Source organism: Stegostoma tigrinum, chromosome 38 (assembly GCF_030684315.1).
Source record: "Stegostoma tigrinum isolate sSteTig4 chromosome 38, sSteTig4.hap1, whole genome shotgun sequence".
In the NCBI taxonomy this organism is placed as follows: domain Eukaryota; kingdom Metazoa; phylum Chordata; class Chondrichthyes; order Orectolobiformes; family Stegostomatidae; genus Stegostoma; species Stegostoma tigrinum.
In genome coordinates, this window is record NC_081391.1 from 11,961,871 (window position 1) to 12,106,049 (window position 144,179).

The 144,179-nt window shown below is 43.4% G+C and overlaps 2 protein-coding genes across 6 annotated transcripts in view; both read left to right on the top strand.

Moving 5' to 3' along the window:
- Positions 1–8,178: 8,178 nt before the first annotated feature.
- pla2g6 (phospholipase A2, group VI (cytosolic, calcium-independent)) lies at positions 8,179–82,697 on the top strand. 5 transcript variants are annotated; one of them, XM_048521384.2, is made up of 18 exons: positions 8,179–8,209; positions 12,642–12,722; positions 19,070–19,283; positions 28,346–28,561; positions 32,737–32,920; positions 49,910–50,097; positions 53,925–54,021; positions 57,326–57,508; positions 58,961–59,069; positions 61,740–61,877; positions 63,744–63,834; positions 63,958–64,121; positions 66,629–66,779; positions 69,411–69,547; positions 75,399–75,553; positions 76,701–76,868; positions 78,719–78,792; positions 80,789–82,697. In XM_048521384.2, exons 3-18 carry the CDS (start codon positions 19,081–19,083, stop codon positions 80,931–80,933), a joined length of 2,403 nt encoding a protein of 800 aa, XP_048377341.1. In that variant the 5' UTR covers positions 8,179–8,209; positions 12,642–12,722; positions 19,070–19,080; the 3' UTR covers positions 80,934–82,697. The 5 variants fall into 5 exon arrangements, with proteins under 5 accessions (XP_048377341.1, XP_059496477.1, XP_048377342.1 ...); XM_048521385.2 differs by having other exon boundaries at positions 8,206–8,293; XM_059640494.1 differs by lacking the exon at positions 12,642–12,722 and having other exon boundaries at positions 8,188–8,209.
- Positions 82,698–95,457: 12,760 nt separating this feature from the next.
- LOC125447195 (brain-specific angiogenesis inhibitor 1-associated protein 2-like protein 2) overlaps positions 95,458–144,179 on the top strand; it is a 72,526-nt gene continuing 23,804 nt past the window's right edge. Inside the window, exons 1-10 of the mRNA XM_048521408.2 lie at positions 95,458–95,614; positions 100,267–100,342; positions 110,332–110,418; positions 118,004–118,065; positions 121,087–121,158; positions 122,140–122,256; positions 124,331–124,477; positions 128,195–128,299; positions 133,937–134,063; positions 138,776–138,983. Of these exons, the coding sequence (XP_048377365.1) occupies positions 95,564–95,614; positions 100,267–100,342; positions 110,332–110,418; positions 118,004–118,065; positions 121,087–121,158; positions 122,140–122,256; positions 124,331–124,477; positions 128,195–128,299; positions 133,937–134,063; positions 138,776–138,983 (1,052 nt within the window). The 5' untranslated portion in view covers positions 95,458–95,563. The remainder of the gene's footprint in view (positions 95,615–100,266; positions 100,343–110,331; positions 110,419–118,003; positions 118,066–121,086; positions 121,159–122,139; positions 122,257–124,330; positions 124,478–128,194; positions 128,300–133,936; positions 134,064–138,775; positions 138,984–144,179) is intronic.

The following is a 144,179-nucleotide window of genomic DNA, read 5'->3' on the forward strand; positions in this document are numbered from 1 at the left end:
CCAATGCCACTTCTAAAACTCCTTCCCCAGAAATCCCTGTCTCCATCCAATCTGAGAATCCTCTTTCCATGTCCCTGTCAGTGCTGTCTACGCATTCAGCAGTTCAGGACACACAATCTGGAATGCTTTTTCTGAATCCTTCCAGCTCTCTGGCTTCTTCTCAACCTTTTAAGACCTTCCTTCTCATTTTTTGGCTCCCCAGTTGCCATTGTCAACTGGGCATTCACTTTTGGTCAGCTCTCTGTGAAGTTGTTTGTCCTGAGGAGGCAACTACATGAAAGCATTCAAATAAAAGCAAAATACTGTGGATGCTGGAAATCTGAAATAGAAACAGAAAGTGCTGTAGAAACTCAAAAGGTCTGGCAGCATCCACGGATAGAGAAACAGAGTTAAAGTTTCGAATCTGATACAAATCTTCTTCAGACCGTCATGAGTGTTCTGGTGTGCCAAGTTTCTGCTTCAATTTTTGTTTTCAGTATAAAAGTGTTGTTAGATGCTTTAAATAATATCAAAGACATTAGGTTTAAGTACAGAGGATCCTCTTAAAGATGGCTTGCTTCTAGTGTCTTCTGCACTCCAGAAAGGAACTACCCAACTGCCTTTTTTTCAAAAATGTACTTGATTTATTAAATCTGCAAAGCCTACGTTGTCATTGACTAGAAACCTAACTGGACTCCCCACTTGTACACAGTGGCTACAAGAGCAGGTCAGAGGCTAGAAATACTTCAGCAAGTAGCTCACCTTCTCACTCCCCAAAGCCTGTCCACCATCTACAAGGCACAAGTCAGGAGTGTGACAGAACATACCCACTTTCCTGGATGGGTGCAACTCCAACAACATTCAGGAAGCTTGACACCATCAGCAGCCCGCTTGATTGGCACTGCATCTACAAGCTTTCACTCCCTCCAACACCGACGCTCAACAGCAGCAGTGTGTACTATCTACAAGATACACTGCAGAATTCACCAAACAGATCACCAGACAGCGCCTTCTGAACCCACAATCACTTTCATCTCAAAGGACAAGGGAAGCAGATACATGGGAACACCACCACCTTCAAGTTCCCCTCCAAGCCATTCACCATCCTGACTTGGAAATCTATCGCCGTTCCTTCACTGTCGCTAGGTCAAAATCCTGGAATTCCCTCCCTAAGGGCATGGAGTCAACTCACAGCTGGTGGATGGCAGCAGTTCAAGAAGTCAGCTCACCACCACCTTCTCACAGGCAGCTAGGGACAGGGCAATAAATGCTGGGCACAGCCAGTGATGCCCATGACCCATGGATGAGTAAAAAAACACAAGGTGTAAGGTCAGTTTGGTCACCTTCCTGCAGCCACAGTCCCATCCATTCAGCTTGCAAGGACATTGAAACTGTTGGATAATTGCAGGGGCCAAGGCTCCTCAATTCTAACCCCCTGAGCCTTCATACCTGCCTCACCCGCAGTCATACCTTCCTGATCAAAACAAATTTTGAATGGCTCAATCTGAGTGGTGTGACTACCCTCTGGATCAAAGCGTCCTGGTAACTTTTCCCCTTTTCCGAAATGTCTGATGTGTGTTAGTTGAGTCTCTGAGCCATTTATAAATCTCCATCATATATTAAACTGGGTAAAATCCACCACTGCTAAGACCTTTCTGATGCACATGCTGTCCTTATCTTTTTATTAAGCATTCCTTCCTCTTTGTTTTGACCCAGCAATTCACTACAAACTTCTAGTTTGATCTTTGCTTCATTTGTTCTTTGGAGTACTGTTGCACAGCAGTGATGGGAATTTTATCAGATTGGCCTGCCAAAAGTAATAGACTTGTTTACTGTACTAGTGGGTGAAAGAATAAGCGTACTAAATAAATGCAGATTGGAATGCTGTGGTATTGAGTAATAACATAATGTTGATTGATCTATGGAAAGACACGTAAATGTTACATTTTCTCATTGCTAGGTGTTGTTGTCTAGGTCACAAGAAATGTTAGAGATGAAATGAGCAAGTGTATTTTCAGTTGCATGGAAGTACGTGATTATGTTACTGGAGGAGTAATACAGAGGCAGGAGTTAAAACAACAGCTAAGGAAATTAAATGCAGCTAATTCATTAAATGCATCTGAAATTGAAAAATAAACTATTAATAAAATTTGCCACAAAGATGAAAATTCATTTGGCAATAACCCTTGGAGAAGGAAATCAGTTACCTTTAGGTGTTCGACATTTGACTCTGGACTCACAGGAATGTGTTTGAAACAGATGAAAGGTTTCTGAAGACATTGTATTGGATTTGAAATATTAACTTCGAGTCTCACTTTCTGAGGCTTTCCTGCACTTTCTGTTTCCACCTCAGATTTCTGATATCCTCCGTGTTTTGCTTTTACCTTGGTTGACTCTGAGCTGCCTTTTGAAGTGGTGTTGCAAGCCAATGAAGTTGTAGAGTTAGGGAGTTAGAGTAAAATAAGTTTAATGCAATTTGTAATTCTCAGACAGTGGTGCATTATTGACATGATAAATTTACAGTAATTCACTGAATGATGGAATCATTGTGACAAAGATGGAGTCCCTTCGGTCCATCATGCCTGCAGCCAGCTCTCTGAATGTGCGTCTCACCTGCCTTCTCTCCTTAACCCTGCATATTCTTGCTTTTCAGATAACAATATAATTCCCTTTCAAAAGCTTTAATTGAACCTGCCTCAACCACATTCTCAGGCAGTGCATTTGAGAGCTCAATCACTCACTAAATGAAAATGTATTTTTCTTATCTTTTTGTTCCTTTTGTCAATTGTTTTAAATCTGTGCCCTCTTGTTCCCAAACCTTCCATGAGTGGAAACAATTTTTCCCTATCAACACTGTCCAGACCTTTCATAATTTTGAATGCTTCTGTCAAATTTCTGCTTAGCCTTCTCTTCTCCAAGAAAAACAATCTCAACCTCTCCAGCTGATCATTGTAATTAAGGTTCCTCATTCCTGGAACCAATCTTGTAAATATTTGGTACATTCTTTTTGATGCCTTCAAATCCTTCTTAAAATGTGGCGCGTAGAACTGAACACAATACTCCAACTATGGCTGAAATACTTTCTTATACAATTTCAAAATAGGTTCTTTGCCCATGTAGTCAATCCCCTATTAATAAAGTCTAAGATACTGTATGTTTTATTAGCTGCACTCTGAACTAGTCCCGCCACCTCCATTTCCTTATGCACAAATTCATCTGATGCTGCACTCTTTTAGAATTGCACTGTTAATTTTGTACTGTCTCTCCATGTTCACTTTACCAAAATGGATCTCTTCACATTTCTCCATATTGAGCTTAATCAGCCACCTGTCTGTCCATTCCATTAATTTGTCTGTATCCTTCTGAAGTTCCATTCTAATGCCCTCACAGTTCATATTGCATCCAATTTTCATATAAAGTTGTAGAATTATAGAGCATGGAAACAGAGCTTTTGGTCCAACTCATCCATGCTGACCAAATATCCCAAATTAATTTAGTTCCATTTGGCTCATATCCCTCTAAACCCTTCCTTTTCATATACCCATCCTGGCGCCTTTTAAATGCTGTAATTGTACCAGCCTTCAACACTTCTTCTGACAGCTCATTCCACACATGCACCACCTTCTACATGAAAAGGTTGCACTTAGGCCCCTTTTAAATCATCCCTCTCTCACCTTAAACTTTTGTCGTCTTGCTTTGGACTCCCCCACCCTGGGCAAAAGACTTTGGCTATTCACTCTATCTATGCCTCTCATGGTTTTATAAACCTTTATAAGGTCACCCCTCAGCCTCCGAAACTAATAGCCCCAGCCTATTCAGCCCCTCCCTACAACTCAAACACTCCTTGTGAATCTTTTCTGAACCATTTCAAGTTTCACAACACCCAGCATATAATACACAAACTTTCAAATTGTGCCATAGACATTAAGGTTTAGGACATTAATATATATCAGGACAACCAAGAGAATCAATGATCTTTGTTGAACTTCTTCCATCTCAATATCCATTAACCACAATTCTCTCTTGCCTGATTCTAAGCTAATTTCAAATCCATGTTACTATAGTCTCTTTTATTGCCTGAGCTATAACTTTGCTGACATGTCTGTTTGTGGCATCGTATTAAATTTCTATTGGATGGCCATAGTATACCATATCAACAATATCTCCTTTTTGTTATCTCTTCAAAAAGGATCAGCAAGTAAGTTAAATGCAATTTCCCTGGCTTAATTAACCTGCATTTGTACATAAGACTTATGTATTTTTCCTAAAATGATTACTTCTAGAGGTTTCTCCACATCCAAAATTAACAAACTAGCTTGTAGTTAGCAGGATAACAAAGTGTGGGGCTGGATGAACACAGCAGGCCAAGCAGCATCTTAGGAGCACAAAAGCTGGCGTTTTGGGCCTAGACCCTTCCTCAGAAAAGGGGGATGGGGAGAGGCTTCTGAAATAAATAGGGAGAGAGGGTGCGGCAGATCGCAGATGGATTGAGGAGAAGATAGGTGGAGAGGAGGCACGCAAGTTAAAGGGGCGGGGATGGAGCCAGTAGAGGTGAGTGTGGGTGGGGAGGTAGGGAGGGGATAGGTCAGTCTGGGGAGGGCAGACAGGTCAAGGGACCGGGATGAGGTTGGTAGGTGGGAAATGGAGGTGCGGCTTGAGTTGAGATGAGGGGATAGGTGAGAAGAAGAACAGGTTAGGGAGGCGGGGAACGAGCTGGGCTGGTTTTGGGATGCAGTGGTGGGAGGGGAGATTTTGAAGCTGGTGAAGTCCATGTTGATACCATTGGGCTGCAGGGTTCCCAAGCGGAATATGAGTTGTTGTTTCTGCAACCTATGGGTGGCATTGTTGTGGCACTGCAGGAGGCCCAGGATGGACATTTATTCTTACACCCTTTTTCAAGCATGTGCAAAACATTTGCAGCTTTTCAGGCCTCTGGAATCAACCATGAGGCTAAGAAAAATTGAAAAATGATGACCTTTCCTCAACTTACACTCTCACTTCTTTAAACACCTTTGGGTGTATCTCTTCTGGCCATGGTGCCTTATCACCTTAAATACAGAGTTACACCCTGATTCTAAGCAATGTTTCCCATTTTATTATGGCTCCCTAAATTGTTAAAGTCCTTGGTAGGGAAGGATGAACTGGCTTATTTACCCATCCGAAAAGAGTTGCAAAGCACACAACAAGATCACTTTTCCCTGGTGAACAATTTTTCCGGGTCCGGACCCGATTGAACTTATGTTGTAAAATTTACTCAGGCTTTTTTGAGTTAGCAATGAGTGAATTTATTAAATAATAAACATGAGAAGTATTAGTAATGCAGCACACATACAAGCAGATCAGAAATAAGATTTTATTTATTTATTGTCACTTAAAACCCTGTTACAAAAATACGGTGAAAAGTGTTGCATCTTGCTGCCACTCTCTGGTGCCATCTTATAAAAGCAGAAAAATGAAACAAAGCAGAATATAAAGGCAGAAAAATGAAAAAATAAAATTACAGAGGTTCATCCAAAAATATAAAATATTAAAACAAAATAGATCTTACTTATGTGTATGTGTGTGATATATAGATCAGTCTCTGAATTGTTTATGAGGAGGGGGTAGTTGACCCCCTTGAAGCCAATGAGGGTGAGCTGTCTGGTAGCTTTGATGCTGGTAATGGTGCAGTCAATTTCAAGGTTGTTAGTGTTGTAGGTTGGTTGAGACTCTATTGTTCTGTTTCGTTTTGCCTTTGACTGAAATCCAGCATTCAGGGTAAAAGACAGTTCTGCTTGGGTCCTGTTTCCTCTTGCCTGGCTTACTAGCTAGCTGGCTACTCACACATAAAAGTGAGAGAATCTCTTTGCCTGCAACGCCAGGGTGACTGAAGATAATTGTTCAGCTGCAATCATAGACCATGTTAACTCTTAAACCCAGGCTCGTATGCACAGGTACCTTAGCCCGCTGGCTTGCCTGACAGATTTCTGTTCCACTAGCATGCTCCAGTAGAGTTGGAACTGGTTTTGTAGTTCTGTCCTTGAGTCTTCTTTAAAGGAAAACACACCAAATGTGTCTGTAGTTTTGGACACAACCTGCTGCTGATTGCTGTTGAGCAGTGTATTGTTGACCTCTCGTTACCTTTATAGTCACAAGAGATCACAGTCCTGTCTGTATTGATTTGCCTCTTTCTCTGAAGGGTTAGGGTTTGAAGTTCCCTTCACATCTTCAGGTATGACATTCCATGGATCACTCTCTCCAGACAGCCACTTAATTTAAATCAGCAGCAATTTCTGTTTGTACCACCTTCTTTAAAAAAAAACATATCAAGGAATTACACGGTAAACTTGTTCACAGTACTTGAGGGTTCTGACCTACAATCATGTTGACAAACAGCCTAAACAATACCTCAGAGAGTGTAGGAACTGCCGATGCTGGAGTCTGAGATAACAAGGTGTGGAGCTGGAAGAACACAGAAGGCCAAGCAGCATCAGAGGAGCAGGAAAGCTGATGTTTCGGTTCTGAACCCTTCTTCAGAAATCGATCCAATACCTCGACTTTCTCAATTTTAAATCATTCTCTTGTCTGAATTACTTCCTCTTTCACCATTGTGTGGGTAGCATCTTCTTCCTTGTTAAAGACAGCTGCAATGTCTTCACTTAATACCTTAAGTAGGCCATCTCTCTCAATGTGTAAATCCCTTTTTAATCCATAATCAGACCTACTCCTCCTTTAGCCAGCCCGTACTTACCAGCGGTTACTACTTTGGCCAAGGCTGTGGCCCAGCTCGGGCTCCCTCTCATGCATTAAGGTTGTTTCTAGTTGGTCCTAAAACATACCTTGAAGCACTGGTAACGTCATTCAAGTGGCTGAGGACTGGAGTGGAACGGAGCGGGCTGGATGGGTATGTGCGAGCAGGACGGCCAGTATGCACAGAGCGGAGCAGTCTGGACACCCAAGCCAAGTGGGATGGCCAGAGGGCGCAGGGCAGTCAGCTGGCTGGAGGCCCGAGCAGAGCAGGACGTCCAGCCGGATGGAGGGGTAAGGACAGAGGACTGGAGGCTTGAGTGGAGAGGGATGACTTGCGTGTCCGGAACACTGCAGGATGGTTGTTGGATGGTAATCGCTGTGGGTGGTCAACAGCTTGTGAGCCCAGTCAGACCATGTGTGAATACTTCCTGCATTGATCTACTGCGGGCCTTTTAGAGAAAGACTGTAATGTTTATCTTTTTAGTTTTATTTGTTATTTTCTTAACTTATACTACAAATAACTGTAAGGTAATGCAACTTTTTATTATTTTGTATCTAAGTTGGCACCATGTGACATGACATTGTAAACTTTTCACTGTATCCTATGCTTCCGCACTTGAGTACTCATGACAATAAATCTAACTCTAATTCCCTTTAGAGATAACAAGATGTAGAGCTGGATGAACACAGCAGGCCGAACAGCATCAGGGGAGCAGGAAAGCTGACGTTTCGGGTCTAGACCCTTTTTTGCTTTTTTGATCCTTTACCTCTCTTCTGTGAAGGAAGACTGGATAGGCCAAGATTCCTTTTCACTGGCGCTAACAAGGTTGAGGGGGAATGCTCATTGAGGTGTACAAAATTATGAGAGCCCAACTATTAATAAATTATGGTCAATAACTGGTGTTTATTTAATGAGCCAGTGCAGGGACAGTGGATGAAGGACCACCTTCTGCACCATTATAGTTCTGTAATATCTTTATTAACCTTACGTGTTGCTGAAGAAGTTCCTCTTTGGCTGCATTGTGAAGATTCTACTTGCCCTTCTCACTTTGTAGCCTGCCAGTGTTAAAGACGGCAATGGCTGCATGCCCTCTTGGGTCCTACCAGTGCCTTGAAATAAAATGGCGCCGGGCGGATTTGCCGTGAGTGAAAGCGGCGGACAATCCGTCGCGGAGGGAAAAGGTTCCACCCCAAGCCCTCCATGTGATTACACCCTGCGCCTTTCGGAGCTTACGCTTGTTTATTGGATAAGGTGACTGTCAATCATAACTCCGTGGCTGCTTTCGCTGGTTTATTGGAGAAAGTGTCCGTCAATCAGATCAGGTGGGTGGGCACCACTCGTAGATTGGGGAGTGCAGCTATCTATCATAACGGGTGGGTAGCAACCGTCTGCTAAATGGACGGCCTCTCTGTCAATCAGAACAAGTGGGTCGGGTCCGCCCGCCGATTGGAGGTTGCGGCTGTCAATCAGGACGGGGTGAAGGGGGATCGACGATTGAAGGTAAACGTTTCAGGAATGTTCTGAGGGAGGGATTCGGGAGCCTGGGATAGGCCTAACTATATTTAATTAAAATATAACAGCTTGGTAAGTGAGGGAGAACATCATGAATGGGAACCTTGTTGTTATTTGAACCCCTGGTAAATGTATTAGGCGTCAGAATGTCTTTCAATTATAGCCAATTTGTACCTTAAATATGAATAAGGGACTGTTTGCAAAATCCAGTCAGGATGAGCAGTGATTCAGTTTTTGAAAAATTGCTTTTTGTCTGGTTGCTCAAAGGACAATCAATGGTGTTCATCTAATGAGCTGAGACAGGCTTAATGGCCATCTTTGGCACTGATGTAATATTTTTGGGGGTAATTAATTAAGGTTCAGCAGCACTGCTGTGGGTCTGGAGTAGCACGTTGGCCAGATTGGGTAAGGTTGGTAGATTTCCTTTCCTGACGAACGTCAGACAAATAATATTGCAATCAACAGTTAAATTAAAAATTAAAAACTGAAAAAAAAACTGTGGATGCTGAAAATCAGAAACAAAAACAGAAGTTGCTGGAAAAGCGCAGAGGTCTGGCAGCATGCGTGGAGAGAAATCCGAGTTAATGTTTCGGGTCTGGTGACCCTTCCTCAGAACAGAATACAATTTCTGAAGAAGGGTCTAGGCTCAAAATGTCAGCTTTCCTGCTCCTCTGCTGCTGCTTGGCCTGCTGTGTTCATCCAGCTCTACACCTTGTTATTCTCAGAATACAGTTAGGCTAGGTTTTAATTTCAGATTTCTGTATAAATTGAATTCAAATGTCACCATCTGCCAAGGTTGGAATTCAAAGACATGCACCAGAACATTGGTCTGGTTCTCTGGATTGCTAATCCAGTAACGTTACCACTACACCATTCCCCTCCCTTCATAAAGTAAGGCAATGATGTGGAGGTGCCGGTGTCGGACTGAGCTGGACAAAGTCAGAAGTCACACGACACCAGGTTACAGTCCAACAGTATTTATTTGACATCATAAGCTTTTGGAATACTGCTCCTTCCGGGTGAAACGTTCCAAAAGCTTGTGATATCAAATAAAACTGTTGGATTATAACCTGGTGTCATGTGACTTCTGACAAACTAAGGAAAGGATTAGAAGTTTATGGACAGAAACTCAGCATGTCAGGAGGTAAACAAGAATTAAAAATGTTTTGAGTCCAGTTGAACTCTTTCCTCTGGTGAAATATTTTGAGGACTTAGATGTTTTGTTAAGATACACCTCTGGAGAAGTTAGGGACTTGAACCCAGGCTTCTCCTAACTCAGAAGTAAGAACACTACCACTGCACCACTAGAACTGTCCCACCATGGTTTTGTGCTTTGTACTGTTGAAAGGAAGGAAAGTCAGGTAGAATGGAAAGGAAGGTCTAACAGGAGTTAGGGAGTGCCTGAGATTCAAAGTCAAAGATACCGTGGACAAAAACGTCAAGAGGTTGTGATTAACGCTTGGAATAAATAAACAAAATATTGGCCTATTCTAAGTGTTAAGCCTGAATAAAAAAGAGCTTGGCTTAAAAAGGAAAAGAAAATCTACAAAATGGTGATACAGATCAATGCTTGGCAAAATAAAAACCTGCTGGACATAGTGTGAAGTTGTTGAACTCAATCTCGAGTATAGAAGGCTGTCAAGAAGCTAATCAGAAGATAAGCCTTTAGCTTAATTGCATTGGGAAATGCTGCAGTAGATTATGGACAGAAATGTGAGCCTGAGAGCAAAGTGGTGAATTAAAGTGGCAAGCGTGGAGGGTGGGGTCCATTTTTGTGGGGCTAAGTGGAGGTGTATAGCAGAGCGGTCACCCAGTTTGTATAAGACATAGTCTGTGTAATTTTAGAACGGCTTGCAGGTTACATTGGGCTGGGAAATTTCCTCCTCTGTTTTTGTTTCCAGTATCACTCCAGAGACTTGAGTGCAAAAATTTCGGTTGGCACTTACTCTCTGCCTCCGCTTGTATAGTACTCCGGGAGTGCTGCAGTGTTGGAGCTGCAATTAAATCCGAAGATGTGCGTGTCATCTTGGGTAGGTGTAAAAGATTGTGTGGCCACTATTTAGGAGAAGAGTTACCTCCGTAGCCTTGCCAATGTTTATTTTACGATCTAGGTATTACCTAGTCATCATCATATTGCCATTTGTAGGAACTTGCATTATGCAGATTTAATGCTGTGTTTCATAATCCGTGCAGTGACTACTTACATCACTGAGTGGCATGGTGGGTCAGTGGTTAGCACTGCAGCCTCACAGCTCCAGGGACCTGGGTTCGATTCCAGCCTTGGGTGACTGTCTGTGTGGAGTTTGCACGTTCTCCCTGTGTCTGTCTGGCTTTCCTCCAGGTGCTCCGGTTTCCTCCCAGAGTCCAAAGATGTGCAGGCTAGGTGGATTGGCCATGCTAAATTGCCTGTAGTCTTCAAGGGTGTGTGGATTATAGGTGAATGGGTCTGTGTGGGATGCTTCAAGGGGCGGTGTAGACTTGTTGGGCCAAATGGCCTGTTTCCACACTGTAGGGAATCTTAATTTAAAATCACTATGCAGTGACTACATTGCTTCTTTGACTTTGAAACATTTTTGGGATATTCTGAAAGTGTGCAAGTTAATGTTGAAGTTTTTTTTAATATTCGTTCACAGGATGTAGTTGTTAATGACTAGGCAGGCATTTAATGCCAACCCCTGGTTGCCATTGAGAAGGTGTTGGTGAAGGAACTGTAGTATAGATAAGTCAGGATTCTGTGTGACCTGGTTGTGGTGGCATGGTGGTTTGGGGTGAAGGGGATGGAATTTGCAGCTGGTGGTGTTTCCATGCATCTAGACCTTCTGGGTGGTAGAGATTACAGGTTTGGAAAACATTGCCAAAGGAGCCTTGATTGTTGCTGCACATCTTGCATTTGGTACACACTGCTGCTGCTGAGCATTGGTGGAGAAGGAAACAAGTGCTGATCTTGGTGCCAGGGCTGTTAGTTCTGGTTGCGTCTAGCTTGTGTTCTTGGAGTTGCATGCATCTGGTGGACCAGCCTCCACCACTTGCGCTGGCAGCCCACTTTCACACATGACTCACTGTGAGTGGAAAAGTTGCCCTATCAGCCCCTTTTATAGCTTTTACCTCTCACCTTAAGCCTGTGCCGTCTTGTTTTGGACTCCCCTACCCGAGGAAAGACTATTGGCTATTCACTCTATCCATCGCCCTCATGATTTTATAAAGTTCACGACTCAACCTCCGAATGTCCAGGAAAAATAGCTGCAGCTTCTTCTGCCTTTCCCTGTAGCTGAAACCTTCCAACACCGGCAACACCCTTGTGAATCCCTTCCGAACATTGCAAAGGGAGGCAGTGACCTGGTGGTGTTCTTGTTGGACTGTTAATTCAGAGACCCAGATAATCTTATGGGGACCTACATTCAAGTCTCAGCATGGCACATTGTGGAATTTGAATTCAATTAAAAAACAATCTGGAATTAAGAGTCTTACGATGACCATTACTTCTTTGTTAGTTGTTGGAAGAACCTATCTTGTTCACTTATGTCTTTTAGGGACAGAAACTGTCATCTTTACCATCTTTAGCATGTGATTCTTTCAGGGATGAGTAATAAATGCTGCCCTAGCCAGCAATGCCCTCATTCCGCGAATGAACAAATTAAGAAATAAAGTTTAGCAGCATCTTTCTTGGAGCAGGGAGTGTTCCAAAAATGGCCTAACTAATGTCCTGTACAGCTGCAACATGACATCCCAACTCCTATACATGATCAGGAGCAGGAGTGTTTTGCTTCACAATTCTGGGAGATGGTGACCAGCTCTTTCAAGCAACCCAGCAGATTTTGGCTAAATGCAGCAATTTAAGGGCAACCAGGGATAGAACATTAGATGATGTTCTAATAAGCCCAATGGTATTTGAAGTGTTTACTAACTACCAAACAGATTTCTTTCCAAAAATCAGACAGTTAGTTGCCTGGAAACGAAACTACCTACTCTTCTTGATGAGATAAGTTTTACTTAGTTCCATGCTCCAACCACGAAATATGCCCAGCAAATACTTGATAGTGGCGGAGTGCTTCAAGGAGTGGTACATGCCTCACAGTACAGGCTGGCATTGAACAAGCAATGCCAACCACAGGCATGGGCTATGTACCTTTTAAACATCACTGCACCTATTCTCAGACTTGGCCCAAATGGTGTAAGCACGTGCTTTTTGAATGTTTTCAGTATTTAGGATTGGCAACTGAGGGCTAATTTTATTCAACTGGGAGAAGTAAAATTCAGAATATTTTTATGCTATCAACTGACATTTTCATGATCATTGCATTTGTATCATTGAATGACTCAGTCACAAAGGATGGTAGTTTGAATCAACACTGTGCCAGGAGAAAGCCCAGTGCTGTCAAAATTAAACCAAACAATATCTTCCTTGATTTATGTTCTGCAGATACCAGAGTGAAATTGCTGTAAAGCATCGGTTCTAAACTCTTTGAACAACAGCAACTCTGTCTCATGTGCTGCATTTAAGGTAATAAATCATCTGAAAGTATTTGTCAATCTTCACTTGGATCACTGCGAGTCACCCAGGGTTCATTGGCTTTCCTTGATTTTGGACATTTTGAAAGCTGAGCGAGCGACATTGATTAATAAGCAAAATGCCTTAACCTCATGCAAATCTTTTTAGTATTGGATATCATGGTATTTGCATGGTGAGGAAGTGTTTGACTCACATACACTTTAAAAAAACTAGAATGTCCTAGATGATTTTTGTATGTGATTAGGATAATTACTGGATACTGCTATTTTCCTCTAGTTCTCCTCTACTTTGTAAACTAGGAAATTTATGGGGAGTAAGAGGGAGGGGAACCTGCTTTTGAAATTTCTAACCTGCAGAAAAATCTCTCATTTTGCTGATTTCTCAGGCAAACTTGAGACATTATGCTTACAAACTGGTGGGCGACCTTGTTCTCAAGTATCTCCACAGCCCTGCTCCCTGCTGCTGTTATTTCTGAAACATCCTCTGCTTTACAATCCTCTGAAATATTTCTGCTCCTCTTATTTGGACCAATAGTGCATCCTTGATTTTAATAGCTGTACTCTTGGTGGATGTGCATTCAGCTGCCATGGCTCTTAACTCTGGATTTCCTGTCGAAACCTGTTTGCCTCTCTTTCCTTATTTAAGGCACTCCTTAAAATGTACACCTTGAAGCAGGCTTTTGGTTGTCAGACCTTATGTGGTTCAGTGTTATCTTCTGCTTTATAATATGCCTTGAAAAGATTTACTAAATTAAGTGTTACATAGAGTCATACAGCATGGAGACAGACCCTTGGGTCCAACTTGTCTGCGCCAACCAGATATCTCAATCTGACCTAGTCCCCATTTGGCCCATATCCCTCTAAACCCTTCCTATATCCATCCAGATGGATTTTGAATGTTGTAATTGTACCCACCTGTACCACTTCCTCTGGCAGCTCATTCTGTGCACACACCACCCTCTGAGTGAAAAGGTAACCCCTACTGTCCTTTTTAAATCTTTCGCATCTCTCCTTAAACCTATGCCATCTGGTTTTGGACTTCCCCATGCTAAGAAATAGATCTTGGCAGCCTATTCAAGCCTGTTTCTTTATTTCAAACCCTCCAGTCCTGGCAACACCTTTCTAAATCTTTACTGAATACTCTCCAATTTAATGATATCCTTCCTATAGCAGGGTGACCAGAACTGTACACAGTACACATATAAATTGTTGTTATGGGCCCATGAGTCACTTTTCTCACATCTTTGACATATAACGGAAAAATGTTCTGGTGCTGGGGAGGTGTAATTTTCATTTACAATAACATGTTCTCTAATCTAGCATTTGGTTCAAAGAGATTATCTCTTACCTGTAATCTTATGAGTATAACAGCATTAAATCTATTTAAATCTTAACATTAATGTAGTAAGGCTTTGTTGAAAATTGGATTAATCACATTTCCATATGCTCTTACCAACTCAGTGCCTTCAATCTTGCGTCTGCTTTGTGTACTCTTAAAACAAGAAGTGAAAATATAAGAAATTGCAGATTATGTTTACCAGAAAATGAAGTAAAAAACAGAAGCAATTGGAAATAGAGTTGCAGGACAGGCAATGTCTGCAGGGATAGAAGCATGGATAATGTTTTAGATCCAGCGATCTTAAGTCAAAATTTCTGAATGTTTCCACTTTTTTCTGTTTTTATTATTTGCGAGTGTGTGATGCAGTGATATGGGACAGAAGGGTAACAGCTCAGGTTTCACATGAGGCAGGCATGTGGAAAGCAGTACAACATTCTAATGCCCCCCATGCCTTTGAGTGGGAAGTTTCAGGTGTGCTGCTGGGATGGAGTCAGTATACATAAGGCCTGGATCGCCCCAACCATGGAAGAGGGCTAACTTGGAAAGAATCACCTTCAGATTTCTGTGGTTGACATCCAGAGTGAGTGAGATATTGCTGAGCCCTGTAAGAGAGTGCTGTTAACTGTTTCATGCCCAGGGCATAAGTTTGTCCATAATACAGGAAAGTGGGCAACAATTTGAATGTGACATTTAGTTCAATTTGTAAGCTTCAGCTTGCTCACATTTAAAAATAAACTGGAAATGCAGAGCAAAGTATAAAAGCTGCTTTACATTGCCGAGGCCAAACGCCAACTCTCCGACACCTCCTCCGACCACACCCTGGATCATGACCCCACCCCGAGCACCAAACCATCATCTCCAATACCATCCATGACCTCATCACCTCAGGGGACCTCCCACCCACAGCCTCCAACCTTATTGTTCCCCAACCCTGCACGGCCCGTTTCTGTCTCCTTCCCAAAATCCACAAACCTGCCTGCCCTAGTCGACCCATTGTCTCAGCCTGTTCCTGCCCCACCGAAATCATCTCCACCTATCGGACTCCATTTTCTCCCCTTTGGTCCAGGAACTCCCTACCTACATCTGTGACACCACCCACGTCCTCCACCTCCTCCAGAACTTCCAATTCCCTGGCTCCCAACACCTCATTTTCACCATGGACGTCCACTCCCTATATATCTGTATTCCTCAAGCTGATGGCCTCAAGGCCCTCTGCTTCTTCCTGTCCCGCAGGCCCGACCAGTCCCCCTCCACCGACAACCTCATCCGCCTAGTCGACCTCGTCCTCTCACTCAACAACTTCTCTTTCGATTCCTCCCACTTCCTACAGACAAAGGGGGTGGCCACGGGTACCCGCATGGGCCCAAGCTTTTCCTGCCTCTTTGTGGGTTACGTGGAACGGTCCCTCTTCCGCACCTACACAGGCTCCAAACCCCACCTCTTCCTCCATTACATTGATGACTGTATCGGCGCCGCCTCTTGCTCCCCAGAGGAGCTCGAACAGTTCATCCACTTCACCAACACCTTACACCCCAACCTGTAGTTCACCTGGGCCATCTCCAACACATCCCTCACCTTCCTGGACCTCTCAGTCTCCATCTCAGGTAACCAGCTAGAAACAGATGCCCATTTCAAGCCCACTGACTCCCACAGCTACCTAGAATACACCTCCTCCCACCCACCCTCCTGGAAAAATTCCATCCCCTATTCCCAATTCCTCCGCCTCTGCCGCATCTGCTCCCGGGATGAGGCATTCCACTCCTGTACATCCCAGATGCCCACGTTCTTCAAGGACCGCAACTTGTCCCCCGCAGTGGTCGAGAACGCCCTTGACCGCGCCTCCTGCATTTCCCGCAACACATCCCTCACACACCGCTCCCGCCATAACCGCCCCAAGAGGATCCCCCTCGTTCTTACACACCACTCCATCAACCTCCGGATACACCACATCATCCTCCGACACTTCCGCCATCTACAATCCGACACCACCACCCAAGACATTTTTCCATCCCCACCCTTGTCTGCCTTCCGGAGAGACCACTCTCTCCGTGACTCCCTTGTCTGCTCCACACTGCCCTCCAACCCCACCACACCCGGCACCTTCCCCTGCAACCGCGGGAAATACTACGCTTGCCCCCACACCACCTCCCCACCCCCATCCCAGGCCCCAAGATGACTTTCCATATTAGGCAGATGTTCACCTGCACATCTGCCAATGTGGTATACTGTATCCGCTGTCCCCGATCTGGCATCCTCTATATTGGGGAAACCAGGCGGACGTTTGGGGACCGCTTTGCAGAACACCTCTGCTCGGTTCACAACAAACAACTGCACCTCCCAGTCGCGAACCATTTTAACTCCCCCTCCCATTCTTTAGATGACATGTTCATCATGGGCCTCCTGCAGTGCCACAATGATGCCACCCGAAGGTTGCAGGAACAGCAACTCATATTCCGCTTGGGAACCCTGCAGCCCAATGATATCAATGTGGACTTCACAAGCTTCAAAATCTCCCCTTCCCCCACTGCATCACTAAACCAGCCCAGCTCGACCCCCTATGCCTAACCTGTTCTTCCTCTCGCCTATCCCCTCCTCCCACCTCAAGCCGCACCTCCACTCCCTACCGACTAACCTCATCCCGCCTCCTTGACCTGTCGGTCTTCCCTGGACTGACCTACCGCCTCCCTACCTCCCCACCTATACTCTCCTCTCCACCTATCTTCTTTTCTCTCCATTGTCGGTCCGCCTCCCCCTCTCTTCCTATTTATTCCAGAACCATTTCCCCATCCCCCTTTTCTGATGAAGGGCCTTGGCCCGAAACGTCAGCTTTTGTGCTCCTGAGATGCTGCTTGGGCTGCTGTGTTCATCCAGCTTCACACTTTGTTATCTTGAATTCTCCAGCATCTGCAGTTCCCATTATCTCTGCATTACACTGCAGATCATTACTGAGAATTCGAGTCTAATGCCTTCACCAGAACTAAAAATGTTTTTACTGAAATCAATGGGAGAGATAACCAATAATTCCTCCAGTGATAGAATGTTAACAGCCTGAATGAGCCACAACTGAGGAAAGCGGGAAATGTGTTCAATGATATAGATTCCTCTCGGGGATGCAGTGGGAATGTAGAGATAGTTCTGAAGTTGTGGCACCCACCCAAGTTAAAAGAAATTATCGTGGGGAAATTGAGAAACAAAGCAAAAAGCAAACTGAATGCAGTGTGTTCTGTGACTCCTTCAAGATGTAAAGACAGACCAGGGCTCATGGTGAAGATTGCTCTGGATTTGGACTCGTTTTTGTGATAATCTATAACCTTCCTTCCCCTGATATAAGCACTTCTTATAAAATTGAATACGCAGCTAAAGTCTGAAGTTATAAAAGGTTGCCTGACTTCAGACTAGAGGGCTCTATGGTGTTCGGTGTGAAGATGAGAAGTTCTTCCTGATGCTGGTCTCAAGTTGTTTGCACAAGAGAAGCGAAGGTGGGAGTAAGTCTTAGAGACGTTTCCAGCACAGAAAGAGGCCACTTAGCAAATCAGTTCTGTGCTGGCTTTTTGTGAAGAACCCAGCCAGTCAAACTTCTCTGCCTGGACCCCATTTTCTTCGAGTCTTCATCCAGTTTCTTTTTCATCATTGATTCCTTTGTATTCCTCCAACCTCATGAGAGGTCAGTTCCTGTGTATTACCACTCATTGCCCAAAATCTTAAATTTGTGTGCCGTAAGGTCCACGTACAATCATAACTGTATCCACCTCAATCTAATTTCCACTCTGCCTCATTTACTCTAAGAAAACCAATCTAATCTTGTGAATAAAATCACCCACTTCCTTGAAGCCATTCCGTTTAATCTCCTCTGCATCCTCTCAAGGACCTTCACATCTTTGCAGAAGTCTGGTAACCAGAAATGGACACTATAGTCTAGTGGGGCCTAACCAAGGCCTGATATCGAATCAGCACAAATTCACTACACTCGTACTGGGAGGGAGTAAAGCCTCTGTAAAGACAGTGTCATTCCTGTGAGCCCCTTGATTTTCCCCACTGATCAAGAAACCATCTATCTCAGACTAAATATATGCAAAGACTCTGCTCCCACAGCTCTCTGCTCGCTGTGACAATGACAACAGACACTCAAACCCTCTAAGAGGTTCCTTTTCAGTCTTAAATTTGCACGTAAGTATTGTGAGATTATATCCTGCTGATTCTAAGCTTTCCCATGAGTGGAAACAAGCTCAATATTAATAGTTTTTGCCTCATTTGTTCCATCTTTCAAATGCAGTTCATTTGGGAGTACTCTGACCTCTGAAGTTAAAAGTGTGTGGGCTTATATCCTGCTCCAGAGATGTAATCCAAGCCTGGGCCTTCCAATGCAGTACTGAAGAAATACTGCAGTGTTGGAAGAGGCTCTTTCAGCTGGAGAATTTGTCTGCTGAGGACTTGACTACCTCCTTAGACAGATTTATAATATCTTACAATACCCTTACAGAAGCCGAGCATGGGAGTTGTCCTTGCATCAATTAGCATCACTAACACAGATGATTGGGTCATTATGATATTGGTGTTGCTGTTAGGAACTCCTTTCTCTGTCCAACTGTCTTTCTATCACTTTGGGCCCTATTGTATTATTTACTCCCTCCTCCACCCATCTCCCTATTTTCTGCATATAAACTGATGTTTTCCCAGCCAGCATCAGTTCTGAGGAAGGGCCACTGGACCTGAGACGTTAATTCTGTTTTCTCCTTCACAGATTCTGCCAGACCTGCTGAGCTCTTCCAGTGACTTTGTTTTTGTTGATGTTTGTGGAACTTTGCCAGATGCTAATTGGCAAATGTGCTGGCTACCTTACAGTAGTAATTGCATTTGAAAAATATTTTATTGATGGTTAAATTGCTCTGAGATGCTGTAGAAAATACAAATCATTCATTATATGAGCACTGTGGAGGATCTTCAACTGAAAAAGAATAATAACCATTTCCCTGTCTCCCCCAACCCCTCTCTTTTTGCAGGTGTTGTAGGAATGCAGTTCTTTGGCCGTTTGGTAGAGTCACTGAATACTGTGACTAACCTCTTTGCCAACCCTTACCGTGTACGGGAAGTGCCGCTGTCTGAGTATGTGTCACGCAGCAGAGTTGTGGAGGATGGACGAATTATGCTATATCGGACTGCCCAGTCTTGGGACTGCTTGCTAATCAACCCCAAAACACCTCAGAATGCTTTCAGGTAAGAATCCAGTGATGGAGATTTCCTAGAATTGTGTAGTTCCCAGGTCACAGGATTTGTGTGCAATATTTTCCCTCAAGGTGAGTTCATCATTGAATATTATCCTATGTTGCTTTCAATTTAGATCCAGAAAAAGAGAATCCAAAGATGAAGAGAGTTGGGATGGATTGTGGCGAGGGATGAGTTTTCTTTTGCATGTGCATTCTGCTGCATGGGATCTATGTTAAATCTGTTGTGTGTGAAGGGGAAGCGCAGTCACGTTTCAGGACTTAAAGGAGTATTTAAGTGGAAAATCTCTTCATTGTAGTATTTGGCAAAACTCTATAGATTATATACTTTAGGTGGAGAGCAGTTGGAACAGTTATGTGCACAGAGATAAGGAGAGAACTTGCATTTACCATGCATAATATCTTTCATGACCTTAAAATGTTCCAAATACTTTGCTAGAATTGGTGGGGTGGGGTGGGGGGGTGGGGGAGAGAGAGAGCGAGAGAGAGAGAGGGAGAGGGTGAGAGATGCAGAGCCTCAAATTAAGGTGGGAGCAGATTTAGGACTGAGTTGAGAAGGGACTTCTTCACCCAAAGGATTGTGAATCTGTGAAATTCCCTCCCCAGTGAAGCAGTTAAGGCTACCTTGTTGAATGTTTTTAAGGCAAAGATAGATAGATTTTTGAATATTAAAGGAATTAAGGGTTATGGTAGTGGGCGGGTTAGTGGAGATGTTTCCCTGCAAAGATCAGCCATGATCTTCTCGAATGGTGGGGCAGGCTCGAAGGTCCAGATGGCCTACTCCTGTTTCTTCAATTCTTATGTTGTTCTGTTTACGGTCAATTGAGTATTTTAAAAGTGTGGCTACTGCTGTGATGTAAAGAAACTTCCCACCTCTTCTTTGAGTAGTGTCATGAGGTTGTTTACTGCCTAGAAGGCAGTTACTGTCCAGTTTTAACATGTCATTTGAAAAACACTCCCTCTCTACTGCACTGGAGCGCCAGCCTAACTTAGATGTTCACATTTTGGAGTGGGAGTTGAATCCATCAAGTGAGATTGCCAGCTAATAAATTAGTAGTCTTGGGAGTATCTGTTAGTTGTCCCCACGTTTTGTGAGTTGCAAAAGTGAGTGAAGATATCTGAAAAATGAAATTATTTGGTGGCTAGCCAATGAACAATACAGCACTGGAGCACTGTGATGTAAGCGTATGCTGATTCTAATCCTTATGTAGACCTGCTATTTATTGCCCATTTGTGCTTTATATCCCTCTGTTCACCTCCCGTTCATGTGACTATCAAGGTACACCTTAAGCGTTGCTAATGTGCCTGCTTCCACCACCTTCACTGGCACCCAGTGCTCCAGGCACCAGCACTCTGTGTGAATGATTTTTCCTGCACTTCTCCCCTCATTTTTCCAAAGCAGAGATTTTTCATCATGTCCATTCTTGTGTAGGGTGTGCATCTGAAATACCAACCTGTCTGTATGGTTCCGTAAATGTTTCCCAGCATATTATGTTTTGTTTAGATCAGTAAAGATCAACTCACATGATCTTTAAAATGAGAGGCTTTTTGATCCATCTTATCTAATGATCTTGGCAAAGAAGGAAAAACAAACTTGAATTCACGGGTTTTGATAAAGAACTTAAACATTTCATTAATTTTTTATTTACTCATAGGATGAGAGTTGTTGTCAATGTCTACACAGATTGCCTAACATTAATTAATATCTTAATTAAGTTTAAATTTAAATAACTGAATGAAAAAGAAATAGAGTTTAATTGCACTTTGAAGAATGTTTTATTGAAATAGAGCTACATGCAGTATAAATAAATATGCATTGATCTTGAAATTCATTTCATTACGAGAAGCTTAATGTGCTTGGATTAATGTTCTTATTAAAATAATGGACTAAATAGTTTAACATAAACACATTAACAATTTTTTAGATTAGCCTTTTAGATTAATTTAGGATCTCAGTCTCACTCAAACATTTGGTCGACCTTCAGCTGAATTAACTGAGCATACCCTATTGTGGATAAGGTCAAAAATCACACAACACCAGGTTATAGTCCAACAGGTTTATTTGAAGACACAAGCTTTTGGAGTTGCACTCCTCCTTTAGGTCTCACCTGACACCTGAAGAAGGAGTGAGACTCTGAAAACTTATGTTTTCAAATAAACCTGTGTCCACATCGTGACTAAAGTAGATCGACATTTTGTGTCTTCTCCTGAGGAATTGCTTCAGCACTATATCTGTAGAGAGCACCACCTGTTGGTGGGCAGTACACTTAGCTGCGTGGAGTTCAGTGCTGTCATCCTGCAAGTGTCTGTGGTTTTTAACAAGATATTTTTATTAAGCTTGGTGATGAATGGTTATGTAAATTGTGGCATGGAAGTTATACCATGACATTAGTGAATTTAATAAAAGTACAATACCAGGACATAATTGCTGTACTAACACTTGAAAAGTCTGTGGAAGACTGACGTTTTTCTCTACGCAGATGACAGCAGGCTTGTTTTTCTCTGCAGTCCATGACTCACCAACAAAATTGAATTTTCAGAAACCACATTTTCAAAAGTCACTTTGTTCTTACTGTTTTGCTGGTGAATCATTAATTATGAAGAAAAACAGGCTTTCCCCTTTTCATTGCTAAAAGAGGAACTCTGCATCTCTGTGGTAATGAAAGGCTTCCTGCCTCTCTCTTCATGTTACTGTTTCTCTTCCATGTACGAGATTGAACTGTTTCTGTAACACTAACTAACATTGGTTTCTCTATCAAGTTCAAAATAATTTTTATTTTGATTAAGAATGTCCATTGGAAATAATTGACATATTGATGAATAAGTCTGTATCGTGTCAGTGTTCAGCAAGAAGTGTTGGCATTGGAAAGCGAAACACTCAAGAACACCAAATTATCAAAAGTCAGTCTGAAGTACTCCCAGGTTCATTGAACTGACTGCTCAGTGTTGTAGTTTATTATAGACTAATAGTGGGCTGTTTTATAATACCTAGACATATCGCACATCACTCCCAACTATTAATTCTGATGCTATTGTCTGTGTTATAAAATCAGATTGATATGCCCCAGCAGCCCATGACTGTCTTTGAATTTAAAAATCTACATTAGCACTCGATTGCAATGCTGAGGGAGTACTACACTGTTGGATGTGCCATCTTTTGGATGAAGCATTAAACCCATATATTATCTATTGTAAAACATACAATAGTATTATTTCAGAGAAAAGCTGGAGCCTTCTCCCTTGTGTCTTGGCCATATTTATCCATCAATCTACACCACTGAAAAGCAGATTATCAGGTCCAGTTTGTTTGTGGGAGCGTGCTGTGCTCAAATTTACTGCCCTGATTTTGACTTTACAGCAGTGACTGTATTTCATTGGTTGTAAGGCACTTTGGGACATCATGAAAGATGCTAAAACGTGAAGTCTTTTTTTCTTTTCATAATTTAATGTTGTAACATTTCTGATTCAATCCCTCACTAGTTTACGTACATATGAATGAGAAACCACTCAGTCCCTTGAGGCAGCTCCACCAATCAGTAATCTTCATGGATCATCTGATTACTTTACACGCCTGCCTACCCCTGATATTCTTTTATTCCTTTACTTATCAAGAATGCCTTAAAAGTATTCAATAACTCTGCTTCGGTGCAGCAGAATACTCCCCACAACTGAATATGTCTACGAGACAAAAAACTCATTCACCTTGCTATTTTTGGGAAGTAGGTGATTTCCTTCCCTTTTTTTATGTCAATAATTAAGATATTCTCATGACCTTCCAAGCCTCCACTGACCCCCTCTCCCCTCAAGTAATGCTGTATGACTCTGACATCCCTGTCTTGACCTCTCCCATCCTTGCTGGATCTGGGCCTGGCTTGGCCTGATCCATATCCAGCCCCTGAGCTACCCTTCCTCACCCACCTGACACCCTGCCTATCCCTGTCCACTTGGCTCCTTTCCCTCCCCACATACCTGGCACCCTATACCCTAACCTACCTGCTTGGCACACTACTGCCTCACTATCTAGCATACTTAACTCTCTTCAGTCACTGTCGAAGTGCCTGTGGGACATTAACAGTTGCATGTGTGGTAAGAAAGGGGCATGTGTCGCCCTGCTCCATTACTCCTTGTCAAGTGGAAATCTTCCTGGTTTCCTCCAATGGGTGCATTATGGAGAGGCCAGACTTGTAACCTTAGCTGGAAAAATCGCCAACAGGTAAGTCAGTAATCTTTAAGAGGATTACCATCGGTCAAATTTGTACCGATTTTAATCAGAATATCTGAACTATTGTAAATTGTTGTGGAATGAAGTTTGCAATTGACCAAATAGCATGATTAATGTTGGGTTGGCCTGACCTGCCCCAAGTCATTTCCATACAGGTGGTTCTGCTGTAACGCGCACTTTGTTAATGCGAATTGGCTGTAGCGCAATTGATGAATAGTGGATACTGTTTATGTAACACAACCTTTCTGCTGTACAGGTCTAGCCATTTCCAAAACTCAATTTTCAGTAGCACAAGGTCAGACAAGAAAGCAACTATCACGTTATCACCTGTATGTTGTCTATATCAAGATTGTATGGACCTGAAGCAGAAGAATCACAAGCTTTTGGAAAATAAATATTTCTGTGCTATTAATGCCTCAATTTCTGCTTCACTGCTTTGCCCTGATTGTATGTTTGGAAGCTCATGACACTGTTGTTTCATTGCTTGTGCAAATTCAAAACTGAACATAAAATTTGTTAACATCGGTAATTTGGAATACAAATTAGTAGATGCATGGATTTATTCTTTTCATGGGAACTTTGAGGCTCAGCAGTGCACTTTTACGCAATCTACAAAAACTAAATGTTCCTGCCTTAGCGAATACTCAGTAGCTTAAAGCTACTTCAGGTGTTTACAGTTGCCCGTGTAAAATGTGCTTCTTCAGAAGCATGAGGGGGGTTCCTTCAAAATCTTTGCGCAGTGACATGAATCTAAACCCAGCTGATGGGCCTCACTTCTGAAGGGCTAAGTGCCCTTCATTCTAGCTTCTTCAGGCATGTAGCTCATGTAGATTCCATGCAGTCATCAAAAATCAGGCCTTTGTCTCCTCTGTTGAAGCTGGATTCAAGCCTAAATTCCAGAAGTGTAAGGGCAGTGTTTGGTTTTGATTGTTTCTAATATCGTATTTTGTATTGTTGGCCAGGATTACATTTAGAAAGTTGAAGATGTAGGGACTGGAGTGAGCCACTTGATAATTGTCAGCCTCTTTTGCCATTCAGTTAGATCATTGATGATGTACATCTCAACCCCATCTACCCACTTGACACCTTTGCTGGATCGATTTCTGTTTTGAAAGCTCCAATTGGCCCAACGCCCACAGTCTTCTGAGGGAAAGTGTTACAGATTTCCACTATCCTTTGTATACAAAAAGTGCTTGCTGATTTGACTCTGAAGTGGCCTAGCTTCAGTTTTAAGTTGATGCTGTTTTTATTTTGTTTTCTGCTTCCAGAAGAAATAATTTCTCTTATACTGCCTGATATAATTATTTCATCATTTTCAACACCCAGATTAAATTAAACTCAAGGGAACATAATTTTGACACTTGTTATTCTGTCACTGTATGCTTCTGAGGTGAAAATACCTTCCCTGGAGTGGGATTAGGATTTGGGAGGTAAGACAGCGTATGATTTTTAAACAAAAGAAATCACTCGTGGGACATAAGCATTGCTGGCTGGAGGAGCATTTATTGCCTATTTCCAGTAGCCCTTGAGAAGGGTAAGGCACTGCCTTCTTGAACTGCTGCAGCCCATTTGGTGCAGTTATACCAGTAACGCCATTAGGAAGGGAGTTCCAGGTTTTGACCTAATAAACTGACTTCCTAATTATGCTATTGTCGTGCTAATCACTTGGGCCCTTGCCTTCAGTGGGGAGCTGGGTTTGGGTGGCACTGTCTCTGTTTCACTGGCTGTGATGTGTTCAGAATCAAGGGCAATGAGGGAAGGGTCCATGTCCCATGAATGAATTAAAAACAATTTGAGTGCATGAAAGGCGAGATAACTTACAAAGAAAAGCAAAGTTGAACACCAAATTACCATTTATTCTAAGCTTCTCCAAAATACTGGCAAATGCGTAAAATCCATTGTAGATGCTACTAAATTGCAAATCTCAGTGAGACAAACAACTACGCACATCAAATTCTTAATTTCCAGCAAACTTCTTAAAATTGTTTGGAGATGTGATTGAAGTTCATTACTCAGTGAGATAAGCAAGTTGGAATAGCAAAATCATCATGTTCAACAAACTTCTCCAACACGTGATGGGTCCCTAACGTGATGGTGCTTGAGATCCAGTTGACCTTGACCATTGATTTTCACAGCTAGTGCATCCTGGGTGATGTAGACTGCCCTTGACTGTACTCAAGTTTACGCAGGTCTACTAAAGGACAAAAGGAACTGACAAATTTCAGCACACTTGTAAGGCCTGTAAACAATGGCGCCCTAGAACCTTCAATCACAGGGGCCACCAGGAACTGCTCTTCCAGTCATGGCTGTTTCTTTCCAATGGTTGTTGCTGACAGAATCAGTAGTTAGCTTAAGTCAGTAATAACCATGTGAACAAATCCGCTTTTTATTGGAGAAACATCAAGCATTGAGGCAGTTACCAAGGGAACTGGAGCTGTCTTTTGGCTTGAATCTTGAACTGTGAGCCCCTTGCTTGAAGCTGACACTGAGAGGGCCAACTTTTGGAAGGCCAGGGTTTGAGTGCAAGTTCGGGTGAAGGTAGACTTTTGCAATCGCAGAAGCACCTTGGGTTTCAGTGGTTCTGGAGTGAGAGTGAGCGAGATAGTGGTGAATGAGTCTCTCGGGTAGAGAGTGGGAGTGCAAGGTGCATTGGGATGGAGAGGGAAGCTGCAAGATCTGGAGACAGGTTTAAATCTACCAACCAAAGGATCATTCGGTTAACTGGAAGCCAACTAATCTTGAAATTACTGAGGCAATGTATGTAGAATCTCTAGCTTAAAGTTTCTCTATTGTCTGGGCAAAATGCAGTGGACATTATTGCAATGAACATTATGACGCTTGTTAAATTTAAATCTGAGATACCATAAAAAGAGTCGTAATTTCATTGCCCGACCATTGTGTTTGGAGTTGAGGCATCTTGTTGAGGTTGTACAGGGCGTTGGTGAGGTCTTTTTTGCAGTACTGTGTACAGTTCTAGTCACCCTGCTTTGGAAGGATATTATTAAATTGGAGAGTTTTCAAAAAGATCTATCAGGATGTTGCAGATGCTGGAGGGTTTGACTTGTAAGGATAGGCCGTATAGGCTGGAACATTTTTCACTGGAGCGCAGGAGATAATCAAATTATGAGGGGCATGGATCAAGTGAATAGCAACAGTCTTTTCCATAGGACAGAGGAGTTCAAAACAAAGGGGGCATTTTTTAAGGGAAAAGGAGAAAGATTTAAAAGGGGCATTGGGGCAGTGTTTTCACACAGAGGGTGGTTTATATTTTGGATGAACTGTCAGAGGAAAGTCGTAAATCCAGGTGCAGTTAGAGCATTTAAAAGCCATTTGGACAGATACATGAATAGTAAAGGTTTAGAGGGGTGTGGACCAAATGGATGCAATTGGGGGTAGTTTAGTTTGGGAAATTTGGTCAGTATGGAAGAGTTGAATTGAAAGTCTGTTTCCATGCTCTATGACTCTACAACAGTCTGGTTAAAATCTTCTAACTTCGTGCATATGTGATTGAAATACATTTGCTGATTTGACCAGTCTATGGCTGGGTGTGTTTATGGTGATATCTTTTTACATCAATAAATGTATTAGTTATTTTGAAAATAATTTTTACTAACTTATGATATTGTCTTGTGTCAATTTAAATACTGTGTTGTCTCATAAATTAATGCTCACTTTGTGCTTTATGTTGAATGAGGGAGTGATTTTTGAGGATATCACTGAATTCTTCCAATTTTGCTTACGTATGAGCCCTAAATCACCATGCATCAACACAAATGCAGAAGGTTATGTTACTATGTGAATGCATCATTCAATAGAAGAGTTAGTGAGAATGAAAAAGAAGCTCTTGAAAACGAAAACATAGCCTCTGAAAAATCAATTTTATATCTTGTTTGCAGTGTCTACAGTATTTTGCACTTTTGTATTTTGCTTCATGGTATTTGTGAGTGTAGTTAGTTTCAATTTAGAATTAAAGGCTTAGAATACAAAAATAGGTTTAACAAAACTGCTCAACCCCGCTGTAATGGTTTTCCAGTTCTGGGTATTTGAGTGATGTGAAGTGGAGGGTTAAACATTGAGGGTGAGAGGTGGGTGAGGTCAGGGGATAAGGGTTCCAGAAACAGGAGAGGCACCAGTGGTCATGATGTCTCTCCCTGCTCCAGATCCAAGCTCATTACTCCAGATGGGATCTGATACAACTGAAGCATAAGTTCCGAAATTTTGAATTCCCCCAACCTTCTCAAGATAAAGGCCAACATTCTAGACGTCCTTTTGGTATGCATGAGGACACATGAGAATCATTGGGAACTCCATTGCTTACAACCCCCTATACAGAGAGATGTAATCCTTTGGCTCTACTCCCTATTTACTATGTCCCAATTATTTACTGCCCCATGATTAGGTCCAATTCAATGCACTTGCAGATTTTCCGAGTAATTTATTAGGGCCTGTTGATGTACATAAAGCAGCACTGGTTGAGGTGCAAGGCAGAGCCAGTGGATTCTTGGGTTGGCAGCCACAAAGTTTTTTTGGCTCCAGTTATCTCCTTCCCTTGAGAGAATTTGTTTGCGGCAAAAGGTAAGATCATTTAACCAGCAGGAGGTGCATTGTTGAATACATTGAGCTCCTTTTAAAAGAAGCTTTGTGTGACCAGTGCACTGTAATGAGCATTTGAAAATTGCAGACCAAACGTCTGAGTCAGAAAAATGATTTTGGAAGGGAAGAGATTCTTGCCCCAAAATCACTACCAGTCCAAATATGAAGGAAAGACTGAAGAAAAGGAACATGTAGCTTCATTAGAAATTGATTTGTTTTTGTGTCTTGTGTCTCTACAGGTTGTTCCAGGTGAGCTCTGAAGTGGAGGCAAAAACAATGTTCGTACAGTTTGCAACGAAGATAAGGCCATTTTATGAGATCTCACCAGACTCACTGAAAGTTGACACTGTGCAACAGCTGACTGACTGTTTGCGAAGCCATCCAAACTGGTCTTTGGCTCACGTAGCTGTAGAGATGAGCATGAAAGAGAGCTTTCGCCACAATCATATTATGTGGTATGGATTTATCTGGAAGATGTAGAGGGAGGTGCATGCACTGTAAATGTCTGCCTTGTGTTTCCTATGTATAGTTGTGAAGTAGTTAATATTGTAATTGCACTCTCCTAGTTCCAAATGAATTCATGGCCTAGAACCAACTGCCTGAAATTCAGCATTTTAAAATTCATTAATTGAATGTGGGCTTTGCTGGCTGGGCCAGCACTTCAGTGCCCATCCCTAATTTCTCTTGAGAAGGTGTTATTGAGTGGCGTTCTTGAACCGCTGCAGTCAATTTGTTACGGGTGAATCTGTAATACTATGTAATACAAGCTTAACAGGATGGTCTGAAATGAAAAATTGGAAATGTCAGAATGTTGAGTTTAGGGATGTATTTTCAAAGCTGAGGGATATAGCATGTAAGAGGTGTTTTACCTTAATTCCATTAAATTGTGAGTATGAATGCTAGATGCTGACTTCAGTCAGAAAATGGTTTCCCCAGCACTGAAAATCAAGAGGAAAACTGCACCCAGAGGGAAAGCACACTGATCTCTCTGTTGTTAGGATGGAGACAAAAAGGCTACTGTAGAAGTAAATCGAGAAGTATCCTTGAAGGATGGGTGGGAGAAGGACCAAAGTAATAAAGTTCCAGAAAATGATAAAAAGGCAGTATTAACAAGGTCTGGCTTTGGGACACTGGAATTATAGTGTCCGATTTAGTATTTATAGTAACCCTAATCTGAGTGACTTGAAGTTTAACTACTCATTAGATAGTGAGAGATGGAAGAATGGGGAGAAGGGTGGGCTGAAAATCGCTGTTATTCTTGGTGACGCTTGTATCACCCATGACTTTCAGATCTATTTAAAAGCCTATTTCATGGCCATGATAGAAAATGCAGCTGCTGAGACCTAAAGGACAATTTGAATCATTAGTTTTGTATTTGAGGGGGTGGAGAGAAGATTGGAGCAGTTGGAAATTGTATTTTGCAGTCTCTGTAGGCCTTTTAGTTTCATGTTCTTGACAAGACCAGCAGTTAATGGTCTTCCCTAATTGCCCTTAAGAAGGTATCGGTGAGCTGCCTTTTGTACTGCTGCAGTCCATAAGACGTGGGTAGACCCATTGCCATTTAGGAAGAAAGCTTCGTGGTTTTGACCCGGTGACAGTGAAAGAAAAGAATACATAGTTGTAAGCCAAGATGGTGTGTGGCTTAGAAGTGAACTTACAGATGATAGATATTCTCATGAATATGCTGCCCCTGATGTTTGAAGTGGCAGAAGTCATGAGGGTGAATGATTCTGTTGAAGGTCCCTTGGTGTGTTATAACAGTATGTCTTGTAAGTGATGTACACTGATGCACTGTTTACTGGTGGTAGAGGGAATGAATGCTTAAAGTGATGAATAGGGTATTGATCAAGTAAGCTACTTTGGATGGATGTTGCACTTGCGTGGTGCCTTGTACATAGGGGACACATTATGGGGTGTCAGGATGTGAAGTACTTGCAGCAGAATTTCTATCCTATGAGAGATGATGGGAACTGCAGATGCTGGAGAATCCAAAATAATAAAATGTGAGGCTGGATGAACACAGCAGGCCCAGCAGCATCTCAGGACCACAAAAGCTGACGTTTCGGGCCTAGACCCTTCATCAGAGAGGGGGATGGGGTGAGGGTTCTGGAATAAATAGGGAGAAAGGGGGAGGCGGACCGAAGATGGAGAGAAAAGAAGATAGGTGGGGAGGTAGGGAGGGGATAGGTCAGTCCAGGGAAGACGGACAAGTCAAGGAGGTGGGATGAGGTTAGTAGGTAGGAGATGGGGGTGCGGCTTGGGGTGGGAGGAAGGGATGGGTGAGAGGAAGAACAGGTTAGGGAGGCAGAGACAGGTTGGACTGGTTTTGGGATGCATTGGGAGGACGGGAAGAGCTGGGCTGGTTGTGTGGTGCAGTGGGGGGAGGGGACGAACTGGGCTGGTTTAGGGATGCGGAGGGGGAAGGGGAGATTTTGAAGCAGGTGAAGTCCACATTGATACCATTAGGCTGCAGGGTTCCCAAGCGGAATATGAGTTGCTGTTCCTGCAACCTTCGGGTGGCATCATTGTGGCACTGCAGGAGGCCCATGATGGACATGTCATCTAAAGAATGGGAGGGGGAGTGGAAATGGTTTGCGACTGGGAGGTGCAGTTGTTTGTTGCGAACCGAGCGGAGGTGTTCTGCAAAGCGGTCCCCAAGCCTCCGCTTGGTTTCCCCAATGTAGAGGAAGCCACACCGGGTACAGTGGATGCAGTATACCACATTGGCAGATGTGCAGGTGAACGTCTGCTTAATGTGGAATGTCATCTTGGGGCCTGGGATAGGGGTGAGGGAGGAGGTGTGGGGGCAAGTGTAGCATGTCCTGTGGTTGCAGGGGAAGGTGCCGCGTGTGGAGGGGTTGGAGGGCAGTGTGGAGCGAACAAGGGAGTCACGGAGAGAGTGGTCTCTCCGGAAAGCAGACGGGTGGGGATGGAAAAATGTCTTGGGTGGTGGGGTCGGATTGTAGATAGCGGAAGTGTCGGAGGATGATGCGTTGTATCCGGAGGTTGGTGGGGTGGTGTGTGAGAACGAGGGGGATCCTCTTTGGGCGGTTGTGGCGGGGGCGGGGTGTGAGGGATGTGTTGTGGGAAATACGGGAGACGCGGTCAAGGGTGTTCTCGATCACTGTGGGGGGAATGTTGCGGTCCTTGAAGAACTTGGACATCTGGGATGTGCGGGTATCAATGGTATCAATGTGGACTTCACCTGCTTCAAAATCTCCCCTTCCCGCTCCGCATCCCTAAACCAGCCCAGTTCGTCCCCTCCCCCCACTGCACCACACAACCAGCCCAGCTCTTCCCGTCCTCCCACTGCATCCCAAAACCAGTCCAACCTGTCTCTGCCTCCCTAACCTGTTCTTCCTCTCACCCATCCCTTCCTCCCACCCCAAGCCGCACACCCATCTCCTAACTACTAACCTCATCCCACCTCCTTGACCTGTCCGTCTTCCCTGGACTGACCTATCCCCTCCCTACCTCCCCACCTATACTCTCTCCACCTATCTTCTTTTCTCTCCATCTTCGGTCCGCCTCCCCCTCTCTCCCTATTTATTCCAGAACCCTCACCCCATCCCCCTCTCTGATGAAGGGCCTAGGCCCGACGCGTCAGCTTTTGTGCTCCTGAGATGCTGCTTGGCCTGCTGTGTTCATCCAGCCTCACATTTTATTTTCTATCCTATGACTTGTTTTATCAGTTAGTGTTTACATGGCTGGTCCAGTTCACTTGCTAGTTAGTGGTAGCATGCAAGATGCAGATGATGGGACATCTAGTGAAAGTAATGCTGTTTTATTGTCATGATAAGATGCTTGGTTTCTCTCATGTTGCTGATAGCCATTGCCTGGTCTTTGTGTCCAAATTTTCTCCATGGAGTGAATTCAAATAAACTAATTGATGTCCTGAAGTCTAGTTGAGAATCCTCAGGTTGCACCAACACTTAACTGATTTTTATTTTAAGCCTACAGATTATGTTAATTGTAGAAGGAAACTTGTAATCAGAACTCTTAATGGTTGTGGAATTGGCTCCCTGACTTTCCCTATGAGCAAGTTAGTGCCAGAGACAGTTTCTGGGATGTCCAACAACAAATATACCTGAGCAATTTGATATAGTAACACACCTATGATTGAAATGAAACCAGAAGATGTTGGAAATAGCAGACCAGGCAGCACTTGTGGCAAGAGAAACAGAACAAGTACTTCATGTGGACAACTCTTCGTTAGTCCTAATAGAAACCCAGCGCAGTTGCTGTGGGAATGGACTGGGACAGATTATAGAAGACTGAGGTTGGATCAGTTATGAAAGCTAAGCAGATGCATGGCTGCTGTGGAAGAGAGGGAAGACATATCTTGAACGCCACAGAGAACCTCAGAGCTAGAACTTAGTCATGTGGAAGAAAGATTTCTCCTTCAAAAATAAAAGTTGTAAGTTAGTCTAGAAATAAAAGTAGAAAATTAAATTGGCTTCCAGTTTATTATTCTGTGATGCTGACACTTGTGATGTCACTAACAAGATCATCTCGTCCTGAAGGCACACAGTTGGCTTGATCATTTTGTTCAGTGCGATATCATTGATGCTCAATTTTTGATATGTATAATCACATTACTTGTGGGACTAATATGTAGTTCTCTGTACAGCTGCATAAATGATACGGAGAGCGAAGAGGGGATGACCCCTCTGCATCTTGCTTGCAAGAAGGATGATATTGACTGCATTCGCGAGCTGGTGGATGGATGTGGAGTCAGGTTGGACATTGCTGACAAGAATGGGGAAACTGTCTTCCACTATGCGGCTCGTCAGTCTAACTGCCAGATGATTGAGGTAATGGCCAAATTCTGTAATCGCTTCCATAATTCCCTATGCCTTTCATTTCTTCTTTGTTCTTTGAAACATTTTTGTTTAACAAAATAAACTCAGTTTATTTTCTGGCCCAGGCAGAAGCTGTTCAATGCATTGTGACTTTTCAGCTCTTCGAAAGAACTTTTTGATCAGTTTCCTCCACCTTGCTGTTGCCTCACATTATTGATTTTTGAAAATATTTTCAGATACATATTTTCAAAATTATATGTAATTAGTTTTTGAAAGTGGCCATTAATTCTGCTGCCTGCACCCTATAAAGAATTCTAGTGTGTGCATTTCAAAAAAAAATCCCATCTCCCCCCTAGTTGTTTTGCCAATTATCTTAAATATGTGTTTTGCTGGTTGCCAGCCCTCCTGATGAAAACAATTTCTGATTATTCACACTATCAAGACCCTTCATAATGTTGCAACTCCTCTTTTAGAACATGCCTCATTCTCTCTTATTCCAAGGAGAATACTCTCAGGTTCCCTAAGTCTCTTTATCCAAACCGAAGTTCCTCATCCCTGTTTCCGTTCTGGTAAATTTCCTGTGGCCCTCTCCAAGACAGAAAAAACAACTTCTATTTGCAGTTCAATCGAATGTGAAATGTATCGTGTGGATCCAGGGCCGCTTCTCACATTATTTGTGGAGGTGCCACACTTTTGCTGTATGGAGAATGGGAATAGCGAAAGTGATGTTTAGTCCATTTGATTCTTGATGGGGAATTTGGCAGCCTGTACAAAATACTTTTAAATGGAATTTATCTGCAAATTTGTAAATGTGTTAGTTGACATCAGAGTGATTCAAGCTTTGAAGAACCTATTATTTCCTGTAGTGAAATTCTTGAGTTACTCATGGAACAATCAACAAGATTGCAATTGCCACAAAATATACCTAATTACACAGTGTATTCGGGCAGAGATTGTGAAGTAAATTAGTTACCCCAAAATGCATTGTGTATTCTAGCAGAGGTAAACGTCTCATCCCAAACCTAGCTGGCAAATGCCAACCCTTCTCACAGAAATATCTATTATGTTTTGTGAAATAGTTCACTGTATTTCTATCCTTGCCAGTGATGATTAGCCTTCTGAAAAGAATGAAGAAGATAATCATGCAACTAATGGGAATCAGCAATATCTTATTTAGTGCTGTTGTATTGGTTTAATTTGAAATTGTAATTTTTATAAATAGTGCACAACTGGGGTCAGAGATATTTCAGATTAGGTGGATTTTTTAGATTGCTCTGTGAAGCTTACAACCAAGGAAAAATAAAAGGGAATTTTTTAATAATGGAATTTGTAATTGCAGTTGCAGCATGGAGGATGTAATGTTAGACAGCTGGAGCTGATTGCTAGGACCTGACCATTGTCTGGCAGACACTTTGAGGTGCTTAGTTTGACCAAGTTACAGCGTACACTGTTACACTCTGACATGTAGCAAATCTGACTGTAGATTGATTTAAATAAAAGCTAATGGGGGACAAACGCTATATAAAAATAATATGCTGCTGATGTTGGAAATCTGAAATAAAACAGGAAGTGCTGGAGAAACTCAGCAGGTCTGGCAGGATCGGTGGAAAGAAAAACAGTAACACTTCGAGTGAATGTACCTTCAGAATAGAAACCACATTTGACACCAAGGTTCATCTGTATCTCTGTTCACAGACCTGTTAAATTTACCGAGTATTTACAGCAGTTTGCTGCTTTTAGAGTGACAAGTTTGACTTCTGTAGATTGCTCTTTGGTGTAGAAGACTGCAGGTAGGAGTAGATTCCCTTTTAAAATGGCTGAGTTCAGCCAGTGTTCCCTCGGTAATGAAGGCCAAGATTCTGCTTCTGATCAAGTGAACTCCTGTTGTAAAGTGTGTACATGAGAAAATGGATCAGGCTGTGCTCCCAGTCACTTCAGACTGGGATTCAAAGTATAGCGCAGTGTATAGTAGGACCATTATGGAAAAGGAGAGAGAGAGAATCATTGCAAGTTAAAATGATCTTGTATTAATCAACTATTTTGCCTATGGGAATTTAATTTGTAGATTATGAAAGGTGCGTGTGTGTACGTGGTGGGCATATATATTTATTAATACTTGTTTTTGTGCTTCTAAAGGTGAAGGGTGACATTTCTGAGAAATGGAGCATAGATATGTCTCTGTGCAGCCGATGATGACGTCTTATACTCAGGTCAGATACAATACAGATTAGATAGAGTGAAGAGCTTTCACCACCTTGCCAGCTATGCACCTGACTCCCTTCACTTTATAATCCCAGAACTTCATGGCTAGTAACACTGTGGCTGTGCTTTTCTTGTAAGTTTGTCCAGTAGAGCTTTTAGCAGAGCTGTACATTTTACCCTGCGTCTAGTATGTTGACCACAACTGCAGCACTCTTTGTAACCAGTGCATTCTGCAAAACCAGCACTCTATCCAGGTTTAGCTTTAGCAGAATACTTGCTAAGCTTTGTGCAAAGCCAGGTTCTTTATATTGTGCGTTTTGAGGTGAAATTTTCCAGGTTACTGCAAAACACCACGCATTAACACCATGTATTATAATCAGTGTTTCCACTCATTTCCTTACTGGCTGTGTGGACCTTTGAGGTCTGTATGTGGCAAAGGCCACTGCCACGATTTGCCTGCCAACACCGATTACTGTGTGTGGAACCTCAGAGCAGCTGCGTGCACACACAGATTACGGGGAAAATTGCTTATAGCTGTTTGACATTAAGTGTGCTTTGCAAGGGTGTATTATTGTCCCAATAATTTCAGCAAAAACTTCAGTAAGAAATACTCAGACGACGGATTCATAAATAGTAAGGAACAGATCATCTTGGTCAAAACATTTTTTAAGTTGTGTGGCATTTAAATGTTAAAACAAATGCTTAAATGTGATATGGCTGTTTTGAGCAATTTGACCTAATGAACCTAAACCGGAACTTAAATACAACAATTGTTCAGTCCTTTCTACAGTGATCGAAAACATAAAACCTAAAAGGTGTCTTGATAAATTTGCTTCATTTATGCAGGAGTTAGGGAGGGACAATACTTGGAAGGAACTGGAAAGTCTATAATTGTGGTAGTCACACCTGGACTATGAAAGAGAGCGGTGAAAAGTTTACTTGCTGACGGGCCTACTTGCTTTTCAAGTTTTCTTCTGTATAAAAAGATTGTCATTGAGAGAGGATTTGTAGCAAGTTGGTTGCTTGCCTCTGGCAAATGGTGGCAAGTAAAATTTTGAAATATTTGGGTCTTGCTGAAGAGAAAGATGAGTTGTTGAACATATTTATCTTGTACATGTCAAAGCTAATGCAAAAATTCCAAATTTCAGAGGACCACTACAATTTTTACTGCAGGAAAAAGGGTGCAGATAGGTTGGCAAGTCAGATTATCAACTTGGCGTTTGTCCAGATGAGTGCTGGGGAAAGCATTAGCAGCATGTGCCACTTTGCAGAAATATTTAAGATGTGTTACACAGTGTGACTGTTTCAGGTCTTCACAAAGTGCACATTAGTGTATTCATGCTGTGGTGCACCTCTTCATATGTGGATATGCCTGAACACACTCGATCAGTATTTCATTTGACCGTCAGATGAACAAACTTCCAGGTTACATTTTTGCTGACAGTGCTTGGGCAGGGCTGAGAGAAGTGGGATGTAAGCAGGAGAGCAGTGGTGGGTGGAAATGTGATTCCTGTGTCTCCTCCTTTTAAGCTAAGAAAACAGCCAGGCCGGGTTCTGATTATTGTTGACTGACCCTTGTTTGAAGTGTCTGTGTGAAGAGATGGTCAGTCTTGGCTGTGGCGCCTGTTGACCCCAATAATCCTCCTTGCTATCTGACTTTTCACTCAAGAATTTTTATCAAAAGCGATCATTTGGTACTGTGGAATGAAGACACTGTTTGAGCCATTTCCTTATTGGCCCAAGGAAGGGAGGATTTTATGCTATAGTTATAATTTATGGTCTTGGAAAAGAACTTGGCAGGAGGCACTTGTTTTGTACTTGGATTTTACTCTTTGCTAATGTAGATTCTGATTTGATTAACATTTTGGTTCTGCATAGGCAACAGGCTGTAGAACATATAAAAAAGGCTTTGGATAACTTTTCTTGTTAGCTTGAGATGTACATTTGAGTGCTCAGAGTACTGCCCAGTCTGATTTTCCTTGTTCTGTTGGGTCAACACCTTCAGCTTTTAGTACTTGGTGGATCAGTAGGAAGGATTTAGAGGGATATTGGCTAAATGCTGGCAAATGGGACTAGATTAATTTAGGATATCTGGTTGGCGCGGATGAGTTAGACTGAATGATCTGCTTCCGTGTGATCATCTCTGTGTCTTTGACATTCCAATCATTTGGCTTTGGATTGAAATGCTTGTGAAATGGAAACCTTGATTTTAAAACATCTTTCCAAAGCTGAAAACTCTTTCTACATTGAATTGACTGATCTGTGTTGCAGTAAGATGCATTACAAACCTGCAATGATTGCTTCCACAAATGGAAAAATGTATTTGCTCACAATAGTCAATACATCCCCTGGAGCAAGCAGTCAAGTTTCACATTGAATCATGGGCATTTGACAAAATAAATGGTGCTAAGAATGGGTAGTTAGTGCCAAGGATCATATGTCTGGTTGTATGAACTTTGGTGGGCGGACAGGAGGTGACGTCGGGGAGAGTGTGACTCTGGAAAATGGTCACAGAAAGATAAAAATAAACAGATATTGTAGACCACTGAGAGAATAAAAAGCTCGATTTGAAGAAATGCCATTCAGAATTGAAACTTAAGTTTGCAAACAACTGTGTTATTTTGGGAAACCAAAATGAAACAGTAGAGGATGATAAAAGAAAGTGGAAAAAAAATGCAAAATCAATGAAACAAACCCTAAGAACTGATATTTTCAACAGGCTGGCTCATGAGTTTGGAAAATCTGTAAAAGGCAAATTCTCAGCCAAAAGCCTGGTAGATACTGACTAAAACTCAGCGATCGAGACACAGCATCAGAGAATCAAACTGTTACACCTGAAACCATGTAAACAGTGAGCACTCTACAGCTATCCTAACTGACTTTATCAATAGTGTATATGTCCTCTTTTCACTAAAGATGACATTCCAAGTGTACTAACCAACCTTCTGCCTGATTGAAGTGGCTGCTTCCAGTGTCTGAACCTGGTCATGAGCACTTATCATCCCACCAGTATCCACATCCACAAGATCATCAGATACTATTTCCACCACCTGCAGCAAGATGCCACCACCAGACACATATTCCTCTCCCTTCCTTTGTCTGCCTTCCACAGGGACCGTTCCCTCTGGGATACTGTGGTCCACTCTCGCTTCACCCCCCAGCCCCATGGCACTTTCTCCTGTAACCGGTAAAGGTGCAACACCGGACCATTTATCTCCTCCTTCCCCACTATCCAAGGGCCCAAACGTACCTTGCAGTTGAAGCAACAATTCACCTAAACTTTCCAGAATCTAGACTACTGCATTCGCTACTCACAATGTGGTCTCCTCTACATTGAAGAAACAAAGTGTAGACTGAGTGACCTCCTCACAGAACATCTATGTTCTGCTCGCAAAAAAGACCCTTAGCTATCTGTTGCTTGCCACTTTAACACCTTGCCCTGTTCCCTGGCCAGCAACTGTCTCTGGCTTGCTGCAGTGTTCCAGGGAAGCTTAATGCAAGCTGGAAGAACAACACCTCATTTTCCACTTGGGGACTGTGCAGCCCTCTGGACTCAATATTGAGTCCAGTAATTTTAGGGCCTAAACTCTCCCATGTCCTAGACCCCTACTCCACATACCAGGCCTTGTTATCACATAGTCTGCCATTACACATTACCTATTGTTAGTCATTAACAACTATATAACCCTTCTGGCCAGATTATTACCAAATCCTGTGTCTATTCAGCTGCTCTTCTATCTTCGGAGATCTATCCCAATGTTTACTGCATACCCCGTCCCGCTGCCTATATTCAGCATATAAACAGACGCTTTCCCAGTGACCATCAGTTCTGAAGAAGGGTCACTAGACACCCCCCCCCCCCCCCCCCCCGTTTAACTCTGATTTTTTTTCTTCACAGATGCTGCTAGACCTCTTGGACTTATCCAACTACTTCTGTTTCTGTTTCTGGTCATGAGCAGTTTATTCTCATGACTACATCATTGAAGGACCTTGTCTTGACACTTCCCTGCAGCAATCTCAATAATCACAGATTGACTATTCTCAGTTTATCCATACAGAAATATTTTAAACTGCTGCTCCCAGCAGCGTCTGATAGTTCTTTAAAAGTCATCAAAGTTTTGCTTAAGCTTCAAACTGGAATTTCTTTCCCTGATATCACTATGAACTTTGACTTTTAATGTGTTAAAATGTGTTAAAGGCAGTTTAAATTTTACGTAACTTCCTGATATTTTTCCATTTCCTTACCTTTGTAAGGTTAATTCTCTTCAAGTTCACTCAATCCTTCCTTCAAAGTTCAGATCTTTGTTGCCAAGATCAGTCCCATGTCTCTGAGCAACACTTTCTCAAGTGTTTGGATTCCTCCCTTCTGTTTGTAATGGTGGACACAGTCCATGGAGTATATTTTGCCTGTGTATTTTTCGATGTTACCTTTTCTGATTTACGCCTATGTAATTCACCATTCTGTTGTCTCTGTCTTCTGTTTTTGATTAGTGAGACAACTTGAATGTAAAAGCTGCAAAGACTTGCAAATCTCAAACTTTATTCTTAGCAATTCAATATAATTCTGTTGTTTGTGCTATCTGCAACACTTGTCTACAGTGAGAGTCAGTTTTGGCTAAGTTTAACCAACTTAGCACTGACAAAGTAATAAACCTGCTTCTTTCAAGTTTCTAGCTGTCGCAGCTCCTGGGGTAGTGTGCTTGAAATCAAGCTCTGCTATTCATGGAGACATTACAAAGGATACAGATTATACAGGCCACGTACCATACCAAAATTTAAAAACCATAAGAACTGCAGACGCTGTAAAGCAGTAACAAAAACCAGAAATTGCTGGAAAAGCTCAGCAGGTCTGGTAGCGTCTGTGGAGAGAAATCAGAATTAACGTTTTGGGTCCAGTGATCGTTCAGAAATGTTAACTCTGATTTCTCTCCACAGGTGCTGCCAGACCTCCTGAGCTTTTCCAGCAATTTCTGTCTTTGTTCCATTCCAAAATTTTTCTGCCTTTTAGACTCAGGTTGACTGAAAGCACAGACCAAGTTTGTGTACTTAATTTGAATTGCTTGTTATAATAAGTAAATCGACTCTAGCTACAGGCAATCAGTTATAAACCATTGGCATATAGCTCTACGAACTAAATCTGAAATTCCCCTATAACCTTGCTCTACAGACAGACACACACTTGTAGACAGTACAACAAGCACATGGAGGGAAAACTGGGAAAGCAGTTCACTAGTCTTTGTTTACCGTATCTGATGAGGTGGTTCCTGCTGATCAGAAAGGACCATCTCAGCCTTCCTTTTCTGCATCCATTCACTGGTTTTCGAGACGCACAGGGTGGCTCATTTTACTTGTAAAAGGTTTCTGACTTATCAGTTAAAAGTCACAGCTTACAGCAACTGTTGAAGGCAAGATAAACAAGTTTTCTTTAGGCTTAAAGAGGCCTTCACTTCAGTGAACTAAGAAAGGGGGCTCCTGGGCTGCTGCTAGCCTGTAATAAAAACTGAGAGAACTGCAGATGCTGTAAATCAGGAACAAAAATATAGTTGCTGGAAATGCTCAGCAGGTCTGGCAGCATCTGGGAAGGAAAAAAACAGAGTTAACGTTTCGGGTCTGGTGACCCTTCCTCTTTGTTCTGAGGAAGGGTCACCAGACCTGAACATTAACTCTGTTTTTCCTTCACAGATGCTGTGAGACCTGCTGAGCTTTTCCAGCAACTATATTTTTGTTGCTGCTAGTCTGTGTAGCTTTTCTGTGTATTGTTCGCGACCTGACAACCAATCACGCAGCTGTTGGCAGGCAGTATACTGGTCACTAGACTGCAAACAAACAAGCTTCTTGTTACCAACCAAAGCTCTGTATACAACCCCTCAGCTCCAGTTTGTCTGCAAACTAAGCTTCAATTACTGTTTGTGCCAGCAGATGTATAAACGATGCAAGTTAGATGCTTTTTAAGCCATACAGCAATTCTTGTAAATCCCTGATTTCAAAACAGTTCTTTCTCAAATCAGTCTACATTTTAAAATATTCACAAATAAAACGATGTGATCTTTACAAGTTGAGACACTGATTGGACAACTCACGTTTCAGATTAACCTTTTGTCATCTAATATCCCTTTTAGTGACTTGCTCATGGCTTGGTTTACAGTGCTCCTGTGAAGCAACTTGGAACATTCTATTGTGTTACTGGCACTATATAAATAAAAGTTGTTCGTTTTGATGTGAGTTCTTAAATAACCTGCAGTGTCATACTTCATAAAAGGTCTTTGAGCTGTCTAAATCCTGAATTTATGAACCAACACGCCTAAAAATGAAATGGATAAAACAAGGATCCTTAAACCCAGAGATAATGGGAACTGCAGATGCTGGAGATTCCAAGATAATAAAATGTGAGGCTGGATGAACACAGCAGGCCAAGCAGCATCTCAGGAGCACAAAAGCTGACGTTTCGGGCCTAGACCCTTCATCAGAGAGGGGGATGGGGGGAGGGAACTGGAATAAATAGGGAGAGAGGGGGAGGCGGACCGAAGATGGAGAGTAAAGAAGATAGGTGGAGAGGGTGTAGGTGGGGAGGTAGGGAGGGGATAGGTCAGTCCAGGGAAGACGGACAGGTCAAGGAGGTGGGATGAGGTTAGTAGGTAGCTGGGGGTGCGGCTTGGGGTGGGAGGAAGGGATGGGTGAGAGGAAGAACCGGTTAGGGAGGCAGAGACAGGTTGGACTGGTTTTGGGATGCAGTGGGTGGGGGGGAAGAGCTGGGCTGGTTGTGTGGTGCAGTGGGGGGAGGGGATGAACTGGGCTGGTTTAGGGATGCAGTGGGGGAAGGGGAGATTTTGAAACTGGTGAAGTCCACATTGATACCATATGGCTGCAGGGTTCCCAGGCGGAATATGAGTTGCTGTTCCTGCAACCTTCGGGTGGCATCATTGTGGCAGTGCAGGAGGCCCATGATGGACATGTCATCAAGAGAATGGGAGGGGGAGTGGAAATGGTTTGCGACTGGGAGGTGCAGTTGTTTGTTGCGAACTGAGCGGAGGTGTTCTGCAAAGCGGTCCCCAAGCCTCCGCTTGGTTTCCCCAATGTAGAGGAAGCCGCACCGGGTACAGTGGATGCAGTATACCACATTGGCAGATGTGCAGGTGAACCTCTGCTTAATGTGGAATGTCATCTTGGGGCCTGGGATGGGGGTGAGGGAGGAGGTGTGGGGACAAGTGTAGCATTTCCTGCGGTTGCAGGGGAAGGTGCCGGGTGTGGTGGGGTTGGAGGGCAGTGTGGAGCGAACAAGGGAGTCACGGAGAGAGTGGTCTCTCCGGAAAGCAGACAGGGGAGGGGATGGAAAAATGTCTTGGGTGGTGGGGTCGGATTGTAAATGGCGGAAGTGTCGGAGGATAATGCGTTGTATCCGGAGGTTGGTAGGGTGGTGTGTGAGAACGAGGGGGATCCTCTTGGGGCGGTTGTGGCGGGGGCGGGGTGTGAGGGATGTGTCGCGGGAAATGCGGGAGACGCGGTCAAGGGCGTTCTCGATCACCGTGGGGGGAAAGTTGCGGTCCTTAAAGAACTTGGACATCTGGGATGTGCGGGAGTGGAATGTCTTATCGTGGGAGCAGATGCGGCGGAGGCGGAGGAATTGGGAATAGGGGATGGAATTTTTGCAGGAGGGTGGGTGGGAGGAGGTGTATTCTAGGTAGCTGTGGGAGTCGGTGGGCTTGAAATGGACATCAGTTACAAGCTGGTTGCCTGAGATGGAGACTGAGAGGTCCAGGAAGGTGAGGGATGTGCTGGAGATGGCCCAGGTGAACTGAAGGTTGGGGTGGGAGGTGTTGGTGAAGTGGATGAACTGTTCGAGCTCCTCTGGGGAGCAAGAGGCGGCGCCGATACAGTCATCAATGTACCGGAGGAAGAGGTGGGGTTTGGGGCCTGTGTAGGTGCGGAAGATGGACTGTTCCACGTAACCTACAAAGAGGCAGGCATAGCTGGGGCCCATGCGGGTGCCCATGGCCACCCCCTTAGTCTGTAGGAAGTGGGAGGAGTCAAAAGAGAAGTTGTTGAGTGTGAGGACGAGTTCCGCTAGGCGGATGAGAGTGTCGGTGGAGGGGGCCTGGTCGGGCCTGCGGGACAGGAAGAAGCGGAGGGCCTTGAGGCCATCTCCATGCGGAATGCAGGTGTACAGGGACTGGACGTCCATGGTGAATATGAGGTGTTGGGGGCCAGGGAGTTGGAAGTCCTGGAGGAGGTGGAGGGCGTGGGTGGTGTCACGGACATAGGTGGGGAGTTCCTGGACCAAAGGGGAGAAAATGGAGTCCAGATAGGTGGAGATGAGTTCGGTGGGGCAGGAGCAGGCTGAGACGATGGGTCGACCAGGGCAGGCAGGTTCTTCCTCTCACCCATCCCTTCCTCCCACCCCAAGCCGCACCCCCAGCTACCTACTAACCTCATCCCACCTCCTTGACCTGTCCGTCTTCCCTGGACTGACCTATCCCCTCCCTACCTCCCCACCGACACCCTCTCCACCTATCTTCTTTACTCTCCATCTTCGGTCCGCCTCCCCCTCTCTCCCTATTTATTCCAGTTCCCTCCCCCCATCCCCCTCTCTGATGAAGGGTCTAGGCCCGAAACGTCAGCTTTTGTGCTCCTGAGATGCTGCTTGGCCTGCTGTGTTCATCCAGCCTCACATTTTATTATCCTTAAACCCAACATTGTGGTGGCACATTGGTACTGGAATGTTAGTAAAAAGGTACATGATTCTTTTATAAAGTTTCTTTCCTTTAGACCTTTATAAGAGTTTGAAGTGAAACAAAAATGCCTGTTCTTTGCCCCTTGAGGTTCAAAATGGAAGAGCTATAGAAATGTTAAACTGTATTTTACCCAGACTTCTACCATTTATGAGGCAGTATTTAGGAGCAAAGTATTGGTAGTGACAGGTGTTTAGTCTACTTGCAGGAGGGATGTTATTTTATCTGCTCCCCTTGCCAGCCATTTGTAGTGTTGTGTACAGAGACAGATTTCGTGTTTAATGAGCTTTCTACTCTCGCTGAAACTGGAACGATATGCAGTTTGCTTGGGATGATTTCTGTGCCGCATATTGTGCAATTAGAGACTTATGTGCACATTTGATGAGAAACCCACTGTCCCTCTGGACCTGAAATGGGTCAAACTGTTCCCTTTGTAATGGTGAGCTGCCAAGTTCCAGAGGATTGTGTAAACAAATTTGTTCATAACACTCAGCAATTAGCCACACTGAGTTGGAGGATTGTTAGAACAGTAAAGAATTGTAAGCTCTTGGACCGAAGCTCCAAGTACAGCAACCCACATGCTGTTACTTCTGCTCTGTATCTTCACTATGTTGAAATCAATACTCCATGCACAAATGCTCATACTACTTCTCTTTCTCAGGAACTGTGAACTGTGAAAGTACTTGTCTTCTTTTATCTTCCTGGTCTCCTGCAACCTTTAAAATACTTAAACTAAAATATTGCCTTATGATTAGTTCATGATTTTCCTTGTCTTGTATTCTTTTCAAGCTTAGTAATGTATAGGACAGAAAGAACTTGCATTTATATTGTACTTCCCATGACACTAGAATGCGCTGAGCATCTCTTTGTCAATGTGTTAGAATACCGACTCTTCTAGGTTCATTAATTAGAACAAAAAGTCTTTGATCTCTGTGAGAATGAATAATGAGTTTTCCTGAAATTATTGAAAGGTTAAGTTGCAGCGAGATATAATGATAAATATATGTTTAATTGCAAGAAGTAATTGAGGGTGGCATCTTTTATGAGCACGAGCAATGTGTGAATACTGTAATGTTATTGAGAGGTCCAGAGTGTGATTTTTATTTAGCTACATTAATATCCAAATCTTTCTTGTCAGGACTACTGTCTCTGCAGCTTGAGACATGTGTCCAAGTTGACGTGTTGACCAGCTGCTTGATATGCTCAAGAATGTCACTGAAAAGCTGCAGAACACCCTCAGTGGGAAGTGTGAGCAGCCTGCAGTTGTGGTCCACACGACATAGGCAGAAAAATGGAGGTGGTCTTGAAGTCAGAAGTTGGGAAACTCGGTACTAAAGTAGCAAGCAGGACTTCACTGATCGCTGAATCACTCCTACTACTATGTGAGAGAGCATGTTACACAGGATAAGACAGATGACTATCTGGCTGGAAGAATGATTGTTGGTTCACTGGGACCAGTTCTAGAGAGATCACTTTTGGAGGCTGGGAGGGTTGCACCTAAATAGAACTGGAACCGAATTCCCTGGAATTCGAACTGGCTGCTTATGGTTGCATGGTTCTCTTTAAATTCTTGTTTTTTTTTAAGAAAAGGTGGGTTTTGGCTAACGGACTGCTTCTTGAGGTCTGAACTGCACCTATCATGTGTTCGCCTGCCAGGATCTTTGAGGTCAGTGCAATTTTCACACATCAAAATAGGGTCATAAAGCGGGGAAAAAGAAGTTTGGAAAACGCTCATATAAGATTTTTGAGGAAAGAAGGGAAAGGAAGGAAAGAGGTAAAAGTTGCAGTAATGATTATGGAGGGCATTCATTTGATTTGATTTGATTTATTACTGTCATGTGTACTGAGCTACAATGAAAAGTGTTGTCTTACATGCTTTACAGGCAGATTGCACTATACAAGTGCAACAGGATGACAGAACAGAGTGTGAGATACAGTGTTACAGTAGATGTAGAGAGAGATTAACATTAAAGAGGCCCATTCAAAAGTCTGATAACAGCAGGGAAGAAGCTGTTCTTGAATCTGTTCATGTGTGCATTCAAACTTTTATATGTTTTGCCCAATGGAAGAGGGTGGAAGACAGTATAACTGGGGTGGGAGGGGTTTGATTCTGTTGGTTTCCTAGTGCAGCGGGATGTAAAGCTGAAGTCAGTGGATGAGAGGCTGGTCTGCATGATAGACTGGGCTCTGTTCGACTTTGCTTTGCGGATGTGTATGTCGTGTAACCCTCGCCACAAATGATGGATGTCCTATGTGGTTAGTCTGGGTCTCAAGCTTAGTTTGGTATTGCTTCTTGGTGCCCCTGATGGCCTTATGAAGGTCGTTCCTGGATTTCCTGTGTAGGTCAGGGTCACCTGATTTGAATGCCTTCGATCTGGACTTCAGTGGAAGAGTGGATCTCCCAGTTCATCCACGGTTTCTGGTTGAGGACAGTTGGATTAACTTGTTCGCCATGCAGTCATCTGTACGCTTACAAATGAAGCCTGTAAAGGTAGTGGCGTACTCATTCTAGTCAACCGACTCTAAGCAGTCACCTAGAAGCCCTTCCGTTTCCCGAGACCAGCACTATACTGGGTTCTAACTGTTCAGTTTTTGCTTGCCAGCTGAGAGGAGGAGCACAACGTTGTGGTCTGATTTTCCAAAATGTGAACGGGGAATGGAGTGGTAGGCATCTTTGGTTGTGTGGCAATAGTTAAGGATGATCAGACCTCTGGTGCGAAGATGTGTTAGTGACATTTGTGTTACTGAATGTGGAGGATGCTCCAGAGAGGTCACGTACAGAATTGATTTACTGAGAAGTAAGGAACAATGAAGCTCCATTATAGAAACATGCAAGAATTATTGTAGTTGTAATGATTGAATAAAAAATGTCAATTATAAACTTGGATGGTGGCAGTGAAAAGGGCAAATATAGGGCAAAGAGTTCCCCAGATGTATTCAGGAGAATTTTCTACCGTGGTGTAATTCCAGTCCAGTGTGAGAGCCACTATATCTGTTATTGGAAATGAAGTGAATCAAGCATCATTAGGAGACCATTTAGGGACAAGCAACCATTGTGCATAAATCATAAGGTTTAGGTTGTCTATAGAAAAGCAACCAAGGTATATTTCCTTGAAAGGTCAGATAGAATGACATGAGATATCTCTGCATATGAGCTATGAAAGTCATTTTATGTGAAATGATGCTCATGGCTCACCATTGCCCTTCCACAAATGAACACTGAGTCTGACTAAACGGATAGAAAGCCCTCCAAGTTGAAACTTGGCTCATCCAGAAACAATCACATAACCAGATTCTCACCTTAGCTTCTGTAATTTCTGGATAACCTTACTCCAGTCTAGTAAGGATTTCAAAACTGCTAGCATTACAGTCAGATGCCAAATTGGACTAAAATCTCAACCCTCAACCTCTTTTTTGTGGGATAGTTTCTGGAAGAAACCTTGTATTTACCTGAAAAATTGATCAACTGCATTGCTGTGTCTTCAACAATGACAGAAAAGATTCTGCCTGTAGTCAGCTGAACCTGCCTGAATCCACATTCCAAGAGAAAAGAACCTTCACTGGAACAAAAGCAGAAGTTGCTGGAAAAGCACAGCAGGTCTGGCAGCATCTGTGAAGAAAAAAAAGTCAGTGTTAACGTTTCAGGTCCGGTGATAACCCTAACCTTCACTGGACTCTTGGACTGAGACAAAAATCACCTGAATTAATGTCTGTCGGTTTCTTTGTTTTTTAAACTGTTCTTAATTGGATCCTGTTTCCTTTTGTTTTCTTTGTTCCTTGTATGATTCTTTGTGTGTTGTGATATTCACAACTTGGTTTTGAATAAACAAGTAAATCGTCCTGCTGATTTAACTCTGAAGATTTTGCTGCAGTAATTCTGAAATTAAGTTTCACAAATAGCAATGTACAGGGCAGAATTGCACAGTTTGCAGGCAATTCGAAACTTGGAAGCATTGAAAACTGAGAATGTAGTTTAAACCTTCAACAGAAGCATACAGAAGTTAGTGGAATTAATTGGTGGATAAGTGACAGAATATGTGCACTAATAATTGAAAGTGGCCAGAGAATTTGAGAAAATGGCACATAAAACATCTGGTATCCTAGGGATAGTAGGAACTGCAGATGCTGGAGAATCTGAGATCTGACATTTTCTGAAGAAGGATCTAGCCTGAAACGTCAGCTTTCCTGCTCCTCTGATGCTGCTTGGCCTGCTGTGTCCATCCAGCTCTACACCTTGTTATCTGGTATCCTACGCTTTATAATCAGTGGGATTGAGCACAAGAGCAAGTTTGGAGGTTAAGTTGAATTTGTAGAAGGCACCAGTTTACTCTCAGCTGGAGTGTTGAGTTGGGTCTGTGTGCCATACTTTAGGAAAGAATGTGAAGAAATTGAACAAAATGAGAATAGTTTCAGGATTGAGGAACTTCAGTAAAGAAGACCAATTGGAAACGTTGGGACGACTTTGCTTGGAGAAGAGAAGGCTAGATGGGAATTTGATAGAGGTGTTCAAAATCATGAGTCTGGACAGTGTAGTAAGGAAAAACTTCTGCTCGTAAAAAGGCTTTTAAAATGAGATGGCTAGATTTAAAGTAATTGGCAAAAGAAGCAGTGTGAGGGGAGAAGAAAAAACCAATGCAGGGGCAAATAGATCAAGGGAATGTGGGGTTTGATTAGGAAATTGGAATGAATGTAGACGTTAAGCCACAACCTTATTGAATGGCAGGCTAGGCTCCAACAACTGCTTGTCCTATTCCTCCTGTTTTTTTAATGTTCTGAATTATGGTTTAGCATTGAAGGATGTGTGTGCAGTAGACAACAGTCCAGACAGTATTGTGGGCAATATTGAGAATCGATTTAGTTTTACTGCTGGATGACCGCCTTGTTGCAAACTGCAGGCCGACTCTTCCTAGACACTCAACTCCCCAGGTACAGCACTAGTCATGTTTACTAATTGGTGTTTAATCATTTTCTGCTGTATTTTAACCACTCCCATGTTTTCTGGCCATTGCCTAGCTTCCAAAAATCTCTTGAATACTGGCGTTTGTTGAACATCTATTGCCACAGAAGGAAATATCAAAAGAATCTTGGAGCATCATTTATCACTATCTGAATCAAATCTTCTATTGTCGCTTTGGACAACCCAGAAGCTGATTAATTGAACAGTGTCTGTGGCTGGATTTAAATTTTCTTGCTTTAATATGAAACGTATGAATCCAGGTAGCAAGGTTGGTGGGGAAGGTAAAAACAGTTGTGAAAGGTAGACAAAGTCTTGACACGTTGATATTCCAAATGCTAACCGTCATCTTACAATTTTAATGTAATAAATTAACTTTAATAACTGTTATGAAGATAATCTTAATCGTCAAGCATGAACGAGATCATTTTTCATCAATCTTATTAATGCTTTGAATGGTATCTCCACTGTTCTGTGCAAAGGGTTGTGCTTTAGTGCAGGGGATCGTGAAAAGCAGTATATAAGGTTACCTTTCTGCATTCATATTGCCAGCACAGGCATCCTTTCCATGATTTCTAATTGTTTCTGTTTGTTGATGCTGCTCTCAAAAGGAAACCTCAATGCTTACACAGTGGATTGCTACCGATTGACCGCATCTTACTCCCTTTCAGAGACATTCGTACAAGGGTGATATATGGTTTCTTTCCGAATTTGACGGACTAAAGCAGATTGCTGAAATTAACAGATTTGACTTGAAATCAACACAGGCATTTTAACACAATCCATGTGTTTCTCTTTAAATTACTACTATTTCAATTCCTTAGATCAAAGTGAAGTATCTGTGCCAAGCCTCCCACTAGTGCCTGTTATTGTTATATGATGGACTGTTCAATCTGCTGGTGCCCATTGGAAAGAGGCTTGGAGCTTTCTACATTTATTTAGCAAAGTTATTTTAATGGCATTCTTGCGGGGGAGACTTTGATGTGCATTTGGACTGGATGTGAGCCGAGGTGCAAAGTGGCTAAATGATCATGAACCAGTTTACATTAACCTACTGTATTAGATGGAGAAGTCCTGACCTTTCTCTCCACCCTTTTCATGTCTGTTTCTAATTCACAGTTGTTCAGCAAACACTGCTCTGTTGGAGTGAATCACTTGAGCAATAGTGGCGAGACAGCACTTCACATCGCGTGCCGACTGGGAAAAACTGATGTAGCTAAATCCCTGCTCCATTGCCAAGCCAGTTGTAATATTGTTGGATCGAATGGTTATCCAATCCATACAGCCATGAAGTTCGTCCAGGCAGGGTAAGGGCAAGAAATGTTTGAATCTCCGGCTGCTCCATTTTTTACTTCCCTTCAAATGCTGCTTAATTACTGCTTGTGGTTCTGTTTCGGACCCTGCCCCGTCCTTCAAATTTATTCATCTCCCTTTCTGTTGTTAACGATGTACGCACACACTGCCTGTTTCAATGCAGCAAATTAGATAACAGCCATTTTCTGGTTTGTTTCTCAGCAATTGCCTAGACCAAACAGTGTCAAGCTGCCTTGTCTAAGCAAGAAAAGGTTTGCACCGAACTGTCAGTCATCATGAATTCGTGTGTTCTTTATGGTAACACCTCTATCTATTTGAAATTCATTTTCCAACTAATCTGCGCAATTTCTTTTCCTCTTGCTTTATAAATGGCTTCCTTTTACTTTAGTAACTTTCCACAGAATCCCTACAGTGTGGAAATAGGCCCTTCGGCCTGACAAGTCCACACCGAACCTCAGAGCATCCCACCATGACCCATTCACTAAACCCACCTAATCTACACATCCCTGAACACTATGGGGCAATTTAGCATGGTTGACCCACCTCGCCTTCAGAGCTTTGGAGTATGGGATGAAACCAGAACACCAGGAGGAAACCCACGCAGACATTGGGGAATGTGCAAACTCCACACAGACAGTTGCCTGAGGGGGAATCGAACACAGGCCCCTGGCACTTTGAAGCAGCAGTACCAACCTACGTCTTGTGAATTGTCCTCAAGAATATAAGGATAAAAACTTTTGACAACATGTGTCCATTTTCGCCAGTACTCAAGTTCCATGATAGTTCATGGGTATGGGTAGTGACAGCTGGTCAGTTTTTTAAAAATTTTGTCGGTTTTCATGCAATCAGCTTGATCCTCAAGCTGAACTATGGGTGCATCACATTTGTGATAGAATCTTGACCTCACCTATTTCGATATACACTTTGCTGAGGGATCCAGAACTGGAATTCTGATCATCTCCAGGCACCACTTTGCTGAATTTACCACTGCCAATGCTGTTTTGACTGACAATAAACCTGAAAACTTTTTTCTATTCTTATGCTTAATTTGCTTTTTCTGAATCAATATACTTATTTTAAGAACGTATTGACTAAGAAAAACTGATGTAGTCGAATTTGTTGGCATGCCAGTTATAATGCTGCAATCGGAATAGTGTTGTTATACTTGAAAGGGCTCAGGAAAGATGTACAAGGATGTTGCCAGAGTTGGAGGGTTTGAGCTATAGGGAGAGGTTGAATAGGTTGGTTCTGTTTTTCCTGGAGAGTCGGAGATGGAGGGGTGACCTTATAGAAGTTTATAAAATCATGGATAGGGTGAATAATCAAGGCCTTTCCCTAAGGGTAGGGGAGTCTAAAACTAGAGGGCATCGGTTTAAGGTGAGAGGGGAAAGATTTAAAAGGGACCTAAGGGGCAGAGGGTGATGCATGTATGCAGTGAACTGCCAGAGGATGCACCTGGATCAGTATATGAATAGAAAGTGTTCAGAGGGATCTGGGTCAAATGCTGGCAATTGGGACTAGATTAATTTAGGACATCTGGTCAGCATGTACTATGTGGACTGAAGGGTCTGTATGACTCTATAATGCTTTTGGATTGCACAGTTGCATAATCATTACAAAACTTATCAATGTGACACACTACCTGTGCTTCCCTTTACACTGATGCTAAGAGCTTGCAGTAGTTTCAGTTTTTAACGGCTGATTTGTAGCATCCACACTATTTTGTTTCTGAGCTTTTTCTTAGAATGAAAATCTTGGGATGATTACAGCATGGAAAAAGGTTTTTCAGCTCATCGTGTCTGTACTATCTGTCTGCAAGTCTCAGCTAATCCTACTCTCCTGTCTGTTCCCCTTAGTCTAGTGACACGCTGTCAAACTGCTTACCCGATTTCTTTTCAAAAGCAGCAATTGAATCTGATGTCATTACTCCATCATGGCATGTATTCCAGATTGTAACCACTGCTGCGTAAAAATGTTTCCCTCAGGTTGTCGTTGGTTCTGTTGCTAATTACTTTAACTTGGTGATCTTTTGGTTTTTGACAGTACAATCAAATGGGAACAGTTCCTCCCAATCTATTTTGCCTACACGTTGACTCACCGTGATTTTGTAAACCTCTATTAGATCTCCTCCTTACCGTCTCTCCTTTTAAGGAGAACAAATCAGCCTCTCCAATCTATACCTGTAACTGAAATCCCTCATCCTTAAATTATTCCTGCACCCTCTCTAAGGTATTAACATCCTTCCTGAAGTGCGATGCCCATAATTGGGTACAGTGCTTCTCCTGTTGAGGCCAAACTTGTGTTTATAAAGGTTCATATAACTTCTTTCCTTTTTGTACTCTATGCCTCTATCTATAAAAGTTAAGAGTCTTTAAAAGCTGTTTTCAAACTGCCCTGTCATCTTCAATGAATTGTGTGCATATACCCAAAGTTTCTGTTCTTGTGCTATGTTTACAATTTAACCTTTTTTATTTGTATTTTCTCTCTAAGTTCTTCTGACCAAATCTGCGTCCTCTTGAAATCCATCTCTGTCCTCCTCAAAATTCAAAATACTTTTCAAATTGTGTGTCATTACAGAATTTGAATTGTGCCCTGTGCAACCAAGACTGAGGCGTTAAAATATCAAGGAAAGGAATAGTCCCAGTACTGACTGCTGGGCATCCTACTGTATCCTTTCTTCCAGTCTGAGAAATAACCCTCACCACTATTGTCTGTTCTGTAACTGTGAGAATAGTCAATTGTGTTTTCTGAGACAGTTGATCTACAAGGCTAGAGTTGGCATTTATAATATAGTCGCCAAGAGATGTCAGTCCCCCAGTTGGAATATTTTTGCCCATTACTTGGGCATACTTGTAATTATTTGCCATTTTATTTTGACATATTCCTTTTACAGTTACAGTGTTGATCAAAATGCCACTTCAATTCTGTGTAAGTTTCACACGGATAAAATATAACTCTCACTGAAAATCTCTGCAGGTCAAGACACATGATGTGACTGGTTTCTGGGAAATGTTGAGGATGTTGGACAATGAAACAGTTTCTCATCTATTTCTGTTGCTGCCATTAGCTATTAGAGATTTAAATGGAAAAGTAAAATCAAACTATGGCATTAATTGATTGTGATTCATTTGGAAAGGGCATTAGGATCAGGAAGATTCTAGATTTAATTCCTAGTTTGTGCTAAAATTGATGGCATTAGCTGGTGCAGCAATAGGGGGCATCTCTTGATTATAGTGCTTTTAACTTAAAAGGAAAAGAATCAGCAAGAACTGAAGCTCCTGGCCGGTGTTCAGGAGTCTTGAAGTGTGTTGATCGTTCCTTCATAGTACAAAACCTGAGAGTTATTGATAAAAGAGACATGTTTCTGTCTTGTACTCATTAGCACAGGTGCAAGAATGCCAAATTTCAAAGGGAGCAGAATGCTCTTAAGATTTAGTATTCTTGAATCTGGTCTGATGAATTGAAGATGAAAATCTTAGCAGTATGTCTCTCTTTTAAGCATGCCTCAAGAATAAGTCATGCTTGGGCATGGTTATTCATCCAGTCATTGACCAGTCACTCTGATATTCAGCTTCAAGGCTATCACACAAAAAAATCACTGTTGTATAGGAAGATGTATTTGCACATTACCTTCATGAGAGAACAGGGAGAGAGGAAAGAGCCACTTCACTTTGGGCCAAGTTGCATCTTTCAGATATTCCATTTAATACTTGGGGTGTTTTATTGTGATCTCAATTATTTTTAACCATCTGACTGTAAATGTGTGGTCCAATTTGTGTAATGCTTGCACCAGTCATCTCTCCTATTCATTTCCCTGTAGGTGTGCTGAGGCTATCCTAGAAGCAGACCCAAGTCAAATCTCAACTGAAGATGCTCATTATGGAGGGACACCCCTTCATTGGGCCAAGAAGCCAGATGTAAGATTTTATTTCTGTCATAGACTTCTCCAGCTCGTTGGTACTTGAGAATTGTGATGACATGAGAGTGAGTTTTGGATGATCAGTACATTCTTGATTTTGCAGCCTTTGTTTGCAATCAGCACGTGATTGTGTCAGACATTAGTTAACATTTCCATACTTTGTGCTTGATCTTTGTAGATTTTGTTCAAAGTGTATAGATTGACAATGAAATACTCTGCATATAGATCAGAGCAGAAGTTACAAATGAGACTCAGGCTTGTATATGGCTAGTCAGCTCATTGTGTAAATGTATTCAATGGTATAATCCTGTGGTATACCAAACAGAAAGGGTACAGATGCATTTCCAATCTGTGTTGAGTTTAACCACACTTTTCTGGAGCACAGTAGTTACATTTAATGTTCCTGGGCTAACAGAAGGAAATCAAATCTAGCTGTCAAATGTCCTGAGTTAGTCAGGCATCACTGAAGTACATCACAAGGCTTGTTAGGGTAAAGATCTATCGGTATTTAGATATGAAGTAACAGAAGAAAGTCATTTAGCCTCTTGAGCCCTGCTTTGTCATTCAATGACACCATAACGTTTTGTCATAAATGGCCTAAACCCATATACTGCCCTCTGCTCCATTTCCATTAATATCTTTTGACTAAATCACTTCTTTCAACCTCAGACTAAAAATTAACAGATGAACAAATGATGAATACTGCTTGTGTTAAGTTTCAAACTGGGAATTACATGAAAAGTACTGGCAGATCCCTGGTTTTGGAGACACATCTGAGCACAAGCCACTTCTATTGGACTGAAGAGAATTATGACCGTTCACAGTTGGAAGAGTCATCCACAGTGGTGGCAAATCAGGGATCATGTTATAAAGTGTTTGTACTGACATCTAACTGAGAATGATTGACAGATGTTGAGTTATTGTTGAGCGTTAATTCTCTTGGGAAAGAAGAAAACACTTGCGAAAATAGAGCTGTGTCACCTCCACAGATATAGATTGTTTCTCACCTCATTGGGAGGAGCAGAATTCTGCTTCTCTTTGTAATGAATGACTTGCTAACAAAATGCCCAAAACATGTGGAATTCCTAGAATTAAGCTTTGTTAGTTGTGGAGGCTAAATATTGTTCAGTTTTTCATTCAAAGGATTTATCATCCAAAGTTCTCAAGCTTATGTTAAAGTTAGGATGAAGAGCCATTTTAAGAGCTTGAACAGATTGTGGTGAACTATCTTCCAATTGTGCAGGAAGATGTCATCTTTTCCTCAGCGGCAGCGCTCTAGCCTCTGATTTCAAGTCCCACTCCAGACACCTGAACACACTGGAGGTTGATACTCCTTTGTGTTACTAAGGAAGTGTTTTCTTTTTTTTAAATCAACCAGAGATGTAATTAAATGCGTCCGGAACAGATGGGACTTGAATGCAGTTTCAGAGATAGGGACACTATTGCTGCATCACCAGAGTCAAATTAGAGGTTTTTTTAAAATATTCTCTGTTCAACCTATTCAGACATGTTGTTAAATGCACCTGAACGAGGTGGGACTTGAACCCACTCAAAGAACTTGGACGTCTCTGTCTCCATTTCTGGTGACCGCCTCAAAATAGATATCTATTTCATGCCCACCGACTGCCACAGCTACCTAGACTAACCTCCTCTTGCCCACTTGCCTGCAAGAATGCAAACCCCTGCTGCCATTTCCTCCAGCTCCGTTGCATCTGTTCCCAAGATTCCACTCCTGAACATCCCAGATGTCCTCTTAATTCAAGGACTGCGACTTCCCTTCTTCATTGGTCGAAAATGTTCTTGACCGCATCTCTTGCATTTCCTGTGCCTCTGTCCTCACATCCCCTCCCTGCAAAGACAGAATCACCCTTGTCCACAGGAATCACCCCACTAACCTCTGGATTCAACATATCATTCTCCGCCACTTCTGCAACCTGACCACAACCAAGGATATATTTCCCTCCCCACCCCTATCTGCCTCCCATAGAGATCACTCTCTCCACAACTTCCTCATTTGCTCCACACTCCCCACTAGTTCCACCACCCATGGCACCTTTCCCTGCCACCGCAGGAAGTGCTGCACCCGCCTGTACCCCTCCACCCTCATCTCCATCCAAGGAGCCAAAAAAACTTTCCACATGAGACAGGAGTTCACCTGCACATCTGCTAAAGTGGTCGACTGCATGTGGCCTCCTGTACATCAGTGAGACCAAGTGGAGGCTTGGAGACCGCTTTGTGGATCCCCTGCGCTCTGTTTGCAACAAACAGCAACACTTTCCAGTCGTGAACCACTTCAGCTCCTCCCACCACTCCTGGATGTCATGTCCATCCTGGGCCGCCTCCAGTGTCACAACAACGCCACCCAGAAACTGGAGGAGCAGTACCTCATATTCCGCCTTGGGAGCCTACAGCCCGATTGGTCTCAATGTGGATTTTACTAGTTTCAAAATCCCCTCCCACCTCCGGCCTCATCGCATGACCAACTCTCCCTCTTATCCCCACCTCCTTGACCTGACACAACCTGCCCATCTTCTCTCCCATCTGTCCGCTCCTCCCATCTCACTGACCAATCCCCATCACTGCCTATCTGCACTCAACCATCACCATCCCACCTACCTTGCCCAGCCGCACCCCTCCTCTCTCGATTTATTTCAGAGCTCCCTTTCCCCTCTCCCATTTCTGAAGAAGGATCCCGATCTGTAATGTCAACTTTCCTGTTTCTCTGACGCTCCATGGCCTACTGTGTTGCTCCAGCTTCACACTGTGTTATCTCCTAGCTCGGAGATTAGGGAATTGCTACTATGTCACAAGTGCCATTTCATGCTGTCTTTGAAGTATTTTTTATTTAACTATTTTTCCTAATCAACCTGTTCAGAGATTCTACATATCTTTGCAGCAGGTGGTACTTGAACCTGGGCCACCCGGTTCAGGGGTAGGGACAGTACCATTGTACCACAGGAGAGTCCAGGTGTTGTCTTTGAGAGGAGATTTGTAACAGAACCAATCTGTCCTCCCAGGTTTGTGGTGTTAAAGAAGTGCAGGGGAATGGTTCTATTGATCTGACTAACGTTGGTCCCTCAATTACTGTGAAATCAGATTATCTGGTCAATTATCACATTGCTTTTTGTGGTACCTTGTTGGTGAATTGGCCATTTGTTTCTCCTCAGCATTGACAATGATTCAAAACAACTACATGTGCTATGAAGTGCTTTGTAATGTTCTGAGGCTATGAAAGGCTCTTCATAAATGCAAGTTTATTTTTGTTCTGACATTATAACACTGTTTCGAATGAATAATTTCAGATGATCCGACTGCTGATTAACCATGGATGTGCCTTGAACTACCTAAGTAAAACAGGAGAGACACCATTGCACATCATGGTGAAACGTGGACGTTTTGAGTGTGCCATGGTTCTCTTAGTACATGGAGCAGATACAAATGCAAAAGGCGAAAGTGGGAATACTCCTCTTCATCTTGCCATGAAGGTCAACACTTTATAGCGTTTTACAGAATAATTCTAGTTCATGATAGTCCATGTCAAGTCTCTGTTAGCTTGTAGCATTGATTATGTCCCCACTGAAATGAACATTTGTTTATGGGTGAAAACAAAAAGCGCTGCAAATCACAGCGGGTCAGGACTAGCCAAGAAGAGAGAGGAAACTAACGTTTTGAGTCTAGTTGACTTTCCATCAGAGCTGATGTGAGGTGTGGAGGGGGCAGAATTTATGCAACAGTGCAGGGATGGAGTGCTGGGGGAGAAAGGGTGTTGATAGTGCAGATTAAGTGTCCTGAATGTATTCTGAGCATTCCAATTTTGATCGCTTAATCTGCACTATCAGCACCCCTTCTCCCCCAGCATGCTGCCCGCCCCCAATTATTACATAAATGCTGTTGCCTCCACGCTTCTCGGCAGCTCTGATGAAGAGTCATCCAGACTTGAAATGTTAACTTGCTGTCTCTCCACATGCTGCTTGACCCGCTAAGATTTTCAGCATTTCTTTTGTTTATTTTCAGTACAGATTCCAGCCTCTGCAGTGATTTGCTCCTAAATTTGTATATGGGTTTCTCAGTGATTGAGTAGCATGGAATTAAGTCTGATCATGGGTTTCTGTGCACCTAATATCTTGATAATTTAAGAAAATAACATTGGGAGAGCAGCTCTAGCCCCCACTAACTTTTGTGATGTTTAAGGCTCATTTCCTGCCCACTGATCTCAAGACTGTGTTAATTGCTGATATGGGAAGAGAAAGTTTTTTGTTATTTCAGCTGGAGAGGAAAGAGATTGTGAATGGGCGTTCCACAAATGGAAAAGAATTGTTAGCATTTATCTTCTTGTTTATTGTAAGGCCATTGACTCATACTGGGGTGCTGATGGACAGACATTGGCATTCATCCTTCTGTGCCAGGATTAAATGGTGAATGATAGCAGGCTATGAATTATGGAGCGCATTGGATGCTGTCTTTACACAGTGTGCCTCCATTGCCCCAAAATTGAATTTTCCAATTGGACTAATTGGATTCTTTTTTCCCTCTTCTTCCTAGCCCAGGGGCATTGTAATGACTTGTAACTGTGCATAACGGTAAAGTTTCCAATTCTGTGCCAAAGTTGTGAGCACCCTGTGTGGCGTGTGCACTTTCAATGCAAGAGATTTTATTTCCAAGAGTGAGCGTTTAAAGTGGTCTTGTCAAGCAGTTAGTTTGCTATGTGGCATGATGCCAGTAGCGTGGGTTCAATTATTGCATCAACTGAGATTACCTTGAAGGACTGTCCTTCCCAACCTCTCCCTTGACTGAGGCGTGTTGTTTACTTCACTTTGCCAAAAATGCTGATTCAAAATTTAAGCATGATTCCTTCTAAAGAATAATGTATAAACTTAAACACTCTTGAAATGTACTTTTATTAAAATTTGTAAAGTAACTTTCTACTACTGTTGCAGCTAGATAATCTGGATCTTATCAAGGCTCTGATCGTATTTGGGTCTGATGTGAAATTGCCCAATGATTTCGGCGAGACACCTGGTTTAATTGCTGCACGCCACAGTAAAGGTGGGGACATCTTTATCTTAGCAAGGTATACCTGAAGACTGCAAATAATTTGGTTTTTCACAAAAAAGACCAGGCCTTTTAAAAAATGTTTGCAGCTGTCCTAGAGATGTAAGATTTATCAAAAAACAACTGAGTATGAAGTTTAAATAGAATTACTTCAGAACGAACCCCTACTGTGGTTTTCTTTTGGTTTTCTGTGCAAAGATAGTTCAGTTCTTAAACTGTTTCCTAACCTTCCTTTATGATTGCTGTTTTTCCACTTTTTCACCTTGACTGTTTTCATATTTTGGAACTGAAATAAGGTTCTTTATGAACCCTCTATCCAACCTGACTCTTCCACGATCCTTACCGTCACTATCCTTCCCACCACCGCCATCCCCGAATAACCAGTGGATACTTGGAGAGTGCTATAATGTGTGAAAATTACTTTAAACCTAAAGCTACTGCCTGACCAGGTTTCATTTTGAGGGGACAATATTCCTCCTTTCCCCTTTGACTGCAGCAGAATGGCTAGATGTTACTTCCTCAATTCCCCTAATGCTTCTCTAGTAGGAGGCAGACACACAATGCTGGAACATTTATTGTACATCCCATGTTGCCCTGAGAAGTTAATGGTTGTGTTCTTCTCCTTCAGTCATCATAGTCTTTCTGCTAATGCTGCGCCCTTGTGATGTTAAGTAGCATCATAGAGTGATACAGCATAGAAACAGATCCTTCGGTCCAACTTGCCCATGCTGACCAGATATCCTAAATTAATCTTGTCCCATTTGTGAGCATTTGGCCCATATCCCACTAAATCCTTCCAATGAGGACTGTATGGTGGCTCCATGGTTAGCACTGCTGCCTCACAGTGTCAGGGACCCAGTTCAATTCTACCATCGGGCGACTGACTGTGCAGAGTTTTCATATTCTCCCTGTGAGTGTGTGCATTCCCTCCCATAGCTCAAAGATGTGCAAGTTAGATGGATTGTCCATGTTAAATTGTCCATAGCATCTAGGGATGTACAGGTCAGGTCGAGTAGCCATGGGAATGTGCAGGATCACAGAGAAGCGGTTGGAATGTGAGTCTGGGTGGGCTGGTCTTCAGAGAGTTAGTGTGGACTTGTTGGGCCAAATGACCAGTTTCCACACTGTAGGGATTCTAAACAAACAAGTTCTTGAAGCAGCTGCAGTATATGGCCAAGATTTCCTCTTCCTTTGAGGAACTATTCTCGCAAGGGCAGCTGAAATGAAGAATAGAGGAGTGGCACTTCAAGTTTCCACCCAAGCCTTCTGTGCAATTGCATGTTGCTGTAGTAAACAAAGCCAATGCATGTGCATGTATTTCTGCATGGACATCCTTTTTGAGGGCCTTTTTCTAGTGTATGCCTTTATGATTTAAAAATATGTTGTCAAGGTGGTAACTGTACTGAAGTTGAGGGATGTGACATGTGGAGAGTTGTATGTGATTGCTTTCTGTGTATGGAGTTGTGTGTAATGCATGGTATATTATGTGACACCAAGTGCTTGATCAGACACTAATTCAGTAAGACACTATGACCAGAGCATGTTGCATGAAATATTATGATGCATTGATTTCAACTGATACCAGCTTATGTCATGGAATGCTGCTGTGTTTAAAGTGCTATCCTACAATTTATTTACAAGTACTGAATACGTGCAAGAAAATTTATCTTGCTTTGTTTAACTTGTTACAACCATTCAATATGGCGACCAATCATTTGTAGGAATGCATTATTTGGGGTTCGGTTTCTGAGTGTAAGCCTGGCCCTATCCTATTGATAAGGAGCAAAATCAGAAATTGCTAGAAAAACCCAGCAGGTCTGGCAGCATCTGGGGCAAAACTGTTCTGAACAAGGGTCACTGGACCAGAATTTTTAACTCTGTTTTTCTCATCAGAGGTGCTGCCAGACCTACTGAGTTTGTCCACCAAATTCTTGATTTTGGCCCTGTTTTCCAGTGTCTATAGTTATTTGTTCCTTTGATAAGGATGTAGTTTTCCCTGTGCTAATTTTCTGCAGTTTCCAATGGCTTCTGTAAGGACACGTTCAGCTATGGCTTTGGGTTAGGTTGCCCATCGTACTTGACTACTGATGATGGAAGCAGCAATGTATCTAACCCACATGTCTAGAAATTATTGCCTGTGAATGAATTGTTTTTTGAATTGTAGGAAAGATATCCAGTTGGGAAAGACTGGAGAGAGGAGTTTCAAAAAGATGATCTTGGCCAAGATTGTGCATAAATGCATTGCAGAATAGTTAACATTAATCCGCATGATTAAATTCTCACGTCAGAGAGAAAAATAGCTCATATGTAACAGAAATTAACTGGGTAATAAAGAAAGAAGCTGTCTTGGACAAGCGTGCCTCAGCTAAATGAAACTCTTCCTCTTCTCTCTCTTCCCAACCTCTCCCACACTTGATTAAAGGAAATAAATGGGAAAAGTAGGAGCAAGCTTCTTAATGTAGAAGTCTTGTTGCTGAGAAAGAGCCTAAGATGGTGCTGTAATTTGGCTTAAAACTTTGCAATTTTTGCTCATGTTTTAAAAGGTGCATTATTAGTAAATAACAGTTAAGCCTGCATGTTGTAAATGTGTTTCTTTTTAGTTCAGAATAAAGAATGTGCTTTGCTTGTTTATATCCCGGTACTAACTGTTTGATGCCTCCTAAGGCAATAATCGGAAGGTGATGCTGAGCCTACTGTATAGTATAGGGGCTGAACGCTGTTATCCGCCTTCTCCAGACTCCCCCACACCGTCACCCAGCCATACTACAAGACCAGTCCCAGTGAAAACCAACCATGGATTAGGTAACCTCAGCCATTTGGCCCCTGTTGCTACATCCTCGCTTCTGTGTCCTGGATTCCTGTCCTGCTTTGCAACGGGATTGGGGTGGGTGAGGGGAATCATCTTCTAAAATAATTGCTCATCAAAAATAATTCCAGGCCAAGCTACACTGCAAGATTTGTCTTTCCTCTGTTGTCTATTTTCTTTCATTTTAATTCTGCTTTTTATTTGTTTTGAATTATGCTGAAGTTTTAATTTGTTAAGATTACTGATAAATGAATGGAAGGTCTTGTGTTTAACTTCACCGAAAAGGTGACTGTGAAATGGGTTACGTTTTCTTAAGTTCTTACACAGTGAACAGATTCTTTAATTTCCATTTACCAGCCTGTAAATTCAAATACAAGAGTAGCCAGACAGTGCTGAGTCATCATTTTGAAAACATTTGTTTCTCAAAATGCTGGGTGTGAGTGCAGTTTGGACACATTTTCTTGACTGACTAGCTACTGTAGGCAGATTCTGTTTGAACTTCTCTCTTGGAGGAAGAAATTTGTAGGAACTACCTCCTCCATTTAAGAGTTGTAGCTGATCCTCGACTTTGGGGCTACATTCCTGCCTGATCACTATGTCCCTTTGATTCCCTTAGATTTTGAAATCTGTCAATCTCCAAAAATGTACTCAGCAAACTAAGGATCCATAGTCCAATTAACTTTTCTTATGTGTGCTAAGCATTGATTGTCAACTACCTATTTAATCTGGCCTCTGTGATTCTCTAAATGTCCTTTCCTGGAAAGCAATTGGCAGTGTGGAAGAGGGCTAGTTGATCTAGTGGCGAAGTGACGAACTGTGCTTTGCTGAATGTCCCTTCATGGGAAATTAATTGATTCAGTGCAGGCTGGCAATTGAAGCTAGTCCCTTAGCAAATTCCACAGCAATATTTTAAAGCAACGCCTGTGAAATCTTTCAGTGAATGTTGATCATAGGAGATCATAATCCCAGTGCATCATTTATTTTGTGAACGTGTTTCGGGCACCACTCTTGGGTCATGGCCACGTGGCTAGTTTACCTTTATTTCCCACTCCTACTTGAGAAAATGGTAGTGTGGCCACCTTTCTGAACTTGGTAGTGATGATGGTGATTTATTGTAATGAAATAGCTTGCTAGGAAATTTATGAGGGTGCTTAAGAATCAACTGTGTTGGTGGGATTGTTCTAACACAAAGACTGGAACTAGAACCCTTTCTCAATGTCATTAGCCAGTTAGACTTTTACAAGAATCTCATAGCTCATGGTCACTGAACCCAGCACTTCACTTTTGAATTTTAAACTGAGTTAAAGTTTTGTGAATGCTGTGCTGAGTTTTGAACTTCTGTTCTCCAGATTATTAGTCCAAAAGGATGAGAGGTGACTTGATAGAGGTGTACAAAATGTTCAGAGTTATAGATAGAGTGGAGAGCCAGAGACTTTTTTTTCTAGGGTGAAGGCAGCTATTACGAGGGGACATATTTTTAAAGTGGGTGGAGGTAGATATAGGGGAGACGTCAGAGGTACTCAGAGTGGTAGGGGCATGGAGTGCATTGCCGGAGAGGGCAGTGGAGTCAGCCTCATTAGGGGTATTTACACGGCTGTTGGATAGGCACATGGATGATAGTAGATGGTAGGGATGGAAGGTAGATAGTATTAGGGTAAAAATTCAGCACATCATCGTGGGCCGAAGGGCCTGTACCGTGCTGTACTGTTCTATGTTCTATATAAGCCTTCCAAGTACTAATGCACCAAAAAATTGTAATACTTCTCTACCTCAAATCAAATAAAAACCGTTGTGTATGAATTTGCACTTTGAATGGAAAAGTAGCATGGCTTTGTAACCAATAAAGTGTCTTCTGTTTCCAGGATTCGAGGATATCTTGGGGATTGCCACTGTAATTGGTTCCTTATCAAAAGGGCTAGATGCTGCAGACGGTGATGGATATGGGCACAGGAGGTGAGGAAATGAATTGAACAGATAAAATACAGTTTCTTGGTGGTAATCAAACTCCATTTTGTGTTAATGGAAGTAATACATAATAATATAGGGAGTGTTTGACCTTGTTGTATTGATTTTCAGATTCGATCGTTTGCTGTGTTTAGATGGGGGTGGAATTCGAGGCCTTGTCCTAATTCAGCTGCTTATTGCCATTGAGCAGGTTGCTGGCCAGCCTGTCCGGGAGCTGTTTGATTGGATATCGGGGACTAGCACTGGTGGAATTCTAGCCCTCGCTATTGTACATGGTGAGTATTTGGCAAGGTGGGTAAGCCTTAACCGGGATTTGGAACCATGCAGATGTGGCTTTGGAGGTGAGGAACATCAGTTACGTGTGAAGGTTATCTAATAGTGGGAAATTTGTGGTGTGCGTTTCTCGAAAGACATAGATGACCACATGAATGTCATGACTGCTTATTTTGACAGATATGGCTGTGAATTTTGTAGAATCTTGATTTGTTTTGAATTATTGTTGTCACATGTACCTAAGTACGGTGAAAAGGTTTGTTTTGCAAGAGGTACAGTTAGATCATAGCAAACCAGAACATTCAGATCAAGGTTATGACTGCACTGGAGGTGCACAAAAGCAAGGTCAACATTAGATTTGAAATTACAGAGGTCCATTCAGCAGTCTGATGACGGCAGGGAAGAAGCTGTTCTTGAACCTGTTTAGTGCATATTGTTCACACTTCTTATCTTCTTTGCAATTGATGTAATCAAATTATAAGTAGTAAATACATCTTGACTTCACTGGTTATTCTGAGACTTACTGTCCCCTTCAGTTAAGTCTACAGGGCAATAATATCTAATTTTTCACTCACTTTGAGTTTGTAAAGCCATTGACCAATCACAGCCAAGAGGGCAATACTGTATCTTACTGTTAGTACCTATCAATATGTCACGCTGTTATAATTTTCAGCAGCAGACAAGACACATCTCCCTGTGTCGAATTTGAGGTAGATATTTGTCCTGTTCTTGACTTTTTTTTGGATCCAAACTGTATGCTACTGAGGCAGCACTCAACTCAACCAGTCCAGTTATTGACATCTGTGTGAGGTTAATTGGTTTGTGGCTGTACTTGTCTCTCCACAGGAAGTCTGCATTCTGTTCCAAGCTGGGTACTTGTAGGGAAATACAGATTTGTATTGTTTCACTTAAGTTGCATAATTTAGTGAGTTCCCTGTGTTAGGGAAAATTCAAGCTATCTTTTAAATTATCTCCACTTGAATCTTGGCTGCCTCTTACCTTCTAAAGATAATCTAGAGAGAAAATCACTCACACTGAATTCAGAGAGACGTGCTGTGTAATCCTCACGAGATAAATAGAATCAAAATTATAACAGGTAGGTTTTGGAGTAGGTAGGCAATTATGTTTATAAAATTCAAATTCCTGACTTCCTGATACCTGCTGTCTAAAATGCCCAGTATAATCTGAAGAAGTGTGGATGCTGTAAATCAGGAACAATAACAAAGTTACTGGAAAAGCTCAGCAGGTCTGGCAGCATCTGTGAAGGACAAAACAGTGTTAACATTTCTGGTCTGGTGACCCTTCCTCAGAAGAACGGTCACCAGACCTGACACGTTAACTCTGATTTTTCCTTCACGGATTCTGCCAGACCTGCTGAGCTTTTCCAGCAACTTTGTTTTTGTCCAAGTGTAATCTGCCCTGGACATTGTCAACCAGTTGGCCTTGGCTTGATTTCAGGTCTACTCTACCTTGGGCAATTGCAACACTGAACAGAGTGTGTTTTGATTTATAATCTGTGCTAGGAGAGCTGATAGAAAAACAGAAATTGCTGGAAAAGCTCAAGAGGTCTGGCGGCATGTGTGGAGAGAAATCAGATTCAACGTTTTGGGTCCATTGACCCTTCCTCAGAACTGAGGAGAGCTGATGTTGGCAGTGAACAGGAAGAGTCCTGTTTGAACTCTCTTTTTCGCATTGAAGTTAGTAAGCTTCAGCTGAGACATTTCTAAATGGACTGCAAGTTAAATCACTGCCCTTGGACAAGGGAAAATACTCTGATCTCTGAAATGTACTTAGTTTGAAATATCATGTGGACAAAGCCAGGCTAGGATCTTTCTCGTCTCAAGCACTTGTCAGGATTCATGCGTAATCAGTGAGGAGAGAAGTTCTGTTATCCTAATCTATGTGTCTCATGAGTTAAAAAAAAAGCATGTCTACTGAATCATTGTTTAAATTGAATATCATTTATTGTTGGTATTTTTCATTGTCCCGATGCACAAAATGGAAGTAACTCAAAATGAATTTTGCAAAGAACAAGTGTGATTGTACTTTCATTTCTGACTACGTAGTTTAGATGATAATGAGCAGAGAACAGTAATGCAATTTAACCGAAGGGGAGCCATCATGAAACTAAGAGTTTGTGTCCATTAACATTTTAGTTGGAAGAAATGCTTTCTTATTGTATCGTAGCATATTTTTTGAATCATTTCTTTCCATTGCTTCTTTGTTGGACCATTGTGTTGTGTCTATGAGACCTTACCAAGGCAAGTCGCTGATAACTCCCCAATACCTTCGTTAATGATTTTTCAACATTGATTATACTCTACTACTGGGCTAGTGATCCATGAGCAAAAATGCTGGCAGCACTCAGTCAGCCAGAGAAGAAGTGAGTTAATGTCTCATGTTGTCAGAACATTTTTGTGTTAACTATAATGTTGGCATTTCTGATTTCTGTGATGCATACTTTGCTTAAGGCTCTGACTGTTGGGTTTTGCTTTCCTGTTACTTGTAGGCAAATCCATGCAATATCTGCGCTGCCTTTATTTCCAGATGAAAGACGAAGTGTTTAAAGGATCCAGACCATTTTCATCAGTTCCACTGGAGGAGTTTCTGAAGAAGGAGTTTGGGGAAAATACAAAAATGACTGATGTCACTAAACCAAAGTGAGTTCATAATTTTCTCTTCGAGGCTCATGGTTTTGTTGAATTTTCTTGCACAGAGAGGTGGAGACCGGGTTGTTGAATATTTTTAAGACAGAGATTCTTAACTAATGAGAGAGCCAAAGAGTATCAAGGTTGAACAGGAAAATGGAGTTGAGGCTGCAGCTGGATCAGCCATGATCTTATTGAATGATGAACGAGGCTTGAAGGGCCAAAAGGCCTAGTCTGATTCCTGATTTTTGTTTGGAAAAACAATTTGCAGTTTACTGAATGGCTGTTTTGTGATTCCAGTAATGTGGGTTCAATTCCCATACCGGCTGAGATTCTCATGAAGGACTCTCCTTTTGAGCATCTCCCCTCGCTTGAGGCAAGGTGACTCTGGGGTTAAACCGCCATTAATTCTCTCTGTCAAGTGAGAGAGCAGCTCTGTGGTCCAGTATGGCTTCTTTACCTTGTACCTTTATGTATTATTTTCAGTTTTAGGATGGTAATTAAAACTTGTGATTTAAAGAGTGCTTAAGCTCAAACTTTAAGGAATTTATCTGACATACCAGGTTTAGTTATACATAAGCTTCAACCTGATTTTGTAATCTGGAACTTAATAGCACGTAGGAACAAAAGCAGGCCATTCAGTGAGATCATGGTAATCTGTGGTTTAACTCCATATTCCTGCCTTTTGCCCATATCCCTTAATACTTCTACTTAACAAAAAAAAAATTTAAAATTAACAGCTATCTATCATCCATTGCTGCTTGAGAAGGAGAATTCCAGTCATATTTTGTCTTGTGCTCCGTGCAAAATACTGTCTATTTTCCAAATAGAGTTTCTGTACCCTCGTCCTCAGTACAATGTTAAAATTCAGTCTCCAATTTTTAGAATAAAAGTGAACTAAGATAGTGCACATCATGCTTTTCAGTTGGTTTATCGTTTACATTGTTTAATGTTATCATTGTCAGTGATAATTCGATTAGGGCACTTAAATGTGAAATGCAATGCTGTTTAAGATTTGCATAAAGCAGTGTGCATTATTTTGTGATTTAATAAGAAAATTGTCCATTCAAGTCTCACTCCAGAGCATTAAATCTAAACTGACACAGTGGTCCTGTGTTGAGGGAATGCTATTGTATGCAACGTTTTGTGTTTTAGTGTATGGAATGAGCTGCCAGAGAACGTGGTGGAGGCTGGTACAATTACGACATTTAAAAGGCATCTGGATGACTATGTGAATAGGAAGGGTTTGGAGGGATATGGGCCAATGCTGGCAAATGGGACTGGATTAATTCGGGATATCTGGTCGGCATGGATGTGTTGGACCAAAGGGTCTGAATCCCCACCGTACAACTCTATGACTTTATTACTGACACTAAACCCAGGCTCTGTTTTCCCTCTCAGACGTACATGATGGATCCCAAGCCTTGTTTTGACAGAGACTTCCCCAGTGTCCTGACCAGTACTTTACTCACAACCAGTACCATTATAAATGTATTATTCAGTCATCATCACGTAGCTGCGTGTGGGATCTTGCTTAGCTTTTCATTAGCTAGCTTCAATATTTAAACAATGCTATACTTCAGAAGTAATCCATTGGCTGTAAAACGCTTTGGGATTTTCTGGGGGTGAGAAAGGCCTATCTGCCTTTTTGTAGGGACTGCTCACTCTGTGACTCCCTCGTGCATTCCACACTCCCCACTAACCCCACCACACATGGCACCTTTCCCTGCAACCTGTCCCTACACCTCCCCCATCACCTCCATCCAAGGCCCAAAGCAAACATTTAATATCCGACAGGGGTTCACTTGTACACCCTCCAACCTGGTCTACTGTATCCAGTGCTCCCAAAGTGGCTTCCTCTACATCAGTGAGACCAAGTGTAGACTCGGGACTGTTTCATGGAGCATCTACACTCTACGTGATAATCGACAACACCTTCTGGTCGCCAACCTTTTTAACTTCTCGTCCCACTCTCTTGATGACATGTCACTCTTGGGCCTCCTCCAGTGCCACAGTGACCCACATGAAACTGGACGAGCATCACCTCATAATCCATGTTGGGAACCTACAACCTGAAGGCCTTAACATGGAATTTACCAGTTTTAAAATCTCCCCACTCCCTGGCCTCATTGCACATCCAAACACCCCTCTCATTCCTGCCTCCTTGATCTGACCATGTCCATCTACCCGAGCCTTCCCGCTGACCAACCCCTACCACTCCCTACCTGCATTCATCTATCACCATCCCACCTACCTTTCCGCAGCTTCACCGTTCCTTTCTGTATTCATCTCCCAGCTCCCTTCCCCCTCCCCATTTCCGAAGAAGGGTCCCGACCCAAAATGTCAACTTTCCTGCTCCTCTGATGCTGCCTGACCTGCTTTGCACTTCCAGCTTCACACTGTTGTTTCTGACTCCAGCATCTGCAGTTCTTGCTAACTCCTCCTGCTAAATGATTTTGAGTCTCTCCTTCATATTAACCATTGCATTGAGGAATGCTTTTCATCAATCACCTTGTTGCTGAACTTTTAAAGTATTGTTGTTGGAAATTTAAATTTTGGGTGAGTGGGAGCATGTTTGAAGTTAATATATTTATGTATTCACCCCCAACCCCACACACACATCCAACCCACCTCTGCCTGTAGAGTGATGGTGACTGGAACCCTGGCCGATCGGCATCCTGGAGAGCTTCATCTGTTCCGTAACTACAACCCGCCAGAACCACTACATGATCCACCTTATATGAGGACAGCAGAGTTCCAGGCTGTCACCCAACCTAAAGGTAAAGTGTGATACAAGAGCTCCACCTAAAATCTTGTATTTTCTTGTTATCTTGAGATCAAAGTTTGTAATTTAAAATCAGGCATGAAATGGTGATATTAGTGACATGGCATTTCATGCTCATCGCTAATTGCGCTTGTAAAGGTGTGGTGAGCTGCCTTCTTGAATGCAGGTGAGTGTTGTTAGGCCAGTTTTAAAAAAAACATTCAAAGGTTGTAGATTTCACTAGCTGGGCTAGTGAGATTTTAATTTTTTTTAACCAAGTTGTAGATCTGCTCAGAATTATGTATCAAAACTTGAAGTAGACAATAAGTCTGTTTACAGAATTATTGTTTAAATTGGTTATCATTTATTGTTGGTATTTTACATTGCCCCTTTCAATGGAAGTAACTCAAAACAAATTTTGCAAAGAACAAATGTGACAGTATTTTCACCTCTAATTACTGAGGTTAATTGATGATGAGCTGAGAGCAATAATGCAGTTTGGTTGAAGGGGCAACTTTGAAATAGCTACATAGTGAAAGCATAGATGTTTAATTACTTTTTAACCTTAATCTTCTTGTATAGTGTGGTAGTTTAACAGGCTTGATTAACTTGCTTTACTCCTGATATAGCTGTAATTGCCATCTTGGAACAGAATAGCACAGTATTCATATAGTATTCATATTCATGATATTTATTATTAAAGCTTCTAATTTTAAAAAAAACTTAAAAATGTCAAGGTATTGCATCAGGTTTTATATTTGCAGTGTCTTTTTGCAGTTTTTGAAAGAGATTTCTTGTATGTACCAAGCCTTAAACTGCTCATTATTGCAAATCTTTTTTTCTCTTGCCTGATGTTTTAAATACTAATTTTCCCTCTTCTTCAGGGCTGTTTTCTGTGTTTTTCAAAAATGCAGAAGTTATGTTATGTGAAATCTTTCTCTTCTTTCTCCACTTTTCTCCCTTATCGTATTCCATCAAAAAGCAATTCTCTAAAACACATCTCCGCATGCAAATTCCTCATTTGCTCTATTCACCTGTGCATTATTAAATGCAAAGCTGTTACTGTACATCCCAATTGTAGGTATAACCTGATGGAGCCACCCAATAATAAATCATGCAAAGTGCTTTAAGAACCAAATAGATGGAAAAGAATGTCATCTAAGGCAGTTAGTACCTGGAAGGGTTTTCTGGTACTACATGAAAAGCTCTTACCAAGTGGATTAAGCGACTGTTACTTGGAGAAACTAACAGTATGTTCTTCAGTTGTCTCTTAAGTGATGTACCATAATGATTCAGTAATGTTAACTTATTTATAAGTGTAGCATAAGGTCTTAGCATGGACTGTTCCGTAACGCAGATGTAATGCAACTGTATTTATTTATTATATAACATACTACTCATTATATCAAGGCTGAGCTAGTCAGGTGCTGAAGATGTCATGTGGGCATTCTTCTCCACTTGGTATTAGTTTACGTTACTGATACCAATAAAAAATATTGTTTGTAATGAATGTACCCAAGACATTCCAGATGTTTCAGTAAAGTGATGGAAGGTGTCATCAACAGTGTTATCAAGCAGCACCTGCTCAGCAGTAATGTGCTCAGTGATGCCTGGTTTGGGTTCTGCCAGGACTTCTCAGCCCTGGGCCTCATTATAGCCTTGGTTTGCACATGGACAAAAGAGCTGAATTCCGCAGGTGAGGTGAGAGTGACAGCCCTTGACATCAAGTCTGCATTCAACCAAGTGTGGCTTCAAGGAGGCCGAGCAAAACTGCAATCAGTGGGAGAGATAGTAGGAACTGCCGATGCTGGAGAATCTGAGATAACAAGCTGTAGAGCTGGATGAACACAGCAGGCCAAGCAGCACCAGAGGAGCAGGAAAGCTGATGTTTTGGGTCGAGACCCTTCTTCAGAAAAATTATCCGAAACATCAGCTTTCCTGCTCCTCTGATGCTGCTGGGCCTGCTGCGTTCATCCAACTCTACACTGTGTTATCTTGGAATCAGTGGGAATTCTGGGGAAAACTCTCAGGTGGTCAGATTCATATCTGCCACATAGGAAGATGGTTGAGGTTGTTGGAGGTCAGTCATCTGAGCTCCAGGACACCTCTGCAGGAGTTCTTTAGGGTAATGTCCCAGACCCAACCACCTTCAGCTGCTTCATTAATGAACTTCTTAGAAGGTCAGAAATGGGGATGTTCACCAATGATTGCACAATATTCAGCACCATTCATGACTCCTCAGATACTGAAGCAGTCCATGTTCAAATGCAACAAGATCTGGACAATATCCAGGCTTGGGTTGAAAAGTGGTAAGTAACATTCATGCTACAGAAATGCCAAGCTATGATTGTCACCAATAAGAGACAATCTAACCACCACCCCTTGACATTCAGTGATGTTACCATCACTGTTCATATCCTTGACCAGATACTCCGTTGGACTCACTACATAAACGCAGTGGCTAAAAGAACAAGTCAGAGGGTAGGAATACCGCAGCAAGTAACACACCTCCTGGCTCCCCAGAGCCCGTCCACTATCTGCAAGAAACAAGTCAGGAATGTAATGGAACACTGCCACATGCCTGGATGAGTGCAGTTCCAACAACACTCAAGGAGCTTGTCACTGTCCAGAGAAAGCACTCCACTTGATTGCCATCAGATCCACAACATCCACACTCTCCACCACCAAGTTCAGTAGCAGCAGTGTGTACTGTCTACAAGTTACACTGCATTAATTCACAGCATTAATTCACAGTCAGCACCTTCTGAACCCTCAACCATTTCCACCTAGAAGGACAAGGGCAGGGGATACGTTGGAATACCACCACCCTCAAGTTCCCCTTGCCATCCTGACTTAGTGAAAGAATGGTGATATATTTCTGTCGCTGGTTCAGAATCGTGGAATTTTCTCCCGAAAGGCATTGTGTGTCAAGCCACAGCAGGTGGACTGCAGCGGCTCAAGAAGGCAGCTCACCACCACCTTCTAGGGCAATAAGGGACTGGCAATAATTGCTGGCCAGTCAGAGATGCCCACATCCCACAAAGGAATAAAAACATAGGTGAGAATGTCTACAACATTACAGTAAAGAACATTTAAAGAAAATACATTTGAAAGAAAATCTTCCTTCCCCTTCTTCCTTGTCATTTCTTTCACATCTCTACTCTTGGCCTTCTTTTGTTTCGTCTGTCCTTCTTTTGTTCCATGCTTTTCTGTCTACCCCCTTCTCCTCTATCTAGCTCCATTTTTTTAGATTCCCAACAGTGTGGAAACAGGCCCTTTGGCCCAACAAGTCCACACCGCCCCTTGAAGCATCCCACACACCCTGAACACTACGGGCAATTTAGCATGGCCGATCCACGTAGCCCCCACATCTTTGGACTGGGAGGAAACTAGAGCAGCCGGAGGAAACCCACGCAGATGCTGGGAGAATCTGCAAACTCCACACAGACAGTCGCCCGAGGCTGGAAACGAACCCAGGTCCCTGGCGCTGTGAGTCTGCAGTGCTAACTTCTGAGCCACCGTGCCGCCCATCTTTTCTGAGTTGGACAGAACCATGCAATTGGTCTGTAAAAGGCTCGTAACAAAATCTTCATTTAGTCAATAAAATGTTACAGGGGCAGTGGCAGAAATTCAGTGATTGCTGCATAATGATTTCTGAAGAAGGGCCCAGAACTGAAATGTCAGCTTTCCTGCTCCTCTGGTGCTGCTTGGCCGGCTGTCTTCATCCAGCTCTACACTTTGATATCTCGGATTATCCAGCATTGGCTGTTCTTTTCCTTCTATCCCAACTCCTGTTCCACTTGGGTTATCAAATACCTCTCCTCCCTCCCCCCCCCCCCCCACCCCAAAGAAAGCCATACTGCTGGACCTGAAAGATGGCTTGATGCAGAATCTTGATGAACTGATCAAGTAGTAAATTCCCAAGAATAAAATGCACCTTTGCCCAGCAGTGTGGATTAACACACTCTATCTTTAGAATAGTGCTCCATGTCATTTCAGAAGAGACAATCCACTCAAAGTTAACAAACTTTTCATAAATTGACAGCAGCCATTTCCTTCCATTTCATAACCTATGCAACAGAACAGCTCTCATTGCTGAATTCACTTGGAGTACAGCTCCCACTCCCACAACAATGATATTGACACTAGTGCTACAAGAAGCATTTATTTTAAAAAGAAAGTGTTTAAAAATAAATGTATGCAATCCTTCACAGATGCAGGACTGTCTAAGAATGTGGGCTGCCATGAAAATGGAATTTCCTTGGGCATTTACTGTGGAATGCACAAAATGCTGGGGATTTAGTTGATGTCTGCATTCAGTGTAGTTGCTTTCTCCTGCACATTGTGATGTTTGGATCTTTAGCTATTTTTAAGCTTGTATGAAAATGAACAGTAGAGTCCAAGTTTTCTCAGAACAGCTGTTGCAAGCTCAGCAATTCTGTTCAATCTGTTACAGCACCTTTTACCCAAATCTTCATCTGCATCAGGAATGGAAATTTTGAATTTGATCCCACAACTCTTTACTCATACCCCTCGTGAAAGGCGAGTTCCTTGGGTGGGCCCCTACTTCCTGTAAGAGAGCTCGGCTGTGGCTGCATTGGTAACATTCTCGCCTCCTTAGTCACAAGGTTTTCAGTTCAAGTTTCACTGCAGGACTCATGTACAGAAAAAAACATCAAGTTGACACTCCCTCGCAGTACTGAGGAAAGGACACCACTGTCGGAGATGAAGTCTTTTTTCCAGTGAAACATCTAACTGAGGTCCTATATGTCTGCTCAGGTGGATGTAAAAACCTCATGACTTCACTTAAAAGAAAAACGGGGAATTATCTCAATCAACATCAGAAAAGCAAATCATTTAATTGTTATCTCATTACTGTGTGTACATGCGTGCCATGTGCAAATTGGCTGTCACTCTTTCTGCATTTCAGTAGCAAACTCAAAAGTATTTCATCGGTTGTGAAATGCTTTCGGACATTCAGTGGCTGTTGAAAATGCACTATATGTATAATGTCTAAAGACTATGAAGTGTTTATTTCTTTTTATATAATTTACCATACTTGGATGGATCCTGTGGACAGTTGAGAGAGTGACAGATATTAATTTTTTGTAAACATCTTCAGTGAAGGATGAGCTTTGGAACTTCTAAACTGAAAACAACATCTTTATAAAGTCACACCAGTCTGGTGTTACTGCCTGGAAAGTCACGACCATTGCATGTTACTCTTTGGCTAGTGAGTAAACTGCATATGCAATCATAGATTCCCTGCAATGTGGAAGGAGGCCATTGGCCCATTGATTCTGCACCAAACCTCTGAAGAACATCCATCCCACCAAAACCCACTGCCTGCCCTATCCCTGTAATCCTGCATTTCCCATGGCTTACCCTCTAGCCTGCACATCCCTGGACACTATGCACAGTTTAGCCTGGCCATTCCACCTAAACTGTATGCCTTTGGACTGATGATATGGGAGTGCTGGTGTCGGACCAGGCTAGACAGAGTCAGAAGTCACATGACACAAGTTATAGTCCAACAAGTTTACTTGAAATCACGAGTTTTTGGACCAGTGGAGGGAAGCGCACAGGCACACAATTCTATGTCATGTGACTTTTGACTTCACCTTTGGACTGCACCCAAAGGAAGTTCACACAGACACGGAGAATGTACAAAATCCACGCAGTCAGTCACTCAAGGGTGGAATCGAACCCGAGTCCCTGGTGCTGTGAGGCAATGGCGCTCAATACTGAGCCACCATGCTGCAACATATGTGGCGAGCAGATGTTTGGAAAAAGTAACACGTAAATGGTCAGTTGGCAACAGTGTGTCATGTGTATGTAGTTCTAAATTGTGGCTTTCCTTCAAACAGACCAGTTGGTGTGGCGAGCCGCTCGATGCAGTGGTGCAGCCCCTACTTACTTCCGACCCATGGGCCGCTTCCTGGATGGAGGGCTGCTTGCAAATAATCCAACGCTGGATGCTCTGACCGAAATCCATGAATACAATCAGAACCTGAGGAGAAAAGTGGGTGTTACCTTTATTTCATTAAATTTCTGCTGATTCTTAGACAAATCTAGGAAGCTGGTTTAGTTCCCCACTGCTGCTTCCTAGATCGGAATGAAAATTGTTCATGAAATTTCCAGCCACTACCTTGTTGGAAATCTTGGTATTTTAGATGGAAATGTTATCCACCGGAAGGGAATTCCGAGCCTCCTGTTACCACTTTGTCCTTTTAGTCATATTTCTGCATTGGATAAAGTGACATTGCTTAAAGATTTTCAACAATAATATTATTATTCTGTGTCATTTTAATCCAATATATGAACTGAAACGACTAAAATATTACCAGAGTCTTATAAGAGTAATACTGATATTGAAACATTGAGTGTGGCCATGGATGTTTCCCGTTGTTCCTAGCAATGTCATTTAACTAGAGACAAATGGGAAGCATCTGCCATCTAAATGATTGTTTCAACGATGCTTGACCCTCTCCCACTGACTCTGAGGGTAAGTGGATATATGTTGAGAGCTGTGCAGGAAGGCAATTCATTAATTGGGTCATGATGGTTGTTTCTTACTGATCTCAATTGATGTATTGTGCAGGGCGCTGTAATTGAGCTAGGCTGTGACGGGAATAAACAAAAATGAAATATCATAGGATTCTTATTTCGTGTCCTCCTGTAAGCGAGGAGACATTTAGATTGAATGAGGACAAGACTGAACATAATTCAGGTATGATGGCTTTGCAGATAAATAGTTAATTGGTGCATGACAAGTATCCTACTTAATGCAGGCCTTGGAGAAGGAATTCTTGAAATCAGTGGAGAACTCCATTCTCGCTTGTTTAATGAGTTGGACAGAGCCACGCTATTGCTCTGTCAAAAAAGGCTTGTAACGAAATCCTCATTTAGTCAATAAAAAGTTACGGGGCAGTGGCAGAAATTTGAGAACAGTCTTTAATGCTGTGATTGCTGCATAATGATTTCTGAAGAAGGGTCCAGAACTGAAATGTCAGCTTTCCTGCTCCTCTGCTGCTTGGCTGGCTACGTTCATCCAGCTCTACACTTAGATATCTCAGATTATGCAGCATTGTCTGTTCTTACTATCTCTGTTAATGCAGTGTTAGTTTGTCAGGTTGCCCATTTTTATTTACGTTGTGTTTGTTTCACAGGGCAGAGAGAATCAGGTGAAGAAGCTTGGTATTGTTGTTTCACTTGGAACAGGAAAGCCGCCACAGGTACCTGTAACCTCTGTCGATGTCTTTCGTCCCTCCAACCCCTGGGAACTGGCTAAAACCGTCTTTGGTGCCAGAGAGCTCGGCAAAATGGTGGTTGACTGTGTAAGTATAATGTGGATGAAACAAGCATTTGTTGTTCTTTGTATTTGCTCTTCCTCAAAGTGGTGTGTTTAAGGACTCACTAGGCCGGTAATTTTTGTGGCTTTTATTATTGAATCCAAACTAGATCCACTTTTCACTACAATCCAGATGTGCTTAAAACTGTTGTTTGTACAGCGTCAAGTGTAGCAGAGGAACTGTGCTGTCTGCTCGAACTGTGTGACGAAACCTGTCAGCACCAGGAACTTGGGTTCGATTCCAGCCTTGGGCGATTGTCTGTGTGGAGTTTGCATGTTCTCCCCATGACTGCATGTGTCTTCTCAGGTGCTCTGATTTCCTCACACGTTCCAAAGATTTGCAGGTTGGGTGGATCAGTCACGCTAAATTGCCCCATAGTATCCAGAGTTGTGCAGTCTAGGCGAACTACACATGGGACGTGCAGGGTTACAGAGATAGTGTGGGCACGTGGGGGGTAAGAGGGAGAAGCTCTTCAGATGGGTGGTGTGGACTTGATGGGTCAAACAGCCTGCATCCACACTTGAGGGAATTAAAGGTTCTAAGAAACCGCAGTTGCTGTGATGGTTTACAGCTGGTCTGCTGCAGCACCTCTGGCTGGTGATGGTCACAGTAGAGACTGTGGGAGAGGTAGATTTTACTTTGCCTGGGTTCCATCAGGGTTTCAGTTGCCTTGTGAGGAATGGGACGGCTGAGGCACTGCTGTGAGTGCATTAGAATGGTGAGCACCAACTCTTTATTGATTTGAAATGGAGCTGTCAATATGTGTGATTCTTTTTTGTCACCTTGAGTAACTATGTTTTCATTAACTGTGTTTGGTGGCATTGGAATAAAGAGTCACTGAACCAGATTCTTCTTTCTTTCACTTTTTTTCCTACATTATGCAAATATAATGATGCACTGAATGACTAGCTATCTTGTGATATTCACTGCTATGTTTCATTGTTTCATGTTCCTCTGAACTTCCCCTCGTATTACTACCGAACTATGACATCAGGTTTTGTTACACCCCCCACCTATAAGTTCCTCTCCAGACCACACGCCATCCTGTCTTGAAACCATATCACCGTTCCTTCACTGTTGTTGGGTCAAAGTGTTGGAACTGCCTCTCCAACAGCGCTGTGGGTGCATCTGCACCCCACTGACTGCAGCATTTCAAGAAAGCAGCTTATTGCCAACTTCTCAAGATCAGTTGAAGAACGTTAAAAGTGCTGGCCCGACATCCCGTGAAAGAACAATACTAAAAAAAAATCTACCGATCAAACTCATTGTTCGCTCAGGAGCTGGTGCCCTTTGCCTCCCTTAATCCATCCGACACCTGCAGTCTTTGAGGCTTTTGAAACGCAAGTTTGGCTGTTATTCAACTTGCATTTTCTTCTTTTCCGCTCATTTCAATCCCTGCACTTTTTACATTCATGTCTCAAAAAAAAATCGCTGTCTTTTCTAACTAATGCAGGCCAAGATAATGACTGGCACAAGACAAATTGATTTAAGATTGAAATAAACCAGACCCTTGCGACTATCCAAGGACTGTAAAGTATCGAGTGTTGATATAATGATTTGCTTTGTCTACGAGAGGTTTAACAATATTATTTGCAAAATAATTAGACTCCAAAATGCATATTGTACATGTTTTCAAAATGAACTGAAAAGATATTATAATCCTCCCAAACCCAATGCTGCATCTGAATGTTTGGGTCATGTGCCAGGCTCGGGAGCAGTTTAGTCTCTCGGGCATGGCATTTGGCAGTGAGAGAACAGACTTTTGTTTTGACTAACTGAGAGACTAATTAGTTGAGCAATTGTAGCAATGAGATCTTTCACCTTCTATTTGTTAGTGCACTGATGCTGATGGTCGGGCCGTGGATCGAGCCAGAGCCTGGTGTGAAATGGTGGATATACCATATTTCAGGTAGGCACAGGATTTAATTCACCAGGCAGAGGCTCCAGCATGTGTAGATGGGAGGGACTTGTCACCTGGACACCTTGGTTTACACTACGTTACAGAGATGGTGATGCAAGTACCACAGAGCATTTTGTTTGTCTGAGACTGGATTATTGTTTTGTATTAACTGTTACACATTTCCTTTCTTGTTCCTCTAAGCATTAGCCATGTGTAGCCTGCAGTTTGGTTGAGATTGGGGTAGTGTTTTACCTAGCCAGTCCTTTTAAGACTCCGTTTTTTTTTAAAAAAGGATAACAGCTAGATATTGTCCAGATCTTGTTGCATTTGGATATGGACTGCTTCAGTACCTGAGGAGTCATAAATAATGCTGAATGTTGTGCAATCATTGGCAAATATCCCCACTTCTGACCTAATGATGGAGGGAAGATCATTAATCAAGGCAGCTGAAGATGTTTGGGTCTAGGACACTATCCTGCTGAGATTTCCTGGAGTTGAGATGATTGCTCTCCAGCAACCCCAACCATCTTCCCATCTGCCAGGTATGACTCCAACCAGTAGAGAGTTTGCTCCCTGATACCCATTGATTCCAGTTTTGCTGGAAGGATGTGGTCTGAATAGATAAATCTAGTTAAATGTAGGAAAAACAGAAATTACTGGAAAAACTCAGCATTATCTGGCAGTATCTATGAGGAGAGAAACAGAGTTAACGTTTTGAGTTAAGTGACCCTTGATCAAAACCGTTCACTGGACCCAAAACAGTAACTCAGCTTTCTTCTCACAGATGCTACAAGACCCACTGAGTTTCTCGAGCAATTTCTGTTTTTGTTTCAGATTTCTAGTATCTGCATTTGTCTTATTCTGGTTAAATATAGATGCCTGGAAATTCTTGAGATTCCTTATGGGCTGCTTTGGACCTGTTGCAAATGTATTACTGTGAGTCAGCATTTTCTTTTTGTCTGTCTTTCAGGGCTATTTTGCATATAGATATATAAATGTGCAGCCTGTAGTATGACAGCCTTGAGACAGATATACTATCCATGATGTACAGCTGTTTGGACCTTTAATGACAGCAGGCTAGACATAATTACTAATCTGTCCAACGTTGTTATACAATGATGTCCACTTAGATTGCACAGTCAGAAAGAGTAATGAATGCCTTTACAGGCCTAGTGATGTTGCTGTTGAAATGTGGTCCAATATTTTATGTGACACATTTGACCTTTGTGGGCAACAGCTTTTGTTTTATTGCACTTGTTTCATTAAGTAGATTAATCTTCAATCAGAATCCAATATCTGTTGTTATCTGTAGATTGAGAACTTTGCACTGTAATGATAACATTGATCTTATATTCTTTTGTATAGCTCAGAAGGCTCCGTAATATGTAGCTAAGCATTCCCTAAGCTTCTTCTCCCAAAGTTGTCATTTAGTTTCTAAGGGTGGTAAACCTCTGCTCCACTGACTTCATTCAGACTTTGGGTGGAACTTTGCCAACTCCTGCACAATTTGATCACACGCCTACTGGAACTCTGGCCTTAGTGCAAGTCACTGAGGCTTGGTGATTCACCCCACTACCTATGCTGTACTGCTACCTCATCATTTGAGGTTTGTTGGTGTTCTGTCTCAGTACAACGCTAGCTGGCAACTTGGTTATGGAATAAACCAGCTGGGAAGTGTGTCTGAGACTTGACTGTGTAAGGCAACTGAGCGAATGGACTTCATATATCAAGCTGGTTCGATGCTGTAATGTTTGGGAGCTTGTGTGGAGGTGCTGTCACTTAGCTTAGTTGGTTGATTGGCTGGTTTTCAGTGCAGAGTGACGCCAACAGCAAGGGTTCAATTCCTGACACTGGCTAAGCTTAGGATGAAGGATTGTCTCCTTTTTAACATCTCCCCTTGCCTGAGGCATGGTGACCCTCCATTTAAGATACCAGCAATGAGAGAATAGTCCTCCAGTCCAGTAGCACTATAGCAACTTTACTTTCATTATTTTTTTTCTCCCAGGCTCAATTCACAACTAAAGATGGATGTGATGTTGGATGAGATTGACGACGCTATTTTAATCAACATGCTTTGGGACACACAAATCTACATCCATCAGGAGAGGGAGCGAATTCAACAACTGGTTCAACTTCTGCTAAGTGCTTGACTTGGGAGAAGGGAAAGAGTAAACGGAAGGCTACACTAATAAAGACTGACCAAGTTGGCTTTGTAAGCACCTACCTAACTACAGGAGGTGACTGAATATTATTTTTATTAGGATTAAAAATTAAACAATGCTGCTTTGTGCTGTGCTACACCAATTACGCTCCAATTATACAGCCATACTGAGGCTGATCCCAACAGCCTTCTGTTTTGTACAAAGAAAACCAAGCAAGAGAACAAAAGAAGAAATCTTGGTTCAGAATGTCCCCATCCATCAACGTCAATACTTGCCATTTCTCTTTAAAGATGGTTACTCATTCGCATTTCACTTTTGAGAAAGATGACTGTTATCACAGTAATGGCAAATTCATGGTTTGTGGAAGCTAGAATCAGTCTGGATGGGCTGAATGGCCTTCACATCCTCTTCTATTCTTATCAAATTACCTGGTCCTGTTTTGATTGCTTCTTATTCAAACAATGGTGGGTCATTACATTAGGAATTGGCTGTGCAAACATCAGTAGTGGTTCTCCATATTGGAGCGATGGCTGGTTGTGATCACTGTAAATTGCAAAGTATAGGGATCATAAGCATTGTAACTGAGTGGAATTAAACATGTTTTAATGTGTCTAGGTATTTTCTTATATTGGCTTTAATTGTGGATTTATCAGAGCTACCCAGCACCTGGAGCTGATGAATAGCCAATGCATCTGAGATAGGTGGTCTTTTGAGGAATGTATTTATTTTGTCTTATGTAATTTGTTGTTTCTAAGCCTCTGTGTGATTTCATATTTCTTCCAAGTTGACAACAAAGAGCTGTTAATATATGTTAGAAAGTATGAACACATTTGTGTGGACCAGTCCTCATCACTTGCTGTGTGTGTGTGTGTGGTACAGTTTCCACAAGGCTTTATAGTGCACTACCGTACCATAGGAATTCTCCAGCGTCAATGAATGATGTATTTGTGTGTGATGATGATGAGTGGGAAAAAAAGGTTTTTGTTCTTTGTTGCAGGAGAGACTGAATCAAGAGGAATGGTTTTCACTGCGTCATACTTCGTATTTCACCCGCTCCCACCCCACTTTAGTTAACCCAGGAAACGGACAACCTGTTTTTCTAGACTTGAATTTATCTAAAATAGTTGTTAGCAAGGGTTAAAGGTAGAAATCAATCAGATGAAGCATTAAAACGAAGGCCCTATTTATCCTGTCTGGGAAGCGTAAACAGAATCTCATGCTGCTGTTTATGGGACGTTGTCGCATACTACTTGGCTGCTGTCTCCCTTGCATTACAGCAATTGGCTAGACAGAAGAAAAGTTCAAAAACTAGACTGGCCACAAGGCACTAGGAGACGTTCTGAGGTCCAGAAAGGTGCTTTATAAATCTAGGTCTTTATTTTTAACACCCGTGACCAAATACATGATACAGTGCCTCACAGAGAAGGAAATGTGATGAACCAGGTGGACTTTCATTGTATTTTCATCATTTTCTTTTGTCCTGAAGTTGCCAATTGATATTGAACTGACTGCCTTACTTAACAGTTATGTTTTAATTTATTTAAGTTATAAACTCTGTTTTGGTGATTGTATTTAAGAATATGTCATGATGATTAGCTTGTTGAAGTGGAAAACCGATAAACAATTTTGAAGTGTGAGCATCAAAACTTCAACTGATGTTACAATATGAAGGATTGAACTGTACTACAGTATGCCTCAGTTATCTGTAATTATGCAATTCTGACTTGATTTTCATTAACAATGTAATTATAATAAAAGGATAACTAAGATTTTTTTCAAACTATAGTTATTTAAACAAAGGGCATTTCTTTTGTCAAATGGCTGGATTGGACTTGTGGAAAGAATATTTAAATACGATGCTTCTTGATAATTTGCAAGAATCCACCACTCCTCAGTTACGTATTCTTCAGAATGAAATGTCATTAGGTTTAAATAAGGTTGAAAAAATGTACAATGATGTGCAGGCACATTCTAAAGAGAATGTTTTGGGTAAAGTGGGGGAGATGATGAGTTAAAATGGCAAATGAGTTCCAGGGATTAACAGCTGCAGAAGCAGTCTTCTGTGGCAGCATGGACAGCAAGCAGCAACAGGGTGGATAGAGGATGTGAGGGGTTTAGTTGGAGCAGATTACTTAGAGCATGGGGGGGGAGGGGAAGGATTTGAGGGTAAGATAAGGAGGCTGTTTTCAACAAATTTACATTTGTAAATGTATTTGTAAGTGCTGTTGAAAATCGGGGAATTATACTCTCCGGTTACTGCAAGTGGGTGTTACACTGAGTCCCATTCTTGGGATTGCCTCAGAAACAGACATACAGACATGTGAATTAGGAGTGGGAACAAGTTATTTGGCATCTCAAACCTCTGCATTTAATAAGAAAATGGGTGATCTGATTGTAATGACGACGCCACGTTCTCACCTACCCCCTCCGTAACTTTTCACTGACACGTTTCCCAAGAAACTATATGCCTTCAAAATATTTAAACACTCTACTTCTACTATATTTTGAGAAACAGTTCTAAGACTTGAGACCTTTCTAAGAAAATAATCACTACATCTGTCTTTAAGTGGGTGATCTCTTATTTTAAATGGTGACCACTGGTTCAGATTCTTCCACAAGAGGAGACATTCTCTCCAAATCCATCCTGTCAAGACCATAAGGATCATGTATATTTCAATAATGCAGCCTCAGAGTATGATATGGGCAGGAGCAGGCAGGTGGGACTAGCTTAGTTTAGGATTATGTTCAGCATGGACTAGTGGACCAAGTGGTCTAACCTTTCCTCATAAGGCTACTTGCTCATTCCAAATATGAGTCTAGTAAACTTTCTCTGAGCTGCCTCTAATACATTTACATCCTCACTTTAATAACGACGCCAATACTCTTGATATGAGCTCAACAGCGCCCTCTATAACTGAAGCAGAACTTACTTTTTGTATCAGTGATAATGGGAACTGCAGATGCTGGAGAATCCAAGATAACAAAATGTGAAGCTGGATTTACACAGCAGGCCGAGCAGCATCTCAGGAGCACAAAAGTTGATGTTTCGGGCCTAGACCCTTCGAGGGTCTAGGAAGGGTCGAGGCCCGAAACGTCAGCTTTTGTGCTCCTGAGATGCTGCTCGGCCTGCTGTGTTCATCCAGCTCCACACTTTGTTATCCCAGACTTCCTTTTTCTCTGCTCAATTTCACCTGCAGTGAATTATTAATAATTTAACTAGCTTTTCTAATTACTTGCTGTACCTGCATATCAGACATTTGTGATTCAGGCAACTAAAACATCCTGATCCCTCTGCTTCTTGGTGCTACTTCCTCTCACCATTTCAATTTTTAAACATTCTTCTGTCAAATTAGACAATTTTATCCTTTCCTACAATGTTCTATTTGCCAGATCTTTGCCCACTCACCTAACCTATTGTTATCCCTTTGTAGCCTTCTTCTGGCCTCTTCAGAACTTACTTTTCCTATCTTTATATCATCAGCAAATTTAGCTACCATGCCCTCGGTTCTCTCATTCAGGTCATTTATGGAATTTGTAAAAAAATGTTGGAGCCCAGCAAGGAGCCCCAAGATATACTATTTGTTATGTCTTGTCAACTAGAAATAGACCTATTTATACTTACCCTGTTTCTTGTCAGGTAGCTAATCTAACCCTAATCTGTTACCCTCTACATCAACAAAAACAAAATTGCTGGAAAACCTCAGCAGGTCTGGCAACATCTGTGAAGGAGAAAACAGAGTTAACGTTTTGGGTCCGGTGACCCTTCCTCAGAACCCTCTACCCTATCATGAACCTTTATTTTCCACAGTGACCTTTGTGGCATACTTATCAGATGTCTTCTGGAAATCTATGCTACATCTATTGGTTACTCTTTATCTACAGCTTATTACTTCCTCAAAGAATTCTAATAATTGATTTAAACATGACTTCTCTTTCACAGAATCATGTTGACTGTGCCTGATTACCTTGAATTTTTAAGAGCCTTGATATGATCTTAAGTAATAGCTTTTATCATTTTGCTTTTCATGAACGTAAGCTAACTGGCCTGTGGTTTCCTGATTTTTGTCTCCTTTACGTTTACCGATCTAATGGAACCTTTTCCAAATCTACGGAATTTTGGAAAAGTAGAAGCAATGCATCAACTATCTCACTAGCTGTTTCTTTTAAGACCCGGGGTAAAGTGCATCAAACATGGACAGCTTCAGTATATGGGAAGTGGTGAATGCTACTGATCATTTTATTTCTGGTGCCAACTTTTCCCCCCTCAACCAAAGCCATAGGGGTTCCTCATATTTGCTGACTGTTGGACATCGCTTTATGTAAACAGGGTTATATCTGCATCAGGGTTTTTGCTTTTAAAAAAAAATCACCAGGCTATGAAAAGCTTTGGGACATATTGAGAATTTGCTAGAACAGCTACGTAAACATTTTTCCTTCTTGGTCCACTTCCTACAAAAAAGCTATGATAATGCAGTCAACAGCATCTGTTTAAGGACTATTCTAAACAATCTCACTAAAAAATAAACCATTTGTTAACCCCTGGTTTAACATTGTGATGAGATGCCAGGGGCTTAAACGCACAAGTTAAATGTCCTGACCTGTTCCATGATGGTTACAAATGTAATTGCCCCAGGATTTACCTACATTGGGATTCAGTATAGAATAATGTGTAGTGACAATGTTTGTTAAAGAGGAGATTAAGTCACTGCATTGTCCACTTGAGCTGCCTATCACAAATGCCGAATGTAGGAGGTGGGTGAATAAAATAAATGACATGCCCTGTCATTACGTGGGCCACCAGAAGGATGGCGTTGTCTGCTCAGAGAAGTGGGCTGAGATGGATTCTAAAGCATTTCATCACTGACAGTGAATTTGGGGCTCTGTTACTGTTGAAACAGTATTGTATTAACCCTCACTCACATTGGAGGGCATATGTACCAGCAGTAACAACTGGATCTTTTGGATAAGAATACTAAGCACCAAGAGTGCAGAAGACTGGGTAAAATTCTTATTATAAAATGCAAACATGCAGAGTAAACTGAATCATTAATTACTGAACTGCTACATCTTAATTCATATTCATGTTCCAACACATTTCCTAATCTTAATGCTGCCACCACTGTTAGTCAATACTAATCTTAATAAGAACATTATGACTTGCAACAAATTTCATTCCAACACGCCTATAACAGACAAAAGCACACTATCAGCATGTTTGGCCAGGTTGGCTAAGAACAAAATGTGATCAGGCAAGTAACATAAATGTCACGCAGTGCCATGCAATGAGCATCTCCCCTTGATGTTCAATGGCACTGCCATTGTGGAATCTCCCATCACCAACATCCTGGGCTTGCCACTGACTGAATTAGATGACCCATGTAAATGCTCTGGCTACAAAAACTGGGTAGAGGATGTTAATTCTGTAGTTAGTAACTCACCTGATACCCCAAAGCCTGTCCAGCTCCTACAAGGCACAAGTGCGATGGAGTGCCCCCACTTGCCTGGATGGATAACTCCAACATCATTTGGAACGTGATACCATTCAGGAAAAAGCATTATATCCACCATCATCGATCTTTACCACTCATGCATGGTCGTAGCAGTGTGTACCATCTACAGGATTCACATCAGTAACTCAGCAAGCCTCTTTCAATAGCATTTTCCAAGCCTTTGACTTCACCATTTAGAAGAGCAAAGGCAACAGACACATGGGCACACCATTACCAGTAAGTTCCTTTTGATCCACAACATCATTTTTATTGTCGGCCCTTGACTGTTACTGGGTCAAAATCCTGAAATGTGTTCCTCACCATCGATGCGGGTCTGCTTCCATAATGTGGGCTGCAATAGTTCATTGCAGTGGATTATCACTCCAATTAAGGATGGGTAACTCCTGCCCACCTTCTCAATGATACTGATATCCAGTGAAAGAATAAAGATACTGTAGAAGATGAATATTTTCCTAGCCAGCCAGTCTATCAGCGATATAGTTTCTCTGTTTAGAGATAACAAGGTGTAGAGCTGGATGAACACAGCAGGCCAAGGTCTAGACCCGAAACGCCAGCCTTCCTGCTCCTCTGATGCTGCTTGGCCTGCTGTGTTCGTCCAGCTCTACACCTTGTTATCTCAGATTCTCCAGCATCGGAGCTCTAGTTTCTGTGTTTCCTTCGTTTGCTTTCTTTCACTGGTATAAATGATGATTGAGGTGGTTCTGATCATGCTGCCTAGAATTTGGCATATGATATCACTCCTCCATCATTGTGTTTGCTATTGGCTTGGATTGGCCTACCGGTTTATCAGTGTGAGGAGCTGGCTATGACCAGGCATTGGTGAAGAAGAGTCATTTCGGACTCAAAATGTTGACTCTGTTTCTCTCTGCACAGACCTGCTGAGTTTCTCCAGCATTACGTTTTTTTCCGGTGTTGCTGACTGGCCCATTGAAAAGACCTGGACTATGCGCTACAGGATGTAATAAAGGTCAGGGCAGCTTCAACAAAGGCTTAGTCGGAAAGAGATGCTGCCTAAAGGCCATCTGCCATGGTATACTGAGGGGCTGGAGTCTATATCGAACCTATCAGTTTGTACCCCTTTGTTGTGAAATGTATGTTGTAAATGTCACAAGTAATTACCTTTTCCACTGAAGATTGGGGAACGGACAATGTAATATTTCTGTCTGTGTGTGTAAGTAATCTCTCTGAAACAAAAGACAAAGGTGGATGCAGGAAATTTGAAACCCAAACAGCTGGAGAAACTGTTGAACGCCTTAGAAGGATCATTGGACCCACAATATTAACCCTGCTTTCTCTCCATGGATACTGCCAGACCCGCTGAGTTTCTCCAGCAATTTCAGTTTTATTTTACCCCTGAAACAAATTGATATTATTCAATGAAACCTTATATGTAGGTTATAGTCCAAGGAAGAACTGGTTGGTTTTTGGTGGATCCAGATCCAGATCCTCGTTTTTTTAAAAGGATCACGAACATTTAAAATCCTTCATGTTCAGCTGAGATTTGCTGACTGCTGATTAATTTTATGCATGTATTAAAATATCAGGGTCTCCTTGAAAACCAATCAGCACTCAGCTCTCAGACAGTCTAAATGTTGGTTTCTCCCCTGAATTGATATTCTTGTGAAATGTCACAGAAATTTCAAACCTGCTCCACCACTAATGTTGTTCATCTAACTCAGTCCCCTGTTCCCACTTTCTCCCCATATCTAGCATCTGAATTGTCCTCTCAGCTCAGTCCCCCACCCAGCTTTTTGTCATCTGCAGACTTAAAGATATTACAATTAGTTCCCTCACCCAAGTCATTAACCTATAAGGCGAATAGCTGAGGTTCCAAATCCCTGTGATACCCCCAGAGGCCCATGGCTGGTGCTGAAAAAATTACCTGTGTTTTCCTGCTCAGTTTCCTCTCTGTAGCTTAGTTCTCTGTCCATTCACCGCCCCTAATCCCATAACACTTAATTCTAATGCTAAACCCATACATAGAGACTTTCCAAAAGCCTTCTGAAATTCCAAGTTCAGTAAACCACATCCACTGTTTCTTCCCCCACCCCAATCAACTCTACTAGTTACATCCTCACAAAACTCCAGTATATTTGTCAGGCATGATTTTCCCTTTCATAAATCAATGCTGACTGTCTTATCCTGTCACTGTTTTCTAAGTGCTGTTAATTTTTTTATAATGGACACAAGCATTTTCTCCACTACTGATGTCAGGCTAACTGGTCTGTAATTTCGAGATAGTAGGAACTGCAGATGCTGGAGAATCTGAGATAACAAGGCGTAGAGCTGGATACAGGCCAAGCAGCATCAGAGGAGCAGAAAAGCTGATGTTTTGGGTCTAGACTCTTCTTCAGAAATGGGGGAGGGAAAGGGGATTCTGAAGTAAATAGAGAGCGAGGGGAGGTGGATGGAAGGCGGATAAAGGAGCAGATAGGTGGAAAGGAGATGGATAGATCGAGGAGGTGGGGATGGAGCCAGTAAAGGTGAGTTATAGGTGGGGAGTTAGGCTGAGGGCTGGTCAGTCAAGGGAAGATGGACAGGTCAAGGAGGAGGGGACGAGCAGGTCTACTTTTGGGATGAGGTCAGGGGCAGGGAGGTTTTGAAGCTTGTGAATTCCACAATGATACCATTGGGCTGCAGGGTTCCCAAGCGAAATATGAGGTGGTGTTTCTGCAACCTTCGGGTAGCATCATCGTGGCACTGCAGGAGGCCCAGGATGGACATGTCGTCCAAGGAGTGGGAGGGGGAGTTGAAGTGGTTCGTGACTGGGAGGTGCAGTCATTTGTCACGAACCAAGCATAGGTGTTCCACAAAGTGGTCTCTAAGCCTCTGCTTGGTTTCCCTAATGTAGAGGAGGCCACATAGGGTACAGCGGATGCAGTATACCACATGAACAGATGTGCAGATGAACATCTGTTTAATGTGGAAAGTCTTCTTGGAGCCTGGGATGGGGGTGAGGGGTGGGGGGGAGGTGTAGGGGCAGGTGTAGTACTTCCTGCGGTTACAGAGAAAAGTGCCGGGGTGGTGGGGCTAGTGGGGAGTGTGGTGTGGCCAAGGAGAGAGTGGTCCCTCCTGAAGGCAGATAAGGGTGGGGAGGGAAAAGTGTCCTTGGTAATGGGGTCAGATTGCAGATGGTGGAAGTGTTGGAGGATGATGTGTTGAATGCGGATGTTGGTGGGGTGGTACATGAGGACAAGGGAGATTCTGTTTTGGTTTTTATTGAGGGGAGGGGGTGTGAGGGATGAGTTGCGGGAAACACATGAGATGCGGTCGAGGGTGTGTTCGACCATTGTGGAGGGGAAGTTGCGGTCCTTGAAAAACAAGGACATCTAGGATGTCTGGGAGTGGAATGTCTCATCCCGGGAGCAGATGCAGCAGGGGTGCAGGAATTGGGAATAGGGGATTACATACCTGCAGGAAGGTGGGTGGGAGGAGGTGTAGTCTAGGTAGCTGTAGGAGTACGTGGGCTTGAAACAGGTATCGTTTCCAGGTGGTTGCCAGAGATGGAGACAGAGAGGTCCAGGAAGGAGAGAGAGGTATCAGAGATGGTCCAGGTGAACTTAAGGTTGGGATAGAAGGTGTTAGTAAAGTGGATGAGCTGTTCGAGCTCCTTGTGGGAGCATGAGGCGGCACTGACACAGTCATCGATACAACAGAGGAAGAGGTTGGGGATGGGTCCAGTGTAGCTGCGGAAGACAGATTGTTCCATGTAACCTACAAAGAGGCGGGCATAGCTTGGGCCCATGTGGGTGCCTGTGGCCACCCCCTTTATCTGTAGGAAGTGGGAGGAATTGAAAGAGAAGTTGTTGAGGGTGGGGACGGGTTCGGATAAGCGGATGAGGGTGTCAGTGGAGGGGGTTGTCGGGCTTGTGGGACAGGAAGAAGTGGAGGGACTTTAGGCCATCTGTATGGGAAATGCAGGTGTATAGGGACCGGACATCCATGGTGAAGATGAGGTGTTGGAGACCAGGGAATTGGAAGTTTTGGAGGAGTTGGAGGGTGTGGACAGTTTCATGGACTTAGGTAGGGGGTTCCTAGACCGGGGGAAGAAAATGGAGTCGAGATAGGTGGAGATGAGTTCGGTCGGGCAGGAGCAGGTGGAGACAATGGGTCGACCAGGGCAGGTGGGTTTGTGGATTTTGGGAAGGAGATAAAAACGAGCCGTGCGGGGTTGAGAACGATGAGGTTGGAGGCTATGGGTGGGAGGTCATCTGAAGTGACAAGGTTGTGGATGGTTTGAGAGATGATGGTTTGGTGGTCAGGGGTGGGGTCATGATCAAGGGGTGGGTAGGAGAAGGTGTCAGACAGCTGGCACCTGGCCTCGGCGATGTAGCAGTCAGTGCGACATACTACGACTGTGCCTCCCTTGTCTGCGGGTTTGATGGTGAGGTTGGCATCGGAGCGGAGGGAGCGGAGAGCTGCACGTTCTGCGGGGGAGAGGTTGGAGTGGGTGAGAGGGGTGGAGAGGTTGAGGCGATTGATGTCTCGACGGCAGTTGGAGATGAAGAGGTCGAGGGAGGGTAGGAGGCTGTGGGGTGATGTCCAGGAGGAAGGGGTGTGTTGGAGGCAGAAGATGGCTCATGATTGAAGAAGTAAGCGCGGAGGTGGAGACAGCGGAAAAACTGTTCAACGTTCAAGTGTGAGCGGTACTCGTTGATGTTAGGGTGGAGGTTGATAAAGCTGAGTCCTTTACTGAGGACTGTAATTTCCTGTTTTCTGTCTATCTCTCTTTTTTACATAGCAGGATCACATTAGCTACCCTCCAATCTATATCTGTTTCAGAGGCTATAGAATCTACAAAAATGATCAGCAATGCAACCATTATTTCTCGGGCCACTTCTTTCAGTGCACTGGGACGTAGGTTGTCGGGTCCTGGGAATTTATCAACATTTAATCCCATCAATTTTCCCAACACCATTTCCCTACTATTGCTGATTTCCTTCTGTCCTCTCTCAAGGCCATGTCTTCACCAACATTTTTGAGACATTATTTGTGTCCTCTTTTGTGAAGACAGAATCAACGCAAGTGCTTAATGAGGCAGCCATCTCTTTGCTCCACATTGTAAGTTATGTTGTTTCTGATGTGTGTAGAGTCATAGAGTCATACAGCACAGAAACAGACCTCACAGTGCAACCAGTCCATGCTGACTATAATCCCAAATGAAACTAATCCCACCTGCCTGAATTTGGCCCATATCCCTCCAAACAGTTCTTATTCACGTATTTATCTAAGACAGAAAAGTTTCATCGAGATGTCTTTAATTAGCAGCAGCCATCAAGTTCTGTATTACCAAATACTATTTATATAATGATAGAACTAAAGAAATATTTTCAAGTACCTTTTTAATATTTTTTAAAACATAAAAATCCTCCACTTCTTATCATTTAACATTGCGCCAAATTCAAAATGGCTTGACTGAGCTAGTCAGGTTATTTATCAGTAATTATGAAGCTTAGTACCCTCTTTCAACACTCTTTTATGCCTCAGTCAACAAGGTGTAACTTTTTCAACTGTTTGCAACAAGATGTACAAAGTTCTTACCAAGCCATGGAGATTGCAGGTTGGCAGGGAGCCACAAGGAGAAACAGCCCCTGAGTTTCCACTTTTTGCATCCAAACACTGTGGTGGGAGACCGGCCCATTGACTCCGCACTGACCCTCCGACCAGCATCCCTCCCAGACTCAGTCCCACTATCCCTGTAACTCTGGATTTCCTATGGCTGATCCACCTTGCCTGCACATCCCTGGACACTATGGGCAATTTAGCACGGGTAATCCACCTCAACCAGCACATCTTTGGACTGATAGTTTTTGGTAGTACAGACCATGAACATTGGCGCTTGAACTCTACAACCAGAATTTGGATTTCCTTGCCACAGAGAGTTGTGGTGGCAGAGTCCTTGTGTAAATTTAAGGCTGAGATTGATAGATACTTGATCAGTCGGGGAACTGGCACCAAATTCTGACCCAATGTTCCTTTTGATGTAGTGCAATTAAAAGTCAACCAATAAGGAACTAATGTCTATCTCCTATTCTAAGCACAGCCTTAAACATTTAATTACATCCCAGGTCAAATTCCATCGCAACCTAGGAGCAATAAAGAGAATTGATGCCTCTTTGTATGAACGTGTTGTTCCCTTCTGCAAATGTTGTTCAAGAAGTTATGTGAATGTTGCACAAGACTTTTCCAATACAGACTGAACTTATGGGGAGGCAGGGAAACAGGGAAAACAATAGGGATGCTGCAATGAGACTTAACAGCCACTCATTGGGTCATTTCTTCACTCAGAAAATTGTGAACCTGTGGAATTCTCTCCCACAGAAAGCTGTGGGGGCCAGTTCGTTTAATATATCCAGGAGGGAGCTGAACATGGCCCTTGTGACCAAGGGGATCAAGGGGTATAGAGAGAAAGTGGGGATGGGATACTGAGATTGCATGATCAGCCGTGATCGTATTGAGTGCTGGTGCAGGCTCGAAGGGCCAAATGGCCTACTCTTGCATCCGTTTTCTAAGTTTCTATGTTTCTACTCTCAGGGAAATGCACTGACAAATCAGAGTCAACGTGTCTTATTTAAAATTTAAACAAAACCTGGCAGCGAATCACCATTAAGGTGTTCATTCTCCATGGCAATAGCTCAGCCAATCAGACTCAGCCAATAACTAACGACTGCTTTGCATTTGCCAGTAACATTAAAAAAATGAACGTTTCCATTAATTTTGTTGTGGAATTAAGACAGTTGAATGCGTGTGGAAATAGGGATTTTGGAAATTTATTCATTCTTGTGATATGGGAATAAATTCCCCATAACGCTCTTTATCTCAGTGGCTTGCTGAATCATTCCAGGGTGCAGTTAAAAGTCAACCACATTGCTGTGGGTCTGGAATCACATGTAGGCCAGACCAGGTGAGGATGGCCGATTTCATTCCCTAAAGGACGTTAGAGAATCAGCTGGGTCTTGGTTGACAGTTTGTTTTAAAAATACTTTGTGGATCTCAACAGGGCTGAGCCTATTATGAAAACCAGAAGAATTGTAGGTGCTAGAAATCACAAACAAAACAGAAATTGCTGGAAAAGCTCAGCAGGTCTGGCAGCATCTGTGAAGAGAATCAGAGTTAACATTTTGGGTCCAGTGACCCTTCCTCAGAACTGGAAGGATTCTGAGGAAGGGTCATTGGACCCAAAACGTTCACCCTGATTTCTCTTCACAGATGCTGCCAGGTCTGCTGAGCATTTCCATCAATTTCTGTTTTAGTTTCAGTCTATTTTGGATCTGTCAATGTATAATGAGGTAAATTTTATAAGATGACCTCAGAAAGGAAAAAGAAAACTCCCCAGAGAATTCTGACCATAAAATGAGATAATTTAGCTTTGAGTTTTATTGAGAGGGATTTGGACCAGAAATGTGTGTATGAAACCTAAATGAGGCTGATTACATCGGAATGAGGGCAGAGTTGGCTAAAGTGGCCGGGGAAAGGGATTTTGTAGATAATACAGTTGAGAAACAATTGCAGAGGCTTAAGATAAATAGTTCAAAACTCACAGCAAACATATATCCCTGTGAAGAAGGAGGATTCTATGAATTCAATAATTCAATTCTGGTCTCCCTGCTTAGGAAAGATGTTAAACTTGAAAAGTTGCAGTAATGATGTTACAAGGATTGTGCCAGGGTCAGATGGTTTGAGCAATAGGGAGTGGCTGCATAGGCTGGAGCTATTTTCCCTGGAGCGTTGGAGGCTGAGGGGTGACCTTGTAGAGTTTGCTAAAATCACAAGGGGCATGGATAGGGTAAATAGCCAAGGTCTTTTCCCCAGGGTGGGGGAGTCCAAAAGCAAGACAAAGGTTTAAGATTAGATTAGATTCCCTGCAGTGTGGAAACAGGCCCTTCAGCCCAACAAATTCCACTGCCCCTTTAAGCATCACACCCAGACCCATCCCCATCCCCATATAACCCACACACCCCTGAACACTACGGGCAATTTCCCATGGCCAATCCACCTAACCTGCACATCTTTGGACTGTGGGAGGAAACCGGAGCACCCGGAGGAAACCCACACAGACACAGGGAGAATGTGCAAACTCCACACAGACAGTCACCCGAGGCTGGAACCGAACCCGGGTCCTTGGTGCTGGGAGGTTGCAGTGCTAACCGCTGAGCCACCGTGCCGCCCTTCATGGGAAATGCAGGGTTACAGGGATAGGGTAGGGGGATGGGTCTGGGTGGGATAGTCTTAGGAGGTCCTTGTGGACTCGAGGGACGGAATGGGCTGCTTCCACTCAATAGGGATTTTCTGATTCTATATGAGGCACTAGTCATAGCACACCGGGAATACCATGAGTAATTTGGATTTGTTTATCTAAAGTCCACAGGACATAATCTCAGAGTAAGGAGTCATCTATTGAAAACTGACATGAGGAGGAATTTCTTCCAGGGTGAACGTGTGGAATTCTTTCCCGCAGCGGGTAGTGAGGGTTGAGAGTATCTGAGGCCGCGACAGGCGATAGAGTCGTGGATTGAGGGGCAAGGTGGTATTGAGGATCACCGGATCAGCCATTGGCTGGGCTCACTGATGGAGCGATGGCGATGGGCCGAATGGCATCGTGCTTACCTCCACATCTTGCTGGTTCAGCGGGAGTGGTTTGCAATGAGGATCCGAGCGGGTGAGGTGGTTTCTTAGGAACTACCAGCTCATTGCAAGTGGCTCATTGCAGTGCGACTTTTTCTGTATTTGCAATTTTGCAGAAGAGAGAGAGAATTTTTAAAAAAAAATTCCCAAGAACAAAGTGGATAACCGGGGAGCAAACAGGTGTTTAAATTTTCTCGACACACAGTTTCCTGCTGTTTAAAGTCGAGCTCTCCGCGCTGGAAGGAGTCAGTCCTGCAAAAACCAGTGATATTCCTCACACCCCGATGAATAATTAACCAGAAGGTCCGCCTTTTATTTGGGTCTGGAGCTGCTTTCCCAGCTCTCCAGCGAGGGGAGAGTGACCAGCTGCAAGGAAAGGAGCAGAGCAAAAACAGGTCATTTACACCCCCTCCCCGCCCCCCCCCAAAAAAAACTTTTCCCCTCTCGTACCCCTGTTGTAAAATATTCGCTTTGATCTGCACCATGTCTCACTCAGCGAATCCAGTCTATAGATCGACACTGAATACCTACCAGGTGAGTTTGGGGGGCTGTTGTGCAAATGGTTGCGTTGGAAACTCCAGTCTCTTTTATCTTATTGTTACGAAAGAGTGGATATAAGCTGCAGTTTTGTTTTGACATAGAATGGACATAAACTTTACTTTTTGTTATAGAGTAGACATAAACTGGATATATAAGTTGTGGTTCTTGATTGCTCCTTCTGGGTGGCTCAGAGGTTAGCACTGCTGCCCCACAGCACTAGGGACCCAGGTTCAATTCCACCTTTGGTCTGGGTGACTGTCTGTGTGGAGTTTGCATATTCTCCCCATGTTATGTGTGGGTTTCCTCCCACAGTCACAAAGATGTGCAGGTTAGGGTGGATTGGCTGTGCTAAATTGCCCCATAGAGTCCCGGGGTGTGTAGGCTAGGTGGCTTTAGCCGTGGGAAATGTAGCATTATATGGCAGGGTTGGGGGTTTGAGTCTAGGTGGGACGCTGCTTGGAGGATTGGTATGGGTTGATTGACCTGTTTCTGCGCTGTAGGGATTATGTGTTTCTTTGCTCCAAGTTCTCACGGTGTTTATCACCTATTTTGTTGCAGTTCCCTTCTTGCCAGCACCCACAACACTCTGTGCCTTACGCCCCTTTCACCTGTCCTCACACCTCCCGACATTTTCACGTAGCACCTTTTCTCATGGTCTCAAAGTACACTGCAGCAGATGGAGTGCTTTTAAGGTCACTGTTGTAAAGTCTTACCCAGTTTGCCCACAGCAAGCTCCTATCGACAGCAATGCATTGAGGTTTTGTTGAGATTGGTTGATGTTAAATATTAGCCAGGACACCAGGAATTACTGTTCTGCTTTATCTTGAAGTTGACAACCTTGGTTCGATTTAGTCTGGTAGTTGCTGCTGTGAAGTGTCTGCCACTGACAGCTAAACCACATGCAAGGCACTATGTAAATGCAAGTTGTTGTTGTACAACCTGAAGGAATGTGAAAGTCATGGGGCCTAGAATTTTTCTGGGAAAGTGATGGATGGTTGAAGACTTCCTGAAGTTGAAAGGTTGTTCAGTCTGCAGTGGGTGGTGAAGGAGAGAGATGGTGTGACTTACAATTTGTCGCTAAGTTGCTGGAAGAATTACAGCCACTGTAGACAGTTAGGGCTGGTCATTGTAAGGAACCCTTCAGTGTTGTGAATGATGTTTCAATGCCACTCCTCCACTGTTGCCCAGAAAGAGAGCAGTTAAAACTATGGATTCATGGTCAAACAAGCTCTTAGTGGTTTATTTTAAACAGTTAAAATATTCTTGCTTACTGTTTTATTCACAGTTTCATTTTCCAGTTCAGTTCTCTCTGTTTATTTCTCTTTCTGCCTGTAATTTAAGAGATTTGATTACTGGGCAAGGATAACGATTAATGTGTCAATATTTGCCCAATGAAACACAATGAAATACTCTATGGTACCAGCTGATGTTAAGAATTATATGTAATTGACAGTACAAGAACAGGTCATTTGACCCATCTGATTGATGCCTGTCTGGAATCTTTTCCACGCTGCTGTGTATATTCTTCATTCTTCCATGGGATGTGGGCATCGCTGGCAACGACAGAACATGTTCATCCTTAATTGCCCTTGAACTGAATGGCTTGCTTCAAAGTAGATGCAAATTACTGCAGATGCTGGAATTTGTACTGAAAACAAAAAGTGCTGGAGTTCACAGCGGGTCTGGCAGTATCCATGTAGAGAGAGCAAGCAAATGTTTTGATTCGAGATAACTCTTCATCAGAACTTGCTTCAAAGGGCAGTTAGGAATGAACCCCAGTTGTTTAGGGCCTGGAGTCATCAGACTGAGAAAGAATGAAAGGCCACTCGTGAACAGGTGGAACGAAAGAATGATAGTTTCAGGGCCACTCATCATTGAGACAACCTTTTGAATTTGGGATTTTATAAAATTGTAGTTAAATTTCAGGGGGTGCTCTGGTGGGATTTGAACCCATGTCTTTTGAGGATTAACTTGTGTTCCCGGATCACGAGTATGATGGTATCACAATGCAGCCAGCAGGCAGGGCACACTTTAAGAATGAGTGGGACAGCAATTATTATTGGTTCAGGATCCAGATTGTATTAATTCGAGGGGAGGCTGTCACTGGCAATCAAATGATGTTCCGATTTTGTATAGCTGTTCCTGCCTTTAGCCTAACATTCCACCCCTACGTACTGAAACCCAGCCTCAGTAAAACATTTGAGGATATTTTGTCTACATTTGCTGGTCGTCTTTCTTTCCGAGGCGCATTCAAATATGATTAAGTAGTCTTTCTTTTACTGTGAGATGTAGTAGTGGTGAAAGAAAATGGAGCAGAAGATATCGAGTTCTATTAATCAGGTAATTGTTCATCTTAAAACTATTGGTTTACCGCTGCATTATTTATTAACTCTGAACCTGGCTGGACTACGGGAAATATTCTTAGCTCATTGTGCCGTTTCAGGCTGCCAGCTTAGAAAATATGGTTAGGCCTCAGCTTCCATCAGCTGCTGATCGTCCAAGATAAGTCAATGAGTGCAGGAATGTCTCTGATTTTTGCTCTGTGCTTTTGGCCCAAAGCGTTAACTTTGCTGCTTCTCTGATGTTGTCTCACCTGTTATGCTCCACATTTGTTGAACCTGGTTTCCAGCATCTGCAGTCTCTCCTGCTCTGTGCTGCCCGATTACTGGTGGGTGAGGGTAATGCGGATGGAAGCTTTGCTCTTAGCAGTTATAGACCAGAGAGAAGAAAATCAAGCCTTGGCTGTTTTTGCCACTCGGGATTCCTTGTGGAAAGTTCAGACGCTAGGTCTTAGAGCAGACCATCGCGTCCCATGGCTTTTTTAAAAATTCTTTCACAGGATACGGACAGAGGCAACTGCTTGATTCTGGTTTCTGTTGGGAGTATCGTGGCAGGTGTTTTCTCGACCCACTGTGGTCCATGTTGTAAAGGTGCACCGACCATCCGCTTAGATAAGGAGTTCCAGGAATTTGACCCATGAACAACAAAGGAAGGACAATAATACATAGGTTTACACATGACCACAGAAGCAGGCCAATCAGCCCAACCAATCCATACTGGTACTTATGCTCCATTGAAGCTTCTACCCATCTTTCCTACTCTGAATCCATCCTCACTTCTCCCTATTCACTTCTCCTCCTTGTGTTTGCCTAAGTTTCCCTTAAATGCATCGACACGACTCACTTCAGCCTCTCCCTGCGGTAGTGACTTCCTCATTCCCATCACTATCAGATAAATCATTTTGTTTTGAATTCATGGTGACTAACTCCTAGATCTACACTTTACCCTTGTATTGTGACCTTGCTGTGAGTTTGGGTTAAAGACAGAAATGTTGAGGTGAAGCCTAAGTCAAGAATGATCTTTAGGTGTAGACTTCAAAGTAACACTTTATCGTGCGTTAACACTAAATACTGCTATACGCGATAATCATAAATATTATCAGACTCTGACCTTAGATTAACCTTTGCTTGATATAACTATATCATCTTCATGTGCTCAAGTGAGTCTTCCAGACCAGATTGTTGAAGTCTGGCAATCATTTGGTGTTTCTCCACCCACTCTTTGATATTTATACCCAGTGATGTGTAGCTCTTTGACATCAGAACAAGGTTGCTCCGGTGCGCTTTTGTATACCATTTACTACAAAAGGAAGCGTGCAGTTTGTAGAAAAAACTTTTCTTAATTTTAAAGACCTCTGTTAGATCAACCTTTTCTTCCTCAATGTTTCTGCCAATGTAACAACCATTGCAATCTCAGAAAAAAACTTTATTGCTTAAACCTCTCAGCAGGAAAAAAGTGTCGCAGTTATACATGTGAAATATTTATGTACACAAATTCTGATTTTTAAATGCTAAGGCATTCATGAATAGCCAAGAACAGTTTTCAATTTATCTTATTAGGTGAGCAACCCTGTTTTCTTTCCTTGGATTGAATAAAATACTCGCAATTTGTTTGACCAAGATCCAAGCAACGTGTACTTTGTTTTCTTGAACATGTTTAGAAAATGACACAGATCTTGTTAAAGCTTTCCATATTGTTTTCACCAGGACAAGAACACCAATGTGTCCACAGCAACACCTCTACCAATCAGGTTCCACTTGCCAGCCAATGAATGTGGCCCTCTCAGGCAGTACAAATATGTTGTTCTACTTTACAGTGATATTTCTTGCCAATTGTCCTATAAGTTTGATAAAATATGTTTTTTGTTTTCAGCAAAACTCAAGCTTTGTACCAGATTTTATTTTCTTTTATTTGATGGGATGTGGTGCTGCTAACAAGCCCAGAATTTCCTCCCCATCCCTAATTGCCCTTAAATTGACTGGCTTGCTAGGACTATTTTGGAAGGCATTGTTGTGGTTTGGGAATCACAGACAGACCAGATCTGGTAAGGATGGCAAATTCCCATCTGAAAGGTAATGGATTGTGATGGCTTTTTACAATAATCAATGATGTTTGTCTGATGTTGATGGCTTTCAATTCCAGATTTTTCCTTTAATTGAATTGAAACGACAGCAGCCCCATGTGGTGGGATTTGGACCCAAGCCCCTGAATTACCAGGTCCAGTGTCATTGCCTGTGCATTACCATCCCTCTGTTGTAATTCAGTGCTTATGTTTGGCTGTTTAACCTTTTTGTGTTTGATCACAGAACATTATGGAACAATACAACCCTGGACTGCAGAATCTTGTGTTCCTTGGGACAAATTTTGTCCGGGCTTTCCGAGGTAAATATTGAGCCACAAGGTTCCTGTCGTATTTAGTTCTTGTAATAATGTTGCCTTAAGGCCAGTTAAAGTCCAAGATTGAATGATAGCAGAATGGATTTGTACAGGATTTAAAGGATCTTCAAATAGAATAACTTCTGCTAATACATTGGCCAAACCTTCTAAATCTGTGTCCAACCAGCTGGATCTTCTGGATAGTTTATAGAATCCTTACAGAGCAGATAGAGGCCATTCAGCCCATTGTTCCTCACCCACCCTCTGAAGAGAATCCTACTCTATCCCCGTAACCCCACATTTACCATAGTTAATCCACCTCACCTACATCCTAAAGGGCAATTTAGTGTGGTCAATCCACCTAACCTATACATCTTTGGACTGTGGGAGGAAACCGGAGCACCCGGAGGAAACCCACACAGACGCGGGCAGAATGTGCAAACTCCACACAGATGGTCACCTCAGGCTGGAATCGAACCTCGGTGCCTGACGCTGTGAGGCCGCAGTGCTAGTCACTGTACGACCCTCGTCACGTTCTACTAATCTCTGAAGTTCAGATTGTTGATTGTGGGATCCTGGGATGTGCAACATGGCTGTTTTGTAAGGGCAGAGCCAAGTCAAGCAAAATGGCTATTGAGTAAACATGGCCATTCAGCCCCTTAAATCTGTGCTGGCTCTCTGTGGATGAAACAGGACAGTTGCGTCACCCCTCTCTCCATCCTCTTGAAGTGCAGGTCCGTTTCCTTCAAGTGCCACCCAGTTTCTTTCTGAAACCATTCATCATCTCTGCTTTCACCAGCTGTGCAGATGGAAAGTTCCATCAAGAAGGTGCTTCCTCATGTTCCTCTGTATATCTTGCACTGAACCTTAGATTGTGGTCCCTGGCCCTTGTACCCTCAATCATGTATTGGAACATTGTGTACAGGACATTAATGAGGCCGCTTCTGGAGCACTGTGTCCAGTTCTGGCCAGTGTGCTTTGGAAGGATGTTATTAAGCTGGAGAGGGTATGAGTTATAAGGGTAGACTGAAAAGGCTAGGTCGTTTTTCACTGGAGCGAGAGGTTGAGGGTGACATTATAGAGATTTATACAATCATGAGGGGCACAGATCAGGTGAATAGCAAAGGCCTTTTCCCTAGGATGGGGGTAGGGGTGCGGGTTCAAAACCAGAGGGTATATTCTGAGGTGAGAAGAGAAAGATTTAAAAGGGACCTGAGGAGCAATGTTTTCACACAGGGGGTGGTTCGAATGTGGGATGAGCTGCCAGACGAAGATGGTAGATGCAGATACAGTTACAACATTTAAAGATATTTGGACAGGTCTATGAATAGGAAAGGTTTAGAAGGATGTGGGCCAAACACAGGAAATTGGCACTAGTTTAGTTTGGGAAACTTGGTTGGTGGATGAGTTGGATGGAAGGGCCTGTTTTTGTGCTGTAAGTCTGTGTAACTCTAGAACTGTTGGGAATAGCCTTTCTTTTGTCTACCTTCTCTAAACTGCTTGCACCCCTCTATAAAATCTCTCCTCCTTCATCTATAATGTGTACAGACCATCCCCAGTTTCGTGAACCACAGGTTGCCTCCCCAGTGCAGGATCTCATCAGATCTGGCAAGATAATCTAAGTAAAACGCAAACACCCATGCCTCCATAAGCAGTGTTTTTTGTTCAGTGGCTAGGAGCAGCTTTTATTTCCTGCAGGCCCGACATTGCTGTATTGGACATGGGTTCGTGGTCCGAGACATCATCGTCCTTCACGTTCAGGAGCTCCAGCTGATCTTATCGTGAAAAGCCTGAAGAGATGGTATTGTAGGCTGTGGTGGCCATGGGTTTGAGAGAGGGCAGTCAATCAGTCAGGAACCATACAGAACCCTCATCTTTGACCATGTGGAATCAGAATGAGGTGAGGACATTATCGAGTGACCAGGCAACATTTAACATTGAGGCTCATTATAGAAATAATGACCACTTAGATCGCAGGGTTGGACAGCAAGTGGCAGCAAGGAATCGATCCCCTCAGACAGATTGGAGGTGGCTCAGTGAAGAGATTCAGGCGAGTGGTTTGGATGTAATTGATTTTGTACTTTTCTGGTGTCAGTTGTGATATTTATATTGGTATTGCTGCAAACTATTGAGCTATCCCTCATTGAATTTAACCAATTCTGATGTATGTGATTTCAATTATTGCTATCACATGTACCTATGTACAGTGAAAAGTTTTGTGTAGTGAGCAGTACAGCCAGATTATAGCAAACAAGGATGTACAGATCATAAGGTGTTTAGAGAGTCGTGCAGGAATATGTCTGCACAGGAGGTCCAGAAAGCAAGATCAGCATTAGATTTGAAATTTGAGAGGTCCATTCAGAAGTCTAATAACAATGAGGAAGAAGCAGTTCTTGAACCTACTGGTGCATGTGTTTGAGATTCTGTATCTTCTGTCTGATGGAAGAGGTTGGAAAGGAGTATTACAGGGTGGGAGGGGTCTTTGCTGTTGGCAGCCTTTCTGTGGCAAACGAGAAGTGTAGATGGAGTCCATGGAAGGGAGGTTGGCTTTTGAGATGGGCTGGGCTGCGCACACAACTTGCTGCAGTTTCGTCTGGCCCTGGACAGAGTAATTGTCCTACCAGGCCATGATGCACCCAGAGAGAGTGCTTCCTACAGTGCATCTGCAAACGTTGGTGAGGAACCTTCTGGACATGCTAAATTTCCTGTGTCTCCTGAGGAAGAAAAAGCATTGTTGTGCCTTCTTGCGTGTTTGCGAGTGAGGGAGGGAGGGAAAGATGACTTCACTTGCCGGCACAGTGACTGAAATGGCCTTTCTTTTGAGTGTGAGCCTGAACATCAAGGCTGATCTGTAAGCAGCCTCACTTGGATGTCGGTGTGTAGCTCCAGATCCTCTTGGGCCTCGTCCCAAGGGCACCGAGACCTCCTGAACATGAACGAGGATGACATCTCAGAGCACAAATCCATGTCCAATGCAGCAATGTCAGGCCTGTAGGCAGTAAAAGCTGCTCCTGGCCACTGAACAAAGAACACTGCTTATGAACTCAAGGATGTTTCTGTTTTACTTAAATTGTCCTGCCAGTTCTGATGTATATCGCTGTTGAATTGTACAATCTTTACTGCTGTTTCTCTGCGGTTTGACTGCCAAATACCGCATTTGTCCAAGGATTTTAACTGTGTTCAGTCTAGTGCTGTGTGGAACCTAGTGTTAGTTTTTAATTTTGTTTCGTTTAACTTATTTGTACCTACAGACCTTGCAGCTCCGGTGGCAGGTTTTCTGCACTTTTCACTACTCCTGTATCTCTGTCTTTGAGTACATGTGACAACAAAACTTAATTTTAATTTTTCCACTCAACCTGTTCAGAGGTGTTGTTATACACTTCTGGAGCAAGTGGGACTTGAAGCTGGGCCTCCCAGTCCACGGTAGGGGCACGACCACTGCGCCACTAGGGGACTTGGGAAAGCCTCTGGTAGTCTTTTTTTAAAATCAACCCACTCAGAAATGTTATTACAAACCTCTGGAGCAGGTGAGACATGAACCTGGGCCTCCCAATCCAGAGGCAGGGATGCTACCACTGTGCTACCGGAAGGCGCCAGAAACACACATAATTTCATTTATACCTATTTTTCTAATTACCTCTTACCAGAGGTGTTATTACGTACCTCTGGAGATGATGGGATTTGAAGCTGGACATCCTGGTCCAAAGTAGGAATGCTATCATTGTGCCACAAGAGGGCCCCAGAACATCTCTTGTAATTTTTTTTTAGTTAACCTATTTTGTCTTAATCAACCAATTCAGAAATGTTATTAGAGCAGGCCAGGCAGCATCAGAGAAGCAGGAACGTTGACTTTTTGGTTAGGGATCCTCCTTCATATCTGAAATTCCTGAAGGCCCCGACCCAAAACATCAACTTTCCTGCTCCTCTGATGCTGCCTAGCCTGCTGTGTTCCTCCAGCTCCACACTGTGTTATCTCTGACTCCAGCGTCAGCATTTCTTACTATCCCAGAAATGTTATTACACACCTCTGGAGCTGGTGAGACTTGAACCTGGTGGCGTCCCAGTAGACACACTACCACTGTGTCACAAGAGGCCCCCAAGTGTTACATCCGTCAACTTCCATTCCATTGTGTCGCAGAGGCACTTAATCCAAATCATGCAGCACAGAAACAGACCGTTTGGTTCAACTTGTCGGTACCAACGAAGTTTCCCAAACTAAACCTGTCTCATCTTCCTGGATTTGGCCTGTATCCCTCCATATCTTCCCTATTCATGTTCATCTGTCCCTTAAATGATGTAACAGAAGCTGTACCCACCACTTCCCCTGAGATAAAAGTAAAAGAGAAAGGTGAAGTAGACAGCCCCGAGATAGATGGTTTCCATTAATGCACCCAGCAGTAAGTTTACCCTGGAAATGAGCATTTGTTTTAATGAAATGCCAAGGAGACTCCACTGCAAAGTCAATGGATAACATGCACTGCACTGGTTATACAATGTAAAAGTACTTTTAGGAAAAAAATAAATAAAGCACTTACATTTAAATACCTACTCCCACCCAGTCCCAAGTTCTTGGTGCATAACTTTACATTGAATTAATTACTTCTGCGATGTACTCAATTAACCATCAAATCTGAGAAACAGCTGACACGCTCAGACACCCAATTTGGTTTTGTTTTTGGTGATGTTGATCGAGGGATAAATATTCATTGGAACAGATCCACACACAGGTATCCCTACAGAATGTATTAGATACTAACAGTGGTGAGCAAACTCTGTTAAATCTCCCTTTCAGCTGCTCTTTAAGGAGGAATGTTCCAGTCTATCCAGATAACTGCCTCAGCTCATCAACAATATAATAACATCTGGATTATTCATTTTATACAATTGGGCTTATTGACGTAAGTGGTGTATGGCCTTAATGCAACAGTGCTCTAATTATTAATGATAATACTTTAGTTATTTACATATTAGCACCCTGATTATTGGCAAAATTATTTCCCAGTTCCTGAAGGGATAGGTGAGTAATTCTTAATGAAACAGGAACTGTATAAATAAGTGGATCCTCATTCATCATAAGGCCATACAGTAGAAACCTAAGAGCACAGAAGTTGGGCATTCACTCCATTGCACTGGTATTGTCTCTGAAAATGCTTTCAATCTGCCCAACTCCTCTGCTCCTTGCCTTTGAAAACAATTCCGTATGAAAGCAAAGTCCAATTCCCTCATGCATGCACGTTACTGTTGGATCAAACATTCAGACAATGTCCCTCAGATCATCAGAACTCACTTGAGTAAAATAATCTTTCCTCGACTGCCCCCTTGGACTTTTAGCCAATTACTTTAGGTTGTGTTCTGTGATTACGAGCTATCCTGTACTGGAAAGAAATTTTGTCCTTGTCAGATAAAACTGCTGCAGAAATTTCCACACCTTGATAAAATCATTCTTCATCCTCAAAGACAAATCATCTCAGATTCTGCAGTCTGTCTGTGGGATGTGAAAGTTTGGGAAACTTGGTCAGCATGGACAAGTTGGACCGAAGGATCTGTTTCCATGCTGTGTGACTCGAAGCAGTTAGAAAGGCAAATGGCAAATTGGCCTTTATTGTAAGAGCACAGGAACAAAGAAAGGGTTGTAGTGAGGCTACCACACTGAGGAGGTGTACACTTTTGATCTTCATATTTACAAAAGGAAATAATGATGCTGGGGCCAGTGGACTGAAGGCTCATGAACTAGATCCTTGCGATGAAGAGTTTGCCCCATGATGAGTGGCTGAGTTATTAATTGGGTCTGTATTTACTGGGGGCTTAGAAGAATGTGATACAAATTGGCTGAGATATATAAGTTTCTGAAAGGTGGAGGCAGAGAAGTTGTTTCTGCTGACTCGGGAATCAGAAACTCAGCTGGCACAGTTGGAAGAGGTTTGAGGACTGAGATGAGAAATTACTCCACTGCAAAACTATAGAATTCTCTACCCCAGAGGGCTGCTCCATTATTGAATATCTTTAAGGATGGGAGGAACAGTGTTTTGGTCCGTCTGGGAGGGGACTTCGGGGAATGGGCAGAAAAGTGTGGTAGGATTATATTAAATGGCAGAGCAGACAGTCCATTCCTGCTCCCGTTACTTGTGTTTTCTGGCAACAGCCTGGTCAGTCCTCTCCGCAAATAGACCATAATATCCTTCATAGAGTGTGCTGCCCAGCACTGAACATAATACTCCAGCTCAAAGCTAACCAGTGATCTACAAAAGTTACAGTGTTAGATCTTTGTGATGCACTCGATGCTTCTATCAACAACATCAAGGATTCTCTGCAATTCTTTCATTTACCAACTTCCCTGGGTCATCTTGCCCCAGTGCTATCTGAATAACTGATTTGGGACGAACCCCATGCAGACAGTTGCCTGAGAGTAGAATTGAACCTGGGTCCCTGGTGCTGTAGAGGCAGCAGTGCTAACCACTGAGCCACTGTGCTACTCCACCCTCCCTGCCCCACTACCCCCCAACTTATAATAGCGCTTTGTGTGTGGTTAATGTAAGATTGCTGATCTAGTTGGCCACTGTTACACATTCCATTTGTGTTTTGGCTCCTAGATGTTAGAGATAACTGTGTTTTAGACAGGGAAATGTTTAGAGCTCTTTGTCTTTGATCCAATCTGCCTTGCTGCCTAGGTAGCAGGTTGCTTTCGGCCCCAGTGCATCTGTGAATGCGACCTACAGGAATAGTTGGACTTAGAATTAGTTCCAGGCTAATCAGTTACCTGCTGTAGAGGTGTATCATTTCATGTTCAAATAAATTGAGTAAAGTAACACATAATTGCCACACACAAAGAGCTATTATAAGTTGGGGGGGAGTGGGGCAGCGGGGGGCGGGGGGGTGGGGAGTAGCACAGTGGCTCAGTGGTTAGCACTGCTGCCTCTACAACACCAGGGACCCAGGTTCAATTCTACTCTCAGGCAACTGTCTGCATGGGGTTCATCTAGGTGCTCCAGTTTCCTCCCACAATCCAAAGGTGTGCAGGTTAGATGGATTGGCCGTGTTAAATTCCCCATGGTGTTCAGAGACGTGTAGATTAGGTGGGTTATAGAGATAGGTCTGGGTGAGATGCTCTGAGGGTCAGTGTGGACTTGTTGGGCCAAAGGGCCATATTGTAGGGATTCTATGAACTCATGATCTGAAGTTTATAGAAACATAGAAATAGTAACAGGAGTGGGCTATTGTGGCCTTCAAACCTCTCACACAGTTCATTACACTCATGGCTGATTTTCTACTTTAATTCCCACCTTTACCCTATACCAGTTGACTTCCATGTGTCAACACTAACATGTTCAACAGTTCAATTGTTCTGTGTTTGATTGTGGTGACCAACCTATGTTTACTGCGCTTGATTGATTAAGCCGAGGGGTTGATTCAGGCGTAGAAGGTGCTAGAAGCTCTCTTCGTTCATTTACGGGATGAGGGCATTGCTGAACAGGCAGCATTTATTGCCCATCCCTAATTGCCCAGAGTCAACCACATTGCTGTGGATCTGGAGTCACATGTAGGCCTGACTAGGTAAGGATAGCAGTTTCCTTCCCTAAAGGACGTTAGTGAACCAGATGGGTTTTTAGCAGTGGAGGATTGTAAAGCATTGTATAAAACTCTGAGAATGGCATTCCTGCACAGTTTAAAAAAATCTAGTAACAACTCTGTGGTGCCCCGAGGAAGATCCAATCTGTAAAGTCGAGCTTCCCGAAATGGACGTTAGGAATTGAAGCTGAAATTTTGGGGTCTCGGCTTGTGAGAGTGCAATGGCTGGCCTCCTGTCACCCTGATCTTATTAGCTTCTATCTCCCACCACCGCTCCCTGCAGAACCATGGCTGGTTTCAAACCTCGAAATGGGATTCTAGCGCTGTCAGGTTTGATGTAAGACTTGAAACACTTGCGACATTTCATTTTTCTTCATTTAACCTATTTTTCTAATCAATCTGTTCAGAGAAGTTATTACTGAACCCAGACCTCCCTGTCCAGGGAATAGGGATGCTACCAGTGGCACCACAAAAAGGCATCTGACACCCAAGACATTAGCTCCAGCCTTAAACCACCACCATCAACATTCTCTGTCTATCGTTCTGCCCCGCCTTACACTGAACACCCATTTTGCATTCGCTGGGTGGCTGTTTTGTAATTGGTAATATTGTTTCCTGTCTCAAATTGGTTTGAGAATGAACAAATGCACTATTGCTTTCTGAATGCCCTATGTTATCTGTTCCCAGTGTGTTCATAGAATCCCTACAGCTTGGAAGCAGATCATTTGGCCCATCTGGTCTGTACCGACCCTCCGAAGAGCATCCCACCCACCCAGACCCATTCCCCTCACCTATCCCTGTAACCCTGCATTTCTCCTGGCTAACCTGCCCAGCCTGCACATGCCTGGACACTGTTGGGGCAATTTAGCACGGCCAATCCACCGTGACCTGCACATCTTTGGACTGTGGGAGGAAACCGGAGCACCCGGAGGAAACCCACACAGACACGGGGAGAATGTGCAAACTCCACACAGGCAGTTGCTAGAGGGTGGAATCAAACCTGACTCCCTGGCACTGTGAGGCAGCAGTGCTAACCACTGAGCCATCATGCTGCCCTGATTGATTATTTATTATAATTTGGAGCCATGCCCAGGAGATTAATGTTTCATTGAAGGAGAATACTGGACAATCCAGAAGGGCTTGGTGACTCAACGTTAATGTTTCCTTTGAATTTGTTCCTGGTGAGAAGCTCAGTGTTTTGACTATTCCAGAGCTATTCTTTCTGAAAGTCAAGTGTCCTTTTTTGTGGTGTGTAATTGAGTGTGTGCGATTCCCTTGTTGAGGGACTGAGTCATGGCAACATGTTGATTTATTGCCTTTGTTGTCCCTTGCATAAACAAGGCAGATGGCTAGTACTGTTTATTTAGTAGCTGTAGGCTCCTGAGTTCTTAATTGACCAAGTGTGTTCACTGTAACAAACAAACATTCCCAGAATGGTTTTGTTTTGAGGGTGTTTAGCGTCTGCTGTTTTTTTTCTCTCAATGTTATTGCTGGGCTACACCAACAACAAACCTGCATTCATAAAGCACCTTTAACAGGCTATTTGAAGACCTAAAGTGCATGCAGATTCTGCAGCAGTGGCCTCTCTTGTGGCTCTTATCAAAAGGTATAGAAAATTGGAGCAAGAGTAGGCCATTCAGCCCTTTTGAGCTTGCTACGTTATTCAATGAAATCACGGCTGATCATCCAGCTGGTACTGTGTTTCCACTTTCTCCCCCTACCCTTTGATCCCATGAACCCTAAGACCTACCTCTAATTCCTTTTTGAAAACATTCAATGACTTAGTCTTAACTGCTTTCTGTAGCGAAGAATTCCACAAGTTCCCCACTCTCTGGATGAAGAAATTTCTCCTTGCCTCAGTCCTAAATAGTTTATCCCATATCCTCAAACTGTGAATCTCTGGTTCTGGACTCTCTCACCATCTCAGGAACATCCTTCCTGTGTTTAACCGAACTCGCTCTGTCAGAATTTTATAGGTTTCTATTTTTATTCTTCAAAACTCCAGTGAATATAATCCTAACTGATCCAGCCTCTCTTCATACATCAGTCCTGCTATCCCAGGAATCAGTCTGGTAAACCATTGTGACTAATGTCCCAAGACCACCAGAGGCTGAGGGGTGACATTATGGAGGTTAATAAAATGGTGACGGGCAACAGATAGAGTGAAAAGCCAAGGTTTTCTTTCCCCCAAGCTAGGGGAGTCCAAAACGGGATGGCATAGGCTTAAGGTGAGATGGGTAAGAAATAAAAGGGACCTAAGGGGCAACATTTTCAGCTGGGGGTGCCATGAACCTATAATGTTGCCCGCTATTTTGTAGCCTTGGCTTGGAGAGGATTCTGCGCTTTCCTTACATCCATGTTGGTGACTTTTATCAAACCCCTTTTCAGAAAGAAATTTATTTTGTTGTCTTATCAACCTTCTTTTCCAGTGTTGGTCACGGCAGCTAACAATTATTTTGTTGCGGTTGGGAAATTTGGCGAGCAAGCCCTACAGACTTCCACGTCGCAGACGCTGGGTAAGAGTCAAACTCCTTGGACAATCTGGGCTTCTCCCTGGTCTCGCTATGCTGGCCACTGCTGTTGTTGCCGGGAAGTATTGGTGGGGTTGGTTTATCATGTGCTGTTCCAGGTCTAGACAATCAGGAGCTGTCAAGTTGAATGGTTGACCAGACTAGACTATCTCAAAATATTTTAAGAAGGTAGCCTAGACCCAACTTCTTCTTATTTTAAAGGCAAATGTAATGTGCTATGTTCCAGATGCAATTCAATGTTAAGTAAAACACAGTTTATTTAAACACTGCATTTAAAATACAAACAAAGAAGAATTTAGAATAACTTAGCAGTATAATAGATACAGTAAGTATTGCTAATTAACTGCGGCAACATAGTAACATCTCATAAACATGCCCTTTGGCAAAAAGGCTAATTCAGAAAAAAGATTTTGCCCTTAGTAAAATATGGCAGCCTAAGAAGGGAACCCCTAGTTTTTCGCTGTAATCGAGAGAGGGCAGAATAGCTTCTAGTTCTTCAAGCCCAGAATAGCAACTGCTTAAAGCTAAAAATAAAAATTTTAAAAATAACCTAGAAATTCTGGACTGTGAGGATTGGTCACACCCAACCAGGCTGCTTCTATTGTTCCAACTTTACAAAAAAAAGCCAAGGCCACTCAAGCCGTTTATTTTACTGGCTCTCCATGTAGACTGCTCGACACTTCTGCCTTAAAGCTTCTCTTCAAAATAGCCAGGACAAAATCTCTTAAAGCCACAGCATTGTCACACATTGTCAGGGATTGTTGGATCAGGCAGAGCTCAGATTTAATGGAGAGTAAAACTCTTTGCACTCTCCATGACTTTGTTAACACCCCTGGCCCGTATCAAAATGAGATCTCTGTGTTCTGACACTCATGTCTCTGTGAACCCACGTTGATAGAATGGGAGCGTGCTGGATCTAAGTGGAATATTCTTCAGAGACTCGATGGGCCAAATAGCCTCTTTCTGCACTGTAGGGATTCTATGATTCTTCTGTTCTATGAGGAGACACCTTTTTGTTTAGCCTGAGCCAATGATCTCATGGGAATTAGGTTGAGATTACATCAAACCACCACGTACTGGACGATCTCCGACTGATTTCTCCTTTGAGAACAAGAGTTCAGGACCACGCCTACTTTACTAGAGTTTGACAAATTTTTTAAACATGGGTATCTGTTTAATAACCTTCAAATCCCTCCCAGAATGAATTTGAAAAACCTACAGAAACATAAAACAGGAGCTGGGGTAGTCCATTTGGCCCTTTGAGTTCTGATCTGCCATTCAGTACTGTCACAACTGATCTTCCAACTCAGAACCCTGTTATCCCTTTGATCCCTTTCACCCTAAGAACTATATCTAAATCCTTATTAAAATATTCAATGTTGTAGCAAAGGATCCCACAGACTCACTTCTGTCTGGGTGAAGATATTTCTCTTCATCTGAGGTAGTAGGAACTGCAGATGCTGGAGAACCTGAGATTACAAGGTGTAGAGCTGGATGAACACAGCAGGCCAAGCAGCATCAGAGGAGTAGGAAGGCTGATGTTTCAAGTCTGGATCCTTCTTCAGAAATCCCATTTCTGAAGAAATGTCCAGTCCCAAAACGTCAGCTTTCCTGCTCCTCTGTTACTGCCTGGCCTGCTGTGTTCATCCAGCTCTACACCTTGTTATCTCCTCATCTCTGTTTGTGTTTTAAAGCATGTCTCTCACTTTTCTGTCTGATCACTGCATTGTTACAGTGCAGAGATAGGCCATTCAGCCCATCAGGGCTGTACCAGTTCGGTAAGCCCAATCCACGTGCCTTTTCCCCATATTTCCACACCATTTCCACCTAAATGAAGTGACTGCGTTAGGCTGAGAGAGTCTTCAACTTGACTGACATGACTTAACTTCTCCCAATAAAGTTTACTCTGGAAGATGTCCATGTTTATCGGCTGATTTGAGTCACAATTCAACCACAAAGGGGAGCCACAATCAGACAAACTAGTAGACAGTGAGTAATCGGCACTTCCTGAGGCCAACCAACTTCCAACCTGCGATGTAGCGTTCCCCTTACTGTGAGGGATGGAATCCCCAAAAAAACCCACCGGCCTGAACATTGCAGCCTGACTGTTTAAGAGAGAAACCGAGCGCTTTGCCCTGGACCTTTGTTTCCTCACTGCAATAGTCACACGTTGCTAAGTAACGATATCGTGTGTTATCTGTCTGGAGGGCTTGTGGATTGGATGGGAGAGAGAATCAGAGACTCATAAAATGTGGCTAATCGTGATAGTTCCTTATCTCCCGCAGGGGACCATAAAGCACAATGTGACTATTTCCTTACTGTTTCTCCATGCTCACGTGGTGTAATAAGCTGCAGACTTTGGTGTGATCATAGTGTAAGGTGAATGGGCATTTTTAATATAGAGACCCAGAAACTAGAAGCAGGAGTAGGCCATCAGCCCTTCGAACGTACCCCGTTACTGAATATGATCTTTTTTTAAATTCATTCACAGGATGGCTTGTCCAGCATTTATTGCCTGCCCCCTAATTGCCCAGAGGGCAGTTAGAGTCAACTATGTTGCTGTGCACCTGGAGTCACATGTAGGCCAGACCAGGCAAGGATGGCTGCTTCCTTCCCTGAAGTGGATTTGTGAATCAGATGGGTTTTTCCTGACAGTTGTTAATGGATCCATGATCATCATTAGACTCTTAATTTCAGAATTGATTTATTGAATTCAAATTCCTTTACTTGCCATGGCAGGCTTTGAACCTAGGTCCCCAGGACATTACTTGGGTCTTTGGGTTGACTGTCCAATGATAATACCATTAGGCTGTTGCCTGCCCAGTGATGCTTTTGGTTGTCATGCCATGACAAGTAGATCCTGGAATGATCACTGAGAGCACCCCCTAGGATTGAACCTGGCCTCATCGTGTCATGGGGACAGCACAGAGGCTCCGTGGTTAGCACTGCCACCTCACAGCGCCAGGGACCCAGGTTTGATTCCACCCTCAGGTGACTGACTGTGTGGAGTTTGTACTTTCTCCCTGTGTTTGTGTGGGTTTCCTCTGGGTGCTCTAGTTTCCTCCCACAGTCCAAAGATGTGCAGGTTAGGTGGATTGGCCATGGGAAATTGCCCCATAGTGTTCAGGGGTGTGTAGATTAGGCAGGTTATAGGGATGGGTCTGAGTGGGATGCTCTGAGATTCAGTGTGGACTGTGTTGGGCCAAAGGGCCTGTTTCTACACCGTAGTGGGTTCTATGATTCTACGTCAAGACCAGCTTCATTCTGTCCAGTTTGAAACATAGAAATAGATAAAACTGGAATAGGAGGAAGATGTTCAGCCCTTCAAGCCTGCTCTCTCATTCAGTATGATCATGGCTGATCATCCAATTAATCTGCTGTTCCTGTTTTCTCCCTGTACCCTTTGATCCCTTCAGGGGTAAGAACACCATCGATCTTCTTGAAAACATTCAATGTTTTGGCATCAACCACTTTCTGTGGTGGAGAATTCCTCATGCTCCACACACTCTCTGGGTGTGGAGCATTTCTCCTCATCTCAGTCCTAAATAGTTTATCCTCACCTTAACCTGTGCTACCTGACTCTGGATTCCCTGGTCATCAGGAACATCCTTTTTGTCTTTACCCTGCCTAGTCCTTCAATGAAATACAACAAAACACTGCCAATGCTGAAGATCTGGAAATTGCTGGGAAAACTCAACATGTCTGTGGAGAGAAAGCAAAATTGACATTTTGTGTCCAGCGACCCTTCAGCAGAACCTGTGTGGTCACATCTGTAGAATTACAGCAAGACATCCCTGCTTCCTGTGCTCAAATCCTGTCACTATGAAGATCACCATACATGCGTCCTGCTACTTGGGGGTAGGTGGAAAAGTCAAGCATATGGATACAATGATGGAGATGAATGCGAGGGACTGTGGTGATGTGGTTTCTTAGGCCAAATACTACTATCAGTATGACATGGACTGAATCCTGCTTGGTGTTAGCTCATGCAACATACACCACAAATTTCAGTACTGTCAAAGACCAGGCTTTTAGATCATAGATTCCCTACAGTGTGGAAGCAGGCTATTTGGCCCATCGAGTCCGCACCAACCTCCGAAGGACATCCCACCCAGACACAACCTTCTTCCCTAACCCTGTAACCTTGCGTTTCCCATGGCCAGTGCACCTAGCCTACACATTCCTGGATGCTATGGGACAATTTAGTACAATGGCCAGTCCACCGAATCTGCACATCTTTGGACTGTGGGAGGGAAGCAGGGCGCCCGGAGGAAACCCATGCAGACACGGGGAGAACATGCAAACTCTGCACAGTCAGTCACTCTATCCAACCCTGGTCGCTGGCACTGTGACTAACAGTCACAGCAGTATTAACCACTGAGCCATTGTGCCACCCTTCTTGTTGAGACAGATATCTTGACGTTTATGAACAACGCACACTATTTATATTGTCCTAATATCACAGACTTATGCATAGTCTGCACTCTATGCTTACAGATATTATATGCACATAACTGCACACAAGACACTGACTGAGAGAGTGAATGCAGAGGAGGAGGTAGGTGCCTTCGTAGGCACATTATAATGTCATGCACCTGTCTTAAAAATGCGCTGCCTGCCTGGTCTGGAATGTGTTCAATAACATAACACACAGTGCAGGAAGAGCTGATGGTGTGGAGGAATTCAATGTCAGGACGAGATCGACACTATTTTGGCGTAGCCATAAATTGAGTGAATAGACCTGTGGACGATAAAGCCGAGGGTCACGTTGATCAAATTGCACGGCTGATGGGTAATTCATGTCTTGCAAGCCGACTGAGCTGAGTGATCAGAAGGAGTGGGGTCAAAACCAAAGAAGCTGACCCCCCTCCCCCATGATTGAGTGTGAAATCAAACTGGAGAAATGAGGCTCTTTAATCTGACATAAAATTGCTTCGCCTCGTGTTCTCTTTCCGAAGTTTGGATTGATCCATAGCATCACAATATCCACCGCTGGGAGGGACAGGAGGCAGGTCCCCAGTGCACACTCAACCAGAATGGTGACTGATCCCCATGTCACCACCACCAATCAGATCCATACCAGCTGTCTCCTGGGTCTGACCACCAGGAGATCAGGTTGCTGTGGCAGCATGCACTTTGACCTACATGTTGCAGTCCTGGATCTATGAGTAGTAATGAGAGAGACTCCGAAGTTCTTGCCAGCTGACCAAGAATCTCTCTCCCACTGTTACTGGCTGTCATTGAGTACATTGGAATGGTTTTATGAGTTGATACATAACCTGTTTGGCCACATTATGAAGGCACCTTCTTTTGGCTTCAAGGCCCAGAGAGCGACTTAACCCTGGAGCTCCTGGCTCAGAGATAGGGACTCTATCCACTCCACTGCAAGACATTTTACAGGAAAGGGACACAAGTATTGTTGGCTGGCCAGCATTTTACCCCAGTACTTAGGTGCCATTGAGAATGTGTGGTGGGGGTCACCTGTAGTGTGACATGAACCCAAGACCCCAGCACCGAACTTGGCTATCAGCCTCTGCTTGGTGACTGTGCGTTGTTGGGTATCTCAAAGCCTGCTTTGGAGGATGTTTACCCAAAGATCTGAGGCTGAATGTCCTTGACCACTGAAGGGTTCCCCAAATGGGAAGGAACATCCCTGCCTGGTGATTGTTGCGACGTGTCCTCTCATCTGTTGTCATAGCCATCTGTATGGTCTTGTCAATATACCACGCCTTGGGGCATGCTTGCCTGCAGAATGTGACATAGACAACATTGACTGAGACACATGAGTATCTGCCATGCACACACTGGGTGGCGTTCCCATGTTCGATGGTAGTTCCCATGTCAAAGATCTGACATGCCTTACTGAATTTGCCACGTGGTGTTGTGGTCAATGTTGTCCTGAAGGCTGGGTAGTTTGCTGCGAATGATGGTCTGTTTAAGGTTTGGTGGTTGTTTGAAGGCGAAAAGTGGAGGCGTAGGGAAGATCTTGGCGAAATACTCATTGTCATTGCTAATGTGTTGAGGGCTATGAAAAACATGGCGTAGTTTCTCTGCTACTGGTCCGAGCAGAGGCTGATATCCAAGTTTGGTCCCAATGAGGATGGCCTCAACCGGGATCTTGGGTTCATATCACACTACAGGTGACCCCACCACACAATACACTCTCACACACTCAACACATGTGCACACACACTCACAGACTCTCACACGTGCACACACACACACACACACAATTGTGCATCTATGAGGTGAATTTGTATTTGCTGATATCTTCTATTTTCTTCAAAAAGCACACAACTTATAGACAGTCAATCAATGTGGCATTTTATAAATTCCTACTTTAGCAATAAAACCTGTCTGACTCCAAACCAAACCACAGACAGGTTCTAAACAGGGCCTCACACCCAACATGCATTGTCTGACCTAAAAAGTCACCTCTTCTTTACACTGATAAAACCTCTAGTTCTCTCAGGACAGTGACTTGAAGGAATTTGGGGATTCACATGTGCATATCAATCAATTAAAACCTTCTAAATGATTAAAGATATAACAGCATCTTAGCACCTCATCAATCGTGTGATCTTTCACTTATAAATTCTGTGTCTGATACTGCCTCTTATTGACACTTGAAGAAGGAGTAAGGCTCCAAAAGCTTGTGTTTTCAAATAAACCTGTTGGACCATAATCTGGTGTCATGTGATTTCTGATCTTCTCCACCTCAGTCCAGCACCAGCACCTCTAGTGGGGGACACTGCTGCTATTGAATGTCGGTGGTGGAGGGAGTGGATGTGGTGCTAATCAAGCGGGGACTGCTTTGTCCTGGATGGTGTTGAGCTTCTTGAGAGCTGTTGGAGCTGCACCCATCCAGGCAAGTGGGGAGTATTCCATCACACTCCTCACTTGTGCCTTGTAGATGGTGTTCAGGCTTTGAGGGAGTCAGGAGGTGAGTTACTCATTGCAAAATTCCCAGCCTCTGACCTGCTTATGCAGCCACAGTTTTTATATTGGCAAGTCCATTCCATTCAGTTACTGGTAAATGGTAACTCCATTCTACACAGTACAGTCAGGGTGAGCCCAGAACACTGTGAACCTCAGTTTAAAGACTGGAACAAAACAGATGCAAACTAGATTAGGAAAAAGTCACTTCTGTCTGCTGTTAGGAAGAACATTGCAAAAGAAAAAATCCATATCAGTTAGCATTTATATAGCAACTTTAGCATGGTAAATCATCCCCAAGTGCTTCAGCGGAGGGTAATAAAGCATTAGCCAATATTTTTTGCAGGTAGCTCGATTTTAAAGGTTGTGGTAATATGAAACGTAGCAGTTGACTTTTGGAAAGGTCATTGTGGGGATTGTGTTAGGGTCAGGGTCAGGGTCAGGGTTAGGGTGAGGGTTAGATTCAGGGTTAGGGTTAGAGCACACGGCAACTACCATAATATAAAGACCACAATGCGTAATCTGCTATGACTCCTCCGTTTGCTTTTACCTTCTAATTTGTGAATTAACTGCAAAGCTGGTCGTTATTCCTCAATGAATTGATTTTCTTGTTTGTTCTCCTGTCCCTGTTAAGGTCAGGTCTTGTTGCAGATGACAGATACTCAGAGGCAACTCAGCAATGACCTGGAAGTAATTGTAAGTACTTTCTGTTTACGATGGGTCAAAGTTTCAGATTACACAGATCCCCTGAAGCCCCCCCCCCCCACAGCAACACACTCTCCAAGACAGTGCCGCATTCCCTCAGTACTGCACTCTGACTGCCAACCTGCTGCTCACATCTCCTGGTTGGGGCTTAAACCCATGCCCTTCTGTCTGTTCTCATCCCATTCAATCACTTTATTGGATCACCTCCTCTTCCAGTCTTCCTGTTCCGAAGACACAAGCATCTGGCTGTTAAGGAATTCTGCAAAGCCATCCATTATTCTGGGATTGGATTGATGGATGGAACTGGGAACCAGCCAGGACCCCATGGGATAGAGGGAAACGATCTACTTAAAGGGAGTAGCTGATCTGTGATCATTTGATTCATCATTTTTACATTAACTATTGCAAACTGGCTTTTGTCCAATCACATTGGCATCAGATTAAATCAATGACATTTTATAAACATTCGTCAAAGGTTGTAGACCCAAACACTGGCTGTTCGACCTTGAAGTGAACCACAGACCAGGTGATTTCTGACCTGGGTCCATCTGAAGCAGGGTAATTGGATAGACACTGAAGGTAATCTGTTTTATCCCTGATTCAGGACAATGCAAGCTAATTGTGTCACCACTGTACCTAACAAAATGTTGGCTCGGGCAAAACCTTATTACAATGGGATTAAGATACTAGTAAATATTTTGATAATGGTTAAATATTGAACAATTTAAATAGCTTTTAAATGAAGCTACATACTCTTGAATTTATTTGTATACTGAAGTGTTCATAGTTGTGCAAACCTTTCATGATTTTATACTTTATTTTATTGCACAGATTGGCTGTAACTGTTGTTAGGACTGAGACTGGGAGGAACACATTAACTTTCTCTAGTTCTTGTACTCCACATGTCACAACATGAATTTAATCGTTTTACATAATTCCTCATGTGACTAATTGTATACTTTAGGCTTAGTAGAAAATAAACTGTGAACCAGCCTTCCATAATAACCAAAAAATGATTGGCTTAATGTAAAATAAGACTCGGTAGAAACTCTTTTCTAATTGGAGGCTGAGAAATGACCTTTATAGAAGTTTATAAAACCATGAGGGGCATGGATAGGGTAATTAAGGAGTCCAAAACTAGAGGGCATAGGTTTAAGGTGAGAGGGGAAAGAGATCAAATAGACCTAATGGGCAACTTTTTCACACACAAGGCAGTGCATGTATGGAATGAGCTGCCAGAGGAAGTGGTGGAGGCTGGTACAATTACAACTTTTAAAAGACATCTGGATGGGTATATAAATAGGAAGGATTTAGAGGGATATGGCCAAATGCTGGCAAATGGACCAGATTAATTTAGATTGTCTGGTCGGCGTGGACAAGTTAGACCAAAGGGTCTGATTCCATGCTGTACATGTCCATGACTCTATGAACCTGTTCAGGGATGTTATTTCATTCCTCTGGAACAGCTGGGTCTTGAACCTGGCCTCCTGGATCAGTGGTAGGGATGCTACCACTGCACAGCCAGAGTCCTGAATTAAATTAAAGGTGATGCAGAACTGGTTAACCCAGTTTGAAATATGGAAGTATAAATATCTACCCCTCTAGATACATACAAAACAAACACATCCCCACGCAGGGCAAAGGGAAACAAATAGTTCTTAAAGCACAAAGGACAGGGTTTGAAGTGCAGGGAAGACTGTTAAGAATGTGTTCTGTGCTCCAAGACAGATGGCACTGACCATGTAGAGTTGTCATGGGGGACCTTTGCAGATGTGGTCATTCAAGAAATTATAAATGATCTCATGTCGAGGCTTCTCACGTGAGAGTGGCTAGACTAGGGCTCCTGGTAGCACACTAGATCCACAAGGGATCTTTCCCAGAAGGAATAGAACTGAGCTGAGAAGCTTCATTCATTCAGCAGACTTTTCCTCAACTACAGCTCGCTCACTCTCGGTCATCAGAGCAGTCAGCTGTTTTCACCAACGTGAGTTCGAGCAACACCAACAATTATCTGGGACCATGTGCTTTTTAATAAATGTCTCTTTAAAACAAAAATCCAGAATCTCTTTTTTTGTTGAACTTGAAAAATACAAAATCCAGGTAGCTCCACAGAACTTGCACCAATTTCATTTTTCCACAGTCCTTCCAAACCCAAGTCCTTAAATTAATATTACATATGAAGTCTTTATAAAACTGTATTTCAGTTTTGATTACCTATTTTCTTCATGTTGTAGTTGCAACTCCACTCAGGCAACTTTCCAATAATTCAATTATTTGTTTATCTATGTACCCATGCCCTTTTCTCGAGTGATTGGCCCATCACCTATCTGCCCAGATTTAAACAGCACCAGCTACTCGGGTTTGATTCCGCCCATGGGTGACTGTGTTGAGTTTGCACATTCTCCCTCTGTCTGTGTGGGTTTCCTGGGGGTGCTCTGGTTTTCTCCTACAATCCAAGGATTTGCAGTTTAGGGTGGATTGGCCGTGCTAAGTTGCCCCATAGTGTCCGGGGATACGCAGGCTTGGGCGGCTAGCCATGGAGAATGCAGGGTTAGGGGATAGTGTGAGTTGGGGGGGGAGTGTGTGTGCTGTGTCTGGGAGGGATGTTCTTTGGAGGGTCAGTGCAGACTCGAAGGGATAAATAACCTCTATCTGTACTGTAGGGATTCTATGATTCTTTAGGGAGGGAAATCTGCCATCCTTACTTGGTCTGGCCTACATGTGACTCTAGAGCAATGTGATTGACTCTTAATGCCCTCTGGATGGTGAGAGATGGGCAATAACTGCAGACCCAGCCATATTTCCATGATCAAATTAATAAAGAAAAAGTGTGCATTAATTAATTATACAACAAGGCTTGCATTCAATTCTGTCAAGTTTCTGACCAAATGCCGTGTTTTTGGAAGGTTCACTGAGTCATTCTACATCCTATGCACAAATGCTGCAATACTGTTGATCTTGATGCTTCACAACTGGCCCCATTGTTTTAATATTTGGTGTTTACTTTCGCAGTTTTGGAGATTCAATGATGATCTCCTTCAGGAAATGGATCGTAATACACAGTTGGATATAAAGTACATCAGTGTGAGTGAACCGAGACAAACTTCCTGCATTTAAGAGTCTTTTGCTTTTGGGACTGTGACATCAGTGGAAGGCTGTGGAGTGCTGGCTCATTTCACTCCAAACTTTATGGGTAGAGACAAAGAGAAGGGAATTCCGGATTTTGGGAGTTTTGCCCAGAAAGGAGATTTTGCTCTTGACTGTCGTACGGTTTTCATGTTAAGATGCAGTTTTCTGAGGTTTAACTCTCAACAGCTGGGGGTCTGAATCAGCCGTAGAACCACAGCAGCAACCAGCACAGCAAGAGGCCATTTGGCCTGTCAAGTCTGTGCTATCTGAATGAACTGTCTGCCCATTTTAAGCCCAAATTTTCAACATTTGGTCCGTAGCCTCGCAGGTCGGAGTGTTTCAGAGGTTCACCTCAACCACCAAACTGGTTGAGAAACCCCTAGCCTCTGGGTATCACCACCTTTGTTAATCCTGCTACTTTTAATCTGTGCCCATGGCTAATGAGCTAGCCTCTAGGTGTCTTCACTGTATCCGTTCAGCTCCTCATTACTTTAGAGACCTCAATTAACTGCGCCTCCTCTGTACCAAGGAAATTGACCTTCACCTGTAAATAGCATAAAGCAGGAGACAGCCCCTTAGAGGGGGTACCACTCATTTTGAATAAATCAGTTGAATGGAATGAAATGAAACGGACAGATAATGTCCCCTCAAAGGGGCACTGTAACAAAGTAAAGTCCCAGAAAAGAAAGTGATAAAGATTGAGAGTTGAATTTGCATGGTCACTGAGATAGCCTCTCCTTATAAGTGCTCCAATAATAGAACAACATCATTCAACTGCATGTTCCTGTCGTGACAAAGTCCAGACTATACGGGACGAAGGCTTTATTTCTGGGAGCATCCCTGAATGTGAGAATATCTGCCGTAAACTCTATTCTTTTTCTCCCAGAACAATCCAGTTCTTCAAGCAAAAATTACAAACTGTTCTCTTCCATGCAGGAAAGTAAACATCGATTTGAAATGGAACATAGGAAACGGATTGAGGTCCTGGGCAGGGCAAATGCAGAGCTCCGGCAATTGGAGAGAATGAGGAGCTCACAGACCAGAGACATGCAGGTAAGTGAAGGGCACTCGGTGGGAACATTGGGTGTGCATTCCTATAAAAGCCACATTTTTGGGATGATATGTTGGACAAAGTGGTGGATGTGGGTACAATTACAATGTTTAGAGGACATTTGGATAAATACATGAGTAGGAAAGGTTTGGAGAGATGAGGGCCAGGAGCAGGCAGGTAGCACTAGTTTAGTTTTGGATTATGTTCAGCATGGACTGGTTGGACCAAAGGGTCTGTTTCCTGTTGTATGACATATAGTCACAAACACAGTTCGGTTTTGTACAGTGGCATTTCAAGGAAACAAACAAACATTGGAGTTTGAATCTATCCACACAAAGCAAAGGCATCTCTTCCTTGAACCTGTCTATGTTTACATGCATTTTAGGGCCCAGAAGGGTCCGATAACTGAACAGACCCCCATATAACTTTGCCAGAAAATCCTTAGACGGTGGCCTTTCCCCCACTGCTCTTTGGCAGCAGCTGCCCCAAGCTTTACTATGTCCCTGAACCTTGGAATGTGCCAATCTGTAACACTCAGTTGGTGTCAACCCCTTGCTCTGAAAGGTCAGTAGGTTTCAGGCAGACCAAAGAGCATCTTTCACCGATAGTCCTCCAGGTGTAGTTGATATTTGTCTTGCTGTGTGTCCCAGGTAACAGACCATAAACTACAGAGAAAAAGCCTTTCAAGACAGTATTATAGGTTTTTTTTAATCACAATTACTTGCATTTACATGAAGCCTTCTAGACAATATTAATTACTTGGGCTCCACTGCCTTTTGTGTAGCAACTTCTGCCTGAGCTTCTTTGTGTATTTCACCAGTTTGCCTATCCTCCTGTTTCAGAGATAGCAGGAACTGCAGATGCTGGAGAATCCGAGACAACAAAGTGTAGAGCTGGATGAACACAGCAGGCCAAGCAGCATCAGAGGAGCAGGAAGCCTGCCTAGGCCCGAAACGTCAGCCTTCCTGCTCCTCTGATGTTGTTTGGCCTGCTGTGTTCATCCAGCTCTACACTTTGCTGTCTGTCCTTCTGTGTCAGGGCTGTTAAGATTTTATTTCTGCACTATTCTGTAAAGGGGCTGTGCCAGTCAGAGTAGATCAGTGATTTTGAGGCTGCTGATATTAATTATTGATGTTTAGTCAAGGTCTGCCAATTGACTCCCCAACTTGGTCAGTGGAATTTTGTCTACAGATAAAGGGTAATATTTGCTACAGTGGTTTTTCTCCCCTAATAATTAAATGTTGAGATGACTAACTGGTGCCAGTCATTACAATGTTCAAACGCCTCCAACCCAAACTGCTGACAGTTCTCAACTAGGTAAAGGACAAGCCCCATTGTTACTAACCTCAGAGAATTTGAGCACAAGTTGGTCAGAGTCAAGGCAAGCAGCTTGACTCAATGTGTTGAGTTAATGCATGAACTTAACTGAATAAATTAATTAAAAGAGTCATAGAATCCCTGAGCTGCAGAAGGAGGCCATTCAGTCTGTCAAGTCTGCAATGATCCTCTGAAGACCATCGCACTCCATCCCCATAACCCTGTATTAACCATGACTTATCCACCTAACCTACACATCCCTAGACGCAACAGGGCAGTTTAGTATGACCAATTCACCTTAACCTGCAAATCTTTCGACTATGGGAGGAAACTGGGGCACCCGGAGGAGTCCCATGCAGATGCAGGGAGAATGTGCAAACTCCACACAGTCGCCCGAGGGTGAAATCGAACCTGGGTCCCTAGTGTGGTGAGGCAGCAGTGTTAGCCACCCTAGAACCAGTATTCTTCCTGCGAATATGTCTGCAGAACTGCATAATGATGATATTTTAGGCCTTAGAATGTTGTGTGCAATTAGAGAGCAAGTGTTACAATTGTTGTTTAAAGTTATGTCTCTAAAGTGCCTGGGAGAGGATTTCCCAGTCAGAAAACTAAAACTATTATTGGGGCCCTATGTTTGGGCTTCCTGAGCAAAGCGACAGAGGGCCTGGCTTAAACCGAAGCAATTTCTAGGACACTTTGCTCCTGTCTCTCCTGTTTCCTCCCTTGCTCTTATGTGTGTCTGTTCATGATGTGTTTCAGGAGAGGATCTACAATCTGGAGTCCGGCCTGGAATTATTTCTCCACAACAGCTACAAACAGGCCCTGGCCGAGGAGAGACGCCGCTATCGATTTCTGGCCGAGAAACACTTCCAACTTTCGAATCAGTTTCTCAGCTTTTACAACAAGGTTGGCATCGACTCCCAGCATCCCCCGAGTGTGAAACCTGTCCTGGGAACCAACCTAGTCTTCTCCAAAATAATCAGCACCGGGAATGAAGTCCTGAACCATGAGACGTAGAGGCGGAAATCGGTCATTCAGCTGATAGAGTCTGCTCTGCCGTTCAGTGAGATCGTGGGCTGATCTGGTCATTTTCAAGTCGTAATCTGTTGGGTGGCACAGTGGCTTAGTGATTAGCACTGCTGCCTCACTGCATCAGGGACCCAGTTTCATCTATCCTTGGGTGGCTTTTTGAGTGCACTATGAATGTTTTCCTTGCGTCTGTGTGGGTTTCCTCCGAGTTCTTTGGTTTCCTCCCACAGTCCAGAGCTGTGCAGGTTTGGGTGGATGGTCCTGTAGTGTCCAGGGATGTGTAGGTTAGTTGGGTTAACCATGGGAAATACAGGGTTACAGGGATAGGATAGAGGAGTACTCCAATCTGAAAAACAACCCTTCACCACCACCCTCTGTCTCCTACTTGCGTGCCAGTTCTGTATCCATTTGGCTAGTTCTCCCTGTATTCCACGTGATCTAACCCTTGTTAACCAGTCTACCACTGCAGAACCTTGTCAAATGCCTTAGTGAAGTCCATATAGACCACGTCCACCACTTTGCCTTCATCAATCCTCTTCGTCACTTCCTCAAAAAACTCAGTCAGGTTAGTTTTCCATATTTATTGATGGGATGAGGGCATCGCTGACCAGGCAGCATTTAGTGCTCATCTCTAATTGCCCAGAGGGCAGTTAAGAGTCAATTACATTGCCGTGGGTCTGGAGTCAGTGAGACACGATTTCCCATTCCTTTGGCCCAACTGATCCATGCCAACCAGGGTTCCTAAACTGAAGTAGTCCCCTTTGGCCCATATCACTTTAAACTCTTCCTATCCATGTACCTGTCCAAATGTCTTTTAAATGTTGTAATTGTACTGGACTCCACTCTGGTGGCTTGTTCCATACACACACTAGCCTGTCTGTGAAAAAAGTTGCCCCTCAGGTCCTCTCTCACCTTAAACCTATGTCCTCTAGTTTTGGAGTCCACTACTACGGGGAAAAGACCTTGGCTAATCATCTTATCTATGCCCCTAATGATGTTATGCACCTCAATAAGGTCACCCCTCAACCTCCTAAACTCCAGTGAAACCAGTCCCAGCCTATCAAGCCTCTCCATATAAGTGAAACCTTCCAGCCTTGGTTACATCCTTGTAAACTTTTTTTGCACCATTCCCAGTTTAATAACATCCTTTTTGTAGCAGGGCGACCAGGATTGTACACAGTACTTTGTATGTTGCCATACCAATGTCTTGTACAGCCAATAACAATGACATCTGAACTCCTGTACTCGATGCTCTGATTGATGAAGGCAAACACCTTCATTACTACCCAGTCTACTTATTTAATCCCTGTCCAGTTGCAAGCCATTTTGCCCATTGAGTCCACACTGACTATCTGAACAGCATCTCGCATAGACCATCCCTCCCTACCCCACCCCGCCCCATCTCCGAAGAGACACATTTTCCCAGAACCCCATCTAGTTCACAAGTGGTGCCTGAGGTGTGTAGGGAAAGCCGATGTCCTCACCAGCCTGGCCTTACGTGTGACTCCAGACTGACAGCAATGAGACTGACACATCCACATCAAAGTACCAGGATGGAGAGATCACTCCAGCCTCCCATCAACTGGAAACATCTCTGGCAGAATGAGCCCATGGTCCTCTTCCACAGTAATGTCTCTCAACATGGTAATCATCAAACTGGAAGGTCATTTCCCTCCGCCATCGTTTCCCAGGTTGGAGCTCTGATTGTCCCACTCGGTGGCCAAGTTAGCTGAACTCATTAGAATCAGTTGAGTGGTTGTAATCATTGACAGGTCGGGAAATTTGATGGACAGATCTTCCAAAGCCAGTCCACCATCCTCAAGGCATAAGCCAGGACGGTGATGGAACAGTCTCTGCTCGCCTTCGGAAAGTCCCAGCAAACCACGCAAGAAAGTGGCTTAGATAATAAAATGTGAGGCTGGATGAACACAGCAGGCCCAGCAGCATCTCAGGAGCACAAAAGCTGACGTTTCGGGCCTAGACCCTTCATCAGAGAGGGGGATGGGGTGAGGGTTCTGAAATAAATAGGGAGAGAGGGGGAGGTGGACCGAAGATGGAGGGAAAAGAAGATGGGTGGAGGGGAGAGCATATGTGGGGAGGTAGGGAGGGGATAGGTCAGTCCAGGGAAGAAGGACAGGTCAAGGAGGTGGGATGAGGTTAGTAGGTAGGAGATGGAGGTGCGGCTTAGGGTGGGAGGAAGGGATGGGTGAGAGGAAGAACAAGTTAGGGAGACAGAGACAGGCTGGACTGGTTTTTCATCATGGGCCTCCTGCAGTGCCACAATGATGCCAGCCGAAGGTTGCAGGAACAGCAACTCATATTCCGCTTGGGAACCCTGCAGTCCAATGGTATCAATGTGGACTTCACCAGCTTCAAAATCCCCCCTCCTCCCACCGCATCCCAAAACCAGCCCAGTTCGTCCCCTCCCCCCACTGCACCACACAACCAGCCCAGCTCTCCCCCCACCCCCACCCACTGCATCCCAAAACCAGTCCAGCCTGTCTCTGCCTCCTTAACCTGTTCATCCAGCCTCACATTTTATTATCTTGGATTCTCCAGCATCTGCAGTTCCCATTATCACTGATACAAGAAAGTGGCTTATCGGCATCTTCAGAAGGACAGCTAGGAGCTAGACCATGGATGCTGGCCTCATCAGGGATGCTTGCATGGATGATCTGGTTTGTTGGGATCAATACCCCACTGGGTCATCTACTAAGATACTGGCACCACTGAGGTATTTTCCACATGTTGCCATGTGTTTGAATGTAGATTCACTTTGTATGGAGATTCATTGGTGTGCACGGTCTTCCCAAAGGCCCTTTTCTTTGGGCTACGCTCAGTCACACAAAGGGATCTGCATATTAGCCTTTCATCTGAATGTCTGCACAATTACTGTCTCTTTAAAGGGCCAACCAACTAAGCGCAGCCGAAAGATAATGTAGACGCACACTCATTGATGTTGTGAATTGTGAATGTGAGGTTTTAAGTAGCTAGCAGACGCCGACGATGTGATAAATCAAACTTTGGGCTCCTGTGACACAGTGGGACCACCCTACCCTCTGTCCCAGATGTTCATGTCCCACCTTCCTGGAGATGTATTGCCTGAACATGCTGTCTCAAAACATTAGGGACTGTTGTGGTGCAGTGATAACGTCCTTGTCCCTAAGCTGGCTGGCCAAAGTTCAAGTCCTACCGACTCCATAACATTCATGTGCCATAACATTCCTGTAAAAGGCTACCTGGAAGATACCTATCATAGAATATGACTGTAGCAAGTTAATTATAAATCAGCTGTATAGACAAAGTACAACACTTCTTTCTCTGTATTAATTAAGATAATTTTAGTTCAATAATGACAGTAATTGTTTCAGTGCCTGTTGGCAATAATCAACAGTGTGTGGCTGTCGGTGAGCCATTCTCGTTTGCATTCATTCACGGGATGTGGGTGTCACTGACTTGGCTGGCATTTATTGTTCATCCCTTGATCCCCCTGCAAGGTTACATGATTGGCAATGTTGTAAGACTGAAAGGATCACCCCCACCATGCAGCATTGGGTTGCTGTGCTTTATATTAATCTATGTTCTTTGTTTCAGGCCCGCGAAGTTCTCCACAGTAAAGTCCCAGGGTGGAGAGAACACAGCAGCCCAGCATCATCTGGAAACATCTCTGGTAGAGCAAGCCCACGGCCCCCTTCCATGGTAATGTCTCTCGATAACGGTAATCAACAAATTGGAAGGTCATTTTCCTTCTTAATCGTTTCCCAGGTTGGGGCTCTGATTGAAAACAAAAAAAAACTGGAAATCACAGCAGGTCAGGCAGCATCTGTGGAGAAAGAGCAAGTGAACATTTCAGGTCTACAGGAATCTTCATTAGAGTGGATGAACAGTTCTAATGAAGAGTCATCTAGACTCAAAACATTACCTTTCTCTCTCTCCATGGATGCTGCCTAACTCAGTGTGATTTCCAGGATTTTTAGATTCCAGAACCTGCTGTATTTTGCTTCTAAATGGAGCTCTGATTGTCTCGTTTGGTGGCTAAGTTAGCTGAACTCATTAGAACAGGGCAAGGAATAAGTCGAGTGGCTGTGATCATTGGGTTCTGATAGACGGGGGGTGGGCGGGGGGTGTGGTGGTGGTCAGGGAATTTGACGGACAGATCTTCCCAAAGCCTTCCCCCATCCTCAAGGTAGAAGTCAGGAGGAATTGGAATACTCTCTGCTTGCCTGGATGAGCACAGCTGTAATAACACTCAAAAATCTCAACACCATCCGGGACAAATTCTTGATTGGCACTCCATCCACCCCTGTTAACATTCATCCTTTCAGCACTGATGCACAGTTAACACCATCTATAAGGTGCACGGCAGAAACTTACCAAATCTCCTTCGAGAACACCTTCCAAATCAAAAAGATCAAGGCAGCAGACACATGACTTTGGTGATGCCAATATCTTAGGGGCTTGTGTATTTGCATTAGTCATAAGTAGTAAGTAGAAAACAGAAAGAAGGACATTTCTTTAATGTCTTCTGTTGGATTGTCCAATAGTTGGGAAAACCTAATGCCTTCTGGTGGATTGTCCAATTGTTGGGAAAACCTAATCCCTTCTGGTGGATTGTCTAATTGTTGGGAAAAACCTATCTGGTTCGCTAATGTCCTTTAGGGAAGGAAACTGGCATCCTTACCTGGGGTCTGGCCTGCATGTGACTCCAGACCCACAGCAATGTGATTGACTCTTAACTGCCCTCTGGGCAATTAGTGATGGGCCAGTGATGTCCCTCATCCCGTGAATGAATAAAGAAGAAAAAATGCCTTGTTTCCTATTTGGAAGAGTTTTACCTATCATAGATTTGACTAAATTTGACACTTGTTGTTAAGATCGCTGATCCCTGTACTAGGGCTTTAGATAAATTCTTGAGCCATTAGCCTGACAACCAATTTAGGATTTTCAGTTGAGCTCCTGATGGGGTATATTTGCCTGTACTGGGAGTTACAGGCCATTTTACTTTGCAGATTGAAAGGACGTATACACACACTGCGCCCGTTTCAACTCAGCAAAAATAGTTAACAGCCATTCGATAGTTTATTTCTCAGGACAACGCCCTGACCAATCAGAGTCAACCTGCCTGCCTTCAAATTTTAACTAAGCCTGACAGTTAGCTGTCAGTCATCATCAATTGGTGCATTGCCCAAGGCAATACCTCTACCAATCAGAATCCAGTTTCGAGCCAATCAGCAGTCTTCCTTCATGCATTATCATTATTGGTAGTCCCCTTAAATTAGTATTGTGGTTTGACCTGATCAGGGTTAGATGAAATACTTTGACAAAATGTGTTTTGCTTCATCGATAAAACTGTAAGGCACCACCCCACACCAATCATTTTCCAAATCTTCTGTGTGCATTTGTGTTTAACAAAAGTTCTGCAGCACCTTTCCAGATAATTTAGGGCAAGGCACACTACTGGTTACAAGGCCTTTGGATATTGTACATTGTATGAGAAGGGGAAACTAACATTTCTGTTTGTTACCCCCGCCTGTCCCAAAAGAACCACAACCGTGTTCACAGACAGGCAACAGGGGCGAGGGAGATGTGAATTGTGGGTTATAATTGGACTCTCCTGTGTGCCACCTGTTGTAAGTGCTATAAGTACACCACTACCAGACACTGGTTGGTACAGTGTACCACTAGTGCCCGTTAAAACACATTTACAGGAAACATTAAACAGGTTAGACACTTTCTAATAGACACTGAAACAAAACTAAGCTCAAAGAGAATAAAATGTGAGGCTGGATGAACACAGCAGGCCAAGCAGCATCTCAGGAGCACAAAAGCTGACGTTTCGGGCCTAGACCCTTCATCAGAGAGGGGGATGGGGGGAGGGAACTGGAATAAATAGGGAGAGAGGGGGAGGCGGACCGAAGATGGAGAGTAAAGAAGATAGGTGGAGAGGGTGTAGGTGGGGAGGTAGGGAGGGGATAGGTCAGTCCAGGGAAGACGGACAGGTCAAGGAGGTGGGATGAGGTTAGTAGGTAGCTGGGGGTGCGGCTTGGGGTGGGAGGAAGGGATGGGTGAGAGGAAGAACCGGTTAGGGAGGCAGAGACAGGTTGGACTGGTTTTGGGATGCAGTGGGTGGGGGGGAAGAGCTGGGCTGGTTGTGTGGTGCAGTGGGGGGAGGGGATGAACTGGGCTGGTTTGGGGATGCAGTGGGGGAAGGGGAGATTTTGAAACTGGTGAAGTCCACATTGATACCATATGGCTGCAGGGTTCCCAGGCGGAATATGAGTTGCTGTTCCTGCAACCTTCGGGTGGCATCATTGTGGCAGTGCAGGAGGCCCATGATGGACATGTCATCAAGAGAATGGGAGGGGGAGTGGAAATGGTTTGCGACTGGGAGGTGCAGTTGTTTGTTACGAACTGAGCGGAGGTGTTCTGCAAAGCGGTCCCCAAGCCTCCGCTTGGTTTCCCCAATGTAGAGGAAGCCGCACCGGGTACAGTGGATGCAGTATACCACAGTGGTATACTGCATCCACTGTACCCGGTGCGGCTTCCTCTACATTGGGGAAACCAAGCGGAAGCTTGGGGACCGCTTTGCAGAACACCTCCGCTCAGTTCGTAACAAACAACTGCACCTCCCAGTCGCAAACCATTTCCACTCCCCCTCCCATTCTCTTGATGACATGTCCATCATGGGCCTCCTGCACTGCCACAATGATGCCACCCGAAGGTTGCAGGAACAGCAACTCATATTCCGCCTGGGAACCCTGCAGCCATATGGTATCAATGTGGACTTCACCAGTTTCAAAATCTCCCCTTCCCCCACTGCATCCCCAAACCAGCCCAGTTCATCCCCTCCCCCCACTGCACCACACAACCAGCCCAGCTCTTCCCCCCCACCCACTGCATCCCAAAACCAGTCCAACCTGTCTCTGCCTCCCTAACCGGTTCTTCCTCTCACCCATCCCTTCCTCCCACCCCAAGCCGCACCCCCAGCTACCTACTAACCTCATCCCACCTCCTTGACCTGTCCGTCTTCCCTGGACTGACCTATCCCCTCCCTACCTCCCCACCTACACCCTCTCCACCTATCTTCTTTACTCTCCATCTTCGGTCCGCCTCCCCCTCTCTCCCTATTTATTCCAGTTCCCTCCCCCCATCCCCCTCTCTGATGAAGGGTCTAGGCCCGAAACGTCAGCTTTTGTGCTCCTGAAATGCTGCTTGGCCTGCTGTGTTCATCCAGCCTCACATTTTATTATCTTGGAATCTCCAGCATCTGCAGTTCCCATTATCTCTAAGCTCAAAGAGATCCTGCTTTCCAGAGTGGGGGACTCAATTACTAGGGGTCATGAGTTCAAAGTGAGAGGAGGAAAGTTTAGGGGAGATATGCGTGGAAAGTTCTTTACACAGAGGGTGGTGGGCGCCTGGAACGCGTTGCCAGTGGAGGTGGTAGACGCAGACACGTTAGCGCCTTTTAAGATACATTTGGACGGGTACATGGATGGGCAGGGAGCAAATGGACATAGATTGTTAGAAAATAGATGACAGGTTAGACAGAGGATCTTGATCGGCGCAGGCTTGGATGGCCGAAGGGCCTGTCCCTGTGCTGTAGGTTTCTTTGTTTCTTTGAGATGTTCCCAATCAACCAGTTCAGAGACACCTCTGGAGCAAATGAGACCTCAGGACTCTACCACTGTGCCATAAGAGTCCTTAATCCTCATTTCTTTGATCTTTTTTGTTTAAACTGTTTTTCCTAATCAACCTGTTTGAGGATGTTATTACACACCTCTGGACCTGGTGGAACTTGAACCTGAGCCCCAGTCAAGGGGTAGGGACTCTACCACTGCACCACAAGAGGGTACCTCAAATCAAAGTCCGGAACTGTAGTCAGCAGGACTTGAACCTGTGAGCAGACTTCTTAATCCGCCACCTTAACCACTCAACCACAACTACAGGTACTTTTCTATACTATGTTCAAGGACCTATTGAGTTAATAATAGAGGATGAACCCTAATGAGTCTTAACAAGAAGAGGCACCTGAGTGAGTGCATTGAGTACAGGAGTTGGGATGTCGTGTTGCAGCTGTACAGGACACTGCTTAGGCCACTTTTGGAATACCGCATTCAATTCTGGTCTCCCTGCCACAGGAAGGATGTTGTTAAACTTGAAAGGGTTTGGAAAAGATTTACAGGGATGTTGCTGGGGTTGGAGGGTTTGGGCTACAGGGAGAGGCTGAATAGGCTGGGGCTATTTTCCCTGGAGCATCAGAAGCTCAGGGGTGGCCTTATAGAAGTTTATAAAATCATGAGGGGCATGGATAGGAAAAGAATAAAGATAAAGAATAGCCAAAGTCTTTTCCCCAGGGTGGGGGAGTCCAAAACTACAGGCCACAGGTTTAAGGTGAGAGGGGAAAGATATAAAACAGACCTAAGGGGCAACGCACAGAGGGTGGTACATGTATGGAATGAGCTGCCAGAGGAAGTGGTGGAGGCTGGTACAATTACAGCATTTAAAAGGCATTTGGATGGGTAGATGAATAGGAAGACTTCAGAGGGATATGGGCCAAATGTTAGCAAATGGGACTAGATTAATTTAGGGTATCTGGTTAGCAGGGGCAAGTTGGACCAAAGGGTCTGTTTCCATGCTGTACATCTCCAGGACTCCATGTAGTTTACTCTATGATAACAAGAGGCTAGTGCACTGGCTAGTTATTAGTGACAATCAGGAGACAGCGATGAAATATTTAATCCCATCACGATCTTGAGCCAGTGTGCAGTCTCCAACATTAACCCTTTCAGATGCATTGCCTTGTACTAGTTTCTCCAACTAAGTTTTACTCTGCAGTATATACAGTATTCTGTCCCAAAAGGGTAACTCAGTGGTTAACACTGCTGCCTCACAGCATCAGGGACGCAGGTTCAATTCCACCTTTGGGCAACTGCCTGTAAGGAGTTGGCATGTTCTCCCCGTGTCTGCATGGGTTTCCTCCCACAGTCCAAAGATGTGCAGGCTCGGTGGATTGGCCATGCTAAATTGCCCCATAGTGTTCAGGGATGTGTAGATTTGTTAGGTTATAGAGGAATGGGTCTAGGTGGGATGTTCTGAGGGTTGGAGTGGACCGAAGGGCCTGTTTCCACACTGTAGGGATTCTGTATTTAAAAGAAAAAGTTCAGGTGTGGGAAATGGGCCAATGAGCAACCACTGACCTCATGCTACAGGATTGTAACTGAACCATGCAATACAGTGAATCATGCACTACTGCTGGATATCAAATTGTCTGAAAGTTGAGGACACAGCTTGCTGATGGTTTTTGTGTTTTTCTTTCCCAAAACTTTGCACCCACAGAATGACGATAACATCTCGAGGTACAGCCATGTTCCCAGCCCTCAGTCATCGAAAAGAGAATTAAATGGGGCAGATGTGACCACGTATACATACTCAGACCACAGACAAGAAAGACATGCCTCACCAAGTAAGATGTTGAGGAGCTTCTTATTTACATATTCCCACTATCTTTGTAGCTCCGAAGGACCCATTTCTGTGCTGTACAGTTCTATGTTGTATATTTCATATTTTACTCATGATCTTGCATCTTCAAGTACTTCCTACTGTCACACATTCATCGTTCTTTTGTATCAACTTTTTCCATTAGAAACTCCAATGTGGCATTATTACCCTGTTACTGTACAATCTAACAACTGGGTTTCATCACCTTTTGTTTTATTCATTCACGGGATGAGGGCCCTGCTGGCCACTCCAGCATTTATTGCTTGTTGCTAATTGCCCAGAGGGTAGTTATAAGTCAAGCACATTGCTGTGGGTCTGGAGTCACATGTGGGGCCAGACCAGGCAAGGATGGCAGTTTCCTTCCCTAAAGGGCATTAGTGAACCAGATGGGTTTTACCCACAATTGATAATGGATTCAAGGTCATCATTAGATTCTTAATTCCATATTTTTTTATTGAGCTCAAATTCTACCATCTGCCAGGGCGGGATTCGGATCCTGGTGCCCAGAACGGTGGCTCCGTGGTTAGCACTGCTGCTTCACAGCACCACGGACCCAGATGCGATTCCAGCCTTGGTCGACTGTCTGCATGGAGTTTGCACATTCTCCCTGTGTCTGTGTGGGTTTCCTCCAGATGCTCCAGTTTCCTCCCATGGCCTAAAATGTGCAGTTTAGGGTGGATTAGCCGTGCTAAATTGCTCATAGTGTCGGGGAATGTACAGGCTGGGTGGGTCAGCCATGAGAAATGCAGGGTACAGGGCTAGGGGATGGGTTTGAGTGGGATGCTGTTTGGAGGGTCAGTGTGGCCTCGATGGGCTAAATGGCCTGCTTCCTTACTGTCGGGATTCTGTTATCTATGTTTCTGGATTAACAGTCCAGCGATTAATACTAGTATGCCATCACTTTTTATCTTTGCCTGAGAAATGCTTTGGTGCAAATTGTTTTTTTCTCAGTAACTGGTTTTTCTAATGTTTAAACTTAAGAGCTAAAGAACCAGAAATAATATACACTTCACATCTTGATTGTATTAGTCCATTGTATTTCCGTTTATGTCATTTCTATTATGGTGATGTAGTGTAATGTAACTGGACTAGTAATCTAGCAAGAAAACCCATGGTCTGGTCATGGTATGGTGGCCCCAGGCCCACTCATGATCCCATTTCACCAATTTTGAAGCTAATATATTCTCTCATTTGCTTCTTATAGCAGTTATAATTCGTTATTTGCTTAAACTGGTGAGACAGAGGGGTATGGCTAGTGAGAGAGACAAAATATTGTTCTCCTTCCAATTTGATTTGTTTTTAAAATCAAGCAAGTTTGATGATGTAAAGTAGACAAGTTGAAATCTTTTTAAAGAATTGTTTTTACAGTCTGGTGACTAGTACTTTCTGCTTCTTGCAGTTGGCTTTCTCCCTTTGAGGCGTCAAGTAATCTTGAAAGACAATGTTCTTGTTCTCAAATACACCAACATTCCATCCTGTTACACATTTTTGCTGTATGTCAGACAAATCCAGGGTTCTCACCTGCAAACAGGCCCGTATATAACCCCAATCTTCTTTTCAGAATCATAGAAGGAGGCCACTCAGCCCATTGAGGCTGTACTAGCTGTCTGAATGAGCATCATGCCTTTGCTCTTTTACCCTTGCAAATTGTTTCTGGTCAGACAATGATCCAATGACCTTTTGAATGCTGAAATTGAACATGCTACCACCAGGCAGTGCATTCCAGGCCTGAAATGTAAAAATGTTTCTCTTACATCATATTTGCTACTTTTGTAATTAGCTTCAAATCTGTGTCCCTCACTCTCGGGCCTTTTACAAGTGGGAACAGTTTCTCCTGCTGTCCTCTATTTGGGCTTCTCGAGATTTTAGAAACTTGTATCAGATCTACCCTCAGCTTTCTCCTCCCTGAGAATAGCAACTCTCCAATATATCATCAACTGAAGCTTCTCATCCTCGGGACCATTTCTGTAAATCACTAATTCACTCTGTCCAGTGTGTTTCTATCTTCCCTGTAGTGTGCTGCCCAGAACTTTACACCGTACTCTGGTTGAGGTCTCACTAGTGTCTTGTCCAAGTTCACCTCCTAGCTGTTGGACTCTTTGCCTAATAATAAAATCCAATTTGCTTTAACCTTAAAAATGGCTCTCTCGCCTGCCCTGCCATTTTCACTCATAAACCCACATCCTTACGTCCCTTTAAGATTTGTTGTCCTTATTTCATATCGCCTGCTCAAGTTCTTTCTAATAAAGATTTATCACCTCACACGGCTCCACATTGACTTTCTGCAGTCTATCTGCCCAGCCTTCCAACTTGACCACAAAGTTTTCAAAGAAACACACTTACTTCTAGTTTAGATGTTATAATGTTCCTTTACTTATGATGCATAATGTCCACTAACTCGATATCAGTTCCAATAAATTATATAATAAATTTTTATTTCACTTCAAAACATCATCAATATTTTGAAGACATTGGAAAATAACAGCAGAGGTAGGCCATTTGGTCCGTTGAGCCCACTCCTTCATTCAACATGGTCATGGCTGAACTGTTATCTCAACACCATATTCCTGGTTTCTCCTCATACCCATCAGGCCTTCTGCTTCTAGAAGCCTATGTGTCTGTTTCTTCAATATATTGAGTGACTTCACCTCCACAGCCTTCTGTGGTAGAGAATTCCACAGGGTCCACCAGCCCCTGAGTGAAGATGTCTTTCCCTCATTTCAGTCTGAAATGGTCTAATGTTAATCGTGAGGCTTGTTCTGGACATCACCCCACCCCGTTTCCCCCCAACTCATCCAGGACAAAGTGCAACTCATCCAGTGTGTGAAGGAATGATAATCCTTTGTTAATATAAGATAACAAGATGTAGAGCTGAATGAACACAGCAGGCTAAGCAGCATCAGAGGAGCAGGAAAGCTGACGTTTTGGGTCTGGACTCTTCTTTGCTGCTGCTTTCTTCGAAGCCAGAAAGTTGCCAAATGATGTCTGTCTTTTACACAGCCTCTTAACCCTTTTTAATTTGGATCTTTCATCTTAGACAGTAGTTATCCCTCTAATAACGTCAGCGAAATCAAATTGTCTTCTCTGTCCGGGCTTGCTCTCCACAAATGGACCTCTGAGCTCCTAGTGTCACAATGGTGAGCTCATTACATAACCTCTTCACTGTTTGCACAATGCCTCTTTGATTGTAAAAGGTGCTGTTCAAATGCAAGTCTATTTCTATTCTTGTGTACTGACCGCTGTAACAGTGGTCAGGTGGCAACCAGAGAATTACTTCTGGTTGATATCTTTCCAGATATTTCTGAGAAGTGTCAGGATAATAAATAAACGCAGATGTCCATTTTCCTTTCTATAAGGGGGCATTACACCAATGTGGAAATGAGTGTGCTCAAAGCCCTGGTGTGCATTTTATCCTCTGTGATTACTGCAGCTGCCAACAATACCATTTACCCATCACCCTTGTATTTGCTGACCTCCATTTACATTTTCCCTGATACTAGGTTCCAGACCTGAATCATCAGCTTTCCTGCTCCTCTGATGCTGCTTGGCCTGCTGTGTTCATCCAGCTCTACACCTTGTTATCTCATTTTACATTTTCCCTTTCTGCTTTGCTCACAGCTTCTCTATCTCCTATTCTCCTGCCACTCGTCCCTCCAAAATATTTTTATTCACATGATTCTGGCCCCTTGACCAACTCTCACCCTTTGATGGCTGTGCCTTCAGCTGAGGAGGCCACAGCCCTTGGAATTCATATCCAAAACCTTTGCATCACATCCTAAAATGCTTCCTAAAACCCATCTCTTTGATCATGCACTCAGCCCCAGACATGTCTCTCTCAGTTGCTGAGTGTCAAAATTTGCTTTATAACATGTCACTGTGGTATGTTAAGATATTTAATTGCATTTAGGGTGCTGTTTAGATACAAGTTATAGAGTCATTCAGGACCCTTCAGCCCAACCAGTCCCTGCCAACCAGACATCCCCCATCTGACCTAGTCCCATTTTCCAGCATTTGGCCCATTTCCTTCTAAACCCTGCCTGTTCATGTACCCATTCAGGAACCTGTTAAATGTTGCAATTGTACCAGCCCCCAGCACTTCCTCTCACAGCTCATTCCATACGTGCACCACCCTCTGCGTGAATAAGTTACCCCTCAGGTCCTTTTCAAATCTTCCTCCCCTCACCTTAAACTTATGCCCTCTAGTTTTAGACTCTCCCGCCCTAGGAAAAAGACCTTGTCTTTTCCCCTTATCACTGCCCCTCATGATTTTAAACCTCTGTAAGGTCACCTCTCAGTCTTGTAATGCTCCAGGGAAAAATAGCCTCAGTCTATTCATCCTCTCCCTCCAGTTCAAACCCTCCAACTCTGGCATCCTTGCAAATGTTTTCTGCACACTCTCAAGTTAATAACATCCTTTCTATAGCAGAGAGATCAGAATTGCAAGCAGTATTCCAAAAGTGGTCTAACCAGTGTCCTGTACAGCCGTGCCATGACCTCCCAACTCCTAGACTCAACTGATCAATGTTGTTGTTGCTGCTGTAATTTCAGAGCGATACATATGAGCAGGAAGCCTAAAGGGGTGGTGGAACTTCATGGAAGTGGAGGTGGTCCAATGATTAATGGCTGAAGGGATATGCAGACCCAGGGACTGATGAGATCTGTGTTTTTGTTTCTCAGGAGCAGGCTCTGAGGGGCGTCTGTCAAGGGCTAGCTCATATGGAGAAAAGATTAACGCAACAGTCAGTCCTCGTGTTCAGGCCATTGCCTCTCACTCTGCCAGCAGCGATCGGACCATGTTAAGTTTTGAAAGAGGAGATATCATTGCCATTTTGGTCCCCGAAGCAAAAAATGGCTGGCTTTATGGAAAACTGGAAGGAACACCCAAGTATGTAACTCTAACAGTCACTTGATGAAACTTGAATGAGACATGTAGCCAGTCTTGCCCTCATCCAGACAAATGCAAGCATTCCAAATTTCTAACAATCACAACAAATACTACCACCAGAGAAGGTCGGAGGTCACACAAAACCAGGTTATCATCCAACAGGTTTATTTGAAATCAAAAGCTTTTGAAGCGCTGCCCCTTCATTCACCTGACGAAGGGGCAGCCCTCCAAAAGCCTGTGATTTCAAATAAACCTATTGGACGATAACCTGCAGCTGTGTGACTTCTGACTTTGCCCACGCCAATCCAACACTGGCACCTCCACATCATGGTCCCCACAGGAGAAAGGGGTCTTTATTGGTTGGCAAGGCATCAGCTTGGAGAAAACAGCAGGGAGTGACGGCTTCCCTATGCTCCCAGGTAATTCAACAAGGCCTGCCCAACCCATCAACCAGAGGTTGCAAATCTCAAAATATAATGTCTACTGTTTGATGCGCTTCTGTGATTAGACAACACTTGCTGAACAATCCTGAGAGCGGTATCACCTGCACAAACAGCCATTTTAAAATAATTAGTCAAACACATAACAATAGTTTCAAACCTGAGATAATGGGAACTGCAGTGTGGAGCGAACAAGGGAGTCACGGAGAGAGTGGTCTCTCCAGAAAGCAGACAGGGGTGGGGATGGAAAAATGTCTTGGGTGGTGGGGTCGGATTGTAAATGGCGGAAGTGTCGGAGGATGATGCGTTGTATCCGGAGGTTGGTAGGGTGGTGTGTGAGAATGAGGGGGATCCTCTTAGGGCGGTTGTGGCGGGGGCGGGATGTGAGGGATGTGTTGTGGGAAATATGGGAGACGCGGTCAAGGGCGTTCTCGATCACTGTGGGGGGAAAGTTGCGGTCCTTAAAGAACTTGGACATCTGGGATGTGCGGGAGTGGAATGTCTTATCGTGGGAGTAGATGCGGCGGAGGTGGAAGAATTGGGAATAGGGGATGGAATTTTTGCAGGAGGGTGGGTGGGAGGAGGTGTATTCTAGGTAGCTGTGGGAGTCGGTGGGCGCCCTTGACCGCGTCTCCCGTATTTCCCGCAACACATCCCTCACACCCCGCCCCCACCACAACCGCCCTAAGAGGATGCCCCTCGTTCTCACACACCACCCTATCAACCTCCGGATACAACGCATCATCCTCCGACACTTCCGCCATTTACAATCTGACCCCACCACCCAAGACATTTTTCCATCCCCACCCCTGTCTGCTTTCCGGAGAGACCACTCTCTCCGTGACTCCTTTGTTCGCTCCACACTGCCCTCCAACCCCACCACAGCCGGCACCTTCCCCTGCAACCGCAGGAAATGCTACACTTGCCCCCACACCTCCTCCCTCACCCCTATCCCAGGCCCCAAGATGACATTCCACATTAAGCAGAGGTTCATCTGCACATCTGCCAATGTGGTATACTGCATCCACTGTACCCGGTGCGGCTTCCTCTACATTGGGGAAACCAAGCGGAGGCTTGGGGACCGCTTTGCAGAACACCTCCGCTCAGTTTGCAACAAACAACTGCACCTCCCAGTCGCAAACCATTTCAACTCCCCCTCCCATTCTCTAGATGACATGTCCATCATGGGCCTCCTGCAGTGCTACAATGATGCCACCCGAAGGTTGCAGGAACAGCAACTCATATTCCACCTGGGAACCCTGCAGCCATATGGTATCAATGTGGACTTCACCAGTTTCAAAATCTCCCCTTCCCCTACTGCATCCCCAAACCAGCCCAGTTCGTTCCCTCCCCCCACTGCACCACACAACCAGCCCAGCTCTTCCCCCCCCACCCACTGCATCCCAAAACCAGTCCAACCTGTCTCTGCCTCCCTAACCTGTTCTTCCTCTCACCCATCCCTTCCTCCCACCCCAAGCCGCACCCCCATCTACCTACTAACCTCATCCCACCTCCTTGACCTGTCCGTCTTCCCTGGACTGACCTATCCCCTCCCTACCTCCCCACCTATACTCTCTCCACCTATCTTCTTTACTCTCCATCTTCGGTCCGCCTCCCCCTCTCTCCCTATTTATTCCAGTTCCCTCTCCCCATGCCCCTCTCTGATGAAGGGTCTAGGCCCGAAACGTCAGCTTTTGTGCTCCTGAGATGCTGCTTGGCCTGCTGTGTTCATCCAGCCTCACATTTTATTAGTTTCAAACCTGACTTCTGTTTCAAACTAACCGGAGTTATAGTTCCTTGTTGCTTTCTCCATGGCAATACCTTGGCCAATCAGAGTTGACTAGTCAACCAATCAGCACCCTTTTCTTCTGCAGTATTGTGTTCAATTGAAAGTTGGGATTCTTGCATTTGCCCTGATGTGTACGAAAGGAAAAGATTCGGTAATGTATCTTGTTGTTTCAGACGGTAAATTATTCTCTTTGAAGTCAGTTTCTTGAAGGCAAAGCAGTTTGGCCTTTACCTCCCTCAACACTGATCAGTAACAAATGTGACCCTGAGTTCCTCCATCTTCCGAACAAACAATGATAGAATCTCTACAGTGTACAAAGTGGTCATTTGACTCAGTGTGTCTGCACTGATCCTCCAAAGTGCGTTCCACCCAGACCCAGCCCCTCAACCTGTCCCCATGGCTATCCCAGCTAGCCTGTGCATCACTGGACACTATGGAGCAATTTAGCACTACCAATCCACATAAGCTGCACATCTTTGGCCGGTGGGAGGAAACAAGAGCACCTCGAGAGAACTCACGCAGACACAGGGAGATAATGTGCAAACTCCACACAGGCATAGGAGGCTCGGATTCAAGAGTGCATCCCTGGTGCTGTGAGGCAGCAGTGCTAATCGCTGAGCCACCGTGCCACCCCATTTCACTTGGACATTAGTGCATAATCCTAAATGTTTATACGATCATAAGGGACGTGGATACAGTGAATAGCAAAGATCTTTTCACCAGGGTAGGGGAGTTCAAACCTCGAGGGTATAATTTTAAGATGGGAGGAGAAAGATTTAAAAGGGAGACGAGGGGCACCTTTTTCACGCAGAGAGTGGTGCGTGTATGGAATGAGCTGCCAGAGGAAGTGGTGGAGGCTGGTACAGTTACAACATTTACAAAACATTTGAACAGGTACACAAATAGGAAAGGTTTAGAGAGATGTGGGCCAAACACAAGCAAATGGAACTAGTGCGGGAAACTTGGTCAAGTTTTGATGAGTTGGACCGAAGGGCCTGTTTCCATGCTGTACATGGAGCTACAATCAAATCAGTAATGTACACCGACTATAAATTTTATGCAGTCAGGTATAAATGTTCTTTTATATTCTCTCAAGGGTAGGATTATCATCATCTCTGAGAATTGGGATTGGTTCCAGTACAGACTTATAGGGCAAGAGACTCAATAAGTTGGCAGTGAGAGCTCAAGAACATGAGCCTCCATACAGCCTCTGAAAGATGTTGCCATAGTCTTGCCAGATCATAAGGCTGCTCCCTCATTACAGACAGATGTCTGGTGGTGCTTTAACCTCAGGGTCTCTAGATCTCAGGTGACTTGAGAGATTGAGAAGGAGAGTCCTTCATGGTAAGCTCCACTAGTGCAAGAATTGAACCCAGAATGTTGGCATCGCTCTGCATTGCAAACCAGCCAGCAAACAGAGCTAACCTAATGCTCTGTATTATTGGGAGCCTAAAGAGAAAGAGAGCTGGAATAAGTGAAGGAGTGGATGGATTGCAGTTATGAAGTGTGGCATGAATATTGGCCATGTTTTCAATTGAAAGGAGGATGAGATATAATACTAATTGGCCTTTTATGATTTTAAACGTTGTTGATCATAACAAGCTCATGTCACGTATTTGCTTTCACAATCAAATTCTGCACTCCTTCAATCAGTCTGGATGCTCATCAATGTATCCATATTGTAGTAGCAATATTTTTATTTCTTCAAAAGGTGAGCAGACAATACTTCTTTTGAGAACTTCTTTCAAAGGAATAAATGCTGTGTTCGGAATACATTTTGCACATTACAGCCATGTAGTAATCTTTCTCAAAGTTACTTTTCTCATGTGAGAAACCTTAAGCAACTTTTAATGTTTTCTTTGCAAAGTTTAAAATCACTGGGCTAACAATCCTGAGGCCTAGCCCAATAATCTGGGGTGTGTTATAGTGCTAGCGTTGAGGCTGGTAGTGATGAAGTGGTAATATCCCTACCTCAGAGCCAGGGAACCTGTGTTTGAGTCCCAACTGCTCCAGAGGGATGTTATTAAAGATCTGAGCAGGGTGATCAGCAAATATGTATATTGCTGGTTATCCACTTACTGTAGCAGAAAGCAGAAGTCAGTTTGTCTTCCACAATGGTTTGTTTGCATTTTTAAGTTCGGTACAAACTCCAGTCTGCACTCTCCCCTTCCTCACCAACTCTGCGCGCTGGTGAAAACATGCCCTTCAATCTCTACCCCAAAAGCATCGGATGCTCTCCATTATTTCTGAATCACTCTTAAGGGGACCATCATTGACAACATCGTCAAGGATATGGGTTCAGTTTTGACCGCACTAGCTGATGAAGCTCGAACAGTCAATTAGTCTGGAATATATAGTGGTAGCCATGACAGCTAATGTTCAAATTCTATCTGGAGTTACTAATGCCCTTTAGGAAAGGAAATCTTCCATCCTAACTGGGTCTGGCCTACATGGGACTCAAAACCACAGTGATATGGTTGGTCTAGTAGAACAGAGGGACATTGGGGTTCAGGTACATGAATCTTTGAAGCCTGCGTCCCATGTAGACAGGGTGGTTAAAAAAGCATGTAGCACGCTTGTCTTCATTGCTCAGATCTTGAATATAGGAGTTGGGGACGTCCTGTTGAGGTTGTACAGAACGTAGGTGAGTACAGTGTCCAGTTCTAGTTGTGCTGCTGTCGGAGGGATTTATTAAGCTAGAGAGGGCTTAGAAGAGATTTACCGGGATATTGTTGGATATGGAAGGTTTGAGTTATAAAGAAAGGCAGGATAAGTTGGGACTTCTTTCACTGGAGTGTACGAAGTTGAGAGGTGACCCTCTAGAGGTTTATACTACCATGAGGGGTATAGATAAGGTTAATTGTAGGTGTCTTTTCACTAGGGTTGGGGATTTCAAGACTAGGGGGCACATTTTTAAGGTGAGAGGAGAGAGATTAAATAAAGACATGAAGGGAAAATTTTCTTAAA

Bases quoted from the DNA above. Each gene is read 5' to 3' on its own strand.
- pla2g6 (XM_048521384.2), top strand. From the start codon at position 19,081: ATGCAGTTCTTTGGCCGTTTGGTAGAGTCACTGAATACTGTGACTAAC. The intron at 32,921-49,909 runs GTAATGGCCAAA...TCTAATTCACAG, and splicing joins CTAACTGCCAGATGATTGAG to TTGTTCAGCAAACACTGCTC. The intron at 64,122-66,628 runs GTGAGTATTTGG...TGTTACTTGTAG, and splicing joins AGCCCTCGCTATTGTACATG to GCAAATCCATGCAATATCTG.